The sequence below is a fragment of the Triturus cristatus genome, chromosome 3_2, assembly GCF_964204655.1.
Source record: "Triturus cristatus chromosome 3_2, aTriCri1.1, whole genome shotgun sequence".
NCBI classification, from domain to species: Eukaryota; Metazoa; Chordata; class Amphibia; order Caudata; family Salamandridae; genus Triturus; species Triturus cristatus.
In genome coordinates, this window is record NC_140584.1 from 33,596,210 (window position 1) to 33,740,388 (window position 144,179).

Sequence of the window (144,179 nt, forward strand, 5' to 3'; positions counted from 1 at the left end):
GCAATCATTGTCGAGCAGGTGTCAAGCGCGAACTGAGGCGCACTTCACCTGAACCGTGAGGAGGACAGTACGCACTAGAAAATTCCTCAGCAAATTTGAACTTCGAAGGCCAACGCAGTTTCAGAGATACTTCGGCTTCTAGCAGAGAAGCTTCAGACTACAGTAAGACTGTTCCGAATTAATTCTCCAGCAATGTACTAGCGAGTGCTCAGGCGAAATTTTCAAGAAGACGCTTGAGTTTAATTGTCTGCTATTACCATTTTAAGGAAGTACAATTATCCTAAGTGTGAAGAGACCAGAGTATAGGGCAAGAGCAATACCAGTCAGAAGGAGTACACGTTAACAAATTAGGTCGGCTAGGACAAATCACTAGCGGATAGCCAACCAGTAAAGAGAAGGTGATGCTAAGTCAGGACAACACTAATAAGAAGATTTCAACAACCTAAAGAAAAGACCAATCATTAATAAGACCAACTTGACCTAGGAGGTGAGGAATAGAGCAGGTAGTATACACTTATCCAGAAGACTAGAGGCAATAGTTTGAGAATAGTATTAACCCCAATATGTCGTTACAGAGAAACCAGGGTCAAGAATCACACAACCAAAAATAAGAAGAGGAGCAAGTTCACACCACATCAGGGTAGGTAGAGTTACAGAGGGGGAGTTGTGGGAGGGGTTAGGAGGAGTTCCAGCCGTAAAGTAATTAACGCATTTTTTACAGCAATATCTATTACAAGAAAGAACCAACAGCAGACGCCTGACGCTGAAGCAAGAAGCAGACGGTGTGAGCAGTCTCTTCTCTGTCCAATTCCCCTTTCCCCCTCTGGGGTTTCAGCATTGCGCGACTAACTAAAAAGCGCTTGTGGGAACACCTAGAAGGGGCATTGGGAGCTAACGTCCTTCTGCTCCCGTGCAAGTGGAACACAGCCTCTGACACTTTGACTGCCAGATACATTTTTGTTATGACTTTCCTGCCCAAACAAGTGAGAACATCATCAAAATACCCTGGTATATCTATATAGTGTTCCCCGAAAAACTTTGGGTTTGACATCAGATTTAGCTAAATGGATATTGAACCACTTCTCATTGTAAAGTAAATCCGATATGATTGTGATCTTAGCTCCAGAATCTGGCATCATGATTACAGAACCACCACCAATGAGGGCCTGACATCACGGATCTTTGGCTTTGCTAATTACACTTTCCTCAGACATGACAGTTAGTACCACCGTGGACAAATATTCAGCACACTGCTCAGTGTCTTACTCAACACTGTTAACCGTAAATTGAGTTCTAGAATTCCTCCATACACTTTGAAAATGCCCAGCTTTATTACATTTGTTAAACTTTTTGTTGAGAGCAAGTCATGTCGCATTAATTGATCTCGAACCACAACAGAAACATACCTCACACTTTTCTTTAGAAGAGTTTTTTTTACTTTTATTCTTGGCAGAAACAGCAGCAATTGTATCTGGCCCACCAGGTAGATCAATAGTCAGCATACTATTAGCAGAGACATCAGAAGCAATACGTTTGCTATACAAAATGTCCACTCTATATCCTTAGCAATGTCAATCACTTCAGACAATGTAGGATCTCTGCAACAGTCTGTCTTGAATTTTCTTCAGTGCACAGCTATGAATAAATTGATCTCTGATGCAGATATAAAGTTGATTGCCAAAATTGCATTAGAAAGCTAACTTCCTTAAAGTCGAAATGTATTCTTTAACAGACTCCTCCACCCCTTGCTTGCGACGGTTGAAATTGAAACGTTCAAAGTACTGGGTTCCTCTGAAAATGTATTCGCTAACCTCGCTACTGCCTCCGCATATTCATTCCAAGTGCCAAAAATGTCTGCAGGAGCATCCAGTTCTGGTAGATTGTCAAGTATTTGACGTCCTTCATGTCCCAGATGATTGAACAGAAGTTCTGTTTTCTCTTAGAATCAAATTTGGTAACATTGAAGACAACTATAAAGTTTTCAAAAAATTACGAAGCTAAAGTTTCCACTCAATGGGGGGTTTCCCAGGACTCTCTAGAAAAGGAGCAACCTGTGCATACTGAGGCACATTCGCCATAGTGATACGGTACACTACTACCACTAACTTAACACGGAAAAGTTAGGCTACACTGAGGAAATGTGTAAATAAGCCACCTAAAACCATTTAAGTACTGCTGCAATGTTTAAACTCCTGTCTACATATTATAACAGTAAGCATTTACAACACAGAAAGTCTATGACCTAATAAGTACAAGCCCCTAGATTTGTATTTTTTTCCATTTTAAATAATATAAAAATGTATACTAAAAACAACTTTGCACTGCAACAGTAAGCATAACTTCAAATGGTGTGCCTGTCACCGTCGCAGCAAAATTTGTGATTAACTTCTTGACAAGCAGATAGCCTTGAAGGTGTGTCTGTCACCGAAATCCCCACAGAACAAGCGGGGTTTGGGGGGCAGCCGAGCACAGCGAGGTCTTCCCCTTGGGCAAATTGGGAGGGGGAGGGGCTGGCCGGTTAGCGGCCATTTTGGGAGCCTTTGGGCTACATTGGGATTAGCCCAATTGTAGCCCAAAATTTTAAAGGATAGCCCAAAGTATAAGGTTTTTTTTCGCGTTTTCCCAGCCACCATTTTAGGTTTGGTGACCTGGTGGCTGGGAGCGCTGTGCAGTTAGTTACCAGTTAATTGTGATATGCATCTGTTTCAATAAAGCGGCCTTTTTCACACACAAAAATTGGTCTCAGTTTGGCTTGCCCCCTTTCCTCCCAAAGATTAGTGATAGGCAAGCAGTTAATATACAAGGTGTGCCTGCCACCGAAACCAATGAGTGCAGGAGCGCTCAGCTCAAAACAAAGATTAGCGTCACTGTAACTGACGTGAACCGCCTCTAAAGCAGACAGCTGGCAGTAACCAATCAGCGCAGGTGCGCTCAGCCTGTAACAGCTGCTGATGTCACCACAATGCTGGTGATCGGTGTCCTGATCAGATCTCCGCACGCAGGATTTGCCTCACCACAGCCTCTCTGGATGTGCCAGAGGAGGCACCACGGGTTCACCGCACCACACCAAAGCAGGCCATCAGTATCCCGGTGCTGCCTCAGTCCCTGCAGCAATTTTCAACAATAAAAGAAATTGGTAGCAGGATGCTCCAATATTCGGCAAGCTCCTAGTTCCTCCCATTCATCGCCAATATATGATACATGTATTAATTGAAGAAACCACGCAGGATAACGAGATATGTTTATTGCCGTTAAACACAGGAGACCACGACCAGGTCCTAGACGTCCAGAGCAACGGTCCGACTAACTCCAACCACCCTCTCAACAAGCTGGAGCCTGGGACAGAATAAACAATACACATCATAGAACTGCTGCTGTGTATCTCGTGACACAGCACAGAATGCCCAGCCGCAATACACATACTAAAAAAATATTTTGCTTTCACCAAGACACACTACACCTACTAACCCATTCTGATAGCTTGCTAAGTGACATACTGGACTTTCCATAGGATGAGTCAGGTCCATTATCTACAGTTGGGCCGTTTTAAGCATGGAGACACTGTTTGCGTGTTGGGAACCCGTGTCCGACTGCGTTGTCAATTAACAGAGTTGGAATCCATTGGGAGATTGTCCTAAACTGCAGGTTCAGAGAGGGCTGATGAGCAGAGTTTTATGTCACATGGATACACCAACTGCTATTTATATGGATGGATGGTTTAGGGATAGCCATAGCTATTGTCCAGCGTCCCACGTGTGGGAGTGGGTGATACCACAGGCATGCACAGGGCATACAAAGCCTTTCACCCGTACGAGTTGCTAAAGGGGACTGGTGCAGGAGCGTCAATGGGCATCATTTAGAGTTTGGTTGGTTCGAACAGCTGCTGTCCAGTCTTCTAACTGCATGGTTCCACTCTCTTTTTAGGGGTTGGGAGACCAGAGGGTTTCTACCTGTCGAGCCTAACATTCTGACGCTGTTGGAAACCCTTGACCTAGAGACCTAACCCCACTGGAATGTTGGGTCACGATTACGCTTTATGTTATGTCCATAGAAGGCATGACGGTTCCGGGCAAGGATTACAAACAATGGCCTTGACATGCAAGGGGAAGCCTTCTTACTTGTCAGGGCCATTGGTGTGTGTTTTTACCAAAGCTAACTACTACTGTGCGAGCGATGCAGGAGCAGACTTGAGATCCCCAGACACAGGCAAGGGTCAGGGATCTCTGACTACGCCCCTGAAGAGGAGGGCACCGCCTCAGTTGACCGTGCGGATTGGCTCACACTGCCTGGCAAAGTATAAATTACCTTCTGTATCTCTAAGCTCAAGGGTTAGGGAATCAAGGGGACCAACATTCCAGGCCTCACATCTCTAAGACTGGGTGAATCAGGGAGCTGGCACAGGAGAGACAGTCTCTCACTTCACAGCTAAGCGAGTAAGGAAACTTAGATGGGCAATCAAGGCTCTTGCCTGTTGAGACAGATGGTTTACGACATTGTAAATCCAGACAGCAGTATAGTTTGCTGTGTGGGTGTTTCTCCTTTCGCCCCACCTTACAAGGGCATTTGTTTATATATTTTATTGTAATTTGGAGCTCTTTAGTGTGGTTTGTAGTCGTACCATAAGGCAGGTGCCTACATTTGCTTTAATGTAGCTCTGGCAATGAACATGGGTGCATAGACTTTCATAGTGACCAAAGAACAGGCTTACTCCAGAAGTTAGCAACAATTCACATGCCAACCAGGTTCGTGACACCGGTCCCTGCACCAGTCTGTGGTGAAGGATGCGCCCCAGCCCCTCAAGGGACCTTCACCCTCCAGGGGCCCCATTCACAAATTAATATTTGTGAGATATAGGAGACTCGGTGGCCCCACGTTAGAATATGCAGGGGTTGAAGGGGGCATCTTTTGTGTTACACTATTGATGTTAACCCCGTAGAGGTGCTGTGGATATGTGTTGTATGTAGAGGGAGTGCACGCCAGTTTGCACCACGTAGATTGCAGGAGTGTGTGTTATGCAGTGTACTGAGCAACACTGTGATTCGGAAGTGGCGCAATCGGGCACCTTTGAAGCAACTACCAGGGAAACCTCCATAAACTCTTCTTTGCATTTAGCAGTGCTGGTACTTCTGTAAATCCAGGAAAGGCAATTAACTTAGGGAGCCACCTAGAGAGCAGGGTACCAAATTAGTGCATAGGGCGGAAAAGGCCTTTTTTAAGGACACAGGAGAGCACAAGGAAGCCACTTGTATTTGCCCCGAACACAATAAATCCTGCATCATTCCTGCCTAAAGCGCAAGTTTGGAGCTGAGCTGCCTACTGGGGCCAGAGTAAGGGGTGTAGTTACTAATGGTGCAGCATGTGCAGTGGCGCCGGCGCAGCGAGGGGCTCACCGAACCTTGATAATTGCTGCATTGTGCTACTCCAATAACAGTCAAAGGGGCCATTTTTCATGTTCGCCCAAGTTCCCGGGGCATCCTCGCCACGCTTCGGGCCAGATGCTCGAGCTGGTCACCTCTCAAGCTGGCCCACCCCCTCCAAACCTTGGCATTCTCCTCCCGCCTTCCACTTTTCCATTTCCGGCTAGGTCTTTGCTGACATTCGCCGAGTTGGTCTTTTTGACAGTGTTTTTGTCCAGCTGGTATCCTTCCTCCTGTCACCGAGCGTGTGGGAATGACGCACTCCCCGCCAGGCCTTACGTCCTGTCTTGTCTTTGCTATAAACCTTTTATTTGGCAAATAACATATCTGGGTGTCTGCGTAGCTTCACTATGCAAAGAATGTTTCAGTCTTGTAATGCTAAAATGAGGCAACTTGACACCCAAACTCTTATTAGAGTTCTGACTTCAAGGAAAGGCACATTTTTTAGTTTTAGCTTATAAGCAAATATGGAATAAACAAACTGTCCAACTGACGCGGGCATTCCGTATCCATAGCAACAAACTCTCTGAGGTTTGTTTGCTTTTGTTTTAACAATAACTCCTCTTAGGGCCTGGTTGTTGCATGGAAAACGCGCAACACGAAAGCAAAGTTAAAGTCCTTGAACTATCAATGCACATTTGAAAGCGCACTAGCATATGAGATGGCTCAATGTCACTTATTGTTAGAATTAAATATATTTGACATCATGTATGTAAGCGGACTCAGAGAATGGAAATTCAAAAGAAAGAGAGAAATTAAAAAATAAGCAAATCAGGGTACATAGCGGCCTTCATACATTATAGATTTACATCAGTAAATTATTTTTCGAAGTGCAACATACGAAATTGAAAACACCGAGCACCGAGACGCATTGCATAATGTGTCGCCTTTATTCCTTATATTGAGGTGCCTTTAGTAATCGTTAAACTGCAGAGAACTGAGAAAATGTATGTTCTGCTGGGATTTGGGTGTTCAGGTTGCACTCCCAGTTATCCACTCATCCTCCATCTTTTTGAAGCCAAACAAAGGGGGCGTATTTTGGGATGCCTTATTAATAGGTTCCCTCTTATTACACGGCTCCGAGACTTAGGGCAGGAAGTTCTACATCAGAGCCGGGTCGTTCCAAATGAGCCTATGGGATTCAAGTGCTACTGAGTAATCCTTATGACAAGTGTCGCTTTTGAACCTGTGAACACTTGGAGCCAAATACTACCAGCTCCAAGAATTACCAAGTGCCTCCTTGTAAGAGTTGGACTTTCACGGTGTAGTGAGGTTGACATACTCTAGAAAGGCACAGAGATTAGAACAGATTCAACTTGCAAATCTGTATTAAACAACGGCTAATGTACACAGACAGTATTGTAACTTTTGTGCATAGAAATACCAATTGTATTTGCGCATGGTAATGTTTTCGCAGACATTTCTGGGGCTCTCTCGCTCAGACCCTACCAATAAATGATCTGTCCATTAGCTCCATGGGGCATTCAGGTACGCAGGCGAGGATGCCAGACAGCTTCAGACTTTAGTCCTTGCATTAAACAGTGATCTCTTATTTGGTGGGGTCAGCACTGACCACAAGCGCAGTAGGATAGTTCTCTGAGCCCTAGAACATTTGTGTCTTTAGTGCCACACTCATGAAGGGGCTGTGGAGATTAGCTGCAGTGACTCTGTGACTTTAGGTGGCACAATCTCTATCTAAGATGATGCAGTGGCTTTCAATGAAGAACGAGAGATGCAGGGACTCTGTATTCAGACAGAATATCGAAAACACAAATATCGTGGGACAGAATATTGTGTCAAAAATATCGAGAACAAAAATATTGTGAAGGTGAGTTTCTATATTCAGTATATGGCTGATCAACAGAAGATTTCTTCTCCAGACCTGCAGTTTTATCCCTTCTCCGTCAGGGGAGACGGCCATGTTATCCTGCCTGTAGTGTAGCCCATACTCCGCATAACCTCATAGAACATTTTCAGGCAAAAATATGATCTTTTTATTTAGAAACAGCCACAATTGGGTCCAAGCCAGCTGCTACTCAAATTTAAAGTTGTCCCCAAATGTTTGAAGGCTACAATCACTATAAAGTGCAGTTTTCTGTAGCTATTGTACATTTCCAAAGCACCGGGTCACTAGTGGTGCATTGTCACTATGGTTTCCTTGCGGATGGCTCTGTGAATTTTACCACTACTAAACAGTGCTAAAGTGCTTCTGCACACTCCCTAAAACATGGTAGAATTGGCGTGCACCTGATTAGCATATTTAATTTATATATAAGTCTCTAGTAAAGGGGTATACCTTATACCCAGGTAATTAATCTCAGCCACTAGCAATCACTCAGGGCCGCATCCCAATACATAGTTTTTTGCCCAATATGCCACCTCAGTTTGGACCTCCCTGATCCGGATAACAAGCAACCCAGGTCCAGTATCGCCCTTATTATGGACTCATCACCAGGTACAGTGGTGAACCTGCAACACTTATTATGCCACCCATTTCAGTAGCCCCTTATAACATGTTAAGCCTGCCATTGCAGGTTGTGTGCAGTTTTAAACTCTCAATTTGACTTGGCAAAATAAACCTTTTACCAAGCCTAAAACTCCCTTTTTAATACAAATAAGATCCCCCGAGGTTAGGCCCTAAACAGCCCATACAGAGCGGTGCATTGTATTTAAACAGTGGGACATGTGGGGAGCATGGCCTAGATGGCCAAGAAAGTGGACATGCTTTAGCGAGCTCCCACGTGATGCTGCAGAGGGACCGCTGTACTGGGTGCTGGTGTGCCTGGCTGGATGGACGTGGAGCCTGGCAGGCTCTCTGGCCTAACAGGAGGTGCCTGGAGGGTGCCAATTTGAAGGCTGGAGGGGTGAGTGAGACCTGAGCTGCGACGCCGGAGGTTCGCCGGGCCCGAAATGGTAGTCCAGGACCCTGCACTCTGCGAGCGCTCGCCCATGTAGAGGTTGGGTAGGGGGGGCGTGAAATGTACTATGAAAGGCTGGGGCCCCAGCATGCACACCCAGTGCCAGGAGAACGCAGTGGAGTTGCGCTTCAGAGCACAAGGGTGGAAATGGGTGGCCTGCAGCCTCCCAGGGCAGGAGACCGGTACTGGGCATGGCTGTCGAGCAATGTTTCAGTGTTGTAGAGGGGCCCAACTAGGGCCGAGGACTCCGTGCATCCCTCCTTGGTGGGAGAGGAGTGGGTTGGTGATGGGAAGGTCCCCACAGCTTTCCCCCTCACTCCTTTTAGCACTCGTCCTGCCCTGATGACAGGGCCTCGGGAGGAGCCGAGGTCATGTACCTTGGAGCATTGTTAGGTCTAGCACTTGCATGAGGCTTTGGCCTCTCAGTCAGAAAACTTTATTTCCGTCGAACAAACATAGAGTGCAGAGTGCAATACACTCAAATATGAATGCATTACATATAATAAAAGATAACATACACAATAAAATTAACCCAAGGTAATGTGAAACCGTTGCTGTGAATCCTTGGGTTTATCCACAATTAAAATCTTAGAATCATATATATGAAACAAATAAAAACAATTACAATCATCGTTATCACAGCTTCATCAGCTTCCTTCTGATATCCCACATATGACCCAAACACTTGGAAACAGAACAAGTAAACAGGGGTCTTGGGTCGGAACTGAGAATTTGCAGAGCTTCACCACGATTAGGTGTCCCTAGCAGCTTGCATACTAGCGTAAACCACTTAGCTCTTGGGCATGTGTAGGCTGGGCAAGCATATAATACATGGGCAGTTGATTCAATTTCAGTAATACAAATAGAGCAGGACTGTGATAACGCCGATGTGCTGTGCAAGAAGAGCTTATGAGGGAATTCAGGGGAGGTGTGCAGATCCTGGATTGCAAATATAGTTTCCTATCGTTGGGTACATGGATAATATCTAGATAGCTTTCCAAAGAGCTGGCTGACTTGAAGGCCATAAACCCCAGGGAGAGCCGACCCATAATATACTACTGATGATTTCAGACTTGGCAACCCAATCCCAATATTGCGCTTTGATGAGATCTTTGGGAGGGAGCAGTGACAAATACGTGTTTTCCCAGAAGCCCTCTAACCCTATATCTGCCAATAAGTCATTCACATTTCTTAGTCAGCTTATTTTATGGAACATATCTAAATAACTGACTATCTCAAGAGCAGTGGCATATGGACACAGTTAGGGGGTGGCCCTGATTCTACACCAAAACAATATTGGTTGCAGCTTGGCCTTGTCTGTAATAGATATTCTGCACAGATCTAGCCTTAGAGGGAGAAGGGGTGTAGTGAAGATCCTTATCTATATATATACAATGCTAAGTTAGCACAACCGCGTTAGATGTTAGAAAGCCATCTTGCCGCTTTTGCACACGACACTGTAGTCACATGTTACTAAACTGAGAAATGCTTACTCGACTTTGCTTCACATGAGAACTGTCTGTTGTTAACATCCCAAACAGTGAGCAGCGACCTTGGTCTGTACACAGTGTAAAGAAACAGTCTGGGTCGCTAGACGGTGCATGTTGTTGAATTCAGGTTGATCGGCCCACTAGTTTAGCCATAATACGCTTGCAGCTGCAAATACCTGAAAGTCGGGTGCTTTTAATATTGCAGTGTTACATGTTTTTCATTACATTCGGAAGAAGAGCGTTCCCAGGAGCAGAGCATAGCTGATCCTGTGATGTGAACTCACTGAGCTGATCTTTACTGTATGGGGTTCCCCATTCAAGCCTAGAGACCTTTTATTAGTCTAATAATACTATTAGTGTGTTAGAGAAAGGAAGGTGGCTTAAATCCACTGTCATTTTAGTATGATTACTCCTTTCATTTTCTATGGTATTGTAACTATGCTGATGGTTTTGATTTTAATCGTTTGTCTGCTTATGTTAGCCAAACTGCTGCATCTTAGGACACGAGGTTTATAAAATAAACTCTTTAAACTTTTACCGTGTCTCTGTTTATTCTGTTGTGGACTGGTACGAGAATAATTACGAAAAGGTATTTCGGATTCCCACCATTCCTGAGAAATATTCTAAGTCGCTTGTTCTTGGTTTTCTATACATTGGGACCGCCGAGCTAAACCTCGGATAACGAATGGGACACTGATGCTGGCCGGATAAGGGGTTCTGAGGTGAGTTTTTGGTACACCACAATTTACTGAGGGCCTGGGTTCCTGCGCATAGTTCTGCGCATAAGCAGAATCCCTGCAACAGGGGTGCACTCTGGGGTAACAGAACTAAACTCCTCACCAACTTATTTCCAGATCTAGAGAGGTCATCTATCTTATCAAACCCCCACAGTGGCTGAACTTACTGCTTTAGACTCATAGATCTGCAGTGCTGCTGCCACTGGTTTACTAAAGGATGTGCTGTGTTCTTTTCTCAATGCACCAGACATTTGCAGGTGCTTCAGGGTCGACTTAGCCACATTGGGCTTCCAGGTCATATCTTCCGATAGCGTTATACCCAAATCAAAGGTTTTTACTCTCTCAAAAGGGAAACCTCCCAGAGTTGATCTTCCTCTATATGATTTTTGTTGGTTAATCATCAAGAATTTCATTTTAGATGTGTTGATCTCTAACCCTCGCTCACCACAGAAATCATTAAAGCGATTGAGGAGTAGCTAAAGCCCCCTTGGTGTTTTAGACACTAGCAGCATGTCGTCCGCAAACGGAAGCTTCATTATTTTGTCTCCTCCCCAAAGTGGGTGCATCAGTTGGTACCTGCAATAAATCCTGCACTACGTTATTCATGTACAGGTAGAAAAGTATGGGGGCCAGAACACACCCTTGGTGCACTCCCCTGCTAACACTAATAGGGTTAGTAAGCTGCCCATGGTTACCCCAGCGGACTTTGGCATAGTTTGAATCATGAAGGCAAATGACTAGAGATAAAATCTCCGGTGGCAGGCCCATTTCTTTTAGTACCTGCCACAGTTTCTGTCTTGGGACAAGATCAAAAGCAGTCTTTAGATTGTTAAATGCTGCATACAAGCTCCCCCGACCAATGACTACTGTCTTGTAGTAAAGAAGAAGGAAGCGAAACACCTGATCTATTGTACCCATCTTCTGTCTGAAGCCTGCTTGGTAGGGGGCTAAAATTTTTAAATCTCTGATCCAATCCTGAATCTTGACCAGAAGTGCTTGACAAATCACTTTTTGAAATGAGTCGATGAAACTAATGGGTCTATAATTGTTAGGTAGAGACCTGTCCCCTTTTTTAAAAATGGGAAGCACCTCTGCACCCTTCAATGACTGTGTGGTAGGGGTATCCCCTGCTTTAGCATTTGACAGTGTCAGAATACAGGTAGACCCATTTTTACTGTCATATGAGAACAGATCGCCATGGATGCCATCAGGGCCTTGGGCCTTTGCTTGTGCTATTGAAAAAATGCAGGCCTGTATTTTGCATCGCATAAAAAGGTCCTTCGAATATATGGGGTAGATCTAGGGGAGCTACTGCTGTGTCGAACAGACACGGTCCCACATATAATAGCTTAAAATGGTCATGCCATTCGGCTGTTGTGATGTTATTGGCTGGAGAAGGTAGTCTCATCGAGTTCCCTTTTGTAACTACATGCCAGAACATTTTTGAAACTTTACTAGTGCATGCCTGCCTAATGAGCCCCCATCTTGTCTTCTCCCATTCCCTTTTTGCTCTATCTTGGGTATTTTTAGAGGCCCTTCCCAGGACTCTCTCTAGGTCAGTGTTCTTAGACCTAAGTGAAATCGGCAGTCGACATTTTAGCTGTCTGCACTCACTGTTAAACCATGCATGCTGCGATTTTGTGCTAGGTCTGGAGTCTGCAGCAGGCAAGGGCTCAACAAAATGTGCAGGAGTGTTCATATGGACCAGTCCAACCTGAACTGCCTGGCCAAGTCCTCCCTGAACCGGAAAACAAGCAACCCTTTCGATTTCGCCCCTCTGATGGGCACATCAGCCAGGTATAGCTTGATTCCAGTGGCACAGTGAACACGGGACCCTCACTTAGGGTGGCAACTGCAACAGCAACTGCAACAGCAACAAGGTGATGGATGGAATGCTTGAATTAATCTCAGCCATTAGCAATCTCTCAGGGGCGCATCCCAATCCATCATTTTTTGCCCACCATGCCACCTCCGTTTGGACCTCCCTGAACTGGAAAACAAGCAACCCAGGGCCAGTATCACCCTTTTTATGGACTCATCACCTAGGTATAATAGTGAGCCTGCAGCATTTATTATTCCACCTACTTCAGTAGCCCCTTATAACATGTATTAAGCCTGCCATTACACACTGTGCCTAAAACTCCATTTTTAATACATATGTCACCCCTAGGTTCGGCCCTGAAAAGCCCACACGGAAGGGTGCATTGTATTTAAAAAGTGGGACATTGGAGGGTGTGGCTTAGATGGCAGAGAAGGTGGATGTGCTTTAGCGAGCTTGCGCCTGATGCCGATGACTGCTGTACTGCGTGCTGGCGTGCGCGGCTGTATGGACGCAAAGCCTGGCGGTCTCCCCAACCTAACAGGAGGTGCCTGAAGGGTGCTAATTTGAAGGCTTTAGGGGTGAGTGGGACCCGAGACGGAGAATCAAAGGGTCTCTGGGCCCAAAATGGTAGTCTGGGACTGGCAGGCACGCCTTAGCGCACCCTGTGCTCTGCGGTCGAGCTATCTCCATAATCAAGTGCTTGCCCCATATAGGTTGGGCAGGGGGAGTGGCGCTGCAGAGGGCAAGGCTGGAACTGGGTGGCCCATGGCTTCCCAGGGCGGGAGAGCCTTACTGGGCACATCTGTCGGGCAATGAAGCGGTGTTGTAGAGGGGCCCAAGAGGGCCCGAGGACTCTGTGCATCTCTCCTTGGTGGGAGAGGAGTGGGTTGGTGAGAGGAGAGCCTACCCCTCACTCCTTCCAGCACTCCATCTGCCCTGATGACAGGGCCTTTGGAGGAGCAGAGCTAGGTCTTTGGGAGCATTGTTAGGCCTAGCACTTGATTGAACAGTTGAACTCTCATTTTGCTCCAGGCCCACAGAGGAACATCCAGGTGTGTGGTGGTGATGCCTGTGGAGTCCTGTGGTGAGATGAGCCTGTAGTTCAACTGTGGGGGTCTGACTGCTCGTGCTGCCCTTGGAGTCCCACTGTGGCAGGCAGGTTGGATCCCTTCCATTGGGAACTGGTAACGCCTTGCGGTAGACAGCTAGGCGGAGGAGTGGCTTTGGGCCCTTTTCTGCGCAAAAACAACTCGCAAACAGTTGGAGCTACTGACCCAGACAGGATGGGCTGCAACAAAATCCAAGATGGATAAGAAACTGCACTGGTGGAGGGGGAAAGGGGAGCTCCAGGTGGTGAGCACAGAGCTGCAACCACACCAAATGGAGACAACTTATTGGTTATCCTGCAGGTCATTCAGTAGTCTAAGGTTGCACTGTAGACTAAAATAGGGGACGTTGGTATGGATGTGGCCCTTCTGCTCCAGGATCTACATCAGACCATAGACAGAGTGACCGAAGCTGAAGGTAAGAAATCAGAACATGATGATACTGCGCGAGGCCTCTCCTCGGAGGTAGCCCGCCTCTCCCACAATACCAAGACAAGTATGCAGAAGATGCCAAAAACATGGCCTGATGCAATAATATCAGTTTTATTGGATCTCCTGAGGGAGCTGAGGGTCTTTCCCCAGAGACCTTCTTGGAACAATGGATCAGTTCATGGATGTATGTGGAGGGTCTTCCCCCCAATTTCATTCCTGAGACAGCCACAGGTCATTAGCCCAGAAACCTACCCTGGTACCCCACCACCCGATTATAGCAAGATTCATGAAATATAGAGGCCAGGACACTGTTCTGAGAAGCGCAAGGGTGAAAGGGCACCTGGTGTTCCAATCCGGCTGCATCATTATTTTCCCAGACTACACACGTCGGGTCCAAACGCAGTGCAAATCCTATGACCACATGAAGCAAAAGCTACGTACTATGAACTTGTCCTATATGCTGCATATAATCCATCACTCTAGGATACCTCTGAAGAGGCTTGAGCCTGGCTTATCGAACCACGATTCCTGACCCTGAATAAACCCCCGCAAAGGCAGTCGACCACCCTCTCAAAGGAAAAAGGGTTGCGAGTAACAATGTCAAAAATGCTCCTGAAGGAGGAGTCCACCAGGTGCTGAGGCTTCCACTGAGTCCAAATGGGAATGACAGGAACAGCATGTGGCAGATGCTCTAGTGGACCACGAGGGTCCTGGGTCCGACTCTTCCGATGGAAAGGGGCATTGCTCGTGACAGGACCTTAATGAGGGCTGAGACTCTCCTCTTGTTTTTGGGCCAGATTTCTCTTTGTTAACACTAGCACCACCACAGCCTACGATTAAGGTTTTCTAAACCTGGTCTTTCGGGGGGCCGGTGGATGGGTTACCCGTCTAATTTATCTGAGTGTATCACTACCTAGTTAGTTCTGTGTTTATGTTGGGTTTGGGTGTCAGATGCTTCTGCAGGGTGGAAATTACAGGGAGGGGGAGTTGGAGTGTCGGGGTTATGTTTTCCTTTTTAGATTTCTTTGGCTGTCTGATTTGTGTTGTTGCTCGATATCTCTGGCTGCTGTGAATGGTCCTCACATGCTCACACAAGTTGATACATGTCAAAGCCTGCCTGGCTCTTACTGTTGTCTCTCCTCTAGGGAGTGGCAGCCATCAAACAATGGGACCCCACCAGATATACCGCTATCACTACCATAGGAACACAATCGGTCATGACATGGAATGTTATTGGGCTTTTGGATCGGCTTAAGAGAGGAGTCGTACTACAGTTTGCACATAGACATGGCCTGTCCATTTTGATTCTCCAGGAAATTCACTTACAGAGACACAACTACCTGTATCTGGCCTACAGGGGATATGACAAGGTGTACTGCGCATGTTACGCCTGTGGATCAATGGCTTGCTGCACAGGTTTTTTTACCATGATGGCATCTAAGGTTACAAGAGATGTCCAAAGTAGGAATGTTATTATCAAGTGCTCCATGAACGGTACCCCCTATAACCTACTTAGTGCGCACATCCCACCAGCAGCACAGCAATCCACACTGTTGGCCCTTAGAGTTATTAAGCACTCTTTCCCTTGGGGTGACAATAGCAGGGGGGGATTTCAATGATGCCCTGGATACCGAGAACGGTATAGGCCCTGGGTGGCCCTCTGAGGAAGGGGGTGGTTGGCTGACTGGTCGGTTGGGTGGGGGCTTAGTGACTCCTGATGCATCTGGAACCCCGTCCGATGTAAATACACCCATGCAGCTGCAATGCATGGCTCGCTGTCCCACATTGACTACCTATTTCTCCTGGCCTCTGACCTCCTATAAACTGCGGGGTCGCAAATCCTCACTGAGGAATTTCAGATCATGCCCCGGTGGTAACTCATTTTGGATCCCAGGCCACAGCGGAAAGCCTGGTGTGGTGGCTCAATGCCTGGCTTCTTACTGATAAGCTCTTCTCTGAGTATGTAAATAATGAATTTACGGTATTCCTTGACCTTAACAAGGATACTATGGATTCAGCAGAGATAAGGGGTGCTGCCGCTCTTATGCCAGGTTGAAAGACCGATAAAGGCTGGCCCAGATTACAGATCTAGAAGCCTCTATTTGGGCACAGGAGTATGTGGAGTAGAGTAATAATATGGCTCTGAGGCAGCACCAGTTGATAATCAAAAGGACATCCTTAAGTCAGCTATGCATTGAGAAAGCCCACAAATGCTGGATGGCCTCTGCTCGGAGGGTATATGAGTAGGGGGACAAACCAAGCAAGCTTTTGCACTGGTTTGCAATGAAAGATACAGAGTCTAGAGTGGTGCCTTGAATATTAGATGGGGCCGGGCGTATTTTAGTGGAGGACTCCAAGGGGATTGCGGCTGCCTTCACTCAGCAATACAAGATGCTCTACACCGGCTGGGTCCGCGCAGAATTTGAGTCCACCACCCCTTTAGTTGTGGCCCTCCCAGTGTCTCGATTGACCACAGCAGACAGAGCTGCACTGGACCACACAATCACGCTTGAGAGGTAGGCGACGCTCTAGCCGATTAAAAATTCTGTGAAAACACCTGGTCCAGATAGGTTTCCAGTGGAGTATTACTGAAAATTCTCCCCGGGGATCCTTCCCCCCATTTAGGGCTTCTTTGTAGAGGCGATCAATAAGGGCCACTTCTCACTAGATATATATCTGGGATCACTGACAGAATATTGATGTAAAAAATATAGAAGTAAAAAATATCGCTGAAAAAATATAGAATGCAAAAATATCGCCTTCCTATACTTAAACAGTTAAGTACAAAAATACAGAAACAAAAATATCGATGTCAAAAATGTCATTGTAAGTATCTATATATATATATATATTCACAGAAAAAACCATAGGTTTCAGGCACGTTATAGTTAGGAATTAGCATTTAAAAAACCTCAGAAATTCACTGAAAAAACCATAGGTTTCAGGGGTGTTATAGTTAGCTGGACTTTTCACTTGTACAAAACCATTGAAATTCCCCCGTTATAGTTAGTTCAGCTAACTATAACTCGGGCGCCCGCAATGCACTGCTGATGACGTCACATATTACATCACTCATGACATGGTCAGTGACATCACTCATGACATCACTGATGACATCTCAAATGACATCACTGATGACATCACTGATGACATCATCCAGTGAATGTGTGTTTTTCTGAAAATTAAATATGTTTTATATATGTATATCTCAAGGTCGATGGAAGAATAAATGGGTATATAAGTGTCTAAATGGATGATTTGTTTTTGAAAAATTGATTGTGTAACTGACTGATTAAGTGTATCATAGTGAATACATGGCTTAGTGAGTAATGTTTAAATATGTAAATATCTGTATCAGTCTCTCACTTTGTGTATAAGTGGCTGCATGGGTTGGTGAGTAGCTACATGGGTGTCTATATAGGTTATTAGTTGGTTTTTTGAGTATCAGTCTGAGTGTCTGCATGGTTCGGTGGGGGGTATTACGTAGTGCATAGGTGCATGAATGAGTGACTCACTGTTTGTATGTGTTGAACACAGCATGTGTGCAGGACTGTATGGGTGGATGAGTGTGTGTATGGGTGTGTTAGTGAGTGAATGACTGTCTCAATAGTGTCTTTATGAGTAACTACATATGTTTTAAACTAGTATATGTGACTATTGGTGTATATATGTGAGTATATGTGAGAGTGAGAGATTGAAAGAGTTCCTGTATGAATAAGTATGTGTTTCTATAAGTGATTGTTTAAAAGACTAAGTATGTGTAAGTTTCCGTAGAAGTAAGTATGGTGGTGTGTGTATAACTGTATATGCAAGTAAATGTATGTTTGATTTTTTATTAGCATGAGTGACTATGTGTGTGAGTAACTCTATGGATGAGTGGCATTGTGTAACAGGATGTATAGGTGTATGAGTACATATGATGAGTGAGTACATGTATGAGTGACTGTATAGGACTGTTGGTGAATGAGTGGATGTGTATGTGGATCTTAGAATTACTGAAGAGGTTGTTGTAACTGGTATTGGTATGTCCATTGTTTTGAAAATTTTAGTCTCTATTTTTGAATGTGTGTATCAAAGGTTATATTAGGGTGAGAGGAGGTCTGCCACTCTATCACAAGGATGATGTCATCAGTGATGTCATCAGTGATGTCATTTGAGATGTCATCAGTGATGTCATGAGTGATGTCACTGACCATGTCATGAGTGATGTAATATGTGACGTCATCAGCAGTGCATTGCGGGCGCCCGAGTTATAGTTAGCTGAACTAACTATAACGGGGGAATTTCAATGGTTTTGTACAAGTGAAAAGTCCAGCTAACTATAACACCCCTGAAACCTATGGTTTTTTCAGTGAATTTCTGAGGTTTTTTAAATGCTAATTCCTAACTATAACGTGCCTGAAACCTATGGTTTTTTCTGTGAATTTCAAAGGTTTTTTAAATGCTAATTTCTAACTATGCCTACAGAGATAGGACATGTGAAGAAAGAAGAAAAAATGCACAGAAAGAAACAAAAGAAGTGCAGAAAGAAGCAACAGAAGTCCTCAAATACGAAGATAAGTGCAGGAAGAAGGATAACGTGCAGAAAGAACAAAAAGAAGAGCAGAAAGAAGCCTTGTTGCAAAATCATCCTGTACCCTCAACTTTTTCAGACGGATACTGGTGGTAACTGAGCCTGACTAACCAGTCCTAGAGCCAGTGCTATGTTAAAAGACACTTAGAATACAGTGAAAACACCTACATACACTAGGGAACATTATGCGTTGGGGTCCCCCTGTGATTAGCATGACCTCCTCTGTAAGCCCCTAGTATATAAGAGGGCATGGGGATTAAAACTACCTCTTAAAACAGGCCACAGGGCGTTTTTGCACACGTTAACTCAGGCCCCGTCCCTTCCCTTCACCACTGTGTAAACACGCCCTGTGTCCATTTTTAGTTGGGAGATTAAGTTCATTTGAATCCTGAGGGTCCCTGGGGTCCAACTAGCCCACTAGGTACCTCCAGTAAGTGCCACAGAGCTGCGTTGCAGAGAGGTGTAAAAAGTGGCACGGCCTGGACCACCTCTCTGCAATGCAGCTCAGTGGCGCTTACTGGAAGCACTTGGTGGGCTAGTTAGCCCCCAGGGGCCCTCAGTATTGAAGGGAAATTATATCCTCAATTTAAAACGTGCCATAGTGCGTGTTTGCACACGTCACCTCAGGCCCCGTCCCCTCCCTTCACCACTGTGTAAACGCGCCCTGTGGCTGTTCTAAGTTGAGAGATTAAGTCCCCTTGAATCCTAAGGGTCCCTAGGGTCAAACTAGACCACTAGGTACCTCCAGTAAGCGCCACAGAGCTGCGTTGCAGAGAGGTGTAAAAAGGGGCTTGGCCTCAGAACACCTGGCTGCAGCGCAGCTCCCTGGCGCATACTGGAGATACCTGTTGGGGGCGCGTTTGCAGAGTGCTGCACGGAGGGGGCATGGCCTCCGGCACGATGCCAGTCTTTTATTTATTTTAGTTTTTTAAGAAGGGGGGCTGTTTGGTTCCCCTTCTTATTCTAATTTATTGGCCCTGATGACCCCATCCCCCAGGGCCAGTCTCCTAATTATATTTTTTTGACCCCAATCCCCAGGGCCGGCCACTGTTTTTTATTATTTTTAAAAAATATATATTTATAGACACACCTAGGACATGCTGGACAAACCGTACATACCTATCACCATGACGATTTGCGTGATATTCATTAAAAGGCGACTATGCATGCAATGAATCCACGTGGAATGTATTTACACCACTAGTGAAGCTCTGACATGTCTGATGCCCTACCGTGCCTAATCCCGGTAGACACCCTTGTCGTTTATTTATACAAACTTGGGTAGCTATTGACGGGCACATTTAATACACATGCACACCAAGCCATTCAAAGGGGATTCGACAAAAATTCGACCAAAACTATGCAAGAAACCCCCCTCATGGTTAATAAAACACACATCCACTGCCGGATGTGTAATACTTTTTATTTTACTCTCTGGAAAGGGGACGAACATCACTTGAGAGTCACAGCGCGCTCCTGACAGAGCCCAATGCTGTGTTACACCCACCATTGCCTGCCGTGTGCCACACACCTCTGTGTTGTATTCCACTAGCTAGTGCATATGCTATGACACTCTCTAGCCCATGTGCACTGTAACACCACCCCGTGAATATGTCATGCCACACTTGTCTTCGCACGGGTTATATTGCCCCATCTAACGTGCCTTTCTCGATGCCTATGTTATAACGCACAGTGCTATGCCACACATATTACAATCTGGGATCCATATCTTTGTCACAGTGCATATGCAACCTTACACTCCCCAGCACATATTTTATATTACAACTTTAGAGACTAGTTAGGTTACACAACACTGCCCTGTGCCTATTACACTCCAAGGCACATATCGCATAGCACGCGCTAGTGCCTGTGCTATCTCGCGCTCTCCAATGAATCTGTCATTGCGCAAAATGTATTGCATATTATATTTCACGCCCGGTTCATCTTATATCACACTTTTTGGTGCATAGTTTATACCATACACTATATCTAGTTTTCATTTTCAATCGTGCTCTCAGGACTATGTTCTATATAACACTGTGTTCACCTACCCTTTTCACGGGCATTACATTTTGCGATAGGGGGTGGAGGGTCAGGGGGTGTTTCTGCCAAGTGAGCCCGGAGTCACAGTCACAAACGTCCTCTTCTTCCTGAATAAAAGTGAGATTATGCTGCATACTTGTTCATATTTTAAGTAGTTCGCACAGACACAATGTTTTAAAAACAATAAAGTTCCTAATACCCGCCTTCTCTGAACAGTTAGCTTGCTGCCCCATCCCCTTCCTCCCTATCCTCTGTTGTGTGAATCCATGGACTAGCCTCCTCCCTCCTGCCATGCATGGTCTGATGTGCTGCCACTGCCCTCAGTATGATGCACCAGTCCACTCCTCCTGCCCTCCATTGCCCAATTCTATGCCCCATCATTGACCTCCTGCTTAAACTCTGTGCTTAGCTTGCTGCCCCTATTCTCCTTCCCCCTGCCCTCCGATGTCTTTGTGCATGCCCCTGCTCCATCCTTTTTGCCCACCATGTCCCATGGACCTGCCACTCCTATCTACTCTGAGTGTTCTGTTGAGCTGCCACTCCCCTCCCACCTGCCTAGCATTGTCAGATGACTGTAACCTGTCCCTGTCACCTCCACCCTGCCTGTCCACATGCCATGCCCCTATCCTCTTCCTCCTGTCCTACATGGTCCATTGTACTGCCACACCCTTCTGCCCTCCCTGGTCTGTTGTGCTGCAGCTGCTCCTCCTGCCTGCCCCGTGTGGTCTGTTGTGAGGTCCCTTCCCCTGAACTTTCTTGTCTGTGCACAGGTCCTGACCCTCCCTTCTATCCTCCATCGTCCTTTGTGCATGCCCCTCCACCCTCCTTCTTGCCCATCATAGCCATTGTGCTGCCACTAACCCTCCCACTTGCCATGCATGGTCTTCTGTGCTGCCATGGCCCCTCCCACCTTCCCTGTGTGGTCAGTTAGCTGCCCCTGACCCCCTCCCACCTTCCCTCCATGGTCTGTGTGTATGCCATCACAGTCTCACTGTTGCTCTTCATGGTGTGTCTTGCTTCTAGTGCCCATCCTGCCTGACCTCCATGGCTATCTTGCTGCTCCTGCCCTGCCCCCTTGCCCCCAGCCCTACTCCCTCCCTCCTGGCTTGTCTGTTCCATTGTAATGCCCCTGATCCGTCCCTCCTGCCCTTTATGGTCTGTTATGCTGCAGCTTTCTCTCCTGTCTGTCCATTATGGTCAGCTAGCTACCATTGCCTCTTGCCCCTCTGTTCTCTGTTGTCCATGTGCATGGTCCTGTCCCCTCCCTCTTGCTTTCTATGGATTGTTGTGCTGCACTCCCGTGTGGTGTATTGTGCTGCTGCAAACCCTGATGCCTGCCCTGCAGGGTCAGTTTGGTGCACCTCTCCATGTCCCTCCTGTCCTCTGTTATCCAAGTCCATGTCCCTATCCCATTTCCTTCCATGATCCAATGTACCATACTTGCGAAAATTTTGAACTTGGTAAGAGGGAGATTTTGAAAAAAAACTGGGGTATTGATTTTCCCCTTTGAGTTACATTGAAAAAGAGGATATTGTAGACAGGAGACAGATCAAATAAAGCCCATTTGAGCTTAAAAACATTGGACGTTTCCTGGCTGAATCGGGTCTGTTGGCATGTATGGTTGTACTACCATTGCCTCTTCCTTCTGCCCACAATGGTCTATTACATTGCCACAGGCTTGAAGGAGGGTAGATTTTGTATCACAGGGGGCCCCTGGCCCGTTCTGTCCACACCTGAAGTATGAGACCCTTGTCCTTGCCCTGCCAGCTGCATTTGTAGGCCGTATTAAATTGACCAGCGGGTCCTGTGTTGCTATATAATTATCCTGAGACATCCTTACCACTCAGCCAGTATAAAACCCCTGTGTAGGCCCTTCTGTTCAATATGTAGGCCTCTTTGTTAAATTGACCATAGCTCTGCAATTTTAGTGTATAGCAGTCTGAAGGCAGGTCTGCGAGGCCTTCTGCTCCAAACCAGTAGCCCCCACCCTACCCGAGTGCTCCGTGCTCGGTATCAAAGTTCAACATCCCCCTGAAGCTGTCGACATACAGTAGGCTGCATCCTGGACTGGTACTTGCTTCCTGGGCAGGTTTCCCGCTTTTAAGGAAGTGGCAACCGCAGAGCGTCAAGTTAGGAGAACTGAGGAGATTTTATACATGAATATATTGAATTCCCGTACAATACCCATTATTTTCTGCTTGCTCTATGGAACTTACGATAAGCGATTGGCCTGAGAGACTGACCTTTTCACCCAGTCCATTGTCAGCATTAAGTGGGTAAATGACGAAATGTCTGGTAAAATCTGCAGACGAAGCTTTTGGGTAGCATACGTAGGTAGATGTAGCGTGCAAAGGAGCCCACAAAATGATATAAAAAGGGAGCACCCACAGATATCGACGGACTACCTCGCCGTCTGTATGTAGGTTAACAGGCAGTGCAGGTTTTCCCCAAGAGCTGGGAGCTCTTGTCTTCCTTTGCTTAAAATGTCTTGCTCTGCTTTGCTTGAAGTATCTTATTCTATTTTACCTATATGAAATGTCATGTTATGTTTAACCATTGTTCTCTTTACTTTTGCATTTAAAAGATTTTGTATTGTAATTGCAGGAATGCTTGCTCTAAGAGTAAACGTGAGTGTTCCTAGGTAACATTTTCCTTGGTGTAACTTGTTTCTCATGATGCATTTATAGATGTGTTTTCTCTCTCTCTCTGTCAGTACATTAATTGAGATACAGAGAATATCATGACAGCTGTATGATTATCTGGATTCTGTATTTTGTACTTTATGTCTCTATTCTGCGGTTTCTTTGAAGTTGCATCTTCTCATTAAACTGCCATTGTATTCTGCCTCCAATTCCATGTCTCATATGTCTGTTTTCTTTATTTTTGGAGCAAGCGTTCCTAGGCACCCCGGCTCAAATTAAGGTGCCCCTTTTGTCCCTGACTCACTCTCCTGCTCAGTTCTGTGGTGGCTCCCGGGGATCTGGGGACCGCCCCTAGCTTCCTTGACCCGTAATAGATCTTGCCTCCAACAGCCTCTCTTGCAAGTCCTGTATTGTTGGTTTGTTGCCCCTGCCCCCCTTTCCACTGCCCTCCATAGTCTGTTGTGCTTCCACGGCCCTTCCTGCCTGCTCAGTGTGGTTAAATTGTTGCCTTTGCACCCTCCTACCTGCCTTCAATTTTCAGAGTCCGTGCCCCTGGCCTCTGCCTCTCAACAGTATCCTAATGAACAACTAGATTGCTAACATTCTATATTTATTACAAAAGTGTGGAACGCCTGACATCATCTTGATGTAATCAAAACTGTAATACCTAGAGCATTTCCTTTAGAAATTACATATATGAGAGGGTCTTATTGGCATCAAAATTATGGTTAGTGCTCTAAAAGGCTAAAATAAGGACATATTTTCTGAGTTTTCAAATAGCGACAAAGCACTTTTAAATTATTTGTTATCTTTATGTTTTTTTATCCAGTTGACCACTTGATTAAATGTTGCACTTAGGGGAGATGATGTGGTGTTACTTCCAGAACTGCAGACTTTGCAACTGGGGAACCAGGTTGAAGTTTCTGCTTCATCTCGACATTCTGTGATTCTGGTCAAATCACTTAGTCTCCCCATGTCTACAACCAAAATGAATCTGTTCTTGTGTGATGTAACCAATGCTCATGTAAAGCACTCCAATACCTGACAAGTCTGCACTATATAACACTGCAAAAACACAAAATAATAAGTGTTTTGCACACTTCTGTCATTGGGCTATATTTGGGCTACATCTGGGTGATTTTGGGCTACATTTGGGCTCTTTTGTCTCCGGTGGCCATCTTGGGAGATTTATTTGTTATGAAGTTTCCTAATTTCCTCATGTACTGCAGTCTCCTCAGTAGGAAATGCTTTCAGTTTTTTACTTTGATTCCATCATGAAGGTATTCAGATATGTCACACATTTGCCATAAATTCTGAATGTTAGCACTCTAGTTGCTCATTAGATCATTGTAGTAAAACTACTGCACCATGGAAGTCTGCTCCTGGTATTAAAAGTGCATGTTTCAGTCTGCATGTCAGAATTTTTTTAATGAAATAGAAGAGGATTTGAGAAGTCACTCAAAATGTGCCCTCATTTTCTTTCTTCAGCATTAATCATAATTTCTATGGCAAAATGAACCTCCTCATTGTGTTCCTTTTTAAATTAAATGTTTTAAGTGTTACCAGTTTATTCCAATCAAGATGGCTTCAGGTGTGCCATACTTTTGTCATAATGAAGACAGTAAGCGCTCTAGTTGTTTTTAAGAACATTCTGGGACATTCTGTCATTGGGCTATACTTGGGCTACATCTGGGTGATATTTGGGCTACATTTGGGCTCTTTTGTCTCTGGTGGCCATCTTGGGAGACTTATTTGTTATGAAGTTTCCTAATTTCCTCATTTACTGCAGTCTCCTCAGTAGGAAATACTTTCAGTTTTTTATTTTGATTCCATCAAGAAGGCATTCAGATGTGTCACACATTTGCCATAAATTCAGAATGTTAGCACTCTAGTTGCTCATTAGATCACTGTAGTAAAGCTACTGCTCACCAGGGAAAACTGCTGCTGGTATTGAAAGTGCATGTTTCAGTCTGCATGTCAGAATTTTTTAATGAAATAGAAGAGGATTTGAGAAGTCACTCAAAATGTGCCCTAATTTTTCTCTCTGCAGCACTAATCATACTTTTTATTGAAAAATGAACCCCCTCATTTTGTTCCTTTTTAAATTAAATGTTTTAAGAGTTACCACTTTAATCCAAGCAAGATGGCTTCAGGTGTGCCATACGTTTATCATAAGTAGGACTGTTAGCGCTCTAGTAGTTCTTTGGAACACTCTGGGAAGCTGCAGTAGAACACAAAGGAATCAACTGACAGTCTCTGCCCTTGTTGGATGTACATGTTTTACTGAGAATGTCAGACTTCATTCTCACATGACTGAGAAAGATAATGTGAATTTACAGAAAATAAGCTCTCAGTTTAGCCTATAGATCACCTTCCAAACCTCTGTGGTAAAAGCATGAGAAAATATTTTTCTCTCAATCATGATATCCCAGCAGAAGGCTTTTTCACATGGTGAAATCACCTTAGAACATACCACAATTCCTAAAATGAGTATGGTACCATCAACAAATGATTTATAATGTAACTAAAGTCTTAAAACCTTCTATTAACTGCAATGCTTTTTAATGAGGTGCTATCATGTATATTGGTCCCAAGATGGCTGCCAACACTTCTTGGATGAAGTGCTGACAGCCAATCAGATCTCAGGATGAGATGTGTGGTTAGGCTCCGCCCACATATATATATGCTTTTAAATGCTATTTTCTCAGGATCTACTGAACAGATTTACACCAAACCTACAAAAGGCACTTCCTTGACCTGAGGACTACCTCTCTGCCAAATTTCAAGTAATTCTGTTCAGCCGTTCGGGCTGTAGCTGTGTCTAAAGGTCCTATGGAAAAATGCATGGGAAAAACGCGTTTTGGGACCCCCCTTTTATCTCAGCCCCCGCTTGACGAATCCCCCCGAGACTTTCAGGGTAGGAGCGGAGCGTAGCGCCCCACCTATTTTGAAAAATTCGCGAGGATTCGTCAACCGGCGCCAAAGTTATTCAAAATAGAATGTTGCGGATTTCCTATGGAAACATGGTCCTAACTATAACTACCTACTGGCGACCGCCAGTAGGTAATATATATACATATATATATATATATATATATATATATATATATATATATATATGTATATATATATTTATATATATAAAATAAAATAATACATATTACATATGTTAAATAATACAATTATTATAAAAAAATAAAGTAGATTTAATATACATATTACCAACATAACAAATAAACTTAATTAAAAAAAGTTAAACACACATACATAATAATTAAAATATATATATTTACTTTAAAACAATTAATAAACTATTAACCCCTTCGATGCTCATGACGGAGCGGTTCCGTCATGAGCATCGGTTGGGCTGTGCTCATGACGGAACCGCTCCGTCATGAGGACAGCCCCTGGGGGAAGCGCTGGCGCTCCCCCCCTGGGGCATCGATCGTGCCCCCACAGACGGGGATGGCAGCGGAAGAGTTTCCGCTGCCACCCCCGAGCCCCCCCACGCTTCCTGGTGACGTCAGCGCGCGCCGACGTCATCAGGAAGTGCTGGGGCGCCTGGAAGCCATTTGCTTCCGGGCGTCCCAGCAGCAGCATCAGGTTAGTGGAGTTCTCCGGTGGGGACGCGGGGGCCGCGGCGGTGATTTTGAAAGTATTGAGGCATCGGGGAGAGGAAAGAGTATTTCCTCTCCCCTGATATCTCAATACAGGGCATTCCTGTAGCACGATCGCGCACAGCGTCGCGATCGTGCTGCAGGAATGCCACCACTAGGCACCAGGGATGCGTTTTAGCACTAAAGGAAGCGACCCCTTGGGCAAGGGTCGCTTCCAATGGCCCCATTATCTCTGCAAGACTTTTCTGCCCCCTCTGGGGCAGATCGGTTGAATTTTCGTGCCGTTTCCGCTCCCAGGGGGGGCAGAAGAGCCCACTAGACACCAGGGATCATTGCAATGCTGTAGGAAGCGACCCCTTGGGCAAGGGTCGCTTCCTGGGCCCACAATATTTTTGGAAGACTTTTCTGCCCCCTCTGGGGGCAGATCGGTTCAATTTTTTTGCAGTTTCTGCTCCCAGGGGGGGCAGAAGAGCCCACTAGACACCAGGGATCTGTTAGATATTTTAGGAAGCGACCCCTTGGGCAAGGGTCGCTTCCTGGGCCCCCAATATTTTGGAAGACTTTTCTGCCCCCTCTGGGGGCAGATCGGTTCAATTTTTCTGCCGTTTCTGCTCCCAGGGGGGGCAGATGAGCCCACTAGACACCAGGGATCTGTTAGATATTTTAGGAAGCGACCCCTTGGGCAAGGGTCGCTTCCTGGGCCCCCAATATTTTTGGAAGACTTTTCTGCCCCCTCTGGGGGCAGATCGGTTCAATTTTTTTGCCGTTTCTGCTCCCAGAAAAGCCCACTAGACACCAGGGAATTAGTGTAAATAAAAATCGAATTGACCCCTTGCTTCCAGGGTGCAATTTTTTATAATATGTATTTGGCCCACCCGCCCCGGGACAGAGTAGCCTTTATTTTCCTGCTAATTTCTGCCCCACCTGGCACACAACTCGATTGACCATTTGGGTAGTGACTTAGCATGTTATAATGTTTATTGTTATATGTTTTGTGAATTGCAATTGTAATGGTTTTTTGTTTACTTTTTAGTTCTAGGTGAAGGCGTTTGCTCTTTTCATTGTGCTTGGTGGTTCTGCTGTTTGTGTAGTTTGGTAAGAGACTTTTTTTTGTACAATGTAAATGTGTTTGATTTCTCTGCATGAATTTTTTTTGCAAATGGTGTAATAATAGCAGTATGTTTGTTTTTTGAGGGTCAAAAACTTTTTGCATTGGTGCTCGATGTGTATTTTGTTGTCTTGTGAGTAATTTCTTTTTTTTCTTCTTTCTAGTTTGATATCGTTGGTTTTTGCTGTGTCACTGCAGAGTTGGTTTCTGGTGAGTGCAGCTGTCTCTTGTAATTGGATTGTATAGTTTTTGAGTACATTGATCTTTGTGATAAAGGTACACATTTCTTTACTTACTTGGTTTGCACATTGTTGGTTGTTGTTGACTTGTTTGTGCAGTTTTCTATCTTAGTAAGTATAATGGCTAGCCGCAGGATGACTGCTCAGCAGGTTGTTGGTTTGCTGTTTGAGTCTTCCTCTGATATTGGTTCAGAGACTGACTCTGCATCTGAGGGAGAGGAGGCAGGGGACGATTCTGGCAGTGAGTTGTCTCTCCGTATGGAGTCATCGGATGATGAAGATACTCTTAGTGCGGATGAAGTGCCTGTGTTAGAGGCGGAGACTGATGTGCCGATAGTGCGGCAAGAGGCATCTGGGCTGCAGCCTGGGGCTGCAAGGCTTCCCGTTGGTGTAGTGCGGCAAGAGGCATCTGGGCTGCAGCCTGCTGCTGCAAGGCTTCCCGTTGGTGTAGTGCGGCAAGAGGCTTCTGGGCTGCAGGCTGGGGCTGCAAGGCTTCCCTTTGAAAGTGATGACCTCTGGGTTGCCCCTGGCATGGTGCAGCCGGCATTGCCAGAGTTTACTGGTGTTCCAGGGTCTAGAGTGAATACTGAAAACTTTTTGCCGGTCAATTTTTTTCAGTTGTTTATGGACGATGTGTTTTTTGCAGAGATTGTTGAGCAGACTAATTTGTATGCCGAACAGTTTTTGAGGGACAACTGTGCCAGTCTTAAGCCACACTCTAGAGCTACCCGGTGGACTCCCACAAATGTTGAAGAGATGAAGAAGTTCTTGGGTTTAACTTTTTTGATGGGCTTGCTAAGGAAGCCATCAATGTCTTCATATTGGTCTAGCAGTCCCTTGATGGCAACGTCTATTTTTCCGGCAGTCATGAGTCGTGACAGGTATTTGCTTCTGCTTCGGATGATGCATTTTGTTGATAATGGTTTAGCGTTGCCACGAGATCACCCTGACTGTGACCGTCTTTTTAAGATTAGGCCTGTCCTTGATCACTTTGTTGATCAATTTTCTGAGATTTATGCCCCTGGGAAAGAAATTGCAGTGGATGAGTCTTTGGTGTTGTTCAAGGGCCGCTTGGTTTTTAGGCAATACATTCCTAGTAAGAGGGCACGCTATGGAATAAAGCTGTATATGCTGTGTGACAGTAGGACTGGATATGTCTCTAATTTCAGGGTGTACACCGGTAAGGAATCTAGATTTAACCTCCCTGGTTGTCCGTCCACTTTTGGAGTGACTGAGAAAATTGTTTGGGAACTTGGAAGAGGATTTTTTAACAAAGGCCACCATTTATATGTAGATAACTTCTACACTGGTGTGCGGTTGTTCAGGGAATTGGCCAAAGTGGACACTCTTGCTTGTGGCACAATCCGCTCGAACCATAAAGGTTTCCCGAAAGAACTTGTTTGTCAAAAGCTTGTGCGGGGACAGTGCAGTGCGTTGCGTTGCCAGGAGCTTCTTGCTGTGAAGTTTACAGACAGGAGAGATGTCTACATGCTGACTACCATCCATGATGAAAGCACTGCACCTGTGACTGTTTGGGGTCAGGTCGCTGAAGCGCGCAAACCTGTGTGCATTTTAGACTATAATAGGCACATGGGTGGTGTTGACAGATTAGATCAGAGGTTGGAACCGTACACTGCTCTTCGTAAGGCTTACATTTGGTACAAGAAGTTGGCTATCCATTTATTCCACTTGGCAATGTTTAATGCTTTTGTTGTGTTCCAGGATTCTTGCCCTGAGTCAAAGATGACTTTTGCTAAGTTTCAGGAGTCTGTAATAGGCAGCCTTGTTGTAGTGGAACAGGCAAGTGTTCCTAGAGTTGGACTGGTGGAGGATGTTGCTAGATTGAAAGAACGCCACTTTCCAGATCACATTCCTCCCACACCCGCAAAAGATTTTCCCAGTAGGAGATGTAGAGTCTGTTGGCGAAAAGGTTTGCGGAAGGAGAGTCGTATGTACTGCCCCGACTGTCCTTCTCATCCTGCACTGTGTCTCCCTGCTTGTTTTAGAGCGTACCACACACGAAAGAATTTTTGGGAGGATTCTTGAGTGGTAAAGTGAACTGCCTGGTCTGTATTCTTTGGATAATTTGATTCTGTTTCAAGGTTGGTGTTAGTGCAATGTATTTAGTTGCTGATTTTCTGTTAGAAGATTTGTATCTATTTGCAATTTGTGTGTGTTTTTATTTTTTTCTAAAAAAATCCTAAATGTGATGGCGGTGTGTGTAGGCTTGCGCTTGGCTGTTGGTGTGTGTGGACTGGCACTTGGTTGGTGGTGTGCGTGGAATGGTGCTTGGCTGGCGGTGTGCATGGACTGGCGGTGTGCGTGGACTGGTGCGTGGCTGGTGGTGTGCGTGGACTGGAGCTTGGCTGGCAGTGTGCGTGGAATGGTGCTTGGCTGGCGGTGTGCGTGGACTGGTACTTGGCTGGCAGTGTGCGTGGACTGGTGGTGTGTGTGGACTGGTGCTTGGCTGGTGGTGTCCGTGGACTGGAGCTTGGCTGGTGGTGTGCGTGTACTGGAGCTTGGCTGGCGGTGTGCGTGGAATGGTGCTTGGCTGGCGGTGTGCGTGGACTGGTACTTGGCTGGCGGTGTGCGTGGACTGGTGGTGTGTGCGGACTGGTGCTTGGCTGGTGGTGTCCGTGGACTGGCGCTTGGCTAGCGGTGTGCGTGGAATGGTGTTTGGCTAGCGGTGTGTGTGGACTGGTGCTCGGCTGGCTGTGTGTGAGTAGTGACTTTCTGCTGGTCACTACACACACTGCTAGCTGAGTGCCACTCCACGCAATCCATCAGCCTGTGTAGTTGCTGTGTCTGGATTGTGGGCGTGTGAAAGTGATGGGCCCTTGAATGGCGCTGTGTGCTGGTGTGAGTTTTGTTATGTGATGGGCCCGCGGCTGGCGGTGTGAATGGTTTTGTATGTCTCACACGTATGAAAGGTGTATGAATGGCCTGTAAAGAGGTTGGTGCCTTGTCGTGGCTTTACAGCTCACGAGCTGTGAGTCAATGGTTCAGTTTCTCGCCCTTTCAATTATTACCAGTGCATTTCATTTCTGTGAGATCACTTGCTAATACAATTGTATCTACTGAACCATCACTCACCCTCGTGCCAAATCCAACCAGTATGTGTGTGTGCTTGCGGATTAGATGGCTGTGCAGTAATATTTGTCTTTCTGAAGCAGGGTGTACCTTGTCCCTTTTTGTTGAATTTTGTAATGTGTTGCTTTTGTGCCTGGTGGTGCGAATGGTCTTGTTTGTATCATGTATGAAAGGTGTGTGAATGGCCTGTAAAGTGGTTGGTGCCTTGACGTGGCTTTACAGCTCACGAGCTGTGAGTCATTGGTTTGGTTTTTTGTGAATTTAATTATTGACAGTGCATTTCATTTTTGTGAAATCTCTTGTTAATAAAATTTAATACACTGAACCATGACTCCCCCTCATGCCAAATCCAACCAGTATGTGTGTGTGTTTGAGGAATAGATGGTTGTGCAGGAATCGTTGTCTTTAGTTTCTCTGCCAAGGTACACTTTCCATGCAAGAATAACCCACCAACTGTAGATATTGTCGAAAACCCATGGGAGTTTATGGTGATGTCTCTCTTGTGAATTCCCCAAAAAATTTTATCCCCAATGTCCTGCAAACCTCAAAATGTCTGCCACATTTTCTTTGCAATATTATTCCAAAATTCTCACGCTGTAGGAACAATAGTTAATCTGGTTTTGCAAGGGGGGTCACTTTGGTTTTTGGCCCGGTGCTCGGCGGCCATCTAGGGAAACCTACCAAACCCACACATTTCTGAAAACTAGACACCCGGCGGCTTCCAGGGAGGTATGGCTTGCGTGGATCCCCCAACGTTTCCTTACCCAGAATCCCCTGCAAACCTCAATTTTTGCTGAAAAAATCACTTTTTTCACACATTTTGGGGTGGGAAAGTAGTAGCATCACCGGGCTCACACAAATTTACCACCACTCAGCGTTCCCCCAGGTCTCCCGGTAAAAATGGTGCCTCACTTGTGTGGGAGGCCCAAGTACCCGCGGCAGGCAAGGGCCCAAAACGTAGTGAGGCGACATCAAAATGGCCTATCGCAAAACCACCTTATTTTGCAAGGGGGGTCACTTTGGTTTTTGGCCCGGTGCGCGGCGGCCATCTAGGGAAACCTACCAAACCCATGCATTTCTGAAAACTAGACACCCGGCGGCTTCCAGGGAGGTATGGCTTGCGTGGATCCCCCAACGTTTCCTTACCCAGAATCCCCTGCAAACCTCACTTTTTGCTGAAAAAATCACTTTTTTCACACATTTTGGGTTGGGAAAGTAGTGGCATCACCGGGCTCACACAAATTTACCACCACCCAGCGTTCCCCCAGGTCTCCCGGTACAAATGGTGCCTCACTTGTGTGGGAGGCCCAAGTACCCGCGGCAGGCAAGGGCCTAAAACGTAGTGAGGCGACATCAAAATGGCCTATCGCAAAACCACCTGGTTTTGCAAGGGGGGTCACTTTGGTTTTTGGCCCGATGCGCGGCGGCCATCTAGGGAAACCTACCAAACCCAAGCATTTCTGAAAACTAGACATCCGGCGGCTTCCAGGGAGGTATGGCTTGCGTGGATCCCCCAACGTTTCCTTACCCAGAATCCCCTGCAAACCTCAATTTTTGCTGAAAAAAATCACTTTTTTCACACATTTTGGGGTGGGAAAGTAGTGGCATCACCGGGCTCACACAAATTTACCACCACCCAGCGTTCCCCCAGGTCTCCCGGTAAAAATGGTGCCTCACTTGTGTGGGAGGCCCAAGTACCCGCGGCAGGCAAGGGCCCAAAACGTAGTGAGGAGACATCAAAATGGCCTATCGCAAAACCACCTGGTTTTGCAAGGGTGGTCACTTTGGTTTTTGGCCCGGTGCGCGGCGGCCATCTAGGGAAACCTACCAAACCCATGCATTTCTGAAAACTAGACACCCGGCGGCTTCCAGGGAGGTATGGCTTGCGTGGATCCCCCAACGTTTCCTTACCCAGAATCCCCTGCAAACCTCAATATTTGCTGAAAAAATCACTTTTTTCACACATTTTGGGGTGGGAAAGTAGTGGCATCACCGGGCTTACACAAATTTACCACCACCCAGCGTTCCCCCAGGTCTCCCAGTAAAAATGGTGCCTCACTTGTGTGGGAGGCCCAAGTACCCGCGGCAGGCAAGGGCCCAAAACGTAGTGAGGCGACATCAAAATGGCCTATCGCAAAACCACCTGGTTTTGCAAGGGGGGTCACTTTGGTTTTTGGCCCTGTGCGCGGCGGCCATCTAGGGAAACCTACCAAACCCACACATTTCTGAAAACTAGACACCCGGCGGCTTCCAGGGAGGTATGGCTTGCGTGGATCCCCCAACGTTTCCTTACCCAGAATCCCCTGCAAACCTCAATATTTGCTGAAAAAATCACTTTTTTCACACATTTTGGGGTGGGAAAGTAGTGGCATCACCGGGCTCACACAAATTTACCACCACCCAGCGTTCCCCCAGGTCTCCCGGTAAAAATGGTGCCTCACTTGTGTGGGAGGCCCAAGTACCCGCGGCAGGCAAGGGCCCAAAACGTAGTGAGGCGACATTTGGGATAGGCAATGTTGATTCGCCTCCCTACGTTTTGGGCCCTTGCCTGCCGCGGGTACTTGGGTCTCCCACACAAGTGAGGCACCATTTTTACCGGGAGACCTGGGGGAACGCTGGGTGGTGGTAAATTTGTGTGAGCCCAGTGATGCCACTACTTTCCCACCCCAAAATGTGTGAAAAAAGTGATTTTTTCAGCAAAAATTGAGGTTTGCATGGGATTCTGGGTAAGGAAACGTTGGGGGATCCACGCAAGCCATACCTCCCTGGAAGCCGCCGTGTGTCTAGTTTTCAGAAATGCATGGGTTTGGTAGGTTTCCCTAGATGGCCGCCGCGCACCGGGCCAAAAACCAAAGTGACCCCCCTTGCAAAACCAGGTGGTTTTGCGATAGGCCATTTTGATGTCGCCTCACTACATTTTGGGCCCTTGCCTGCCGCGGGTACTTGGGCCTCCCACACAAGTGAGGCACCATTTTTACCGGGAGACCTGGGGGAACGCTGGGTGGTGGTAAATTTGTGTGAGCCCGGTGATGCCACTACTTTCCCACCCCAAAATGTGTGAAAAAAGTGATTTTTTCAGCAAAAATTGAGGTTTGCAGGGGATTCTGGGTAAGGAAACGTTGGGGGATCCACGCAAGCCATACCTCCCTGGAAGCCGCCGGGTGTCTAGTTTTCAGAAATGTCTGGGTTTGGTAGGTTTCCCTAGATGGCCGCCGCGCACCGGGCCAAAAACCAAAGTGACCCCCCTTGCAAAACCAGGTGGTTTTGCGATAGGCCATTTTGATGTCGCCTCACTACGTTTTGGGCCCTTGCCTGCCGCGGGTACTTGGGCCTCCCACACAAGTGAGGCACCATTTTTACCGGGAGACCTGGGGGAACGCTGAGTGGTGGTAAATTTGTGTGAGCCCGGTGATGCCACTACTTTCCCACCCCAAAATGTGTGAAAAAAGTGATTTTTTCAGCAAAAATTGAGGTTTGCAGGGGATTCTGGGTAAGGAAACGTTGGGGGATCCACGCAAGCCATACCTCCCTGGAAGCCGCCGTGTGTCTAGTTTTCAGAAATGCATGGGTTTGGTAGGTTTCCCTAGATGGCCGCCGCGCACCGGGCCAAAAACCAAAGTGACCCCCCTTGCAAAACCAGGTGGTTTTGCGATAGGCCATTTTGATGTCGCCTCACTACGTTTTGGGCCCTTGCCTGCCGCGGGTACTTGGGCCTCCCACACAAGTGAGGCACCATTTTTACCGGGAGACCTGGGGGAACGCTGGGTGGTGGTAAATTTGTGTGAGCCCGGTGATGCCACTACTTTCCCACCCCAAAATGTGTGAAAAAAGTGATTTTTTCAGCAAAAATTGAGGTTTACAGGGGATTCTGGGTAATGAAACTTTGGGGGATCCACACAAGCCATACCTCCCTGGAAGCCGCCGGTTGTCTAGTTTTCAGAAATGTCTGGGTTTGGTAGGTTTCCCTAGATGGCCGCCGCGCACCGGGCCAAAAACCAAAGTGACCCCCCTTGCAAAACCAGGTGGTTTTGCGATAGGCCATTTTGATGTCACCTCACTACGTTTTTGGCCCTTGCCTGCCGCGGGTACTTGGGCCTCCCACACAAGTGAGGCACCATTTTTATCGGGAGGCCTGGGGGAACGCTGGGTGGTGGTAAATTTGTGTGAGCCCGGTGATGCCACTACTTTCCCACCCCAAAATGTGTGAAAAAAGTGATTTTTTCAGCAAAAATTGAGGTTTGCAGGGGATTCTGGGTAAGGAAACGTTGGGGGATCCACGCAAGCCATACCTCCCTGGAAGCCACCGGGTGTCTAGTTTTCAGAAATGTCTGGGTTTGGTAGGTTTCCCTAGGTGCCGGCAGGGCTAGAGTTCAAAAACTACAGCTAGTCACTTAGCCAAAAAAGGGCCATTTTTCACTGCAAAATTGAGGTGTGACCACGTTGCGTTTTGCGCCGTTTCCTGTCGCGGGCACTAGGCCGACCTGCACAAGTGAGGTACCATTTTTCTTGTATGTCTTTGGGGAATGTGGGGTGGGTGGAAATTTGTGGATCCACGCAGATTCCAGAACTTTCCATCCCAGAAATGTGGGGAAAATGTGTTTTGTTTGTCATTTTTTTACGTTTGCAAGGGATTCTGGGTAACAGACCATGGTGGGAGGCAGTCAAGTCACCCCATCCTGGATTCCCCTGGGTGTCTAGTTTTCAAAAATGTATAGGTTTGGTAGGTTTCCCTAAGTGCCGGCAGGGCTAGGGTTCAAAAACTACAGCTAGTCACTTTGCCAAAAAAGGGTCATTTTTCACTGCAAAATTGAGGTGTGACCACGTTGCGTTTTGCGCCGTTTCCTGTCGCGGGCACTAGGCCGACCCGCACAAGTGAGGTACCATTTTTCTCGTAGTACTTTGGGGAACGCGGGGTGGGTGGAAATTTGTGGATCCACGCAGATTCCAGAACTTTCCACCACAGAAATGTGGGGAAAATGTGTTTTTTTTGTCATTTTTTTACGTTTGCAAGGGATTCTGGGTAACAGACCATGGTGGGAGGCAGTCAAGTCACCCCATCCTGGATTCCCCTGGGTGTCTAGTTTTCAAAAATGTATAGGTTTGCTAGGTTTCCCTAAGTGCCGGCAGGGCTAGGGTTCAAAAACTACAGCTAGTCACTTTGCCAAAAAAGGGTCATTTTTCACTGCAAAATTGAGGTGTGACCACGTTGCGTTTTGCGCCGTTTCCTGTCGCGGGCACTAGGCCGACCCGCACAAGTGAGGTACCATTTTTCTCGTAGGACTTTGGGGAACGCGTGGTGGGTGGAAATTTGTGGATCCACGCAGATTCCAGAACTTCCCACAACAGAAATGTGGGGAAAATGTGTTTTTTTTGTCATTTGTTTACGTTTGCAAGGGATTCTGGGTAACAGACCATGGTGGGAGGTAGTCAAGTCACCCCATCCTGGATTTCCCTGGGTGTCTAGTTTTCAAAAATGTATAGGTTTGCTAGGTTTCCCTAAGTGCCGGCAGGGCTAGGGTTCAAAAACTACAGCTAGTCACTTTGCCAAAAAAGGGTCATTTTTCACTGCAAAATTGAGGTGTGACCACGTTGCGTTTTGCGCCGTTTCCTGTCGCGGGCACTAGGCCGACCCGCACAAGTGAGGTACCATTTTTCTCGTAGGACTTTGGGGAACGCGGGGTGGGTGGAAATTTGTGGATCCACGCAGATTCCAGAACTTTCCATCCCAGAAATGTGGGGAAAATGTGTTTTTTTGTCAGTTTTTTTACGTTTGCAAGGGATTCTGGGTAACAGACCATGGTGGGAGGCAGTCAAGTCACCCCACCCTGGATTCCCCTGGGTGTCTAGTTTTCAAAAATGTATAGGTTTGCTAGGTTTCCCTAAGTGCCGGCAGGGCTAGGGTTCAAAAACTACAGCTAGTCACTTTGCCAAAAAAGGGTCATTTTTCACTGCAAAATTGAGGTGTGACCACGTTGCGTTTTGCGCCGTTTCCTGTCGCGGGCACTAGGCCGACCCGCACAAGTGAAGTACCATTTTTCTTGTAGGACTTTGGGGAACGCGGGGTGGGTGGAAATTTGTGGATCCACGCAGATTCCAGAACTTTCCATCCCAGAAATGTGGGGAAAATGTGTTTTTTTTGTCATTTTTTTACGTTTGCAAGGGATTCTGGGTAACAGACCATGGTGGGAGGCAGTCAAGTCACCCCATCCTGGATTCCCCTGGGTGTCTAGTTTTCAAAGATGTATAGGTTTGCTAGGTTTCCCTAAGTGCCGGCAGGGCTAGGGTTCAAAAACTACAGCTAGTCACTTTGCCAAAAAAGGGTCATTTTTCACTGCAAAATTGAGGTCTGACCACGTTGCGTTTTGCGCCGTTTCCTGTCGCGGGCACTAGTCCGACCCGCACAAGTGGGGTACCATTTTTCTCGTAGGACTTTGGGGAACGCGGGGTGGGTGGAAATTTGTGAATCCACGCAGATTCCAGAACTTTCCACCACAGAAATGTGGGGAAAATGTGATTTTTTGTCATTTCTTTACGTTTGCAAGGGATTCTGGGTAACAGACCATGGTGGGAGGCAGTCAAGTCACCCCATCCTGGATTCCCCTGGGTGTCTAGTTTTCAAAAATGTATAGGTTTGCTAGGTTTCCCTAAGTGCCGGCAGGGCTAGGGTTCAAAAACTACAGCTAGTTACTTTGCCAAAAAAGGGTCATTTTTCACTGCAAAATTGAGGTGTGACCACGTTGCGTTTTGCGCCGTTTCCTGTCGCGGGCACTAGGCCGACCCACACAAGTGAGGTACCATTTTTCTCGTAGGACTTTGGGGAATGCGGGGTGGGTGGAAATTTGTGGATCCACGCAGATTCCAGAACTTTCCATCCCAGAAATGTGGGGAAAATGTGTTTTTTTTGTCATTTTTTTACGTTTGCAAGGGATTCTGGGTAACAGACCATGGTGGGAGGCAGTCAAGTCACCCCATCCTGGATTCCCCTGGGTGTCTAGTTTTCAAAAATGTATAGGTTTGCTAGGTTTCCCTAAGTGCCGGCAGGGCTAGGGTTCAAAAACTACAGCTAGTCACTTTGCCAAAAAAGGGTCATTTTTCACTGCAAAATTGAGGTGTGACCACGTTGCGTTTTGCGCCGTTTCCTGTCGCGGGCACTAGGCCGACACGCACAAGTGAGGTACCATTTTTCTCGTAGGACTTTGGGGAACGCGGGGTGGGTGGAAATTTGTGGATCCACGCAGATTCCAGAACTTTCCATCCCAGAAATGTGGGGAAAATATGTTTTTTTTGTCATTTTGTTACGTTTGCAAGGGATTCTGGGTAACAGACCATGGTGGGAGGCAGTCAAGTCACCCCATCCTGGATTCCCCTGGGTGTCTAGTCTTCAAAAATGTATAGGTTTGCTAGGTTTCCCTAAGTGCCGGCAGGGCTAGGGTACAAAAACTACAGCTAGTCACTTTGCCAAAAAAGGGTCATTTTTCACTGCAAAATTGAGGTGTGACCACGTTGCGTTTTGCGCCGTTTCCTGTCGCGGGCACTAGGCCGACCCGCACAAGTGAGGTACCATTTTTCTTGTAGGACTTTGGGGAACGCGGGGTGGGTGGAAATTTGTGGATCCACGCAGATTCCAGAACTTTCCATCCCAGAAATGTGGGGAAAATGTGTTTATTTTGTCATTTTTTTACGTTTGCAAGGGATTCTGGGTAACAGACCATGGTGGGAGGCAGTCAAGTCACCCCATCCTGGATTCCCCTGGGTGTCTAGTTTTCAAAGATGTATAGGTTTGCTAGGTTTCCCTAAGTGCCGGCAGGGCTAGGGTTCAAAAACTACAGCTAGTCACTTTGCCAAAAAAGGGTCATTTTTCACTGCAAAATTGAGGTCTGACCACGTTGCATTTTGCGCCGTTTCCTGTCGCGGGCACTAGTCCGACCCGCACAAGTGGGGTACCATTTTTCTCGTAGGACTTTGGGGAATGCGGGGTGGGTGGAAATTTGTGGATCCACGCAGATTCCAGAACTTTCCACCACAGAAATGTGGGGAAAATGTGTTTTTTTGTTATTTTTTTACGTTTGCAAGGGATTCTGGGTAACAGACCATGGTGGGAGGCAGTCAAGTCACCCCATCCTGGATTCCCCTGGGTGTCTAGTTTTCAAAAATGTATAGGTTTGCTAGGTTTCCCTAAGTGCCGGCAGGGCTAGGGTTCAAAAACTACAGCTAGTCACTTTGCCAAAAAAGGGTCATTTTTCACTGCAAAATTGAGGTGTGACCACGTTGCGTTTTGCGCCGTTTCCTGTCGCGGGCACTAGGACGACACGCACAAGTGAGGTACCATTTTTCTCGTAGGACTTTGGGGAACGCGGGGAGGGTGGAAATTTGTGGATCCACGCAGATTCCAGAACTTTCCATTCCAGAAATGTGGGGAAAATGTGTTTTTTTTGTCATTTGTTTACGTTTGCAAGGGATTCTGGGTAACAGACCATGGTGGGAGGCAGTCAAGTCACCCCATCCTGGATTCCCCTGGGTGTCTAGTCTTCAAAAATGTATAGGTTTGCTAGGTTTCCCTAAGTGCCGGCAGGGCTAGGGTTCAAAAACTACAGCTAGTCACTTTGCCACAAAAGGGTCATTTTTCACTGCAAAATTGAGGTCTGACCACGTTGCGTTTTGCGCCGTTTCCTGTCGCGGGCACTAGGCCGACCCGCACAAGTGAGGTACCATTTTTCTCGTAGGACTTTGGGGAACGCGGGGTGGGTGGAAATTTGTGGATCCACGCAGATTCCAGAACTTCCCACAACAGAAATGTGGGGAAAATGTGTTTTTTTTGTCATTTTTTTACGTTTGCAAGGGATTCTGGGTAACAGACCATGGTGGGAGGCAGTCAAGTCACCCCATCCTGGATTTCCCTGGGTGTCTAGTTTTCAAAAATGTATAGGTTTGCTAGGTTTCCCTAAGTGCCGGCAGGGCTAGGGTTCAAAAACTACAGCTAGTCACTTTGCCAAAAAAGGGTCATTTTTCACTGCAAAATTGAGGTGTGACCACGTTGCGTTTTGCGCCGTTTCCTGTCGCGGGCACTAGGCCGACCCGCACAAGTGAGGTACCATTTTTCTCGTAGGACTTTGGGGAACGCGGGGTGGGTGGAAATTTGTGGATCCACGCAGATTCCAGAACTTTCCATCCCAGAAATGTGGGGAAAATGTGTTTTTTTTGTCATTTTTTTACGTTTGCAAGGGATTCTGGGTAACAGACCATGGTGGGAGGCAGTCAAGTCACCCCATCCTGGATTCCCCTGGGTGTCTAGTTTTCAAAGATGTATAGGTTTGCTAGGTTTCCCTAAGTGCCGGCAGGGCTAGGGTTCAAAAACTACAGCTAGTCACTTTGCCAAAAAAGGGTCATTTTTCACTGCAAAATTGAGGTCTGACCACGTTGCGTTTTGCGCCGTTTCCTGTCACGGGCACTAGTCCGACCCGCACAAGTGGGGTACCATTTTTCTTGTAGGACTTTGGGGAACGCGGGGTGGGTGGAAATTTGTGGATCCACGCAGATTCCAGAACTTTCCACCACAGAAATGTGGGAAAAAAGGGGTTTTTTTGTCATTTTTTTACGTTTGCAAGGGATTCTGGGTAACAGACCATGGTGGGAGGCAGTCAAGTCACCCCATCCTGGATTCCCCTGGGTGTCTAGTTTTCAAAAATGTATAGGTTTGCTAGGTTTCCCTAAGTGCCGGCAGGGCTAGGGTTCAAAAACTACAGCTAGTCACTTTGCCAAAAAAGGGTCATTTTTCACTGCAAAATTGAGGTGTGACCACGTTGCGTTTTGCGCCGTTTCCTGTCGCGGGCACTAGGCCGACACGCACAAGTGAGGTACCATTTTTCTCGTAGGACTTTGGGGAACGCGGGGTGGGTGGAAATTTGTGGATCCACGCAGATTCCAGAACTTTCCATCCCAGAAATGTGGGGAAAATATGTTTTTTTTGTCATTTTTTTACGTTTGCAAGGGATTCTGGGTAACAGACCATGGTGGGAGGCAGTCAAGTCACCCCATCCTGGATTCCCCTGGGTGTCTAGTCTTCAAAAATGTATAGGTTTGCTAGGTTTCCCTAAGTGCCGGCAGGGCTAGGGTTCAAAAACTACAGCTAGTCACTTTGCCAAAAAAGGGTCATTTTTCACTGCAAAATTGAGGTGTGACCACGTTGCGTTTTGCGCCGTTTCCTGTCGCGGGCACTAGGCCGACCCGCACAAGTGAGGTACCATTTTTCTCGTAGGACTTTGGGGAACGCGGGGTGGGTGGAAGTTTGTTGATCCACGCAGATTCCAGAACTTTCCATCCCAGAAATGTGGGGAAAATTTGTTTTTTTTGTCAGTTTTTTTACGTTTGCAAGGGATTCTGGGTAACAGACCATGGTGGGAGGCAGTCAAGTCACCCCACCCTGGATTCCCCTGGGTGTCTAGTTTTCAAAAATGTATAGGTTTGCTAGGTTTCCCTAAGTGCCGGCAGGGCTAGGGTTCAAAAACTACAGCTAGTCACTTTGCCAAAAAAGGGTCATTTTTCACTGCAAAATTGAGGTGTGACCACGTTGCGTTTTGCGCCGTTTCCTGTCGCGGGCACTAGGCCGACCCGCACAAGTGAGGTACCATTTTTCTTGTAGGACTTTGGGGAACGCGGGGTGGGTGGAAATTTGTGGATCCACGCAGATTCCAGAACTTTCCATCCCAGAAATGTGGGGAAAATGTGTTTTTTTTGTCATTTTTTTACGTTTGCAAGGGATTCTGGGTAACAGACCATGGTGGGAGGCAGTCAAGTCACCCCATCCTGGATTCCCCTGGGTGTCTAGTTTTCAAAGATGTATAGGTTTGCTAGGTTTCCCTAAGTGCCGGCAGGGCTAGGGTTCAAAAACTACAGCTAGTCACTTTGCCAAAAAAGGGTCATTTTTCACTGCAAAATTGAGGTCTGACCATGTTGCGTTTTGCGCCGTTTCCTGTCGCGGGCACTAGTCCGACCCGCACAAGTGGGGTACCATTTTTCTCGTAGGACTTTGGGGAACGCGGGGTGGGTGGAAATTTGTGGATCCACGCAGATTCCAGAACTTTCCACCACAGAAATGTGGGGAAAATGTTTTTTTTTGTCATTTTTTTACGTTTGCAAGGGATTCTGGGTAACAGACCATGGTGGGAGGCAGTCAAGTCACCCCATCCTGGATTCCCCTGGGTGTCTAGTTTTCAAAAATGTATAGGTTTGCTAGGTTTCCCTAAGTGCCGGCAGGGCTAGGGTTCAAAAACTACAGCTAGTTACTTTGCCAAAAAAGGGTCATTTTTCACTGCAAAATTGAGGTGTGACCACGTTGCGTTTTGCGCCGTTTCCTGTCGCGGGCACTAGGCCGACCCACACAAGTGAGGTACCATTTTTCTCGTAGGACTTTGGGGAACGCGGGATGGGTGGAAATTTGTGGATCCACGCAGATTCCAGAACTTTCCATCCCAGAAATGTGGGGAAAATGTGTTTTTTTTGTCATTTTTTTACGTTTGCAAGGGATTCTGGGTAACAGACCATGGTGGGAGGCAGTCAAGTCACCCCATCCTGGATTCCCCTGGGTGTCTAGTTTTCAAAAATGTATAGGTTTGCTAGGTTTCCCTAAGTGCCGGCAGGGCTAGGGTTCAAAAACTACAGCTAGTCACTTTGCCAAAAAAGGGTCATTTTTCACTGCAAAATTGAGGTGTGACCACGTTGCGTTTTGCGCCGTTTCCTGTCGCGGGCACTAGGCCGACACGCACAAGTGAGGTACCATTTTTCTCGTAGGACTTTGGGGAACGCGGGGTGGGTGGAAATTTGTGGATCCACGCAGATTCCAGAACTTTCCATCCCAGAAATGTGGGGAAAATATGTTTTTTTTGTCATTTTTTTACGTTTGCAAGGGATTCTGGGTAACAGACCATGGTGGGAGGCAGTCAAGTCACCCCATCCTGGATTCCCCTGGGTGTCTAGTCTTCAAAAATGTATAGGTTTGCTAGGTTTCCCTAAGTGCCGGCAGGGCTAGGGTTCAAAAACTACAGCTAGTCACTTTGCCAAAAAAGGGTCATTTTTCACTGCAAAATTGAGGTGTGACCACGTTGCGTTTTGCGCCGTTTCCTGTCGCGGGCACTAGGCCGACCCGCACAAGTGAGGTACCATTTTTCTTGTAGGACTTTGGGGAACGCGGGGTGGGTGGAAATTTGTGGATCCACGCAGATTCCAGAACTTTCCACCACAGAAATGTGGGGAAAATTTGTTTTTTTTGTCATTTTTTTACGTGTGCAAGGGATTCTGGGTAACAGACCATGGTGGGAGGCAGTCAAGTCACCCCATCCTGGATTCCCCTGGGTGTCTAGTTTTCAAAAATGTATAGGTTTGCTAGGTTTCCCTAAGTGCCGGCAGGGCTAGGGTTCAAAAACTACAGCTAGTCACTTTGCCAAAAAAGGGTCATTTTTCACTGCAAAATTGAGGTGTGACCACGTTGCGTTTTGCGCCGTTTCCTGTCGCGGGCACTAGGCCGACCCATACAAGTGAGGTACCATTTTTCTCGTAGGACTTTGGGGAACGCGGCGTGGGTGGAAATTTGTGGATCCACGCAGATTCCAGAACTTTCCACCACAGAAATGTGGGGAAAATGTGTTTTTTTTTTCATTTTTTTACGTTTGCAAGGGATTCTGGGTAACAGACCATGGTGGGAGGCAGTCAAGTCACCCCATACTGGATTCCCCTGGGTGTCTAGTTTTCAAAAATGTATAGGTTTGCTAGGTTTCCCTAAGTGCCGGCAGGGCTAGGGTTCAAAAACTACAGCTAGTCACTTTGCCAAAAAAGGGTCATTTTTCACTGCAAAATTGAGGTGTGACCACGTTGCGTTTTGCGCCGTTTCCTGTCGCGGGCACTAGGCCGACCCATACAAGTGAGGTACCATTTTTCTCGTAGGACTTTGGGGAACGCGGCGTGGGTGGAAATTTGTGGATCCACGCAGATTCCAGAACTTTCCACCACAGAAATGTGGGGAAAATGTGTTTTTTTTGTCATTTTTTTACGTTTGCAAGGGATTCTGGGTAACAGACCATGGTGGGAGGCAGTCAAGTCACCCCATACTGGATTCCCCTGGGTGTCTAGTTTTCAAAAATGTATAGGTTTGCTAGGTTTCCCTAAGTGCCGGCAGGGCTAGGGTTCAAACACTACAGCTAGTTACTTTGCCAAAAAAGGGTCATTTTTCACTGCAAAATTGAGGTGTGACCACGTTGCGTTCTGCGCCGTTTTCTGTCGCGGGCACTAGGCCGACCCCCACAAGTGAGGTACCATTTTTCTCGTAGGACTTTGGGGAACGCGGGGTGGGTGGAAATTTGTGGATCCACGCAGATTCCAGAACTTTCCACCACAGAAATGTGGGGAAAATGTGTTTTTTTTGTCAATTTTTTACGTTTGCAAGGGATTCTGGGTAACAGACCATGGTGGGAGGCAGTCAAGTCACCCCATCCTGGATTCCCCTGGGTGTCTAGATTTCAAAAATGTATAGGTTTGCTAGGTTTCCCAAGGTGCTGGCAGGGCTAGGGTTCAAAAACTACAGCTAGTCCCTTTGCCAAAAAAGGGTCATTTTTCACTGCAAAATTGAGGTGTGACCACGTTGCGTTTTGCGCCGTTTCTTGTCACGGGCACTAGGCCGACCCGCACAAGTGAGGTACCATTTTTCTCGTAGGACTTTGGGGAACGCGGGGTGGGTGGAAATTTGTGGATCCACGCAGATTCCAGAACTTTCCACCACAGAAATGTGGGGAAAATGTGTTTTTTTGGGCAATTTTTTAGGTTTGCAAGGGATTCTGGGTAACAGAACCTGGTGGGAGGTCGTCAAGTCACCCCATCCTGGATTCCCCTGGGTGTCTAGTTTTCAAAAATGTATAGGTTTGCTAGGTTTCCCTAGGTGCCGGCAGGGCTAGGGTTCAAAAACTACAGCTAGACTCTTCGCAAAAAATGTGTAAATTTTCAGTGTGAAAATGTGGTGTGTTCACCTTAGGTTTTGAGCCACTTCCTGTCGTGGGCACTATGCCTACCCACACAAGTGAGGTACCGTTTTTATCGGGAGACTTAGGGTAGTTCAGATTTGTAAAGCAACTGTTATTACCTATTGATTTTTGATGCATTTCTCCCTTCCAAATGAAAGACATTGTGTAAAAAAAAAGTCATTTTGAAAAATGACCAATAATTGTCATGCAAGTATGAGTATTCGCAATTTCGAAAAAGTGCAAATATACACTGTTTCTAAACTCTGTAATTTGTTCCCATTTCAGAAATACAAAGGTGTTTTTCATACCAATTTTTCCATGTATACATTTTCACACTATAATTGCTATATAGCCAGAATTTTTTACTCTGGGTTCCTTGGGCTCTTGGTGAACCTACAAGTCCTATATATCCCCACAACCAGGAAGTTCCAGTGGATGTAATGGTACATTGCTTTCTAAGAGATGTCATAATTAGAAGAAGTTACAGGTGAAAACGTTGACTCAAAAGGCTGCTTTTTTCAACTAATTTTTAATTTTTCCTATATTTAACTGGTAGTTTCTATAAAGAAACCTTGATGGATCTACACAAATGACCCCTTGCTAAATTCAGAATGTTGTCTACTTTTCAAAAATGTATAGCTTTCCAGGATCCATTATTGTTTTTGTACCCATTTCTACCATTAACTGGAAGGAGGTTGAAAGCACAAAAAATAGCAAAAATAGGGTATGTCCCAGAAAAATGTCAAAACTGTGTGAAAAATGTTGGTTTTCTGACAAAATTCTGTCATTCCCTAAAAGCTGGAGAAATGGTGATTTCAGCCCCACAAACCCTTTTTTTATACCATTTGCAGAGAAAAACCCAGAAGCTTTCATTTGCAGCCCGTTTTTCCCATTTTTCACAAAAAAACCAAAATTTTGTTGTATTTTGACTAATTTCTGGGAACCCTCTAGGAGAATCCACAAACCTTGGTTACCTTTAGAATCCCCATGATGTTGGAAGAAAAGGACGCAAATTTGGCGTGGATACCTAATGTGGTCAAAAAGTTACAGGGGCCTAAGCGCGCACTACCCCAAATAGCCCAAAAAAGGCTTAGCACAGGAGGGGAAAAGGCCTAGCAGCGAAGGGGTTAATTTGAAATTATATAAAAATTTACAAATATATATATATATATATATATATATATATATATATATATATATATATATATGTACCGATAACATAAAAACGAATTAAAAAAATATTCTATCATAAACTAAAAGATTAAACTATCTAAAAATCTTTAAACTTAAATTTCTCACTCCAGTGAATGCAACAGTAGGGAAAGTGTTGGATAACGGAGGAGTAAAAATTACTATTCTCTCTCCAGTTAGTGCAACAGTAGGGAAAGTGTTGGCTAGTGTTGAAATAAAATGTACTATTCCCACTCAAATCAGTGCAATAGTAGTGAAAATGTTGGATAGCAGTGGGATAAAAATTACTATTCCCACTCCAGTCAGTGCAACAGTAGGGAAATTGTTGGATTGCAGAGGGGTAAAGATACTATTCCCACTCCAATAATTGTAACGGGAGGAAAAGTGTTGGATAGCAGAGGGGTAAAAATTACTTTTCCCACTCCAATGAGTGCAACAGTAGGGAAAGTGTTGAATAGCCGAGGAGTAAAAATTACTATTCCCACTCCAGTGAGTGCAACAGTAGAGAAAGTGTTGGATTGCAGAGGGGTAACAATTAATATTCTCACTCCAGTCAGTTCAAAATTAAAATCAAACAAAATACTAACAACAACAACAATATTTAAAAAACAAAATAAATAAAAAAGCATTAATATGTTAAAAATTAAAAAACAAATATATTTAATATAAAAAAATTGAAAAAATATTATAATATTGAACACATATGACAAATACCTACAAATAGTATGTTAAATAAAATAAAAAATTATTTTCAAACTTTTTTTTTATTAGAAATTATTTAGAAACAAATCATTAATTACATAAATTTACTTTTTTTTATTTCTTACCCTATAACACCACACAATTCACAACCCACATCTACGTTTTCTAAAAACTGTACTTCCATAATTAACATAATTAATTACCATTTAAATAAATATTTTTAATTAAAAAAACAAATTAAAACTTATAAAAATTAATTAACTTCCCACATTTTGCACCAATAACCTCCACAACCCACAGCTAAAACGAAACTATAAAAATTAATTGCACAATTAAAACTTATTTTCAACTGAAAAACTAACAGTATCTAACAACTAATTATAAAGTAAGTAAAATTAATTTACTCCCAACCATTTACCCCTGTAAAAATAAATTACACAATTTCCGTAATTAATCTACAGTCGATTAATTATTTTAAATTAACAACTAAGGTGCCGATTCCGATCCGTTAAAAATATTCACCGTACAAATCGTATCTGGATTTTTTTACGTACGAATCGTACAAGTCCCGTACAAACTGGCAAGTACGATTCGTATGTTAAAAAATCCATACGAATGGCATTGGGAAAATTCCCCGACACGTCCGCGGGTCGGAAAAAGTGTCCGACACATCCCCGGACAGTTTTACGTACGAATCGGGAAACTGAAGTCCGAGCGCGCAAGTACGATCCGTCCCGTCCGTCCGAATGCACAACCGTATGGAAAAAACACCGTACGGAGCGAACTCCAATAGCAACCATGGAGACGTCCAAACATGTGCCCGCATACGTGCCGAACACCCCCCCAGTCCCCCCATGTACGTGCCGTACCCCCAGCCCCCCATGTACGTGCCGTACCCCCAGCCCACCCCATGTATGCGCCGTACCCCCAGCCCACCCCCGTAGGTACGGAGCATACCCCCACCCCCGTAGGTACGGTGCGGACCCCCACCCCCGTAGGTACGGTGTGGACCCCCACCCCCGTAGGTACGGAGCGTACCCCCACCCCCGTAGGTACGGTGCGGACCCCCACCCCCGTAGGTACGGTGCGGACCCCCAGCGCCATGCGCTGGGGGTCCGCACCGTACCTACGGGGGTGGGGGTCCGCACCGTACCTACGGGGGTGGGGGTACGCTCCGTACCTATGGGGGGGCTGGGGGTATGCTCCGGACGTACAGAGGGGCTGTGGGTACGGTGTGGACATGTAGGGATGGCCGTGCGAAGTGCTGTGGGTACTAATCGTACTTGCTGGTCCGTAAAACGCTGCCTGACTCCGAGCGAAAGTCGCGTCCGCTGTGTCCCGGATCGGAATTGTGGGTATATTTTAGCCGGTCGGTGTTTTTTACGATTCGTACGGAAATGGTGTTTCCGTACGAATCGTACTTGCGGGTTTGTAAGGTGGTTTTCCCGGGTACGAGTCGGACAAAAAAAACGCTCCGTCCGAACGTTTTGTACCCGGTTTTTCCAGGATCGGAATCGGCCCCTTATTATTCATTATTTAAACTTAAATTACTTCCCACCCTTTACCCCCATAAATCCCACAACCCCCACTTAAAATTAATTACACAATTTCCATATTTTATTTTCAATGAATTAATTAATATAAATTAACAATTTATGATTAATTAGTCAAAAATAAAATAATTCCCACCCTTTACCCCTTTAAACCCCACAATTCGCACCTTAAAAGGTTACAGAATTACCATAAGTAATTTACCAATTAATTCAATATTATTAGTTACCAACTAATTAATAATTAATAACAAATATATTACTTCCCACCCTTTACCCATATAAACCCCACAACCTGCACCTAATTTTGTTTTACACAATTACCATAATTAATTATCAATTAATTGATTAATATTAATAAACAACCAATTAATTAATTACAAAGAAATTATTTCCCACAATTAACACTATAAAAGCTCAAATAAATAAATATTATTAAATAAAAAATATTCATTAATTTATTATAGTTAAATTTCTACCCACCCTATTCTTCTATAAACCCACAACCCGCTACGGAACTAAAAACCCTAAATAAAATTAAAATAAAATTGATAACTACGAAAAATTCAACACATATATTAAAAATTCATAAACAATATTTATAAAAAAAACATACATCACATACATTTAAAATATAAAATAAATACATAACACTAACTAAAAAACCAATATTTTAATCAACTATATTTTTGCAAACAATATTAATGACTTCTATATTTTTGAAAACGATATTTCTTACCTTAATATTTCTGTGTCACAATATTTCCAACTCTATATTTGTGTGAGTCGACATTTCCAACTCGATATTTGGTCTGAATACCATAGATCTGGTGATGCTGGTTGTCCTGCTCAAGCAGGGGCATCCAGCGAACCTATGTGCCTCATACCAGTCCATCTCCCTCATCAATATGTGGGTCAAACTCTATTCTAAAGTTCTAGGCAACTGTCTTATCTGGGTGATACCCCATGCAGGTTTATTCCTCGCTGCAGTAAAATACATTGCATCTGGGGTACACCTGGTACTAACATGTATCAAATCCCTGTGGGACTCAGCTGCTCTTCTGCTGATAGACTTTGATAAGGCATTCAATTCTGTGCACAGGCGCTTCCTGGATGAATTAATCACCAGAATAGGGTTTAGGCCCTAAGATGGGGCTTATGTAACAGTCCTCTAAGTGTCCCTGCGAGCCCAGGAACGCATAAACAGGTTTTTATCTTCTAAGTTCTCTTATAAGGTGAGACGCCAGACAGGGCTGTACCCTCTCCCCCACATCTTTTTGTGCTGGCTATTGAACCTCTGGGGTGCGGGTCTGCTGCAATGCACGGGTTTGGGGCTTTGACTGGGGCCTAGCAACAAAAGACCACATAGCTTTATATGCAGATGACGTCTTGCTGTTCCTCTCTTGGCCTGCGGAGATGGGACTGTCTTGCTTCGCACTCCCACACAGTGGCCCAAACATGATGAAGCAATAGACACAATACAAAATCCCCTGGAAAGAGATTTCACATTATAAAATGAAGCACATCAAAGACTCTCTTTTCAGAATAAGGCTTGGGGTTTAATAATAAACACAAGTAGCATATAATACTTGACGTCCTGCAAGAAATCAGTAAGATATACACACTAAATACATCAAATGATTACCTTGGATGTGCACACAGACTTTCACACATCACAAAGTCAATACTCAAAGAAATTATGATTATAGCCACTGGAAACTAAAGGTGCACACTGTCAGTCATGCATCACAATGACTGTTCTAGCCACTGGAAACTGAATATGCACGCAAACAGCCACACATCACAATGGGGTCAATAAGAAATAAATCACCTCACCAGTTGCAAACACTACATCTTAGCCCGCTCCAGACTGGGGGATTCACAGCCCGGGTTAAGAGCCTTAGAAAACCGGGGTTCTGCTGTAATGAAGTAGATGGGTCCATCCCCATTCAGACTACAAAACAATCCTGGTCTCTAAGTCAACAACCCTCAGCTTTATAGTCTCAAAACACACTAGAAGGTTCCGAGAGCCCTTCCTTCTGCGCCAAGGAAACTTACTGGTATTGGCCACTTTCCATGCAAGCATTCCGCAGGAAAAAGGAGTTTCCACATTCCTTCTCCATTCCTCACATGTTCCAGCCTTTCTCTTAACAAAGCTTACAAAAGTCTCCAGTGGTACATTCAACAATCTCCTCTCCAAAAACAAAGCAACATTGAACGTGATTAACCCAAACAACTTGAGTACTCTGGGGGCCTGCCTGGGCGCGCAAAAAGCTCAAGCAAGTCAGAGAACGAATTCAAGATGACATGAGGACATGTCAAAGCCAATAGTAAGAACTTCATGATACTTCCCAATGTACAACACAATGCACATTTGTGCACCACTGTCTATAGCATCACATACTTCATCTCTCAGTGTACAACACAATGCACATATTTTGCACCACTGCTCATAACACTGCACTTCGAAGAAAGTACATTCCACACTTCTCTCATGCTTTCAAATGTACATCCCACACATTCTGTTCTTGGCAAGCTGGGACAAGTCCCTCCTGATCCCCGTACGGAGGGATTGCCAGGATGAGACATGGCAGCCAGGGATTCCCATACGCTGTCTAGTCATTTTTTACCTGGGGGTACAAATCTTATGGGAGTAGGTCTTTAACTGGAGCCTCAACCTTTGTCCCCTGTTGCTGAGGGCTGAAGAGGATATGGCTCGTGGGACGAATAACCCCTCAAGCTTATCCTCCTGTAGCTACTTTATGCTCCCCAGAACTACCCTCTCCGTATTCTACAGTCCAGGTTCAATTTAGTGGCAGCCATGGGGCAAAGGTTTATATGAGGAAAAAACTCCTTGAGGGTGGCTTTTGGCAAATGAGTTCATACCATGTACGAGAGAGGGCTCCGTATGGTGGATGTGCACATTTATTACTGGGCAGTCCAATTTTGACCATCAATGACTGGATACATGGTGGCTGGGGGGCCCAACATGTCAGAGAGAATTGGCCCTGCTAGACTTGAATAACGTAACAGGCATCCTTTACCGGACACCCATACCAGCAACTTTTCCAGAGCTAACTCAGGTGGCGTGCTGGACATGTAAGTGTTGCTGCTTTGGAATCAGTTGAGACAGCAAACTCTCACTGGAGACAACCTATGGGACGGCAGGTGGTTGGCCCAGGTGGACGTGGAGGGCTTTCTGGGTTGGAACTGTATAGGGATGTCACACTTGGGGGATGTCTGGGAGCGGGACCATATCCAATACTATGCGGAATTCCAAATGCATTCCTCCCAGTTCTACCGGTATTTACAGCTTTGGCATGCACATCTTATACATCAAGGAGAAGTGGAGGAAGTTCCAAAGTATAATCCATTGGAAAGACAATTCCTTTATGGGTCCCCTGGGGCTAGGCAGGGTCTCACAGATATATAAGACCTTGGTATCTTACTTCCAGGCCCTGATGAGTCCTTTGAAGGCGAAATGAGGAGTGGGTGGGGAAGTCGTTTGAGGCCGATTGACAGGACGCATGTATGGCGCCCAGGATGTTGGGCCGTACAGTTCAAGATTCTCCACCAGGCTTACCTTACGTCCCTCCGTTTGTGGAAAGTCCGAATCCATACCTATCTTATTTGCGACAGATGCTAGGATCCTTGGAGGGATTTCTATTATATGGTCTGGGAATGTCCCATTATCCACATGTATTGGGAAACTGTCATATCCGCTTTAGACAGCCTGGTAGCAATGCACATAGAGATACACCCTAGGATAGTGCTTCTTAGATTACCTGGGTGGACATTGGTGGGGCTGGGCAAGTTGGTGGTGAAGAGAGATATGGAATTCCTCTGTTGCTCTCCTATTGTAGCCTGGATGAATGGTATGGCTGGTGTGCCAAGATGGAGAAGACCATATTTACTGCAAGGGGAGGGTCTCATAAATATGAGAGTCTGACATAAATGGTGGAAAACACATTATGGTCTAGATGAATGAAGCTGGAATGAACTTGTAACTCAATTCTTGTCCGGGAGTGAACACAGCTGGGGGATGGGAGAAGTATAAGTTGTACCATGTAAGACTTCTTTATTCAAGGACAGCAACTGGTTGTAATGTTTGCAATAAAAGGAATAAAAATGTTTCATAAAAAAGGTTGGACATGTACTTTTAAGTTTTACGCGTTCTGGCAGGGAAAACTCACAAATTCATTTTTCACTACTGTGAGGCCTACACCTTCCATCAGATAACATTGGGTTACCTTGTTACATTTAATAAGTGTTGACTTCTGTTTGCAAGCAGATCTAAGTGTCATGTTTATTGTCTAAGGACCTTTAATTTAAAATCCTCTCTAATGGTAAAGTCAGATTTTATGTCACAATTCTGAAAAGTGCCACTTTTATAAAGTTACATACAGCAACACCAGGGGTTCTTGGTGGAACATAAATAATTTTACATCACAAAATGACAAGAGGCTGGACCCATCAATTAGCCCATCATTACTTAGGGGTCATCGTCAGAGCTAGGATATAGCTTAAGGTTGCTGCCAGAGGAAAGTGTTTGCTGGAGCAAATTATTAATTCAGTGGCACATAAATCAATAACACCATAAACTCAAGGTCAGGTGCTGAACTAAAGTTAGAGCCCGCTTGTTTGCTTCAGAGTCGCCATTATGGCGGAGCCTTCTACAAGTCAGCAACCGCATACCCTCCATTAGGATCTTGATCCTGGTGGATGGAATGTGGGTAGCTGACCTTTCAGGAGGCTCTTTCTTAATTGCAAATAACTTTGGGTCGAAAAGCCATCGACAATCAAGGCAATGTGGACACCAAGCAGATTAATTATTTTCATGCCACACATGCTTTGATATGTGCCTTGCCCAGACTACTGAATTCATCTACTGCCTTTATATGCTGGACACACTTTTGTATTGGTTTGGTATTCTATGTTGTGGATCACATGAGCAAAGAGCACTTGTTGGTAACTTTATGGCTGAATCACACTTCACAATATCTAACTGTTATGTCCAGCCTCTTGTTTATGTGTGATGTACAATTATTTTTGTTCTTGATGTATGTAAATGTCCCATGTCAAGGTGGTTATTGGTCTGGCCCTGTTTTAGACACCCACTTTTAGAAAGTTGGCATTTTCTTGTCCTAACCATTTCGTACCTGCATCCTCCTTACCGGGTCAGATGACTAGGTCTAGTTGTCAGTTGGTCTTTGTGTATTCCCCCAGACAGCCACACAATAGAGGGACTGGGTGATGGCAGTATGGGCCATCCTAGCAGGATGAGGGTCCGGAGCTGTGCACAGAAGCACTTGCACTTCTGTGGGGGTTTGGAGGAACTCCAGATGTTCCTTCCACCCCAAAGCTGCCACCAGGCATACATTATGGACTCTGAGACCCACTATTTAGTTCACTTCTGGACCTGTGGAAGGACTGTCAGAGGAATGCCCTGCTGACTGTGGCCTGCTGTGTACTTCATAGGACTGCCCTACTCCACCAAGGGGACTGCCCTGCTGTCGGAAGCCGGCCTTGTGCCCTCAGAGGACTGCCCTGCTGCTTAAGACCTGCTTTTCTGCTTGAACCTAGGACCTTCATATTGACTTCAAGGGCTGGCCTCCTGATCAGCCATCTTGAACCTACTCCTGGACCCAGAGGCAGTCCTGACCGTCCAAGTGGTGGCCCTCCAGTCTTGGACCCTTGGAAGCGGTGCTAAAGGTGGGCAGATAGCTCAAAGTTAAAACTTTGGACTTAAGACATTTTCAGTCAAAACATGCTCCGAGAGCCGAGAAGAGAGCGGGACCTACCTGCTCACCAATCTGCCCAAGGAATAGTCCCTGTTGGCCTGATTTCATGGTAGCTGCCGCTATGTTCCTCTCCGCAGCAGCAAATCTTTTCAGCAGCTCCTCACCGAAGGGATATCTGGCCTCCTGTAGCCCTCGTCTGCTACAGCCTGTAACTTCGCCCCACTATAGATTTTCAACTTCCATAAATGAGACTAGGTCAGAAAGTATACATTTTCACCGCAACTTCATTCAGTGGCTCTTTCTTGGACAATGCTGTTTGCTTTGCCTCATTGAACTTTACCTTCTTAGCCATTTTTAGTCAATATTTCTTCTCTGTCTGAAGTTAAGCAGAGACTGGGCCCAATCCACTTCCTGTATCTTAACTGTGCTCCATCACGGTCAGCCATAACTGTTAACTTTGCCCCCAGTTATGCGCGATGTCCATGGTTGGCCCTTAGATCTTTTAGGTGCTATTTTTTACTTTAAACTTTAACATTTCTACTGACTGGATTTCAGTTGTTTTTTATGGCAAACAATTAATTAAAATTCTAAATTGTGTGGGATTTATCTTGTGTTGTGTTTTTACTTTATTACTGTTTAAGTGTTGCATAATACTTTACACATTGCATCTAAGTTAAACCCAGCAGTTTTTGTGACAAGCTGGGGTTGAGCACAGGTTAATCAAGTGACTTCTTGGGGTTCACCCTGACTTCAAAGAACAACTCACTTTTTCATATCAGATTTCTGACTTATGAAAGCATTTCAAAACCTTTGGGGCTACATACATGCTGAATGTTCCATAAACCCCACCAAGTGTCAAGGCTGTACATCAAACACACCTTTTTGCACGCAGGGAGTCTCTAAGAACCTAGTTTTGACTACCTATACAGATATGCACAGGAAAAGCCAGAAAGCCTTCTTCCTTCTGTGGTGGAGGTAGGTCAGTTCCCCACAACTATGGATCAGTTGCCTCCAACACTTAGTCATGTCATGCACTGGTCATGAGGACAGACCCCCATGTTAAAAGGAAAGGTGCACCACTCTGGTATACTCCCGTTATCCAAAAAGTCTAAAACTTTGTAATTGAGCATCAGTTAAAAACATGTAAAACACCTGTCACAGTACTTTTGGTATGAGTCTCCTGCAAAAGAAACATATTGGGTCACCCAGGATTATGAAATGGGGTGTAGGATGGGAAATGGTGATCACGCTAGGGATCACCATTTCCCATCACCACATCACCACATCACCACATCTCAAATGACATCAGTGATGTCATTTGAGATGTCATCAGTGATGTCATGAGTGATGTCACTGACCATGTCATGAGTGATGTAATATGTGACGTCATCAGCAGTGGATTGAGGTCGCGCGAGTTATAGTTAGCTGAACTAACTATAACGGGGGAATTTCAATGGTTTTGTACGAGTGAAATGTCCATTTAACTATAACATGTGTGAAACCTATGGTTTTTTCAATGAATTTGCAAAGTTTTTTAAATGCTAATTCCTAACTATAACGTGTGTGAAACCTATGTTTTTTTCAGTGAATTTGCAAGGTTTTTTAAATGCTAATTCCTAACTATAACATGTGTGAAACCTATGGTTTTTTCAGTGAATTTGCAAGGTTTTTTAAATGCTAATTCCTAACTATAACGTGTGTGAAACCTATGGTTTTTTAAGTGAATTTGCAAGGTTTTTAAATGCTAATTTCTAACTATAACGTGTGTGAAACCTATGTTTTTTTTAGTGAATTTGTAAGGTTTTTTAAATGCTAATTTATCTATGTATTATTATATTTTTTATATATTTATTTTACAATAAACTACCTATGCATATAGTTATAGATTGACTGTATCCTGTAATATGGAATGGCTCAGCTCTTTTTTTTTGAATTTGGATAAAGTTGAACAGCATAGTTAATATCTTCTATAAACTTATAAACAGTTTAAAATGTTTTTTCACGGTGCGCTCAAATGTTTTTTTTTTTATTTACGAGGTCCTTTAGGGATCCCCTGAGAAGGTCTCGGGGGTCAGGGAGTGTCTTCCCTGCCTCCTTTTCATGTTTTAGAAATCGGGTTAAAAGTAATTCTTTTCTGATGCGTGCGTGCACCGTGCGCGCATGCGTGCGAGCACCGACAATTTTTTTTATTAAACAAAATGTTTTTTTTTTTATTTACGAGGTCCTTTAGGGACCCCCTGAGAAGTTCTAGGGGGTCAGGGAGTGTCTTCCCTGCCTCCTTTTCATGTTTTAGAAATCGGGTTAAAAGTAATTCATTTCTGATGCGTGCGTGCACCGTGCGCGCACGGTGCGCGCACGGTGCGCGTATACGTGCGAGCACCGTGCGCGCACGGTGCGCGCACGGTGCGCGCACGGTGCGCGTATACGTGCGAGCACCGTGCGCGCACGGCAAGTCATGTGATTACGAAACAACACTTTTAATTGGTTCATAGTAGTTTCTGTTCCAGAATCTTCAAACACCACACCCACTCCCCTCACTATTCCTTCTTATTTCCTGGGACAAGGAGCTGAACAGCTACTCGAGTAAAATCTTACTTGAAAATGGCAGAACAGCAGTCTACTTCAGGGAGTGAGGAGGAGACCTTTGTGGTACCACCAAGGAAGAGCAAACAAAAACACTCTTTCATCTGGAATTACTTTACCTTTCCAGAAGAAGGTTAATGCGCCGAAGGTGACATGCACTATTTGTGGAAGTATCTTATCCAGAGGAGATCCCAGCAAGAAATACTCCTTTAGTATTTATTCAATGCTGAGACACTTCAAGACAGTGTATCCTGTACGTTATGCTCGAGAAACAACTAGAGCCCTTAGGGACAACCCTCCACCTGCTCAGCCGAGCACATCATCTGCGGCCGCAGATTCACTGTGTACCAGGCCACTGGACATCCGCCCCCTTTTCCAGAAGGTGCACATACATTGCAATGTGTGCAATGCTGTTCTTTGCTACAGTGAGAGCAGTATAAACTTGATTGAAAACAGAATACAACAACACACAAGCTCCAGCCCATCATTTTTTTCATTTTTTTCATTTTTTTTTTTGTTCCTGTTGAACAGTTTTTCATTACCAGTTTTTTTTTGGTGCTCTAAAAAAATAAAATGAAAAATACAAAATTGTTAAAAAACTAAAAAAAAATACAAAACAAAAAAGACAACAAAAACAGTTCTTTTCAGAACTTACTTCACTTCTCCAGGAAGAGCTATATTCCTAATATACTGTGTTGTAATCTTATTGAATGAATGTGTAGTGTATACATGAATGATTGAAATGATTGAAAGAGTGAAGAGGGGGAAAGGACAGACAGAATGAGTGAGAAAAGGAAAGTATGATCAGTCATGAAAGGGAAGTGAAAGACTGACTGCAACAAAAGGACTAAGGGTAGAGGATACAGGTAAGAAGAGTGAATGAGTAAGGGAATGGCAGTGAGTAATGGAGAGTGATGGAGGGGGAGTGAGAAAAGGGGAGTAAGGGACGGAGATAGGAAAAGGGAGTAACAGATGAAGCGGATGAAGTACAGCAGGGTAAAGGGATTGAAAGTAAGAGAAGTGGAGTGATGGTGAGATAAGGGGTATGAGGGTTAGAAAAGGGGGTAAAGGAAAGTGACAGATGGGGAGTGAGGGGATGGAGGGATTTAGGAAACTGGAGTGAGAGAAAGGGAGTCAGGATTTCAATGAGCAAAGGAGAGTGAGGGAGAGTGAAGGAAAGAATGCGAAAAGATGAAGGGGTGTGAGATACAGACAGGAGGAAGTGAAGTAGGAGAATAGGAGTGACTATGAGTAAAGGATAGAGACAGTTAGGGAAGGTGAGGGAAGGAGAATGACGGAGAAGGTTAAAAAACTTAACATAGATGGAAAATGAGTGATGGAGAGAGGAGGAGTGGTAGAAACAGAGATGTTAAGGAAATTAAGGGTAAGACAGACAAAGGGAGAGAGACAGAAACAGAGACAGAGAGCAAGGAACTGAGAAGGAGTAAGGCAGTTAGAATGACTGAGACATATGGAGACAGGGAGAGAAACATGGTTGAAAAAATAGTGATGGAGGCAGTAAACCTAGGGGAGTAGTAGAGAAGGAGTGAGGGAGTTATGAAAGAGCAGTAAAGGAAGAAGAGAGAGGGAAGGGGAATGAGAAAAGCAGAGTGAGGAGAAGTGAAGAAAAGGGAGCATGAAAGTGAAGGGGTGAGAAATACAGATATTTTAAACTTACCTGACCAACAAAATAACTTAATTAGAAATAAATGGATTTTTTTAATTACAAGAAAAATGGATTCAATTTCCTAAATTTTCTTTCTAGATCTGAAAAAAAAGAAGTAATATTTAACAATACATTTTAGAATACAGTACACATATTTTCATATTTAACAAAGTAATTTTTTGCCCTTTTTTTGCTGTTTTCAGAATATATTGAATTTCACTGAAAATAGTGATATCAATTGTATTCATCACTTAACAGCGGGCAAAAAAATAAACAATCTGAAAGATTGTTTAAAAAAGCCCTGAATCTATCCTCAGTAAAACATACCTTGATAGAAATGTAACATATATATTAAAAATATCTTCTAAGAACAATAACTATTTGCAATAAATAACGTCTGTAAATCTTGTTGCTTAAGCACATACACCAAAATAATATCTGTCAAAGAAGTCCACAATAGAAACATTTACCTTTCCATGAGGCCAAATGGTAATTTTTAAATCCTTTCTAGGTGAAATATCCAATGGTAATCCTATAAAATCGAAATAATGGTTTCTTCAGATGCTGCAATTTGTATCTAAAATTTTGGTTTTAGAAAAATTAAGTAGGAATTTGGTAATTCTGCAAGCAAACGTTGCTTGAAAATCAATTGAGAATCATTACACAGTGTCCTGCCTTTTCCACATTTTAGATAAACTGTGTAATGACCAGAAGTTATAGAAGGTCCATCATGGAAAATTATTGCAACTGCAACAAAAGTCTTTCCTGATATTGATAATTGATTTCCTACAAACTTCTTTATTGAAGTGTCCAATTTTGTTCCATCAGCTCTACAATGTTGCATCATTAAAATTATATACTGTACATATTTCTTTAAAAATAACGTTGATAACATTTCTGATTTACATTGAGAACATTCCATGTTGTGATTTGCATCTTTAACTAATTTACTAAAAGTCACTGATTTACTCTCTGGTAATGTTAAATGTATGAACCTTTCAGAATCAACATTAGTGCTGCATGTGTTCATACAGTTTTCACAACAATGTTCCCATTTATAAGAGAGACCAAACATATTTTCTATTTCTACCCCTTCATCTTCCAGTACCATAAGCATATACATTAAGAATTCCTGTGCATCTTGCTGGACATTTTGTGTAAACTGTGTACATCCAGAACATACATCTAAAAGATTTCTAACATCAGAAGCACTTCCTATTTTAGTTTTATCATTACTCAACTTCTCATAAAGGAAACTCAGCAGAGAACAAAATCTTTTTTCATGATTTAGTATTATCTGATCTTGCAAACTTTCAAGATAAAATACAACATTCAGCACTACATTAGCGTAGCAGTTGACACCAGAGCTATTTTCAAAATGACAACCAACAACCTCTTCAACATTGTCCTTTTTATTTTTGCTTGCAATCACATCACTCTCCTTTTGTTTTCTCTTCTGTACATCCTCATTACAGATATTCTCAATTCTCCTTTTCCGACAAACAACACGTTTTTCAAACACAGGATACTGACCTAAATGAGGATCATAGCTTCTTCTTAATCTATTAGACTCCTTTACACAATTTGCATCAGCACTAACTTTTGAGTCATCAAAGTCTATCATGAATAAACCCGAAAATGTTTTCACTCGTGACAAAGCAACATATGCCATACCTTCTTTAACCCCTTCGACGCGCATGACGGAACGGTTCCGTCATGCACGTCGGTTGCGCTGTGCGCATGACGGAACCGTTCCGTCATGGCCCCGCCCGCGCACAGAAACTTCAGCGTGGCGCGGAAATCCGCGCCGCGCTGAAGGGGTTAAACACACTAGATCCAATGTTTACAAAAGCACTATCTACAGTTAATCCTTGAGATTTGTGAATAGTTACAGCATCTGCTAGAGAAAACGGAAACTGCTTCCTACGTACATATAAGTCTTTCACAAGCAAAAAACGAACTGAACAACGACTAATGTCTTTAACCTCTTCAATCTGATCAAATTTTATTTTTAAAAATTCAATTCCATCTTTTTTCTGGTAATTAACAAAACCCACAACTTTACCCATAGCTCCATTCACTAAACCTTTTTCTACATTCAAATTACGTCTTAAAATTACTTGACAGTTCATACATACATAAAGATTCTTTTCTAAACCAGCTGTTTTCGATATGTTTTTCTCTAGAGAATCCAATTTAGTTTTCAATTTGCCTCTCAATATAATAGTTATTCCTTCATGCTGTATTTTATCCACGGCTTCCATTTTCATAATCTCTTCATTTTCCAATGTTGTTGTTCATCATTCAGTTGTTGTTCCAAATTTGGTAAGTCTATTAAATCAAGCCGTTTCCACTTCAGTCATGGCTATTGCAGCTTCATTTTCTACGATTGGTTGTGCTAGGGGATCTTGACTGAGCGTACCAGAACTTTGACTGTCTTGAGAACTGTCTCTAGCTACTTCAGCTGCAATTGTAGCTAATTGTTCAATTTCTTCATTTAACATTTGTACATCATTTGTGAAAGTACTGCATTCTATGCTATCTTTACATGCATTAAAGGAATCTTCATAGCTCTGAAAATCTCCAAGTAATTCATCCTCTGAACGCCATGGTTTAAACAGCTGTAAAAGTGCTAAGTAGTAAAATTCCTTTTTGTCAGTAGTGTCGCAACTCAGCTTCCTGTGATTAATCAAACTTCCTTTTGTTTGTTTCACCAAACATCCTTCCTCACCAATGACTTTATATTTTCCATTGTTGATGTCTTCTGTGGCATTCCGTGTAAAAATGTAGTTCTGCAGCACTTCATAGAGACACATGTTCTCAAGATGATGACTTCTGTTTGGGTAATATAAGTCCAACATATTTGTTTTCAAAATGTCTGTACTTTTTGGTTCGTTCTCTGCTAAATATTCAATTTCTCGAATAGATTTCAGTACCCGATTTCGCATTCCTGCAAGGCCTAAACTTACCCAAATTATTCTTCTGGATTTGGAGTACAGACTTGCAGATGATAACCTATCTGAGCATTCGTATGACCCAATTTTTCGATGCGATAACATCTTTAAACTGAAACTGTATAGCTTTTTACTGACAGTCTTCTCGTGAGAAATATCTTCCCACATTTCTTTCAATTCCGTTTTCTCAGATTTAGTGATGTAAGATGTGACATACCGAGCAACAGCAATAGAATTGTCAGCTACATACATAGGTGCCAATTACGATCCGGTAAAAAAATGGCCCGTACGACTCGTATCCGGTCTTTATACCGTACGAATCGTACAAGTGCCGTACAAACTGCCAATTACGATTCGCATGGGAAAAAGACCATACGAATCGCATTGGGAATAACTCCCCACACGTCCTCGGGTCGGAAAACGTGTCCGACACGGCCACGGACGAATTACCGTACAAATATGAAAAGTGAAGTCCGACCGCGGAATTACGATCCATCCCGTGCATCCGATGTGACAACCGTATGGTAAAAACACCGTCCGCACCGAACTCCCATAGCAACCATGGAGACATGTGCCCGCATACGCGCCCAACACTCCCCCCAGCCCCCGTACGTTCGAGTCGTACTCCCCGTGTATGTACACCCCCCCGTGTATGTACACCCCCCCTGTATGTACACCCCTGTACGTGTCGTACCCCCCTGTATGTACACCCGTGTACGTGTCGAACCCACACCCGTGTATGTACACCCGTGTACGTGTCGTACCCCCGTGTATGTACACCCCTGTACGTGTCGAACCCCCACCCGTGTATGTACACCCGTGTACGTGTCGAACCCCCACCCGTGTATCTACACCCGTGTACGTGTCGTACCCCCCGTGTATGTACACCCCTTTACGTGTCGAACCCCCACCCGTGTATGTACACCCGTGTACGTGTCGTACCCCCCGTGTATGTACACCACTGTACGTGTCGAGCCCCCCGTGTATGTACACCCCTGTACGTGTCGAACCCCCACCCGTGTATCTACACCCGTGTACGTGTCGAACTCCCCTTGTATGTACACCCCTGTACGTGTCGAACCCCCACCCGTGTATGTACACCCGTGTACGTGTTGAACCCCCACCCGTGTATGTACACCCCTGTACGTGTCGAACCCCCCTGTGTATGTACACCCCTGTACGTGTCGAACCCCCCTGTGTATGTACACCCCTGTACGTGTCGAACCCCCCGTGTATGTACACCCCTGTATGTGTCGAACCCCCACCCGTGTATGTACACCCGTGTACGTGTCGTACCCCCGTGTATGTACACCCCTGTACGTGTCGAACCCCCACCCATGTATGTACACCCGTGTACGTGTCGTACCCCCCGTGTATGTACACCCCTGTACGTGTCGAACCCCCACCCGTGTATGTACACCCGTGTACGTGTCGAACCCCACCCGTGTATCTACACCCGTGTATGTGTCGTACCCCCCGTGTATGTACACCCCTGTACGTGTCGAACCCCCACCCGTGTATGTACACCCATGTACGTGTCGTACCCCCATGTATGTACACCCCTGTACGTGTCGAACCCCCCGTGTATGTACACCCCTGTACGTGTTGAACCCCCACCCGTGTATCTACACCCATGTACGTGTCGAACCCCCCCGTGTATGTACACCCCTGTACGTGTCGAACCCCCACCCATGTATGTACACCCATGTACGTGTCGAACCCCCACCCGTGTATGTACACCCGTGTACGTGTCGTACCCCCCGTGGATGTACACCCCTGTACATGTCGAACCCCCGTGTATGTACACCCCTGTACGTGTCGAACCCGCCGTGTATGTACACCCCTGTACGTGTCGAACCCCCACCCGTGTATGTACACCCGTGTACGTGTCGTACCCCCGTGTATGTACACCCCTGTACGTGTCGAACCCCCACCCGTGTATGTACTCCCGTGTACGTGTCGTACCCCCGTGTATGTACACCCCTGTACGTGTCGAACCCCCACCCGTGTATGTACACCTGTGTACGTGTCGTACCCCCGTGTATGTACACCCCTGTACGTGTCGTACCCCCCGTGTATGTACACCCGTGTACGTGTCGTACCCCCCGTGTATGTACACCCCTGTACGTGTCGTACCCCCGTGTATGTACACCCCTGTACGTGTCGAACCCCCACCCGTGTATGTACACCCGTGTACGTGTCGTACCCCCGTGTATCTACACCCGTGTACATGTCGTACCCCCCGTGCATCTACACCCGTGTACGTCAGTCGTACCCCCACCCGCGTATGCATGGAGCGTACCCCCACCACAACATCCTAAGTACGGAGCGCACCCCAGGCCCCAACATCACAACCGCATGTACGAGTCGTACCAAGCCACACACAAGGACAGCACTGTACAACAAAATGGGCCATGTACACACCGTATACACGTTAAAAACGCACGTACACAACCAGGACAAACCAAAACGACACAAGAATACACCATTCGAATGGCACAAAGCCACAAAACATGTCCAACAACCACTAAAACAACACATTCACTGACCTGCAACTGCCAAAAACAAACAGAGGCCCAAAACACCACCACTCCTTATAACACACCCACCCAAAGTTCAAACACAGCCACACCCACCAATGGACCAATAAAAAGGGACCACACACACAAACCATGAGCCTTTGCAACAGACTCACTGCTGCCAGACCCCACAGACAACCTACAGCACCATACTAGAAGCTTCACCACACATTACACTTGCACACCTTCACACACACACCTTCACAAACACCCCCTCATCACATTCACACACACACCCAAACAACCACACCCACACACCCACAACCATCCACACACAACCCCCCCCACCATCCACACCCACACCCCTCACCATGCCCACCAACAAGAATCCAAAGTTCACTAGCCGAGAGTTGGAGGTCCTTGTCGATGAAATCCTCAGAGTCGAGCCACACCTCTTTGGAACATTGGTCAGACAGACCAGCATTTCAGCAAAAACAGCCATGTGGCAGACCATCGTCGATGCTGTGAATGCTGTTGCGGACACCAGAAGGAACAAGCAGGAATGCCAAGCCAGGTGGTACGATCTGCGGAGGAGGGTCCGAGCCAAGATGACGGATGAACACAACCAGGCCAACGTCACTGGAGGAGGGCCGTCCCGCAGACCCGTACACTACCATCCCTGGGAGGAGAGGGTGATGGCCATACTGCCGGTGGAGGCAGTGGAGGGATAAGAAGGACTCCGAGACCCGGGTGAGTACACAAATAACGCACCTCACATGGGGGGAACGTCACCCACAACCAAACTCACAAACAGGCACGCAACCACCCCAAGCTATCGCATGACACAACCACACTCCATGAACACGCACATGCCACTGGCGCCACCATGCCCCATGCACCCATCTGGACAATGTCAAGTCACAGGCCACAGAAAACACCAACACATGACACGGTAAGCCGGATGGCGGGAGGGTGGGCCCCAAAAATCACATAGTGCAACTCAGAAGCAGACAACAATGCCCCCTGCCCATATGGCCTAGGTCACAGCCAGACAAACAGTGTGTCCCCACACAGGAAAGACTCGCCAGCAAATGGCGGACGCCTTGCATCAACACATGGGGGTGACGGCACCTTCTTGCACATGACAGCAGCTAATGAACAGTCAACACTGTGAAAGAGTGGCAGCACACACCACCACAGCAGCAGTGCAGACACAACACCCAATGGGTGCCTGGAGATCAGAAACAAACTCACATCAACAATCCAAGGCCCATTCAAAGATCTGCAAAAAGTGTGTGCACAGTAAGCTGGGCTGAGGTGACAGAGGGTGACACACAGAGGGAGGGAGAGGGGGACAGAGAGGGAGGGAGACACAGGGAGACGGACAGAGAGAGGAGGCTGACACACAGAGGGAAGGAGAGGGGGACAGGGAGGGAGGGAGACACAGGGAGACAGACACAGGGAGGAGGCTGACACACAGAGGGAGGGAGAGGGGGACAGAGAGGGAGGGAGACACAGGGAGAGCAAATCAGCCTTGTGGTGTGTGGGAATGTGTGCCAGTCAGCAGGTGGACTGCGTGCATGTAGGCAAGGGTGGCCAGTGCCAGCACCCCCCCTCTCTTCCATGGCAAAACACAGGGCCATGTCACAACCTGTGCACGAGCACAACGACAGCTACCTGCATCATATAAGTGTGTGGAACAACTGCATGTGCCGACGTACAGTGCCACACGGAAGGCGCCAATGCACGGCTTGCCACACCTGCCCACTCCACTGCTGACTGCAGTCACACTTGACGCAGCAAGTAAGACTGTGTCACACATAGGTAAAGTCGCCAAAGCTGTGCCCAAGGGGCATACCCATGCACAAGTGCACTGTGAGTGGAATGCAAGACATATCCAAATTCCCAGAGGAAATGTGCCAACTGTGAAACTAATGAAACATTGTCTCTCTCACACACAGGTCAACGTTGTGGATCACCCCCCAACACTGGGGGGGAAGACTCACAGGACCCGGCTCTGCGGGAGGCCGATCCCACCGGCAGCGACGACTCTCACCACTCTGTGGACGAGCCCGACCAACCTGGCCCCTCTGGTGTCCAACGACCTGCAGCACCTGCGTCAGGTACAACGGGGCCAACCACCACCCCACTCCTGCCACATCCCAGGAGACACCCAGGATCCCTGCCCCACCACCACAAAGCAGCCAGTCTGTCCAGGAGGGACAAGGTTCTCCGGGCACCCAGGAGGAGGCAGGCAACACCGCAAATGCCATCCCTCAGGGGTCCCGGAGACCCGATGTGCCCACAAGGGCAGGCCAGGCGCAAGTGGGCAGGGGTGGTGGGAGTGGAGGACGGCGGAGGTGCCAGCCTGACCAGTTGGCTGGGGAACCGGTATATGCCCATGTCCGAAACATCCTGGACACATACCGGCAGGACACCACGGGCATGGCCCAGGTTGTGTCCGTCCTCGAGGGGATCAAGACCCAGCAGGCCCAGCAACATGCGGAGCTACATGCCTGTCTACTGCAACACCAATGGAGGATGGAGGACAGACAGGCTGAGCTCGTGACGGTGTTCACGGGAATTCACAGTACACTCCGTCGGATGGCCGACAACATGGGCAACCCTCCCTGTGCCAGAAGGCCTAGAACATCACCACCCACAGGGAGGGATCAGGAGGAGGAGGAGGAGGAGGAAACATCCGACGGAGCATCCCAAACATCGTCATGGCCTGCTTCTGAGGGTCCCCGCAGGAGGGCGGGTCGTCCACGGAAAAGACCGTGAGGGTCGGCGCAACAGCACCATCTCCCAGGACACCTGGCCTGGCACCTGGCCCACTAGAGCAACAGCATCACAGCATCAAAAGACATTCTCTGCCACATGGCCTTGCTGGTCACTGTCTGACCAATGTTGACAAAGACTGTGGCATGGACTCTGAGGATTTCAAATGGCAAGGGCACCAACTCCCCCAGTGAACTTTGGATTCCACACACCCGGAAAGCCCCTCATGTCAACCCCCCCACTAAAATAAAAAGTCACACCATGAAGAGAAGATGCCTGCTGGTTGCATTATTACCTTACATGTGTCTTGTAAAGTCTAACCATGCCTGAGTTCTCTTTTGACTTCAACCATCCACACCCTGGGGCCTGAGTCTGGCACAGGACACACATGGGTCACAGTGTATTAGGCAAGACAGACATGGAGCACCATACACACCCGTGATGGGCCCAACCAGCTGAGGGGGTGGCCGCACAACCGTGCCGACAGACATATTGAGTACAACAACAGTCATGCGCAGAGGTCAGGGATCATGTGGAGTGTCCTGGGGGGCACCCAGGTATGTGTAGACAGGTGGCAGAACCATGTCCTGCAAGCTTGAGTCCGGTGGATGCAGAGAATGGTGGCCTGGCCAACGTTGGATGCATGGGGATGGCACATGTCACAATACCCACCCAGTCATGGACATCATGCACAATACAGAGTCTAATCCCACACAAACAGCTTGCATCTTGCTACTCTACACATAGACACATAGCCACTATCACGGAAAACCATGCCAGACATGCCGGATGCACCGTGGCAACACACCAGCATTGACTGAGAAGAGGCACCTTGGAGGCATAGGGACACCTTTATTAGTAATGTATTCGGGATTGCAGAGGCAACTCGGAGTACACATGAATGGGTCATGTGGAGTAACATGTGGGTCCAACACTGGAACCCCCCTTCTGCAGCACAAATGCGTGATAGCCATGGAACTGGCACACAAGTGTCGGCTAACAGCTAAACACCCCCTGCTGCTGACGGAGAGACTGCCATACACCATTGATCCGCTGATGTGGAAGTCCCACAGCATGTCAAGCCAAGGCAAACCGTATGTGTCCGAGGGCAGTGTAACACACATTGATGCCATCATCACATTCCACAATCCCATCACTGATGACTGTCAACAAGTCTGACCATCTATTCAGGTGTACCCAGCTGCATGTCATGTGTACCATGGTGATGCAACAGGTCTGCAGAGGAACCAAACATCGGCAGGGGCAGTGTGCATACATCGTGAACAACTGCCACACCCAATACACCCCTGATGCATCCCTTACCCTAAGGAGACTTCCAAACGTGTCCGTGCCTGTAACGCTGAGTCAGCACACGATGACGTGTCCATGAGGAATAGCAGTGCCACAACAATGCAAGCAGCAGACGGCATGCGCAAGTACCTGGGGAAGAGAGACACACAAAAAGTCAGCCACAAAAAGCACAGCCACTTGCATGTGCATGTACTCGACACATGTAAGGATGACCACATGCTAGGTCACAATTATGACTGGGAAAATACACCCATCACAGGCACCATCACTCCAGTGACACATCCACACACACCTCTGACTCACGTGCCATACATGCAGGTGGAGACACACATCGCAACACATGCCACACGGGGACCAATGCGTGCACACTCAGACACTGGTACTCACCACTAAGCAAAGAAGTCGCGTATGAGCCGAGTCCGGATGTCCTCTTGCGGCTCCACATCCTCCACATCACTAGCCCCATTGCCAAGCCCTTCATCCTCCATGGGTGGATGGTCCTGGTCATCTTGATCCAGGATGAGTGGCACAGCTTTCTCAACTGCCATGTTGTGCAGCATGCAGCAGAGCATGAAGATTTTGCAGACCTTCGCCGGGGCATATGGGAGGGCGCCGCCGTTCTTGTGGACGCATCGGAATCGGCTCTTCAGGAGGCCAAACGTCCTCTCTATCACTCGCCTTGTCCGGCCATGGGCGGTGTTGTAGCGGAGCTGGGCCGGCGTGATGGGGTTGCGGAGAGGTGTGATCAGCCATGGCATGTTGGGATAGGCAGCGTGCCCTACATGGAAAGCACATGGACATAAGTAGGACAGGAGTAACGGTCGTGCTGGAAGTCTACGCAAAATACAGGACAGACAGAGTGTACCCACCAACAACACATGCCCGTTCGTTGCGCAGCTGCGTCATCATTTCAGGCATCCTGCTACGCCTCATGATGTAGGCATCGTGTGCTGATCCTGGAAAACGAGCACAGACATGTGAAATCACCATGTTGGACAGACACACCACAAGGGCATTGATGGAGTGGTAGTGCTTGCGATTCCGGTACGCTACCTCCTGTGCGTGTGGTGGTACCAAAGCCACATGTGTCCCATCTATGGACCCAATGACATGGGGCATCCCTCCCAGGGCATAGAATCCATGCTTGACCCCAGTCAACATTTCTGGGGTAGGAAAATGGATGAAGTCATCCATGTGAATCAACATGGCCTCTAAGAAATCATGCAGCACACGGCAGAACATGCTCTGGGACATGCCACCAACATGAGCTATGGTATTTTGAAAGGTACCCGTGGCTAGAAAATGTAGGGCTGCCATTACCTTCAGCTTGGGTGTCAGTGCCGTAGGATACCTGTGCTGCGGTTGCAGGTGTGGTGCCAGTCTCGCCGTCAACTCCAGAATCAACGGTTGGGGGAAGCGGTAGCACCGGATACTGTCATTCTCCCGCATGGCAGCCAAGTTCGGAATTGGTCGGTGAAGAGGCGGCGCTCTGCAGTAATTTGGAAGTGACAAGGAAGAGTGAGTGCACCACAACAACAATTTATTTGTACTGAGCACATGTTAATCTGTCAATACACATATGCTACATACGGAGTCAGGTATGTGCTACATGCCCTGGACACGTATGGCTGCCAGGTGACACTCCTACCAAGACCCAGCTACACACGGAGATTGTGAACCTCCACATGCCATGGCATGGGATTAGCTGTGTCCCAGTGCAAGTGAACAGCCAGACGCAAGACAGGAGTGACATACATCCACACATCAGCAGAAGTAGGATGTCGATTGCAGAGACTGGTAGCGGAACACTAGAGCCACAGGTCATATGACATTACACTCGGACAGCCCACACACCTTGCCATGAAGGTGTACATGTCATGACTCACCACACATTCATAGAGGGGATGCAGACATGTCCTTGTTACGCTACTCCGTGTCCCATGCATACATACGCACCTCACATCCGATACCACATGTGGCATGGTGTGCGGAACAGTGTGCCATGCCAATCTACACACAGACACATGTTGGTTGCTGCAACGGCTGCAGCTTTTGAGGGAGCTCCAACATCTACCTAATGGGAACCACCCACACATACATGACATAGTCACATTGTGCACTGTGGGTAGTGACATGTCAGGTGTGGTAACCCCTGTACCGGGCCTCAGGGGACACTTCCGTGTGTTGGTGTCCGTGCCATGCCAGTGACGCTCATGCCAAGTATGCAGTACGACATGCACACATGTCAAAGGAGTCAAGGGCATGCCTGGCACACATTGCACCGTCACACATTACATATGTACACATCTCATCATACATCTGGTGCCTTCTCCACTCAGGAGTAATGTGCCACATCACAGCCTTTCACACCTGTGCCCCACACATGTAGTACTGCCCAGACAATGCCTTGATGTCCATCCATGGACAAGTATGTCAGCCCTATTCCTTCCTGTGTGCTGCCTGTCACCACTGTGATGTGTGAAAAACACCGTACTTCTGCTAAGAGGGCCTGTGTACATTCCCGTATCACTATGGGAGTGCTGCCGTATGTGTACCCATCGTGATGGTGAGCGTACAGGCATGTGTACGGTCCGTACCACTACGAGTACGCATACGCAAGAACACCCATAGTGGTACGGCCCGTACACGCGTGCCTACGTTCACTTTCACTATGGGTGTCCTCGCGTATGCGTACTCGTAGTGGTACGGCCCGTACACACGCCTGTACGCTCCCTATCTCTATGGGTGTCCTCGCGTATGCGTACTCGTAGTGGTACAGCCCGTACACACGCGTGTACACTCCCTATTTCTATGGGTGTCCTCGCGTATGCATACTCGTAGTGGTACGGCCCGTACACACGCCTGTACGCTCCCTATCTCTATGGGTGTCCTCGCGTATGCGTACTCGTAGTGGTACGGCCCGTACACACGCCTGTACGCTCCCTATCTCTATGGGTGTTCTCGCGTATGCGTACTCGTAGTGGTACGGCTCATACACACGCCTGTACGCTCACTATCACTATGGGTGTCCTCGCGTATGCGTACACATAGTGATAGTGAGCGTACAGGCGTGTGTACGGGCCGTACCACTACGAGTACGCATACGCGAGGACACCCATAGAGATAGGGAGCGTACAGGCGTGTGTACGGGCCGTACCACTACGAGTACGCATACGCGAGGACACCCATAGTGATAGTGAACGTAGGGACGCGTGTACGGGCCGTTGCTATGCATTTGGGGTGCTCTAGAGCCCCGGAACGCACCGTACCTGTGTGTGAAGCTCAAAATTACATAGGGGACACATGAGGGACAAGTATTAAGGCCTACATGCATGCTGGTTGTCATGGAGACCAAGTTTAAAGTTTGAATTTGTTCTGGAAGGTGCACAGCAGAAGTCAGTTGGAATGAATCTACTTTGTTGCAATGTGTTTGTGGGGTTGACATCATGCTGAAGAAAAAAACATAGCAGGACCCGTGCGATCCTCCACGTCCAGCACCGGATATCCGGCAGCGTTTCCTCACCTGGGACAGGCGCCGCTTCCGACCATCCGCACTCCTCACGGTGCTGACGGCGGTCAGCCATATGTGCTCCTTGGCAGAGGTGTCTACCTATGAGGATGAACAAGTGACACTACATCAATACACCTGGCACATGTCACAGAGACACATATTAGAACACATTTGCTGTTTACAACAAGGCATAGTATGCATCCAACGCATTGCACCTTTGTCATAGGGACATGATCCTCTGGGGAAGGGCAAAAGCAGTACGTGCCATTGAAAGGACACAGGTGGAATGAGGGCAACTACACAATCAATGATCCAAGCTCACACTGTGCATCACACCCACCCCTCCTGTCTCTAGGCACTGCTGGGAGGACTCTGCACCCACCCCTCCTGTCTCTGGGCACTGCTGGGAGGACTCTGCACCCACCCCTCCTGTCTCTGGGCACTGCTGGGAGGACTCTGCACCCACCCCTCCTGTCTCTGGGCACTGCTGGGAGGACTCTGCACCCACCCCTCCTGTCTCTGGGCACTGCTGGGAGGACTCTGCACCCACCCCTCCTGTCTCTGGGCACTGCTGGGGGGACTCTGCACACACCCCTCCTATGTCTGGGCACTGCTGGTGGGACTCTGCACACACCCCTCCTATGTCTGGGCACTGCTGGGGGGACTCTGCACACACCCCTCCCGTCTCTGGGCACTGCTGGGAGGACTCTGCACACACCCCTCTCATGTCTGGGCACTGCTGGGAGGACTCTGCACCCACCCCTCCTATGTCTGGGGACTGCTAGGAGGACTCTGCACACACCCCTCTCATGTCTGGGCACTGCTGGGAGTGTTAGGCACCCACCCCTCTCATGTCTGGGCACTGCTGGGAGGACTCTGCACCCACCCCTCCTATGTCTGGGCACTGCTGGGAGGACTCTGCACACACCCCTCTCATGTCTGGGCACTGCTGGGAGGACTCTGCACCCACCCCTCCTATGTCTGGGGACTGCTGGGAGGACTCTGCACACACCCCTCTCATGTCTGGGCACTGCTGGGAGTGTTAGGCACCCAACCCTGTCATGTCTAGGCACTGCTGGGAGGACTCTGCACCCACCCCTCCTATGTCTGGGGACTGCTGGGAGGACTCTGCACCCACCCCTCCTGTCTCTGGGCACTGCTGGGAGGACTCTGCACCCACCCCTACTATGTCTGGGCACTGCTGGGGAGACTCTGCACACACCCCTCCTATGTCTGGGCACTGCTGGGGGGACTCTGCACACACCCCTCCTGTCTCTGGGCACTGCTGGGAGGACTCTGCACACACCCTTCCTAATTCACAATATGTACGCTTAGAACATACACGGGTGTGGGTTCGCTCCATGCATACGCGGGTGAGGGTATGGGTCGTACTTACACTGTTGGGGTGGGGGGTACGCTCCATACGTACGCGGGTGGGGGTACGTGTCGTACTTACACTGTTGGGGTGGGGGGTACGCTCCATGCATACGCGGGTGGGGGTACGGCTCGTACTTACACTGTTGGCATGGGGGTACGCTCCATACGTACGCAGGTGGGGGTACGTGTCGTACTTACACTGTTGGGGTGGGGGGTACGCTCCATGCATATGCGGGTGGGGGTACGTGTCGTACTTACACTGTTGGGGTGGGGGTACGCTCCATGCATACGCGGGTGGGGGTACGTGTCGTACTTACACTGTTGGGGTGGGGGGTACGCTCCATGCATATGCGGGTGGGGGTACGGCTCGTACTTACACTGTTGGCATGGGGGGTACGCTCCATACGTACGCGGGTGGGGGTACGTGTCGTACTTACACTGTTGGGGTGGGGGGTACGCTCCATGCATACACGGGTGGGGGTACGTGTCGTACTTAAACTGTTGGGGTGGGGGGTACGCTCCATGCATACGCGGGTGGGGGTACGGTCCGTACATATCCGTACCCACGCTGTGGAATGCTTGTGCGGGCCGTCCCCAGGCCTTTGCCACGTGGGTACGAGCCGTCCCGCCATTGTTGGGGTGACGTAGGTGTGGGCGTGGTACGACTCGTACCCACGCTCTTAAGGCGTGGGTACGGGACGTACCTGTATGGTTGTGTTGCCGGTTCGCGTCGTCAAGAACTTCCGTTGTGGCGGTCTCTGGCTTAGCTGGACACGCCCCCACCCCCTCGTAGTGACCAGGGCCTGAGGGTCAGGTATGTCCAGGGCATGTGTGCTGTGTGACTTTGGTGGGGGTTTTGTGGCCTGCCCTGGTCCTGCCACCCCCCCTTCCCCCCCTCCCTTTGCTGTTCTGACCTTCTGCGGCATCTGCGTTGTAACCTGTAGAGGAGGTCGACTGCTATGAGGGCCAGGATGACACGTAGGTTCGGGTCCATGTCTGTCCGTCGCATACAGGTACTCCTTGTTCGCGTCGTCCTGTCTGTCCGTCGCGTACCGGTACTCCTTATTCGCGTCGTCCTGATTTCCCGGCAGTTTTTGGCAGCCGGAAAATATTCACCGTGCGGGATGACGTCGGTGTGAATCGTAATTCCTGGTTCGTGAATGGCAGGCTGCGTGCGTCCCGACGTCACGTCGGCGCTTTCCCGGATCGCATTTGTACGTTTATTTTGGTCGGTCGGGGTTTTGTACGATTCGTACGGGAAAGGTGTTTCCGTGCGAATCGTAATTCCATGTTTGTATATTTTGACGACCGGGTACGCGTCGGACGGAGAATATGCTCCGTCCGACGGTTCGTATCCGGTTTTTACAGGATCGTGATCGGCACCTGAATATCCATGTTAGCATTCCACATGGATAAAATGACTGGGTTGTAGTCATTTATATATTTTGACTCTTCTTTTCTTTTAAGGTTGTAGGTATTTTTCGGAGATTTTCTTGTAATGGTATGTAGCACAGCTGAAATAAAACTGTTTACTCTTCCTTTTGAAAGAACAGGTCGTGGAAATCCAAATCGACATTTTGTGTAGAATTTATCTTTACTCTTGTACTTTCGTCGACAGTATTTTCCACACCGATGACTTTGGAAACGTAAAACTTGCTCTTTTAAGTTTTTTTCTTCTGTGCTTTTAGGTATAGCACTTGTTGCATATTCTCCAATGAAAGATAAGACTGCATCATCAGAATCTGTTCCAAATTTTGGGGCATCCTTGATCCACAACAGCATATGAATATGAGGAGCACCTCTTGCTTGGTACTCTTTTCTCCAAAAGAAATCCACAACTTCTCCAAGAGGTGGATATTTTTTATTGCAGATGAAGGACATCATAGCCTCAAATCTATGATTGAATTATCTGCAAACATTAACCGGATCCAATGAGCACAATTCTCCTGCTGTCTTGTATTGAATGTTTTCAATATTTGAATTTGCCTCTCTAAGAAAATCCAGTAAATCATCCCAAGCGTACTCAGCACAGCTTAGGGTAAGGAACCATGTAGGAGTTCCTAAATTCCGTAACATACATTTCAATTCTCCATGGCGTCGGTACCAATATTCATTAGTTCCACGCTGACAAGCCATCAGATTAATCAATTGAGATTCCAAATGATCATCTCGCTGTTGCACTTTGTTCATAAAATCCTTTGCAGACACATTATGTAGATGTAGTCCAGTTTTTAAAATTTGATTTACTGCATAAGATAGTGCAGACAAGTCACTTTCAAATAAAAGATGGAACAAATAAGGAATACTTTGACGAAATCTTGGATCTTCTGCATATTATTTTGTAGTCCGACACTCAGAAGCAGGAATCTGTACTGGACGTACATCATATCGTCCACCTTTTCCTGTAGGAAACAGCTGGGGAAGACAACGAGCTTCCAAGCTCTCCTCCCATACACTCACTGGAGTTCCTTTTGCTTTTTTCATCTGAAACAGATCAATAGTGTTTCCCATAACTTCTTTAGAATGAAGAGGATGTATGCTGAAATGTTCATAAAAAATGTTTTCTTTTGACTTATCCACTTTTTCATTTGCCCAGTTGGTATCCCTGTGTCTGCTAGTAAAACTTCTTCATCTTCATCCATATAAATTGATTCATAGTACTTATTATTTCTTTTCAAATATAAATTTGCTCTTTGTACTTTTCGTACATCTACTAGCTCCTGCCAAATTTTCTTATTCTTTGTAGGTACACCATTAACCAGAATAACTAATGGTTCCGTTTCCAAACTATCTGCATCAATTGTTTCAATATTTTTTTTCAAATCTAACGGCAAATAGACAACTCTTCCTTTTAAACCTCTTTGTAAATCTGAAGGAGGTAATTTACCTGTTTTGGGCTCCATACGAACTATAGTCTGAAACGGATGGACACATTGAATGAGTATAGACTCATACGTATTTAAATCACTAAGTTCTGCAGGAATATCAACCAATTCTAAATTATTATGTACAGCTCTAGCTGGCATTTTATTTTCTTCTAACTTGTTATAACAGTATTTACAAATACGCTGATCTTCACCCAAATCAAAACAATTTTCCAGAAACAAATATGTAGCAAAATCCTTCCACTCATAATTATTTTCTTTTTCACTTTTTTTATAGAGATCAACATTCCTTGTTTGAGTTTTATAATGGCTTCTCCGGCAACAAATACAAGTAATATTTGGTCTTTCATTAGAGATGATAGTAAATTTTGTCATTTGATCTTCAAACTTTTTACTAACAGTGGGTTCTACATTCTCTTCCACATTTTCTTCAATAACTGTGTCATTTCCTGCACTTTCATATTCTGGACCAAAGTAACAAAACTGAATATCATCAGTAACCTTCTCTACATCTGATACAGATCCACACAACAGAGCACTATTCAACTCATTTAACTTTAGTGCTGGACTTTTAGCAAAATACAATCTTCTCACAAACTTTCTCATTTCAGTATGATGTACTGCCAGCATCCTAAAATGGTGAAAAACACTTTGCTAAACTTTCCTAGAAAGACAAGCCACAGAATGTCCTTGCAAACCAGTATTCTTTCTCACTCTGCATGGATCTAGTCTTTGAAGCACCTTAATCTTCTGTTTAACACTTTTTTTTACTATATTCTCTTAGAAAGTCACGTAATTTATCAATAGATTCTTGTCGTACAGTACAAAAATGTAAAACTGGTGACCTTACCCGGCGGGAATGGTGGAGTCCGACCTCTTCTGATCTGTCATTTCCGGCTTCTCCACAGGATCACGAGTGGGTACACGGAAACGAGACTGCTAGCGAATACGAAGACAGCGGGCCCTTTAAGTGGGCGTCGGCATACGAGGGTGAAGCCCCGACCCTCCGTGACGTCCCTGGCTCTGGATTGGTTAAAACAGGGGAAGTCCTGTACACAGGGGGGGGAGACACCGCGAGGAGGAAGGCGGAACCCGAGGAGACGGAGAAGCGGAGCACGTTGGATGCAGAAACCGGAAGGACCGAAGAAGGAGCCTCCAGAGGAGCTGGAGGAGAGGCTGAACCACAAGGCGAGCCAGGAGGCCAACGACCCTGCGGACCGCCGTGCCACACTCCCGAGGGAGGAGTGTGGCTGACACAGGTACGGCGGCGTTTGGCGGCTTGGCTAGGAAAGCGTAACGATAGCGTGTAGTGCGCAGCTGTATATAAATCTTTCCTCCACGACCTTCCACTCCACCCCCCCCTTACCCTCACCCTACCTTTTCTTACCGTACCCCTCTTGCACTGAGCACTGTAGATACGAATAGTCACACCGGGTGTAAACCACACACTCCCTGGGCCCCCTTGGTGCAAACCCTGTAGAGGACTGTGACCTAACGGCTTTCCTTCCTGTCGGTCTTCTTTCTTACATGTGGAGAGATTCCCGACGCCCGAAGAAAGAACGCCACTTCCTGGGGAAAACGCCTATAGACGAACAGCGCCACGGACTCCAGTACCTTTGCCCGGGAGAGACTAACTTTCAGGACTCGAAAGACGTTGGTTAATAAACCTGTCAGAACTATAAAAATAAAACCTTCCTTAAACCCTACGGTTGGTGTCACGGTCGTCCCTTCACCCACGTCCACACAATACTACTCCAATTCCAAGTGTACACTGGGGCTTTAGGACGTTTCCCCATAATCTCATCAGCTAACACTTCTTCCTCATTTCTTGGAACCATTTTCTCCTTTTCCATTACACAACCATCTTTAACTTCATAACTTCGACCACTGGTGTCAACTGCATGCAGCAAACTATTACTTTGAAGATAACCCACTTCATTAAAATGGTTCAGTACTTAAACTATGCTTCCATTCTCCTAAGAACACATTACAAAAGTTATTTTTTTTCACTACTCTTTTCCTTTTGCTTTTTGACTTCATTACATTGACTATTTTATCTAATGTACGGATCCTGTTCAAAATTAAAATGAATAGTTTTCTTTTTAATTCCAAAGCCTTTGCAACAATTGATTCAATATGTTTCTTTTTCTTATAAAATATTGCTTTCTTCCTATATTTTTTCACATCCTTTAGCAAATTGAACACCACTCTTCTCTGAAACATTTTTTTACGAATGTTTTAAAATTCTGTTTTTCTTTTTAAGTCATTGCACATTAGCATTTAGTAATTTCTTTCTATTGTCTTGTTGTTTTCTTCTTGAAACACTATTTGCAGTGGATATACTTTGTACATTTTTTCTATCTTTGAGGATATTTTTAAAAAAATCCTTAGTCTGCTTACCAGAAGACTTTTTCTTTTTTCCAACATGAGGTTCTTCAACTAATTTCTGTTGTCCAGTTGTCTTCAAATATAGATGTTTTTGCTGTTCTATTCTCTTTCTTGATTTTATAGGCATGTTTAATTTATTTCAGTGTTGTTCAGCAATACCTAAAGGAAACAAAAAAAAACATACCTTTATGTAATTTAAATATATTACTATATGTTTTTTTGAGCTTTTCAAATCCTATCATTTGAGCTGTCCCTTTCCTACGAGTGCAAGTCTTACAGACCAAGAGCAACACAAATTAAATCTCTGACAACAATTCCTGTGTGCAGGCAGACTCATGGTGTGATTCTAGTCAGAAAACGATATTTGATTGGCAATTTCAAAGCACATTTACTACTGTGGTAGAGCAAGTCATAATTACTGTAACAGCCTGACACATTTTCCTTATAGTTTAGAGAGGCAGAAAAGAGCACATGTCCTTACAGCTACTTGAGACTATGAGCATGTGGAACCTGGGTGAGTGATTAGACTAGAGCAAAGGAAATTAGCCTTGGTGATGTTGAATGTGTTAGCGTTACACACTGCTATCTGAAATACCACACAGTGCTGAATAGTAAGCATGGGAATGCAGGAGAAGCAGCTGCCTGTGTGCTAAGAGTGTGTTTCTGGAGACTGTGTATTGTCAGGTGCAAGAGAGATCTGCATGGACGCTTGCACAACTGCATGAAGACTGCAGAGATGTATGTAAGATCACCTGTGGTAAGGGTTAATTGGAGTTTTGAACATGTAGGAACTACCTCACCCATTGCAGGAGTGGAAGGAAAATCTACCGTTGTTGTTTTCAAATGTGTTACCATTTGCCTCTCATCTGTGAGATAGTGATTTGTGCTGAATGCTAACCATCACAGTTCAAGAAAACAAGCTGCCACTTTCCTACGAGTGCAAGTCTTACAGAACAAGAGCAACACGAATTAAATCTCTGACAACAATTCCTGTGTGCACACAGACTCATGGTGTGATTCTAGGCATAAAACGATATTTGATTGGTAATTTCAAAGCACATTTACTACTGTGGTAGAACAAGTGATAATTACTGTAAGAGCCTGACACATTTTCCTTATAGTTTAGAGAGGCAAAAAAGAGCACATGTCCTAACAGCTACTTGAGACCATGAGCATGTGGAACCTGGGTGAGTGATTAGACTAGAGCAAAGGAAATGAGCCTTGGTGATGTTAAATGTGTTTGTGTTACAAACTGCTATCTGAAATACCACACAGTGCTGAATAGTAAGCATGGGAGTGCAGGAGAAGCAGCTGGCTGTGTGCTAAGAGTGTGTTTCTGGAGACTGTGTATTGTCAGGTGCAAGAGAGATCTGCATGGGCGCTTGCACAACTGCATGAAGACTGCAGAGATGTATGTAAGATCACCTGTGGTAAGGGTTAATTGGGCTTATGAACATGTAGGAACTACCTCACCCATTGCAGGAGTGGAAGTAAAATCTACCCTGTTGTTTTCAAATGTGTTAGCATTTGCCTCTCATCTGTGAAATGGTGATGTGTGCTGTATGCTAACCATCACAGTTCAAGAAAACAAGCTGCCCCTTTCCTACGAGTGCAAGTCTTACAGAACAAGAGCAACACAAATTAAATCTCTGACAACAATTCCTGTGTGCACACAGACTCATGGTGTGATTCTAGGCAGAAAACGATATTTGATTGGCAATTTCAAAGCACATTTACTACTGTGGTAGCGCAAGTGATAATTACTGTAACAGCCTGACACATTTTCCTTATACTTTAGAGAGGCAGAAAAGAGCAGATGTCCTAACAGCTATTGGAGACCAAGAGCATGTGGAACCTGGGTAAGTGATTAGACTAGAGCAAAGGAAATGAGCCTTCGTGATGTTGAATGTGTTAGCGTTACACACAGCTATCTGAAATACCACACAGTGCTGAATAGTAAGCGTGGGAGTGCAGGAGAAGCAGCTGCCTGTGTGCTAAGAGTGTGTTTCTGGAGACTGTGTATTGTCAGGTGCAAGAGAGATCTGCATGGATGCTTGCACAACTGCATGAAGACTGCACAGATGTATGTAAGATCACCTGTGGTAAGGGTTAATTGGAGTTTTGAACATGTAGGAACTACCTCACCCATTGCAGGAGTGGAAGGAAAATCTACCCTGTTGTTTTCAAATGTGTTAGCATTTGCCTCTCATCTGTGAGATGGTGATGTGTGCTGTATGCTAACCATCACAGTTCAAGAAAACAAGCTGCCCCTTTCCTACGAGTGCAAGTCTTACAGAACAAGAGCAACACAAATTAAATCTCTGACAACAATTCCTGTGTGCACACAGACTCATGGTGTGATTCTAGGCAGAAAACGATATTTGATTGGCAATTTCAAAGCACATTTACTACTGTGGTAGAGCAAGTGATAATTACAGTAACAGCCTGACACATTTTCCTTATAGTTTAGAGAGGCAGAAAAGAGCACATGTCCTAACAGCTACTTGAGACCATGAGCATGTGGAACGTGGGTGAGTGATTAGACTAGAGCAAAGGAAATGAGCCTTGGTGATGTTGAATGTGTTAGCGTTACACACTGCTATCTGAAATACCACACAGTGCTGAATAGTAAGCATGGGAGTGCAGGAGAAACAGCTGCCTGTGTGCTAAGAGTGTGTTTCTGGAGACTGTGTATTGGCAGGTGCAAGAGAGATCTGCATGGATGCTTACACAACTGCATGAAGACTGCAGAGATGCATGTAAGAGTACATGTGTGGTAAAGGTTAATTGGAGTTTTGAACATGTAGGAACTACCTCACCCATTACAGGAGTGGAAGGAAAATCTACCCTGTTGTTTTCAAATGTGTTAGCATTTGTCTCTCATCTGTGAGATAGTGATTTTTGCTGAATGCTAACCATCACAGTTCAAGAAAACAAGCTGCCCCTTTCCTACGAGTGCAAGTATTACAGAACAAGAGCAACACAAATTAAATCTCTGACAACAATTCCTGTGTGCACACAGACTCATGGTGTGATTCTAGGCAGGAAACGATATTTGATTGGCAATTTCAAAGCACATTTACTACTGTGGTAGAGCAAGTGATAATTACAGTAACAGCCTGACACATTTTCCTTATACTTTAGAGAGGCAGAAAAGAGCAGATGTCCTAACAGCTATTGGAGACCAAGAGCATGTGGAACCTGGGTGAGTGATTAGACTAGAGCAAAGGAAATGAGCCTTGGTGATGTTGAATGTGTTAGCGTTACACACAGCTATCTGAAATACCACACAGTGCTGAATAGTAAGCATGGGAGTGCAGGAGAAGCAGCTGCCTGTGTGCTAAGAGTGTGTTTCTGGAGACTGTGTATTGTCAGGTGCAAGAGAGATCTGCATGGACGCTTGCACAACTGCATGAAGACTGCAGAGATGTATGTAAGATCACCTGTGGTAAGGGTTAATTGGGCTTATGAATATGTAGGAACTACCTCACCCATTGCAGGAGTGGAAGGAAAATCTACCCTGTTGTTTTCAAGTGTGTTAGCATTTGGCTCTCATCTGTGAGATGGTGATGTGTGCTGTATGCTAACCATCACAGTTCAAGAAAACAAGCTGCCCCTTTCCTACGAGTGCAAGTCTTACAGAACAAGAGCAACACAAATTAAATCTCTGACAACAATTCCTTTGTGCACACAGACTCATAGTGTGATTCTAGGCAGAAAACGATATTTGATTGGCAATTTCAAAGCACATTTACTACTGTTGTAGAGCAAGTGATAATTACAGTAACAGCCTGAAACATTTTCCTTATACTTTAGAGAGGCAGAAAAGAGCACATGTCCTAACAGCTACTTCAGACCATGAGCATGTGGAACCTGGGTGAGTGATTAGACTAGAGCAAAGGAAATGAGCCTTGGTGATGTTGAATGTGTTAGCGTTACACACTGATATCTGAAATGCCACACAGTGCTGAATAGTAAGCATGGGACTGCAGGAGAAACAGCTGCCTGTGTGCTAAGAGTGTGTTTCTGGAGACTGTGTATTGTCAGGTGCAAGAGAGATCTGCATGGATGCTTACACAACTGCATGAAGACTGCAGAGATGTATGTAAGATCACCTGTGGTAAGGGTTAATTGGAGTTTTGAACATGTAGGAACTACCTCACCCATTGCTGGAGTGGAAGGAAAATCTACCCTGTTGTTTTCAAATGTGTTAGCATTTGCCTCTCATCTGTGAGATGGTGATGTGTGCTGTATGCTAACCATCACAGTTCAAGAAAACAAGCTGCCCCTTTTCTACGAGTGCAAGTCTTACAGAACAAGAGCAACACAAATTAAATCTCTGACAACAATTCCTGTGTGCACACAGACTCATAGTGTTATTCTAGGCAGAAAACGATATTTGATTGGCAATTTCAAAGCACATTTACTACTGTGGTAGAGCAAGTGATAATTACTGTAACAGCCTGACACATTTTCCTTATAGTTTAGAGAGGCAGAAAAGAGCACATGTCCTAACAGCTACTTGAGACCATGAGCATGTGGAACCTGGGTGAGTGATTAGACTAGAACAAAGGAAATGAGCCTTGGTGATGTTGAATGTGTTAGCGTTACACACTGTTATCTGAAATACCACACAGTGCTGAACAGTAAGCATGGGAGTGCAGGAGAAGCAGCTGCCTGTGTGCTAAGAGTGTGTTTCTGGAGACTGTGTATTGTCAGGTGCAAGAGAGATCTGCATGGACGCTTGCACAACTGCATGAAGACTGCACAGATGTATGTAAGATCACCTGTGGTAAGGGTTAATTGGGCTTATGAATATGTAGGAACTACCTCACCCATTGCAGGAGTGTAAGGAAAATCTACCCTGTTGTTTTGAAATGTGTTAGCATTTGGCTCTCATCTGTGAGATGGTGATGTGTGCTGTATGCTAACCATCACAGTTCAAGAAAACAAGCTGCCCCTTTCCTACGAGTGCAAGTCTTACAGAACAAGAGCAACACAAATTAAATCTCTGACAACAATTCCTGTGTGCACACAGACTCATAGTGTGATTCTAGGCAGAAAACGATATTTGATTGGCAATTTCAAAGCACATTTACTACTGTGGTAGAGCAAGTGATAATTACAGTAACAGCCTGACACATTTCCTTCTACTTTAGAGAGGCAGAAAAGAGCACATGTCCTAACAGCTACTTGAGACCATGAGCATGTGGAACCTTGGTGAGTGATTAGACTAGAGCAAAGAAAATGAGCCTTGGTGATGTTGAATGTGTTAGCGTTACACACTGCTATCTGAAATACCACACAGTGCTGAATAGTAAGCATGGGAGTGCAGGAGAAACAGCTGCCTGTGTGCTAAGAGTGTGTTTCTGGAGATTGTTTATTGTCAGGTGCAAGAGAGATCTGCATGGATGCTTACACAACTGCATGAAGACTGCAATGATGTATGTAGGATCACCTGTGGTAAGGGTTAATTGGAGTTTTGAACATGTAGGAACTACCTCACCCATTGCAGGACTGGAAGGAAAATCTACCATGTTGTTTTCAAATGTGTTACCATTTGCCTCTCATCTGTGAGATAGTGATTTGTGCTGAATGCTAACCATCATGGTTCAAGAAAACAAGCTGCCCCTTTCCTACGAGTGCAAGTATTACAGAACAAGAGCAACACAAATTACATCACTGAGAACAATTCCTATGTGCACACAGACTCATGGTGTGATTCTAGGCAGGAAACGATATTTGATTGGCAATTTCAAAGCACATTTACTACTGTGGTAGAGCAAGTGATAATTACTGTAACAGCCTGACACATTTTCCTTATAGTTTAGAGAGGCAGAAAAGAGCAAATGTCCTAACAGCTACGTGAGACCATGAGCATGTGGAACCTGGGTGAGTGATTAGACTAGAGCAAAGGAAATGAGCCTTGGTGATGTTGAATGTGTTAGCGTTACACACAGCTATCTGAAATACCACACAGTGCTGAATAGTAAGCATGGGAGTGCAGGAGAAGCAGCTGCCTGTGTGCTAAGAGTGTGTTTCTGGAGACTGTGTATTGTCAGGTGCAAGAGAGATCTGCATGGACGCATGCACAACTGCATGAAGACTGCACAGATGTATGTAAGATCACCTGTGGTAAGGGTTAATTGGAGTTTTGAACATGTAGGAACTACCTCACCCATTGCAGGAGTGGAAGGAAAATCTACCCTGTTGTTTTCAAATGTGTTAGCATTTGCCTCTCATCTGTGAGATGGTGATGTGTGCTGTATGCTAACCATCACAGTTCAAGAAAACAAGCTGCCCCTTTCCTACGAGTGCAAGTCTTACAGAACAAGAGCAACACAAATTAAATCTCTGACAACAATTCCTGTGTGCACACAGACTCATGGTGTGATTCTAGGCAGAAAACAATATTTGATTGGCAATTTCAAAGCACATTTACTACTGTGGTAGAGCAAGTGATAATTACTGTAACAGCCTGACACATTTTCCTTATAGTTTAGAGAGGCAGAAAAGAGCACATGTCCTAACAGCTACTTGAGACCATGAGCATGTGGAACGTGGGTGAGTGATTAGACTAGAGCAAAGGAAATGAGCCTTGGTGATGTTGAATGTGTTAGCGTTACACACTGCTATCTGAAATACCACACAGTGCTGAATAGTAAGCATGGGAGTGCAGGAGAAGCAGCTGGCTGTGTGCTAAGAGTGTGTTTCTGGAGACTGTGTATTGTCAGGTGCAAGAGAGATCTGCATGGACGCTTGCACAACTGCATGAAGACTGCAGAGATGTATGTAAGATCATCTGTGGTAAGGGTTAATTGGGCTTATGAATATGTAGGAACTACCTCACCCATTGCAGGAGTGGAAGGAAAATCTACCCTGTTGTTTTCAAATGTGTTAGCATTTGGCTCTCATCTGTGAGATGGTGATGTGTGCTGTATGCTAACCATCACAGTTCAAGAAAACAAGCTGCCCCTTTCCTACGAGTGCAAGTCTTACAGAACAAGAGCAACACAAATTAAATCTCTGACAACAATTCCTTTGTGCACACAGACTCATAGTGTGATTCTAGGCAGAAAATGATATTTGATTGGCAATTTCAAAGCACATTTACTACTGTGGTAGAGCAAGTGATAATTACAGTAACAGCCTGAAACATTTTCCTTATACTTTAGAGAGGCAGAAAAGAGCACATGTCCTAACAGCTACTTCAGACCATGAGCATGTGGAACCTGGGTGAGTGATTAGACTAGAGCAAAGGAAATGAGCCTTGGTGATGTTGAATGTGTTAGCGTTACACACTGATATCTGAAATGCCACACAGTGCTGAATAGTAAGCATGGGACTGCAGGAGAAACAGCTGCCTGTGTGCTAAGAGTGTGTTTCTGGAGACTGTGTATTGTCAGGTGCAAGAGAGATCTGCATGGATGCTTACACAACTGCATGAAGACTGCAGAGATGTATGTAAGATCACCTGTGGTAAGGGTTAATTGGAGTTTTGAACATGTAGGAACTACCTCACCCATTGCTGGAGTGGAAGGAAAATCTACCCTGTTGTTTTCAAATGTGTTAGCATTTGCCTCTCATCTGTGAGATGGTGATGTGTGCTGTATGCTAACCATCACAGTTCAAGAAAACAAGCTGCCCCTTTCCTACGAGTGCAAGTCTTACAGAACAAGAGCAACACAAATTAAATCTCTGACAACAATTCCTGTGTGCACACAGACTCATAGTGTTATTCTAGGCAGAAAACGATATTTGATTGGCAATTTCAAAGCACATTTACTACTGTGGTAGAGCAAGTGATAATTACTGTAACAGCCTGACACATTTTCCTTATAGTTTAGAGAGGCAGAAAAGAGCACATGTCCTAACAGCTACTTGAGACCATGAGCATGTGGAACCTGGGTGAGTGATTAGACTAGAACAAAGGAAATGAGCCTTGGTGATGTTGAATGTGTTAGCGTTACACACTGTTATCTGAAATACCACACAGCGCTGAACAGTAAGCATGGGAGTGCAGGAGAAGCAGCTGCCTGTGTGCTAAGAGTGTGTTTCTGGAGACTGTGTATTGTCAGGTGCAAGACAGATCTGCATGGACGCTTGCACAACTGCATGAAGACTGCAGAGATGTATGTAAGAGTACATGTGTGGTAAAGGTTAATTGGAGTTTTGAACATGTAGGAACTACCTCACCCATTGCAGGAGTGGAAGGAAAATCTACCCTGTTGTTTTCAAATGTGTTAGCATTTGTCTCTCATCTGTGAGATAGTGATTTGTGCTGAATGCTAACCATCACAGTTCAAGAAAACAAGCTGCCCCTTTCCTACGAGTGCAAGTCTTACAGAACAAGAGCAACACAAACTAAATCTCTGACAACAATTCCTATGTGCACACAGACTCATGGTGTGATTCTAGGCAGAAAACAATATTTGATTGGCAATTTCAAAGCACATTTACTACTGTGGTAGAGCAAGTGATAATTACTGTAACAGCCTGACACATTTTCCTTATAGTTTAGAGAGGCAGAAAAGAGCAAATGTCCTAACAGCTACGTGAGACCATGAGCATGTGGAACCTGGGTGAGTGATTAGACTAGAGCAAAGGAAATGAGCCTTGGTGATGTTGAATGTGTTAGCGTTACACACAGCTATCTGAAATACCACACAGTGCTGAATAGTAAGCATGGGAGTGCAGGAGAAGCAGCTGCCTGTGTGCTAAGAGTGTGTTTCTGGAGACTGTGTATTGTCAGGTGCAAGAGAGATCTGCATGGACGCTTGCAGAACTGCATGAAGACTGCACAGATGTATGTAAGATCACCTGTGGTAAGGGTTAATTGGAGTTTTGAACATGTAGGAACTACCTCACCCATTGCTGGAGTGGAAGGAAAATCTACCCTGTTGTTTTCAAATGTGTTAGCATTTGCCTCTCATCTGTGAGATGGTGATGTGTGCTGTATGCTAACCATCACAGTTCAAGAAAACAAGCTGCCCCTTTCCTATGAGTGCAAGTCTTACAGAACAAGAGCAACACAAATTAAATCTCTGACAACAATTCCTGTGTGCACACAGACTCATGGCGTGATTCTAGGCAGAAAACAATATTTGATTGGCAATTTCAAAGCACATTTACTACTGTGGTAGAGCAAGTGATAATTACTGTAACAGCCTGACACATTTTCCTTATAGTTTAGAGAGGCAGAAAAGAGCACATGTCCTAACAGCTACTTGAGACCATGAGCATGTGGAACCTGGGTGAGTGATTAGACTAGAGCAAAGGAAATGAGCCTTGGTGATGTTGAATGTGTTAGCGTTACACACTGCTATCTGAAATACCACACAGTGCTGAATAGTAAGCATGGGAGTGCAGGAGAAGCAGCTGTCTGTGTGCTAAGAGTGTGTTTCTGGAGACTGTGTATTGTCAGGTGCAAGAGAGATCTGCATGGACGCTTGCAGAACTGCATGAAGACTGCACAGATGTATGTAAGATCACCTGTGGTAAGGGTTAATTGGAGTTTTGAACATGTAGGAACTACCTCACCCATTGCAGGAGTGGAAGGAAAATCTACCCTGTTGTTTTCAAATGTGTTAGCATTTGCCTCTCATCTGTGAGATGGTGATGTGTGCTGTATGCTAACCATCACAGTTCAAGAAAACAAGCTGCCCCTTTCCTATGAGTGCAAGTCTTACAGAACAAGAGCAACACAAATTAAATCTCTGACAACAATTCCTGTGTGCACACAGACTCATAGTGTTATTCTAGGCAGAAAACGATATTTGATTGGCAATTTCAAAGCACATTTACTACTGTGGTAGAGCAAGTGATAATTACTGTAACAGCCTGACACATTTTCCTTATAGTTTAGAGAGGCAGAAAAGAGCACATGTCCTAACAGCTACTTGAGACCATGAGCATGTGGAACCTGGGTGAGTGATTAGACTAGAACAAAGGAAATGAGCCTTGGTGATGTTGAATGTGTTAGCGTTACACACTGTTATCTGAAATACCACACAGTGCTGAACAGTAAGCATGGGAGTGCAGGAGAAGCAGCTGCCTGTGTGCTAAGAGTGTGTTTCTGGAGACTGTGTATTGTCAGGTGCAAGAGAGATCTGCATGGACGCTTGCACAACTGCATGAAGACTGCACAGATGTATGTAAGATCACCTGTGGTAAGGGTTAATTGGGCTTATGAATATGTAGGAACTACCTCACCCATTGCAGGAGTGGAAGGAAAATCTACCCTGTTGTTTTGAAATGTGTTAGCATTTGGCTCTCATCTGTGAGATGGTGATGTGTGCTGTATGCTAACCATCACAGTTCAAGAAAACAAGCTGCCCCTTTCCTACGAGTGCAAGTCTTACAGAACAAGAGCAACACAAATTAAATCTCTGACAACAATTCCTGTGTGCACACAGACTCATAGTGTGATTCTAGGCAGAAAACGATATTTGATTGGCAATTTCAAAGCACATTTACTACTGTGGTAGAGCAAGTGATAATTACAGTAACAGCCTGACACATTTCCTTCTACTTTAGAGAGGCAGAAAATAGCACATGTCCTAACAGCTACTTGAGACCATGAGCATGTGGAACCTGGGTGAGTGATTAGACTAGAGCAAAGAAAATGAGCCTTGGTGATGTTGAATGTGTTAGCGTTACACACTGCTATCTGAAATACCACACAGTGCTGAATAGTAAGCATGGGAGTGCAGGAGAAACAGCTGCCTGTGTGCTAAGAGTGTGTTTCTGGAGATTGTTTATTGTCAGGTGCAAGAGAGATCTGCATGGATGCTTACACAACTGCATGAAGACTGCAATGATGTATGTAGGATCACCTGTGGTAAGGGTTAATTGGAGTTTTGAACATGTAGGAACTACCTCACCCATTGCAGGACTGGAAGGAAAATCTACCATGTTGTTTTCAAATGTGTTACCATTTGCCTCTCATCTGTGAGATAGTGATTTGTGCTGAATGCTAACCATCATGGTTCAAGAAAACAAGCTGCCCCTTTCCTACGAGTGCAAGTATTACAGAACAAGAGCAACACAAATTACATCACTGAGAACAATTCCTATGTGCACACAGACTCATGGTGTGATTCTAGGCAGGAAACGATATTTGATTGGCAATTTCAAAGCACATTTACTACTGTGGTAGAGCAAGTGATAATTACTGTAACAGCCTGACACATTTTCCTTATAGTTTAGAGAGGCAGAAAAGAGCAAATGTCCTAACAGCTACGTGAGACCATGAGCATGTGGAACCTGGGTGAGTGATTAGACTAGAGCAAAGGAAATGAGCCTTGGTGATGTTGAATGTGTTAGCGTTACACACAGCTATCTGAAATACCACACAGTGCTGAATAGTAAGCATGGGAGTGCAGGAGAAGCAGCTGCCTGTGTGCTAAGAGTGTGTTTCTGGAGACTGTGTATTGTCAGGTGCAAGAGAGATCTGCATGGACGCATGCACAACTGCATGAAGACTGCACAGATGTATGTAAGATCACCTGTGGTAAGGGTTAATTGGAGTTTTGAACATGTAGGAACTACCTCACCCATTGCAGGAGTGGAAGGAAAATCTACCCTGTTGTTTTCAAATGTGTTAGCATTTGCCTCTCATCTGTGAGATGGTGATGTGTGCTGTATGCTAACCATCACAGTTCAAGAAAACAAGCTGCCCCTTTCCTACGAGTGCAATTCTTACAGAACAAGAGCAACACAAATTAAATCTCTGACAACAATTCCTGTGTGCACACAGACTCATGGTGTGATTCTAGGCAGAAAACAATATTTGATTGGCAATTTCAAAGCACATTTACTACTGTGGTAGAGCAAGTGATAATTACTGTAACAGCCTGACACATTTTCCTTATAGTTTAGAGAGGCAGAAAAGAGCACATGTCCTAACAGCTACTTGAGACCATGAGCATGTGGAACGTGGGTGAGTGATTAGACTAGAGCAAAGGAAATGAGCCTTGGTGATGTTGAATGTGTTAGCGTTACACACTGCTATCTGAAATACCACACAGTGCTGAATAGTAAGCATGGGAGTGCAGGAGAAGCAGCTGGCTGTGTGCTAAGAGTGTGTTTCTGGAGACTGTGTATTGTCAGGTGCAAGAGAGATCTGCATGGACGCTTGCACAACTGCATGAAGACTGCAGAGATGTATGTAAGATCATCTGTGGTAAGGGTTAATTGGGCTTATGAATATGTAGGAACTACCTCACCCATTGCAGGAGTGGAAGGAAAATCTACCCTGTTGTTTTCAAATGTGTTAGCATTTGGCTCTCATCTGTGAGATGGTGATGTGTGCTGTATGCTAACCATCACAGTTCAAGAAAACAAGCTGCCCCTTTCCTACGAGTGCAAGTCTTACAGAACAAGAGCAACACAAATTAAATCTCTGACAACAATTCCTTTGTGCACACAGACTCATAGTGTGATTCTAGGCAGAAAATGATATTTGATTGGCAATTTCAAAGCACATTTACTACTGTGGTAGAGCAAGTGATAATTACAGTAACAGCCTGAAACATTTTCCTTATACTTTAGAGAGGCAGAAAAGAGCACATGTCCTAACAGCTACTTCAGACCATGAGCATGTGGAACCTGGGTGAGTGATTAGACTAGAGCAAAGGAAATGAGCCTTGGTGATGTTGAATGTGTTAGCGTTACACACTGATATCTGAAATGCCACACAGTGCTGAATAGTAAGCATGGGACTGCAGGAGAAACAGCTGCCTGTGTGCTAAGAGTGTGTTTCTGGAGACTGTGTATTGTCAGGTGCAAGAGAGATCTGCATGGATGCTTACACAACTGCATGAAGACTGCAGAGATGTATGTAAGATCACCTGTGGTAAGGGTTAATTGGAGTTTTGAACATGTAGGAACTACCTCACCCATTGCTGGAGTGGAAGGAAAATCTACCCTGTTGTTTTCAAATGTGTTAGCATTTGCCTCTCATCTGTGAGATGGTGATGTGTGCTGTATGCTAACCATCACAGTTCAAGAAAACAAGCTGCCCCTTTCCTACGAGTGCAAGTCTTACAGAACAAGAGCAACACAAATTAAATCTCTGACAACAATTCCTGTGTGCACACAGACTCATAGTGTTATTCTAGGCAGAAAACGATATTTGATTGGCAATTTCAAAGCACATTTACTACTGTGGTAGAGCAAGTGATAATTACTGTAACAGCCTGACACATTTTCCTTATAGTTTAGAGAGGCAGAAAAGAGCACATGTCCTAACAGCTACTTGAGACCATGAGCATGTGGAACCTGGGTGAGTGATTAGACTAGAACAAAGGAAATGAGCCTTGGTGATGTTGAATGTGTTAGCGTTACACACTGTTATCTGAAATACCACACAGCGCTGAACAGTAAGCATGGGAGTGCAGGAGAAGCAGCTGCCTGTGTGCTAAGAGTGTGTTTCTGGAGACTGTGTATTGTCAGGTGCAAGACAGATCTGCATGGACGCTTGCACAACTGCATGAAGACTGCAGAGATGTATGTAAGAGTACATGTGTGGTAAAGGTTAATTGGAGTTTTGAACATGTAGGAACTACCTCACCCATTGCAGGAGTGGAAGGAAAATCTACCCTGTTGTTTTCAAATGTGTTAGCATTTGTCTCTCATCTGTGAGATAGTGATTTGTGCTGAATGCTAACCATCACAGTTCAAGAAAACAAGCTGCCCCTTTCCTACGAGTGCAAGTCTTACAGAACAAGAGCAACACAAACTAAATCTCTGACAACAATTCCTATGTGCACACAGACTCATGGTGTGATTCTAGGCAGAAAACAATATTTGATTGGCAATTTCAAAGCACATTTACTACTGTGGTAGAGCAAGTGATAATTACTGTAACCGCCTGACACATTTTCCTTATAGTTTAGAGAGGCAGAAAAGAGCAAATGTCCTAACAGCTACGTGAGACCATGAGCATGTGGAACCTGGGTGAGTGATTAGACTAGAGCAAAGGAAATGAGCCTTGGTGATGTTGAATGTGTTAGCGTTACACACAGCTATCTGAAATACCACACAGTGCTGAATAGTAAGCATGGGAGTGCAGGAGAAGCAGCTGCCTGTGTGCTAAGAGTGTGTTTCTGGAGACTGTGTATTGTCAGGTGCAAGAGAGATCTGCATGGACGCTTGCAGAACTGCATGAAGACTGCACAGATGTATGTAAGATCACCTGTGGTAAGGGTTAATTGGAGTTTTGAACATGTAGGAACTACCTCACCCATTGCTGGAGTGGAAGGAAAATCTACCCTGTTGTTTTCAAATGTGTTAGCATTTGCCTCTCATCTGTGAGATGGTGATGTGTGCTGTATGCTAACCATCACAGTTCAAGAAAACAAGCTGCCCCTTTCCTATGAGTGCAAGTCTTACAGAACAAGAGCAACACAAATTAAATCTCTGACAACAATTCCTGTGTGCACACAGACTCATGGCGTGATTCTAGGCAGAAAACAATATTTGATTGGCAATTTCAAAGCACATTTACTACTGTGGTAGAGCAAGTGATAATTACTGTAACAGCCTGACACATTTTCCTTATAGTTTAGAGAGGCAGAAAAGAGCACATGTCCTAACAGCTACTTGAGACCATGAGCATGTGGAACGTGGGTGAGTGATTAGACTAGAGCAAAGGAAATGAGCCTTGGTGATGTTGAATGTGTTAGCGTTACACACTGCTATCTGAAATACCACACAGTGCTGAATAGTAAGCATGGGAGTGCAGGAGAAGCAGCTGGCTGTGTGCTAAGAGTGTGTTTCTGGAGACTGTGTATTGTCAGGTGCAAGAGAGATCTGCATGGACGCTTGCACAACTGCATGAAGACTGCAGAGATGTATGTAAGATCATCTGTGGTAAGGGTTAATTGGGCTTATGAATATGTAGGAACTACCTCACCCATTGCAGGAGTGGAAGGAAAATCTACCCTGTTGTTTTCAAATGTGTTAGCATTTGGCTCTCATCTGTGAGATGGTGATGTGTGCTGTATGCTAACCATCACAGTTCAAGAAAACAAGCTGCCCCTTTCCTACGAGTGCAAGTCTTACAGAACAAGAGCAACACAAATTAAATCTCTGACAACAATTCCTTTGTGCACACAGACTCATAGTGTGATTCTAGGCAGAAAATGATATTTGATTGGCAATTTCAAAGCACATTTACTACTGTGGTAGAGCAAGTGATAATTACAGTAACAGCCTGAAACATTTTCCTTATACTTTAGAGAGGCAGAAAAGAGCACATGTCCTAACAGCTACTTCAGACCATGAGCATGTGGAACCTGGGTGAGTGATTAGACTAGAGCAAAGGAAATGAGCCTTGGTGATGTTGAATGTGTTAGCGTTACACACTGATATCTGAAATGCCACACAGTGCTGAATAGTAAGCATGGGACTGCAGGAGAAACAGCTGCCTGTGTGCTAAGAGTGTGTTTCTGGAGACTGTGTATTGTCAGGTGCAAGAGAGATCTGCATGGATGCTTACACAACTGCATGAAGACTGCAGAGATGTATGTAAGATCACCTGTGGTAAGGGTTAATTGGAGTTTTGAACATGTAGGAACTACCTCACCCATTGCTGGAGTGGAAGGAAAATCTACCCTGTTGTTTTCAAATGTGTTAGCATTTGCCTCTCATCTGTGAGATGGTGATGTGTGCTGTATGCTAACCATCACAGTTCAAGAAAACAAGCTGCCCCTTTCCTACGAGTGCAAGTCTTACAGAACAAGAGCAACACAAATTAAATCTCTGACAACAATTCCTGTGTGCACACAGACTCATAGTGTTATTCTAGGCAGAAAACGATATTTGATTGGCAATTTCAAAGCACATTTACTACTGTGGTAGAGCAAGTGATAATTACTGTAACAGCCTGACACATTTTCCTTATAGTTTAGAGAGGCAGAAAAGAGCACATGTCCTAACAGCTACTTGAGACCATGAGCATGTGGAACCTGGGTGAGTGATTAGACTAGAACAAAGGAAATGAGCCTTGGTGATGTTGAATGTGTTAGCGTTACACACTGTTATCTGAAATACCACACAGCGCTGAACAGTAAGCATGGGAGTGCAGGAGAAGCAGCTGCCTGTGTGCTAAGAGTGTGTTTCTGGAGACTGTGTATTGTCAGGTGCAAGACAGATCTGCATGGACGCTTGCACAACTGCATGAAGACTGCAGAGATGTATGTAAGAGTACATGTGTGGTAAAGGTTAATTGGAGTTTTGAACATGTAGGAACTACCTCACCCATTGCAGGAGTGGAAGGAAAATCTACCCTGTTGTTTTCAAATGTGTTAGCATTTGTCTCTCATCTGTGAGATAGTGATTTGTGCTGAATGCTAACCATCACAGTTCAAGAAAACAAGCTGCCCCTTTCCTACGAGTGCAAGTCTTACAGAACAAGAGCAACACAAACTAAATCTCTGACAACAATTCCTATGTGCACACAGACTCATGGTGTGATTCTAGGCAGAAAACAATATTTGATTGGCAATTTCAAAGCACATTTACTACTGTGGTAGAGCAAGTGATAATTACTGTAACAGCCTGACACATTTTCCTTATAGTTTAGAGAGGCAGAAAAGAGCAAATGTCCTAACAGCTACGTGAGACCATGAGCATGTGGAACCTGGGTGAGTGATTAGACTAGAGCAAAGGAAATGAGCCTTGGTGATGTTGAATGTGTTAGCGTTACACACAGCTATCTGAAATACCACACAGTGCTGAATAGTAAGCATGGGAGTGCAGGAGAAGCAGCTGCCTGTGTGCTAAGAGTGTGTTTCTGGAGACTGTGTATTGTCAGGTGCAAGAGAGATCTGCATGGACGCTTGCAGAACTGCATGAAGACTGCACAGATGTATGTAAGATCACCTGTGGTAAGGGTTAATTGGAGTTTTGAACATGTAGGAACTACCTCACCCATTGCTGGAGTGGAAGGAAAATCTACCCTGTTGTTTTCAAATGTGTTAGCATTTGCCTCTCATCTGTGAGATGGTGATGTGTGCTGTATGCTAACCATCACAGTTCAAGAAAACAAGCTGCCCCTTTCCTATGAGTGCAAGTCTTACAGAACAAGAGCAACACAAATTAAATCTCTGACAACAATTCCTGTGTGCACACAGACTCATGGCGTGATTCTAGGCAGAAAACAATATTTGATTGGCAATTTCAAAGCACATTTACTACTGTGGTAGAGCAAGTGATAATTACTGTAACAGCCTGACACATTTTCCTTATAGTTTAGAGAGGCAGAAAAGAGCACATGTCCTAACAGCTACTTGAGACCATGAGCATGTGGAACCTGGGTGAGTGATTAGACTAGAGCAAAGGAAATGAGCCTTGGTGATGTTGAATGTGTTAGCGTTACACACAGCTATCTGAAATACCACACAGTGCTGAATAGTAAGCATGGGAGTGCAGGAGAAGCAGCTGCCTGTGTGCTAAGAGTGTGTTTCTGGAGACTGTGTATTGTCAGGTGCAAGAGAGATCTGCATGGACGCTTGCAGAACTGCATGAAGACTGCACAGATGTATGTAAGATCACCTGTGGTAAGGGTTAATTGGAGTTTTGAACATGTAGGAACTACCTCACCCATTGCAGGAGTGGAAGGAAAATCTACCCTGTTGTTTTCAAATGTGTTAGCATTTGCCTCTCATCTGTGAGATGGTGATGTGTGCTGTATGCTAACCATCACAGTTCAAGAAAACAAGCTGCCCCTTTCCTATGAGTGCAAGTCTTACAGAACAAGAGCAACACAAATTAAATCTCTGACAACAATTCCTGTGTGCACACAGACTCATAGTGTTATTCTAGGCAGAAAACGATATTTGATTGGCAATTTCAAAGCACATTTACTACTGTGGTAGAGCAAGTGATAATTACTGTAACAGCCTGACACATTTTCCTTATAGTTTAGAGAGGCAGAAAAGAGCACATGTCCTAACAGCTACTTGAGACCATGAGCATGTGGAACCTGGGTGAGTGATTAGACTAGAACAAAGGAAATGAGCCTTGGTGATGTTGAATGTGTTAGCGTTACACACTGTTATCTGAAATACCACACAGTGCTGAACAGTAAGCATGGGAGTGCAGGAGAAGCAGCTGCCTGTGTGCTAAGAGTGTGTTTCTGGAGACTGTGAATTGTCAGGTGCAAGAGAGATCTGCATGGACGCTTGCACAACTGCATGAAGACTGCACAGATGTATGTAAGATCACCTGTGGTAAGGGTTAATTGGGCTTATGAATATGTAGGAACTACCTCACCCATTGCAGGAGTGGAAGGAAAATCTACCCTGTTGTTTTGAAATGTGTTAGCATTTGGCTCTCATCTGTGAGATGGTGATGTGTGCTGTATGCTAACCATCACAGTTCAAGAAAACAAGCTGCCCCTTTCCTACGAGTGCAAGTCTTACAGAACAAGAGCAACACAAATTAAATCTCTGACAACAATTCCTGTGTGCACACAGACTCATAGTGTGATTCTAGGCAGAAAACGATATTTGATTGGCAATTTCAAAGCACATTTACTACTGTGGTAGAGCAAGTGATAATTACAGTAACAGCCTGACACATTTCCTTCTACTTTAGAGAGGCAGAAAAGAGCACATGTCCTAACAGCTACTTGAGACCATGAGCATGTGGAACCTGGGTGAGTGATTAGACTAGAGCAAAGAAAATGAGCCTTGGTGATGTTGAATGTGTTAGCGTTACACACTGCTATCTGAAATACCACACAGTGCTGAATAGTAAGCATGGGAGTGCAGGAGAAACAGCTGCCTGTGTGCTAAGAGTGTGTTTCTGGAGATTGTTTATTGTCAGGTGCAAGAGAGATCTGCATGGATGCTTACACAACTGCATGAAGACTGCAATGATGTATGTAGGATCACCTGTGGTAAGGGTTAATTGGAGTTTTGAACATGTAGGAACTACCTCACCCATTGCAGGACTGGAAGGAAAATCTACCATGTTGTTTTCAAATGTGTTACCATTTGCCTCTCATCTGTGAGATAGTGATTTGTGCTGAATGCTAACCATCATGGTTCAAGAAAACAAGCTGCCCCTTTCCTACGAGTGCAAGTATTACAGAACAAGAGCAACACAAATTACATCACTGAGAACAATTCCTATGTGCACACAGACTCATGGTGTGATTCTAGGCAGGAAACGATATTTGATTGGCAATTTCAAAGCACATTTACTACTGTGGTAGAGCAAGTGATAATTACTGTAACAGCCTGACACATTTTCCTTATAGTTTAGAGAGGCAGAAAAGAGCAAATGTCCTAACAGCTACGTGAGACCATGAGCATGTGGAACCTGGGTGAGTGATTAGACTAGAGCAAAGGAAATGAGCCTTGGTGATGTTGAATGTGTTAGCGTTACACACAGCTATCTGAAATACCACACAGTGCTGAATAGTAAGCATGGGAGTGCAGGAGAAGCAGCTGCCTGTGTGCTAAGAGTGTGTTTCTGGAGACTGTGTATTGTCAGGTGCAAGAGAGATCTGCATGGACGCATGCACAACTGCATGAAGACTGCACAGATGTATGTAAGATCACCTGTGGTAAGGGTTAATTGGAGTTTTGAACATGTAGGAACTACCTCACCCATTGCAGGAGTGGAAGGAAAATCTACCCTGTTGTTTTCAAATGTGTTAGCATTTGCCTCTCATCTGTGAGATGGTGATGTGTGCTGTATGCTAACCATCACAGTTCAAGAAAACAAGCTGCCCCTTTCCTACGAGTGCAAGTCTTACAGAACAAGAGCAACACAAATTAAATCTCTGACAACAATTCCTGTGTGCACACAGACTCATGGTGTGATTCTAGGCAGAAAACAATATTTGATTGGCAATTTCAAAGCACATTTACTACTGTGGTAGAGCAAGTGATAATTACTGTAACAGCCTGACACATTTTCCTTATAGTTTAGAGAGGCAGAAAAGAGCACATGTCCTAACAGCTACTTGAGACCATGAGCATGTGGAACGTGGGTGAGTGATTAGACTAGAGCAAAGGAAATGAGCCTTGGTGATGTTGAATGTGTTAGCGTTACACACTGCTATCTGAAATACCACACAGTGCTGAATAGTAAGCATGGGAGTGCAGGAGAAGCAGCTGGCTGTGTGCTAAGAGTGTGTTTCTGGAGACTGTGTATTGTCAGGTGCAAGAGAGATCTGCATGGACGCTTGCACAACTGCATGAAGACTGCAGAGATGTATGTAAGATCATCTGTGGTAAGGGTTAATTGGGCTTATGAATATGTAGGAACTACCTCACCCATTGCAGGAGTGGAAGGAAAATCTACCCTGTTGTTTTCAAATGTGTTAGCATTTGGCTCTCATCTGTGAGATGGTGATGTGTGCTGTATGCTAACCATCACAGTTCAAGAAAACAAGCTGCCCCTTTCCTACGAGTGCAAGTCTTACAGAACAAGAGCAACACAAATTAAATCTCTGACAACAATTCCTTTGTGCACACAGACTCATAGTGTGATTCTAGGCAGAAAATGATATTTGATTGGCAATTTCAAAGCACATTTACTACTGTGGTAGAGCAAGTGATAATTACAGTAACAGCCTGAAACATTTTCCTTATACTTTAGAGAGGCAGAAAAGAGCACATGTCCTAACAGCTACTTCAGACCATGAGCATGTGGAACCTGGGTGAGTGATTAGACTAGAGCAAAGGAAATGAGACTTGGTGATGTTGAATGTGTTAGCGTTACACACTGATATCTGAAATGCCACACAGTGCTGAATAGTAAGCATGGGACTGCAGGAGAAACAGCTGCCTGTGTGCTAAGAGTGTGTTTCTGGAGACTGTGTATTGTCAGGTGCAAGAGAGATCTGCATGGATGCTTACACAACTGCATGAAGACTGCAGAGATGTATGTAAGATCACCTGTGGTAAGGGTTAATTGGAGTTTTGAACATGTAGGAACTACCTCACCCATTGCTGGAGTGGAAGGAAAATCTACCCTGTTGTTTTCAAATGTGTTAGCATTTGCCTCTCATCTGTGAGATGGTGATGTGTGCTGTATGCTAACCATCACAGTTCAAGAAAACAAGCTGCCCCTTTCCTACGAGTGCAAGTCTTACAGAACAAGAGCAACACAAATTAAATCTCTGACAACAATTCCTGTGTGCACACAGACTCATAGTGTTATTCTAGGCAGAAAACGATATTTGATTGGCAATTTCAAAGCACATTTACTACTGTGGTAGAGCAAGTGATAATTACTGTAACAGCCTGACACATTTTCCTTATAGTTTAGAGAGGCAGAAAAGAGCACATGTCCTAACAGCTACTTGAGACCATGAGCATGTGGAACCTGGGTGAGTGATTAGACTAGAACAAAGGAAATGAGCCTTGGTGATGTTGAATGTGTTAGCGTTACACACTGTTATCTGAAATACCACACAGCGCTGAACAGTAAGCATGGGAGTGCAGGAGAAGCAGCTGCCTGTGTGCTAAGAGTGTGTTTCTGGAGACTGTGTATTGTCAGGTGCAAGACAGATCTGCATGGACGCTTGCACAACTGCATGAAGACTGCAGAGATGTATGTAAGAGTACATGTGTGGTAAAGGTTAATTGGAGTTTTGAACATGTAGGAACTACCTCACCCATTGCAGGAGTGGAAGGAAAATCTACCCTGTTGTTTTCAAATGTGTTAGCATTTGTCTCTCATCTGTGAGATAGTGATTTGTGCTGAATGCTAACCATCACAGTTCAAGAAAACAAGCTGCCCCTTTCCTACGAGTGCAAGTCTTACAGAACAAGAGCAACACAAACTAAATCTCTGACAACAATTCCTATGTGCACACAGACTCATGGTGTGATTCTAGGCAGAAAACAATATTTGATTGGCAATTTCAAAGCACATTTACTACTGTGGTAGAGCAAGTGATAATTACTGTAACAGCCTGACACATTTTCCTTATAGTTTAGAGAGGCAGAAAAGAGCAAATGTCCTAACAGCTACGTGAGACCATGAGCATGTGGAACCTGGGTGAGTGATTAGACTAGAGCAAAGGAAATGAGCCTTGGTGATGTTGAATGTGTTAGCGTTACACACAGCTATCTGAAATACCACACAGTGCTGAATAGTAAGCATGGGAGTGCAGGAGAAGCAGCTGCCTGTGTGCTAAGAGTGTGTTTCTGGAGACTGTGTATTGTCAGGTGCAAGAGAGATCTGCATGGACGCTTGCAGAACTGCATGAAGACTGCACAGATGTATGTAAGATCACCTGTGGTAAGGGTTAATTGGAGTTTTGAACATGTAGGAACTACCTCACCCATTGCTGGAGTGGAAGGAAAATCTACCCTGTTGTTTTCAAATGTGTTAGCATTTGCCTCTCATCTGTGAGATGGTGATGTGTGCTGTATGCTAACCATCACAGTTCAAGAAAACAAGCTGCCCCTTTCCTATGAGTGCAAGTCTTACAGAACAAGAGCAACACAAATTAAATCTCTGACAACAATTCCTGTGTGCACACAGACTCATGGCGTGATTCTAGGCAGAAAACAATATTTGATTGGCAATTTCAAAGCACATTTACTACTGTGGTAGAGCAAGTGATAATTACTGTAACAGCCTGACACATTTTCCTTATAGTTTAGAGAGGCAGAAAAGAGCACATGTCCTAACAGCTACTTGAGACCATGAGCATGTGGAACCTGGGTGAGTGATTAGACTAGAGCAAAGGAAATGAGCCTTGGTGATGTTGAATGTGTTAGCGTTACACACAGCTATCTGAAATACCACACAGTGCTGAATAGTAAGCATGGGAGTGCAGGAGAAGCAGCTGCCTGTGTGCTAAGAGTGTGTTTCTGGAGACTGTGTATTGTCAGGTGCAAGAGAGATCTGCATGGACGCTTGCAGAACTGCATGAAGACTGCACAGATGTATGTAAGATCACCTGTGGTAAGGGTTAATTGGAGTTTTGAACATGTAGGAACTACCTCACCCATTGCAGGAGTGGAAGGAAAATCTACCCTGTTGTTTTCAAATGTGTTAGCATTTGCCTCTCATCTGTGAGATGGTGATGTGTGCTGTATGCTAACCATCACAGTTCAAGAAAACAAGCTGCCCCTTTCCTATGAGTGCAAGTCTTACAGAACAAGAGCAACACAAATTAAATCTCTGACAACAATTCCTGTGTGCACACAGACTCATGGTGTGATTCTAGGCAGAAAACAATATTTGATTGGCAATTTCAAAGCACATTTACTACTGTGGTAGAGCAAGTGATAATTACTGTAACAGCCTGACACATTTTCCTTATAGTTTAGAGAGGCAGAAAAGAGCACATGTCCTAACAGCTACTTGAGACCATGAGCATGTGGAACGTGGGTGAGTGATTAGACTAGAGCAAAGGAAATGAGCCTTGGTGATGTTGAATGTGTTAGCGTTACACACTGCTATCTGAAATACCACACAGTGCTGAATAGTAAGCATGGGAGTGCAGGAGAAGCAGCTGGCTCTGTGCTAAGAGTGTGTTTCTGGAGACTGTGTATTGTCAGGTGCAAGAGAGATCTGCATGGACGCTTGCACAACTGCATGAAGACTGCAGAGATGTATGTAAGATCACCTGTGGTAAGGGTTAATTGGGCTTATGAATATGTAGGAACTACCTCACCCATTGCAGGAGTGGAAGGAAAATCTACCCTGTTGTTTTCAAATGTGTTAGCATTTGGCTCTCATCTGTGAGATGGTGATGTGTGCTGTATGCTAACCATCACAGTTCAAGAAAACAAGCTGCCCCTTTCCTACGAGTGCAAGTCTTACAGAACAAGAGCAACACAAATTAAATCTCTGACAACAATTCCTTTGTGCACACAGACTCATAGTGTGATTCTAGGCAGAAAATGATATTTGATTGGCAATTTCAAAGCACATTTACTACTGTGGTAGAGCAAGTGATAATTACAGTAACAGCCTGAAACATTTTCCTTATACTTTAGAGAGGCAGAAAAGAGCACATGTCCTAACAGCTACTTCAGACCATGAGCATGTGGAACCTGGGTGAGTGATTAGACTAGAGCAAAGGAAATGAGCCTTGGTGATGTTGAATGTGTTAGCGTTACACACTGATATCTGAAATGCCACACAGTGCTGAATAGTAAGCATGGGACTGCAGGAGAAACAGCTGCCTGTGTGCTAAGAGTGTGTTTCTGGAGACTGTGTATTGTCAGGTGCAAGAGAGATCTGCATGGATGCTTACACAACTGCATGAAGACTGCAGAGATGTATGTAAGATCACCTGTGGTAAGGGTTAATTGGAGTTTTGAACATGTAGGAACTACCTCACCCATTGCTGGAGTGGAAGGAAAATCTACCCTGTTGTTTTCAAATGTGTTAGCATTTGCCTCTCATCTGTGAGATGGTGATGTGTGCTGTATGCTAACCATCACAGTTCAAGAAAACAAGCTGCCCCTTTCCTACGAGTGCAAGTCTTACAGAACAAGAGCAACACAAATTAAATCTCTGACAACAATTCCTGTGTGCACACAGACTCATAGTGTTATTCTAGGCAGAAACGATATTTGATTGGCAATTTCAAAGCACATTTACTACTGTGGTAGAGCAAGTGATAATTACAGTAACAGCCTGACACATTTTCCTTATACTTTAGAGAGGCAGAAAAGAGCACATGTCCTAACAGCTACTTGGGACCATGAGCATGTGGAACCTGGGTGAGTGATTAGACTAGAGCAAAGGAAATGAGCCTTGGTGATGTTGAATGTGTTAGCATTACACACTGTTATCTGAAATACCACACAGTGCTGAACAGTAAGCATGGGAGTGCAGGAGAAGCAGCTGGCTGTGTGCTAAGAGTGTGTTTATGGAGACTGTGTATTGTCAGGTGCAAGAGAGATCTGCATGGACGCTTGCACAACTGCATGAAGACTGCAGAGATGTATGTAAGATCACCTGTGGTAAGGGTTAATTGGGATTATGAATATGTAGGAACTACCTCACCCATTGCAGGAGTGGAAGGAAAATCTACCCTGTTGTTTTCAAATGTGTTAGCATTTGGCTCTCATCTGTGAGATGGTGATGTGTGCTGTATGCTAACCATCACAGTTCAAGAAAACAAGCTACCCCTTTCCTACGAGTGCAAGTCTTACAGAACAAGAGCAACACAAATTAAATCTCTGACAAAAATTCCTGTGTGCACACAGACTCATAGTGTGATTCTAGGCAGAAAACGATATTTGATTTGCAATTTCAAAGCACATTTACTACTGTGGTAGAGCAAGTGATAATTACTGTAACAGCCTGACACATTTTCCTTATAGTTTAGAGAGGCAGAAAAGAGCACATGTCCTAACAGCTACTTGAGACCATGAGCATGTGGAACCTGGGTGAGTGATTAGACTAGAGCAAAGGAAATGAGCCTTGGTGATGTTGAATGTGTTAGCGTTACACACTGCTATCTGAAATGCCACACAGTGCTGAATAGTAAGCATGGGAGTGCAGGAGAAGCAGCTGGCTGTGTGCTAAGAGTGTGTTTCTGGAGACTGTGTATTGTCAGGTACAAGAGAGATCTGCATGGACGCTTGCACAACTGCATGAAGACTGCAGAGATGTATGTAAGATCACCTGTGGTAAGGGTTAATTGGGCTTATGAATATGTAGGAACTACCTCACCCATTGCAGGAGTGGAAGGAAAATCTACCCTGTTGTTTTCAAATGTGTTAGCATTTGGCTCTCATCTGTGAGATGGTGATGTGTGCTGTATGCTAACCATCACAGTTCAAGAAAACAAGCTGCCCCTTTCCTACGAGTGCAAGTCTTACAGAACAAGAGCAACACAAATTAAATCTCTGACAACAATTCCTGTGTGCACACAGACTCATGGTGTGATTCTAGGCATAAAACGATATTTGATTAGCAATTTCAAAGCACATTTACTACTGTGGTAGAGCAAGTGATAATTACAGTAACAGCCTGACACATTTTCCTTATACTTTAGAGAGGCAGAAAAGAGCACATGTCCTAACAGCTACTTGGGACCATGAGCATGTGGAACCTGGGTGAGTGATTAGACTAGAGCAAAGGAAATGAGCCTTGGTGATGTTGAATGTGTTAGCATTACACACTGTTATCTGAAATACCACACAGTGCTGAACAGTAAGCATGGGAGTGCAGGAGAAGCAGCTGGCTGTGTGCTAAGAGTGTGTTTATGGAGACTGTGTATTGTCAGGTGCAAGAGAGATCTGCATGGACGCTTGCACAACTGCATGAAGACTGCAGAGATGTATGTAAGATCACCTGTGGTAAGGGTTAATTGGGATTATGAATATGTAGGAACTACCTCACCCATTGCAGGAGTGGAAGGAAAATCTACCCTGTTGTTTTCAAATGTGTTAGCATTTGGCTCTCATCTGTGAGATGGTGATGTGTGCTGTATGCTAACCATCACAGTTCAAGAAAACAAGCTACCCCTTTCCTACGAGTGCAAGTCTTACAGAACAAGAGCAACACAAATTAAATCTCTGACAAAAATTCCTGTGTGCACACAGACTCATAGTGTGATTCTAGGCAGAAAACGATATTTGATTTGCAATTTCAAAGCACATTTACTACTGTGGTAGAGCAAGTGATAATTACTGTAACAGCCTGACACATTTTCCTTATAGTTTAGAGAGGCAGAAAAGAGCACATGTCCTAACAGCTACTTGAGACCATGAGCATGTGGAACCTGGGTGAGTGATTAGACTAGAGCAAAGGAAATGAGCCTTGGTGATGTTGAATGTGTTAGCGTTACACACTGCTATCTGAAATGCCACACAGTGCTGAATAGTAAGCATGGGAGTGCAGGAGAAGCAGCTGGCTGTGTGCTAAGAGTGTGTTTCTGGAGACTGTGTATTGTCAGGTACAAGAGAGATCTGCATGGACGCTTGCACAACTGCATGAAGACTGCAGAGATGTATGTAAGATCACCTGTGGTAAGGGTTAATTGGGCTTATGAATATGTAGGAACTACCTCACCCATTGCAGGAGTGGAAGGAAAATCTACCCTGTTGTTTTCAAATGTGTTAGCATTTGGCTCTCATCTGTGAGATGGTGATGTGTGCTGTATGCTAACCATCACAGTTCAAGAAAACAAGCTGCCCCTTTCCTACGAGTGCAAGTCTTACAGAACAAGAGCAACACAAATTAAATCTCTGACAACAATTCCTGTGTGCACACAGACTCATGGTGTGATTCTAGGCATAAAACGATATTTGATTAGCAATTTCAAAGCACATTTACTACTGTGGTAGAGCAAGTGATAATTACAGTAACAGCCTGACACATTTTCCTTCTACTTTAGAGAGGCAGAAAAGAGCACATGTCCTAACAGCTACTTGAGACCATGAGCATGTGGAACCTGGGTGAGTGATTAGACTAGAGCAAAGAAAATGAGCCTTGGTGATGTTGAATGTGTTAGCGTTACACACTGCTATCTGAAATACCACACAGTGCTGAATAGTAAGCATGGGAGTGCAGGAGAAACAGCTGCCTGTGTGCTAAGAGTGTGTTTCTGGAGACTGTGTATTGTCAGGTGCAAGAGAGATCTGCATGGATGCTTACACAACTGCATGAAGACTGCAGAGATGTATGTAGGATCACCTGTGGTAAGGGTTAATTGGAGTTTTGAACATGTAGGAACTACCTCACCCATTACAGGAGTGGAAGGAAAATCTACCCTGTTGTTTTCAAATGTGTTAGCATTTGTCTCTCATCTGTGAGATAGTGATTTGTGCTGAATGCTAACCATCACAGTTCAAGAAAACAAGCTGCCCCTTTCCTACGAGTGCAAGTCTTACAGAACAAGAGCAACACGAATTAAATCTCTGACAACAATTCCTGTGTTCACACAGACTCATGGTGTGTTTCTAGGCAGAAAACGATATTTGATTTGCAATTTCAAAGCAAATTTACTACTGTGGTAGAGCAAGTGATAAATACTGTAACAGCCTGACACATTTTCCTTATAGTTTAGAGAGGCAGAAAAGAGCACATGTCCTAACAGCTACTTGAGACCATGAGCATGTGGAACCTGGGTGAGTGATTAGACTAGAGCAAAGGAAATGAGCCTTGGTGATGTTGAATGTGTTAGCGTTACACACTGCTATCTGAAATACCACACAGTGCTGAATAGTAAGCATGGGAGTGCAGGAGAAGCAGCTGGCTGTGTGCTAAGAGTGTGTTTCTGGAGACTGTGTATTGTCAGGTGCAAGAGAGATCTGCATGGACGCTTGTACAACTGCATGAAGACTGCAGAGTTGTATGTAAGATCACCTGTGGTAAGGGTTAATTGGAGTTTTGAACATGTAGGAACTACCTCACCCATTGCAGGAGTGGAAGGAAAATCTACCGTTGTTGTTTTCAAATGTGTTACCATTTGCCTCTCATCTGTGAGATAGTGATTTTTACTGAATGCTAACCATCACAGTTCAAGAAAACAAGCTGCCCCTTTCCTACGAGTGCAAGTCTTACAGAACAAGAGCAACACAAATTAAATCTCTGACAACAATTCCTGTGTGCACACAGACTCATGGTGTGATTCTAGGCAGGAAACAATACTTGATTGGCAATTTCAAAGCACATTTACTACTGTGGTAGAGCAAGTGATAATTACTGTAACAGCCTGACACATTTTCCTTATAGTTTAGAGAGGCAGAAAAGAGCACATGTCCAAACAGCTACTTGAGACCATGAGCATGTGGAACCTGGGTGAGTGATTAGACTAGAGCAAAGGAAATGAGCCTTGGTGATGTTGAATGTGTTAGCGTTACACACTGTTATCTGAAATACCACACAGTGCTGAACAGTAAGCATAGGAGTGCAGGAGAAGCAGCTGCCTGTGTGCTAAGAGTGTGTTTCTGGAGACTGTGTATTGTCAGGTGCAAGAGAGATCTGCATGGACGCTTGCACAACTGCATGAAGACTGCAGAGATGTATGTAAGATCACCTGTGGTAAGGGTTAATTGGGCTTATGAACATGTAGGAACTACCTCACCCATTGCAGGAATGGAAGGAAAATCTACCCTGTTGTTTTCAAATGTGTTAGCATTTGCCTCTCATCTGTGAGATGGTGATGTGTGCTGTATGCTAACCATCACAGTTCAAGAAAACAAGCTGCCCCTTTCCTACGAGTGCAAGTCTTACAGAAAAAGAGCAACACAAATTAAATCTCTGACAACAATTCCTGTGTGCACACAGACTCATGGTGTGATTATAGGCAGAAAACGATATTTGATTGGCAATTTCAAAGCACATTTACTACTGTGGTAGAGCAAGTGATAATTACAGTAACAGCCTGACACATTTTCCTTATACTTTAGAGAGGCAGAAAAGAGCACATGTCCTAACAGCTACTTGAGACCATGAGCATGTGGAACCTGGGTGAGTGATTAGACTAGAGCAAAGGAAATGAGCCTTGGTGATGTTGAATGTGTTAGCGTTACACACTGTTATCTGAAATACCACACGGTGCTGAACAGTAAGCATAGGAGTGCAGGAGAAGCAGTTGCCTGTGTGCTAAGAGTGTGTTTCTGGAGACTGTGTATTGTCAGGTGCAAGACAGATCTGCATGGACGCTTGCACAACTGCATGAAGACTGCAGAGATGTATGTAAGAGTACATGTGTGGTAAAGGTTAATTGGAGTTTTGAACATGTAGGAACTACCTCACCCATTGCAGGAGTGGAAGGAAAATCTACCCTGTTGTTTTCAAATGTGTTAGCATTTGTCTCTCATCTGTGAGATAGTGATTTGTGCTGAATGCTAACCATCACAGTTCAAGAAAACAAGCTGCCCCTTTCCTACGAGTGCAAGTCTTACAGAACAAGAGCGACACAAATTAAATCTCTGACAACAATTCCTGTGTGCACACAGACTCATGGTGTGATTCTAGGCAGAAAACAATATTTGATTGGCAATTTCAAAGCACATTTACTACTTTTACTACTGTGGTAGAGCAAGTGATAATTACTGTAACAGCCTGACACATTTTCCTTAGACTTTAGAGAGGCAGAAAAGAGCACATGTCCTAACAGCTACTTGAGACCATGAGCATGTGGAACCTGGGTGAGTGATTAGACTAGAGCAAAGGAAATGAGCCTTGGTGATGTTGAATGTGTTAGCGTTACACACTGTTATCTGAAATACCACACAGTGATGAATAGTAAGCATGGGAGTGCAGGAGAAGCAGCTGGCTGTGTGCTAAGAGTGTGTTTCTGGAGACTGTGTATTGTCAGGTGCAAGAAAGATCTGCATGGACGCTTGCACAAGTGCATGAAGACTGCACAGATGTATGTAAGATCACCTGTGGTAAGGGTTAATTGGAGTTTTGAACATGTAGGAACTACCTCACCCATTGCAGGAGTGGAAGGAAAATCTACCCTGTTGTTTTCAAATGTGTTAGCATTTGCCTCTCAGCTGTGAGATGGTGATGTGTGCTGTATGCTAACCATCACAGTTCAAGAAAACAAGCTGCCCCTTTCCTACGAGTGCAAGTCTCACAGAAAAAGAGCAACACAAATTAAATCTCTGACAACAATTCCTGTGTGCACACAGACTCATGGTGTGATTCTAGGCAGAAAACGATATTTGATTGGCAATTTCAAAGCACATTTACTACTGTGGTAGAGCAAGTGATAATTACAGTAACAGCCTGACACATTTTCCTTATAGTTTAGAGAGGCAGAAAAGAGCGCATGTCCTAACAGCTACTTGAGACCATGAGCATGTGGAACGTGGGTGAGTGATTAGACTAGAGCAAAGGAAATGAGCCTTGGTGATGTTGAATGTGTTAGCGTTACACACTGCTATCTGAAATACCACACAGTGCTGAATAGTATGCATGGGAGTGCAGGAGAAGCAGCTGGCTGTGTGCTAAGAGTGTGTTTCTGGAGACTGTGTATTGTCAGGTACAAGAGAGATCTGCATGGACGCTTGCACAACTGCATGAAGACTGCAGAGATGTATGTAAGATCACCTGTGGTAAGGGTTAATTGGGCTTATGAATATGTAGGAACTACCTCACCCATTGCAGGAGTGAAAGGAAAATCTACCGTTGTTGTTTTCAAATGTGTTAGCATTTGCCTCTCATCTGTGAGATGGTGATGTGTGCTGTATGCTAACCATCACAGTTCAAGAAAACAAGCTGCCCCTTTCCTACGAGTGCAAGTCTTACAGAAAAAGAGCAACACGAATTAAATCTCTGACAACAATTCCTGTGTGCACACAGACTCATGGTGTGATTCTAGGCAGAAAACGATATTTGATTGGCAATTTCAAAGCACATTTACTACTGTGGTAGAGCAAGTGATAAATACTGTAACAGCCTGACACATTTTCCTTATAGTTTAGAGAGGCAGAAAAGAGCACATGTCCTAACAGCTACTTGAGACCATGAGCATGTGGAACGTGGGTGAGTGATTAGACTAGAGCAAAGGAAATGAGCCTTGGTGATGTTGAATGTGTTAGCGTTACACACTGCTATCTGAAATACCACACAGTGCTGAATAGTAAGCATGGGAGTGCAGGAGAAGCAGCTGGCTGTGTGCTAAGAGTGTGTTTCTGGAGACTGTGTATTGTCAGGTGCAAGAGAGATCTGCATGGACGCTTGTACAACTGCATGAAGACTGCAGAGTTGTATGTAAGATCACCTGTGGTAAGGGTTAATTGGAGTTTTGAACATGTAGGAACTACCTCACCCATTGCAGGAGTGGAAGGAAAATCTACCGTTGTTGTTTTCAAATGTGTTACCATTTGCCTCTCATCTGTGAGATAGTGATTTTTGCTGAATGCTAACCATCACAGTTCAAGAAAACAAGCTGCCCCTTTCCTACGAGTGCAAGTCTTACAGAACAAGAGCAACACAAATTAAATCTCTGACAACAATTCCTGTGTGCACACAGACTCATGGTGTGATTCTAGGCAGAAAACGATACTTGATTGGCAATTTCAAAGCACATTTACTACTGTGGTAGAGCAAGTGATAATTACTGTAACAGCCTGACACATTTTCCTTATAGTTTAGAGAGGCAGAAAAGAGCACATGTCCTAACAGCTACTTGAGACCATGAGCATGTGGAACCTGGGTGAGTGATTAGACTAGAGCAAAGGAAATGAGCCTTGGTGATGTTGAATGTGTTAGCGTTACACAATGTTATCTGAAATACCACACAGTGCTGAACAGTAAGCATAGAAGTGCAGGAGATGCAGCTGCCTGTGTGCTAAGAGTGTGTTTCTGGAGACTGTGTATTGTCAGGTGCAAGAGAGATCTGCATGGACGCTTGCACAACTGCATGAAGACTGCACAGATGTATGTAAGATCACCTGTGGTAAGGGTTAATTGGGCTTATGAACAATTTAGGAACTACCTCACCCATTGCAGGAGTGGAAGGAAAATCTACCCTGTTGTTTTCAAATGTGTTAGCATTTGCCTCTCATCTGTGAGATGGTGATGTGTGCTGTATGCTAACCATCACAGTTCAAGAAAACAAGCTGCCCCTTTCCTACGAGTGCAAGTCTTACAGAACAAGAGCAACACAAATTAAATCTCTGACAACAATTCCTGTGTGCACACAGACTCATGGTGTGATTCTAGGCAGAAAACGATATTTGATTGGCAATTTCAAAGCACATTTACTACTGTGGTAGAGCAAGTGATAATTACTGTAACAGCCTGACAAATTTTCCTTATAGTTTAGAGAGGCAGAAAAGAGCACATGTCCTAACAGCTACTTGAGACCATAAGCATGTGGAACGTGGGTGAGTAATTAGACTAGAGCAAAGGAAATGAGCCTTGGTGATGTTGAATGTGTTAGTGTTACACACTGCTATCTGAAATACCAACACAGTGCTGAATAGTAAGCATGGGAGTGCAGGAGAAGCAGCTGGCTGTGTGCTAAGAGTGTGTTTCTGGAGACTGTGTATTGTCAGGTACAAGAGAGATCTGCATGGACGCTTGCACAACTGCATGAAGACTGCAGAGATGTATGTAAGATCACCTGTGGTAAGGGTTAATTGAGCTTATGAATATGTAGGAACTACCTCACCCATTGCAGGAGTGGAAGGAAAATCTACCGCTGTTGTTTTCAAATGTGTTAGCATTTGCCTCTCATCTGTGAGATGGTGATGTGTGCTGTATGCTAACCATCACAGTTCAAGAAAACAAGCTGCCCCTTTCCTACGAGTGCAAGTCTTACAGAACAAGAGCAACACAAATTAAATCTCTGACAACAATTCCTGTGTGCACACAGACTCATGGTGTGATTCTAGGCAGAAAACGATATTTGATTTGCAATTTCAAAGCACATTTACTACTGTGGTAGAGCAAGTGATAAATACTGTAACAGCCTGACACATTTTCCTTATAGTTTAGAGAGGCAGAAAAGAGCACATGTCCTAACAGCTACTTGAGACCATGAGCATGTGGAACCTGGGTGAGTGATTAGACTAGAGCAAAGGAAATGAGCCTTGGTGATGTTGAATGTGTTAGCGTTACACACTGCTATCTGAAATACCACACAGTGCTGAATAGTAAGCATAGGAGTGCAGGAGAAGCAGCTGGCTGTGTGCTAAGAGTGTGTTTCTGGAGACTGTGTATTGTCAGGTGCAAGAGAGATCTGCATGGACGCTTGTACAACTGCATGAAGACTGCAGAGTTGTATGTAAGATCACCTGTGGTAAGGGTTAATTGGAGTTTTGAACATGTAGGAACTACCTTACCCATTGCAGGAGTGGAAGGAAAATCTACCGTTGTTGTTTTCAAATGTGTTACCATTTGCCTCTCATCTGTGAGATAGTGATTTTTGCTGAATGCTAACCATCACAGTTCAAGAAAACAAGCTGCCCCTTTCCTACGAGTGCAAGTCTTACAGAACAAGAGCAACACAAATTAAATCTCTGACAACAATTCCTGTGTGCACACAGACTCATGGTGTGATTCTAGGCAGGAAACGATACTTGATTGGCAATTTCAAAGCACATTTACTACTGTGGTAGAGCAACTGATAATTACTGTAACAGCCTGACACATTTTCCTTATAGTTTAGAGAGGCAGAAAAGAGCACATGTCCTAACAGCTACTTGAGACCATGAGCATGTGGAACCTGGGTGAGTGATTAGACTAGAGCAAAGGAAATGAGCCTTGGTGATGTTGAATGTGTTAGCGTTACACACTGTTATCTGAAATACCACACAGTGCTGAACAGTAAGCATGGGAGTGCAGGAGAAGCAGCTGCCTGTGTGCTAAGAGTGTGTTTCTGGAGACTGTGTATTGTCAGGTGCAAGAGAGATCTGCATGGACGCTTGCACAACTGCATGAAGACTGCAGAGATGTATGTAAGATCACCTGTGGTAAGGGTTAATTGGAGTTTTGAACATGTAGGAACTACCTCACCCATTGCAGGAGTGGAAGGAAAATCTACCCTGTTGTTTTCAAATGTGTTAGCATTTGCCTCTCATCTGTGAGATGGTGATGTGTGCTGTATGCTAACCATCACAGTTCAAGAAAACAAGCTGCCCCTTTCCTACGAGTGCAAGTCTTACAGAACAAGAGCAACACAAATTAAATCTCTGACAACAATTCCTGTGTGCACACAGACTCATGGTGTGATTCTAGGCAGAAAACGATATTTGATTGGCAATTTCAAAGCACATTTACTACTGTGGTAGAGCAAGTGATAATTACAGTAACAGCCTGACACATTTTCCTTATAGTTTAGAGAGGCAGAAAAGAGCACATGTCCTAACAGCTACTTGAGACCATGAGCATGTGGAACGTGGGTGAGTGATTAGACTAGAGCAAAGGAAATGAGCCTTGGTGATGTTGAATGTGTTAGCGTTACACACTGCTATCTGAAATACCACACAGTGCTGAATAGTAAGCATGGGAGTGTAGGAGAAGCAGCTGGCTGTGTGCTAAGAATGTGTTTCTGGAGACTGTGTATTGTCAGGTGCAAGAGAGATCTGCATGGACGCTTGCACAACTGCATGAAGACTGCAGAGATGTATGTAAGATCACCTGTGGTAAGGGTTAATTGGGCTTATGAATATGTAGGAACTACCTCACCCATTGCAGGAGTGGAAGGAAAATCTACCATGTTGTTTTCAAATGTGTTACCATTTGCCTCTCATATGTGAGATAGTGATTTGTGCTGAATGCTAACCATCACAGTTCAAGAAAACAAGCTGCCCCTTTCCTACGAGTGCAAGTATTACAGAACAAGAGCAACACAAATTACATCACTGAGAACAATTCCTGTGTGCACACAGACTCATGGTGTGATTCTAGGCAGGAAACGATATTTGATTTGCAATTTCAAAGCACATTTACTACTGTGGTAGAGCAAGTGATAATTACTGTAACAGCCTGACACATTTTCCTTATAGTTTAGAGAGGCAGAAAAGAGCAAATGTCCTAACAGCTACGTGAGACCATGAGCATGTGGAACCTGGGTGAGTGATTAGACTAGAGCAAAGGAAATGAGCCTTGGTGATGTTGAATGTGTTAGCGTTACACACTGTTATCTGAAATACCACACAGTGCTGAACCGTAAGCATAGGAGTGCAGGAGAAGCAGCTGCCTGTGTGCTAAGAGTGTGTTTCTGGAGACTGTGTATTGTCAGGTGCAAGACAGATCTGCATGGACGCTTGCACAACTGCATGAAGACTGCAGAGATGTATGTAAGAGTACATGTGTGGTAAAGGTTAATTGGAGTTTTGAACATGTAGGAACTACCTCATCCATTGCAGGAGTGGAAGGAAAATCTACCCTGTTGTTTTCAAATGTGTTAGCATTTGTCTCTCATCTGTGAGATAGTGATTTGTGCTGAATGCTAACCATCACAGTTCAAGAAAACAAGCTGCCCCTTTCCTACGAATGCAAGTCTTACAGAACAAGAGCAACACAAATTAAATCTCTGACAACAATTCCTGTGTGCACACAGACTCATGGTGTGATTCTAGGCAGAAAACAATATTTGATTGGCAATTTCAAAGCACATTTACTACTTTTACTACTGTGGTAGAGCAAGTGATAATTACTGTAACAGCCTGACACATTTTCCTTAGACTTTAGAGAGGCAGAAAAGAGCACATGTCCTAACAGCTACTTGAGACCATAAGCATGTGGAACCTGGGTGAGTGATTAGACAAGAGCAAAGGAAATGAGCCTTGGTGATGTTGAATGTGTTAGCGTTACACACTGTTATCTGAAATACCACACAGTGATGAATAGTAAGCATGGGAGTGCAGGAGAAGCAGCTGGCTGTGTGCTAAGAGTGTGTTTCTGGAGACTGTGTATTGTCAGGTGCAAGAGAGATCTGCATGGACGCTTGCACAAGTGCATGAAGACTGCACAGATGTATGTAAGATCACCTGTGGTAAGGGTTAATTGGAGTTTTGAACATGTAGGAACTACCTCACCCATTGCAGGAGTGGAAGGAAAATCTACCCTGTTGTTTTCAAATGTGTTAGCATTTGCCTCTCATCTGTGAGATGGTGATGTGTGCTGTATGCTAACCATCACAGTTCAAGAAAACAAGCTGCCCCTTTCCTACGAGTGCAAGTCTTACAGAACAAGAGCAACACAAATTAAATCTCTGACAACAATTCCTGTGTGCACACAGACTCATGGTGTGATTCTAGGCAGAAAACGATATTTGATTGGCAATTTCAAAGCACATTTACTACTGTGGTAGAGCAAGTGATAATTACAGTAACAGCCTGACACATTTTCCTTATAGTTTAGAGAGGCAGAAAAGAGCACATGTCCTAACAGCTACTTGAGACCATGAGCATGTGGAACGTGGGTGAGTGATTAGACTAGAGCAAAGGAAATGAGCCTTGGTGATGTTGAATGTGTTAGCGTTACACACTGCTATCTGAAATACCACACAGTGCTGAATAGTAAGCATGGGAGTGTAGGAGAAGCAGCTGGCTGTGTGCTAAGAATGTGTTTCTGGAGACTGTGTATTGTCAGGTGCAAGAGAGATCTGCATGGACGCTTTCACAACTGCATGAAGACTGCAGAGATGTATGTAAGATCACCTGTGGTAAGGGTTAATTGGGCTTATGAATATGTAGGAACTACCTCACCCATTGCAGGAATGGAAGGAAAATCTACCCTGTTGTTTTCAAATGTGTTCGCATTTGGCTCTCATCTGTGAGATGGTGATGTGTGCTGTATGCTAACTATCACAGTTCAAGAAAACAAGCTGCCCTTTCCTATGAGTGCAAGTCTTACAGAACAAGAGCAACACAAATTAAATCTCTGACAACAATTCCTGTGTGCACACAGACTCATAGTGTGATTCTAGGCAGAAAACGATATTTGATTGGCAATTTCAAAGCACATTTACTACTGTGGTAGAGCAAGTGATAATTACAGTAACAGCCTGACACATTTTCCTTATACTTTAGAGAGGCAGAAAAGAGCACATGTCCTAACAGCTACTTGAGACCATGAGCATGTGGAACCTGGGTGAGTGATTAGACTAGAGCAAAGGAAATGAGCCTTGGTGATGTTGAATGTGTTAGCGTTACACACTGCTATCTGAAATACCACACAGTGCTGAATAGTAAGCATGGGAGTGCAGGAGAAACAGCTGCCTGTGTGCTAAGAGTGTATTTCTGGAGACTGTGTATTGGCAGGTGCAAGAGAGATCTGCATGGATGCTTACACAACTGCATGAAGACTGCAGAGATGTATGTAGGATCACCTGTGGTAAGGGTTAATTGGAGTTTTGAACATGTAGGAACTACCTCACCCATTGCAGGAGTGGAAGGAAAATCTACCATGTTGTTTTCAAATGTGTTACCATTTGCCTCTCATCTGTGAGATAGTGATTTGTGCTGAATGCTAACCATCACAGTTCAAGAAAACAAGCTGCCCCTTTCCTACGAGTGCAAGTATTACAGAACAAGAGCAACACAAATTACATCACTGAGAACAATTCCTGTGTGCACACAGACTCATGGTGTGATTCTAGGCAGGAAACGATATTTGATTTGCAATTTCAAAGCACATTTACTACTGTGGTAGAGCAAGTGATAATTACTGTAACAGCCTGACACATTTTCCTTATAGTTTAGAGAGGCAGAAAAGAGCAAATGTCCTAACAGCTACGTGAGACCATGAGCATGTGGAACCTGGGTGAGTGATTAGACTAGAGCAAAGGAAATGAGCCTTGGTGATGTTTAATGTGTTAGCGTTACACACTGTTATCTGAAATACCACACAGTGCTGAACAGTAAGCATGGGAGTGCATGAGAAGCAGCTGCCTGTGTGCTAAGAGTGTGTTTCTGGAGACTGTGTATTGTCAGGTGCAAGAGAGATCTGCATGGACGCTTGCACAACTGCATGAAGACTGCAGAGATGTACGTAAGAGTACATGTGTGGTAAAGGTTAATTGGAGTTTTGAACATGTAGGAACTACCTCACCCATTACAGGAGTTGAAGGAAAATCTACCCTGTTGTTTTCAAATGTGTTAGCATTTGTCTCTCATCTGTGAGATAGTGATTTTTGCTGAATGCTAACCATCACAGTTCAAGAAAACAAGCTGCCCCTTTCCTACGAGTGCAAGTCTTAAAGAACAAGAGCAACACAAATTAAATCTCTGACAACAATTCCTGTGTGCACACAGACTCATGGTGTGATTCTAGGCAGAAAACGATATTTGATTGGCAATTTCAAAGCACATTTACTACTGTGGTAGAGCAAGTGATAATTACAGTAACAGCCTGACACATTTTCATTATACTTTAGAGAGGCAGAAAAGAGCACATGTCCTAACAGCTACTTGAGACCATGAGCATGTGGAACCTGGGTGAGTGATTAGACTGGAGCAAAGAAAATGAGCCTTGGTGATGTTGAATGTGTTAGCGTTACACACTGCTATCTGAAATACCACACAGTGCTGAATAGTAAGCATGGGAGTGCAGGAGAAACAGCTGCCTGTGTGCTAAGAGTGTGTTTCTGGAGACTGTGTATTGTCAGGTGCAAGAGAGATCTGCATGGATGCTTACACAACTGCATGAAGACTGCAGAGATGTATGTAGGATCACCTGTGGTAAGGGTTAATTGGAGTTTTGAACATGTAGGAACTACCTCACCCATTGCAGGAGTGGAAGGAAAATCTACCCTGTTGTTTTCAAACGTGTTACCATTTGTCTCTCATCTGTGAGATAGTGATTTGTGCTGAATGCTAACCATCACAGTTCAAGAAAACAAGCTGCCCCTTTCCTACGAGTGCAAGTCTTACAGAACAAGAGCAACACAAATTAAATCTCTGACAACAATTCCTGTGTTCACACAGACTCATGGTGTGATTCTAGGCAGAAAACGATATTTGATTTGCAATTTCAAAGCACATTTACTACTGTGGTAGAGCAAGTGATAATTACAGTAACAGCCTGACACATTTTCCTTATACTTTAGAGAGGCAGAAAAGAGCACATGTCCTAACAGCTATTGGAGACCAAGAGCATGTGGAACCTGGGTGAGTGATTAGACTAGAGCAAAGGAAATGAGCCTTGGTGATGTTGAATGTGTTAGCGTTACACACAACTATCTGAAATACCACACAGTGCTGAATAGTAAGCATGGGAGTGCAGGAGAAGCAGCTGCCTGTGTGCTAAGAGTGTGTTTCTGGAGACTGTGTATTGTCAGGTGCAAGAGAGACCTGCATGGACGCTTGCACAACTGCATCAAGACTGCACAGATGTATGTAAGATCACCTGTGGTAAGGGTTAATTGGAGTTTTGAACATGTAGGAACTACCTCACCCATTGCAGGAGTGGAAGGAAAATCTACCCTGTTGTTTTCAAATGTGTTAGCATTTGCCTCTCATCTGTGAGATGGTGACGTGTGCTGTATGCTAACCATCACAGTTCAAGAAAACAAGCTGCCCCTTTCCTACGAGTGCAAGTCTTACAGAACAAGAGCAACACAAATTAAATCTATGACAACAATTCCTGTGTGCACACAGACTCATGGTGTGATTCTAGGCAGAAAACGATATTTGATTGGCAATTTCAAAGCACATTTACTACTGTGGTAGAGCAAGTGAGAATTACTGTAACAGCCTGACACATTTTCCTTATAGTTTAGAGAGGCAGAAAAGAGCACATGTCCTAACAGCTACTTGAGACCATGAGCATGTGGAACGTGGGTGAGTGATTAGACTAGAGCAAAGGAAATGAGCCTTGGTGATGGTGAATGTGTTAGCGTTACACACTGCTATCTAAAATACCACAGAGTGCTGAATAGTAAGCATGGGAGTGCAGGAGAAGCAGCTGGCTGTGTGCTAAGAGTGTGGTTCTGGAGACTGTGTATTGTCAGGTACAAGAGAGATCTGCATGGACGCTTGCACAACTGCATGAAGACTGCAGAGATGTATGTAAGATCACCTGTGGTAAGGGTTAATTGGGCTTATGAATATGTAGGAACTACCTCACCCATTGCAGGAGTGGAAGGAAAATCTACCCTGTTGTTTTCAAATGTGTTAGCATTTGGCTCTCATCTGTGAGATGGTGATGTGTGCTGTATGCTAACCATCACAGTTCAAGAAAACAAGCTGCCCCTTTCCTACGAGTGCAAGTCTTACAGAACAAGAGCAACACAAATTAAATCTCTGACAAAAATTCCTGTGTGCACACAGACTCATGGTGTGATTCTAGGCAGAAAACAATATTTGATTGGCAATTTCAAAGCACATTTACTACTTTTACTACTGTGGTAGAGCAAGTGATAATTACTGTAACAGCCTGACACATTTTCCTTAGACTTTAGAGAGGCAGAAAAGAGCACATGTCCTAACAGCTACTTGAGACCATGAGCATGTGGAACCTGGGTGAGTGATTAGACTAGAGCAAAGGAAATGAGCCTTGGTGATGTTGAATGTGTTAGCGTTACACACTGTTATCTGAAATACCACACAGTGATGAATAGTAAGCATGGGAGTGCAGGAGAAGCAGCTGGCTGTGTGCTAAGAGTGTGTTTCTGGAGACTGTGTATTGTCAGGTGCAAGAGAGATCTGCATGGACGCTTGCACAAGTGCATGAAGGCTGCACAGATGTATGTAAGATCACCTGTGGTAAGGGTTAATTGGAGTTTTGAACATGTAGGAACTACCTCACCCATTGCAGGAGTGGAAGGAAAATCTACCCTGTTGTTTTCAAATGTGTTAGCATTTGCCTCTCATCTGTGAGATGGTGATGTGTGCTGTATGCTAACCATCACAGTTCAAGAAAACAAGCTGCCCTTTCCTACGAGTGCAAGTCTCACAGAACAAGAGCAACACAAATTAAATCTCTGACAACAATTCCTGTGTGCACACAGACTCATAGTGTGATTCTAGGCAGAAAACGATATTTGATTGGCAATTTCAAAGCACATTTACTACTGTGGTAGAGCAAGTGATAATTACAGTAACAGCCTGACACATTTTCCTTATACTTTAGAGAGGCAGAAAAGAGCACATGTCCTAACAGCTACTTGAGACCATGAGCATGTGGAACCTGGGTGAGTGATTAGACTAGAGCAAAGGAAATGAGCCTTGGTGATGTTGAATGTGTTAGCGTTACACACTGCTATCTGAAATACCACACAGTGCTGAATAGTAAGCATGGGAGTGCAGGAGAAACAGCTGCCTGTGTGCTAAGAGTGTGTTTCTGGAGACTGTGTATTGGCAGGTGCAAGAGAGATCTGCATGGATGCTTACACAACTGCATGAAGACTGCAGAGATGTATGTAGGATCACCTGTGGTAAGGGTTAATTGGAGTTTTGAACATGTAGGAACTACCTCACCCATTGCAGGAGTGGAAGGAAAATCTACCATGTTGTTTTCAAATGTGTTACCATTTGCCTCTCATATGTGAGATAGTGATTTGTGCTGAATGCTAACCATCACAGTTCAAGAAAACAAGCTGCCCCTTTCCTACGAGTGCAAGTATTACAGAACAAGAGCAACACAAATTACATCACTGAGAACAATTCCTGTGTGCACACAGACTCATGGTGTGATTCTAGGCAGGAAACGATATTTGATTGGCAATTTCAAAGCACATTTACTACTGTGGTAGAGCAAGTGATAATTACTGTAACAGCCTGACACATTTTCCTTATAGTTTAGAGAGGCAGAAAAGAGCAAATGTCCTAACAGCTACGTGAGACCATGAGCATGTGGAACCTGGGTGAGTGATTAGACTAGAGCAAAGGAAATGAGCCTTGGTGATGTTGAATGTGTTAGCGTTACACACTGTTATCTGAAATACCACACAGTGCTGAACAGTAAGCATGGGAGTGCAGGAGAAGCAGCTGCCTGTGTGCTAAGAGTGTGTTTCTGGAGACTGTGTATTGTCAGGTGCAAGAGAGATCTGCATGGACGCTTGCACAACTGCATGAAGACTGCAGAGATGTATGTAAGAGTACATGTGTGGTAAAGGTTAATTGGAGTTTTGAACATGTAGGAACTACCTCACTCATTACAGGAGTTGAAGGAAAATCTACCCTGTTGTTTTCAAATGTGTTAGCATTTGTCTCTCATCTGTGAGATAGTGATTTTTGCTGAATGCTAACCATCACAGTTCAAGAAAACAAGCTGCCCCTTTCCTACAAGTGCAAGTCTTAAAGAACAAGAGCAACACAAATTAAATCTCTGATAACAATTCCTGTGTGCACACAGACTCATGGTGTGATTCTAGGCAGGAAACGATATTTGATTGGCAATTTCAAAGCACATTTACTACTGTGGTAGAGCAAGTGATAATTACAGTAACAGCCTGACACATTTTCCTTATACTTTAGAGAGGCAGAAAAGAGCACATGTCCTAACAGCTACTTGAGACCATGAGCATGTGGAACCTGGGTGAGTGATTAGACTGGAGCAAAGAAAATGAGCCTTGGTGATGTTGAATGTGTTAGCGTTACACACTGCTATCTGAAATACCACACAGTGCTGAATAGTAAGCATGGGAGTGCAGGAGAAACAGCTGCCTGTGTGCTAAGAGTGTGATTTTGGAGACTGTGTATTGTCAGGTGCAAGAGAGATCTGCATGGATGCTTACACAACTGCATGAAGACTGCAGAGATGTATGTAGGATCACCTGTGGTAAGGGTTAATTGGAGTTTTGAACATGTAGGAACTACCTCACCCATTGCAGGAGTGGAAGGAAAATCTACCCTGTTGTTTTCAAACGTGTTACCATTTGCCTCTCATCTGTGAGATAGTGATTTGTGCTGAATGCTAACCATCACAGTTCAAGAAAACAAGCTGCCCCTTTCCTACGAGTGCAAGTCTTACAGAACAAGAGCAACACAAATTACATCTCTGAGAACAATTCCTGTGTGCACACAGACTCATGGTGTGATTCTAGGCAGGAAACTGTGGTAAATATTTCATTACCGGTACTATTTTTTATGCGGTAAAGTCTAGTAAGAATAACTCAGTAAATATAAGAGGCAGAATCCGTGGTATTAGAGGTTTTAAAAGGCTTTATTCCTATACAAAGGAATACAATTCGAATTGTAGGCTTTCTATTCCATCACCACGAAAGTTCAGGAAGGAAGGGCATACATTATTGACAGATAAGCAGTTTTATAGAAAATGCATTACAGTGAAACAGATGCAAGAGGCGTAACAGCTGATAGTACAGATAAAAGGTGCATACGTAACTAATAGAGGCGGTCATATGGGCGTAATTTAATAAACGTCATTATACATGATGTCACAAGTGGGTGGATCCATAAAAGAATCCTGCAATGTCAGCAGAAATATTTGGCAGAGATGCGCGCGCAGCCGCATGACGTGTGATTGACGTGCAACTAGAGGGTGAAGGAGACTTGACATTTTAGCTCTACATGTGGAGACAGAAGTCTGGGGGTCATGTCAACCTAATCCCAAATCATATCTAATATCCTATGTTTAAAGAACTGTGTTATCCAAAAGGAAAGGTCTCTAGGATAGAATCTATTCTATACTGACTGTTAGTGCGTGTACAAGCGTCTAAGTGTCTACATGAGATGCGAGGGGGTAGGAATATTCCATGGTAACGGGGCTATGAATTACTTGCATGTGGACAGCGAGGCCTGGCCCTTTGCACGGTAGCTGGAGGAATGTTTACCTAAACTACTAGACAGGAATGCATCGGATGAGGAGCGGAGTAGATAATCTTGAAGGTGAAATACAGTTTTTGGCAGGCAATATGCTGGATCAGGCACCGTTAGCCGCGCAGGGAGTAGGACAAAGTTCATGGATACAGATGCAGGCTCAGACTGGAGCTTTCAGAGGCAGAAGGCAGGAAAAGACTTGATGACAGAATTCTGGGCCTACTCGCCTGAATCTGTAAAATGTGGAAAGTGAACCACATAAAGTCGGTGGCCTTTCATACTTAGGAATGGAATATCTGACCCATTCATGGCGGATCTGAAAGAGGACATGTTGACGGTGGACACACATGTATTTGCGTCTTCAAAACTGGAACTGGAGGGAACATACATGTACTTATAGCATGCACATGGAGCCGTTGGGGTCTACGATAGGGGACATAACTGATCACAAAATTCATATTTCCTCATTCCCTCCTTGTCCCCTACGGACCCTCAGGAGATATCGATCTTCATCAATCCATCGATCTGTTCATATAGCATCATTTGTTCTTCTTTCTTCTTCCGGGATCTTGAACGAAAACGTGGATGTGGGATACACGATGTGGCACACAGACCACAAATCGCTGGCCCACATTGTAGACATAAGCAGCAACTGAATAGTATGAGAAAGCCAATACCTAGGAAGGATAGGATTCTCCATCCCCAGGCTGACAACACGCCCCAGAACCAACCGGACCAAGTCCAGGTGCCTGGACTCTGGTGTATCTGGCTTATAATCTTATGAAGGCGGGTTATGGCTTTATATACTGACGGCGAATTTTCTGGTATGAAAATGCAGCAACTTGATCCGATGACCCTACAAGCTCCGCCCCTATCGGCCAGGATGACGTTAAGGACAAGACGATTTTGAAGCACAACAATCCGCATAGCAGACTGCTCTTCTGTTAAATTGCCTAAGGCGGAAATAGTCTCGTTCACTACTGCTTCAAGGGTTCTGGTTAATCTACGTATCAGCTTACTATTAGTGACTGTACCTATATAGGGAAAGAACCCTTTATTGAAATCTGTGTATTTTTCCCATGCTGTTTCAGTGTAATCGACAATTGGGAGATCTCTCTGTTGTCTATTGTGTACTAAATGGGTATTTCTATGGTAATCAGGCGGGGCTAGGAAAACAGGTGGTAGAAGGAATGCTATGTAACAGGTACCATCCCAATCTAAAGGTAGACATATATATGCGGTCTGGCCACATATGAAGTAGGAATGATGGGAAGCTCTAAATGTAGACTTGCCTTGATCACTGAATTTTATTACAGTGGTGCATTTACTATGGCCCATGTGTATGGAACCATTCTTTCTTACACATAATTCCCCTTTTACTGGGAATACTGACATGGCGGGCAAGATTGGTGTAGCTTCAGATTCAACGTTCAGGATCATGAGGTTAAGTGTAAAATTACCTAATCCATATACTTCATTTTCTAGATCAGTTCCTGTTCTTTTGGGGAGTCCCTCCTTGTTAGGGTAGCAGACTTTAAGCAAAACTAGGTTCAGGTTTCCCCATACCCAGTTGTCTTGATAAACTGCGGAATTTGAATCTAGGGAATTAATCAAACTAAACCATGCTCCACAGGAGCCATTGTGTGTGAACGGATACGGAAAGAGGGGCAAAACTCCCTTATAGTTTTGATAGGGAGGGAGTCGGCCACATATCCAACAATTTGTGGCATTGCTGGTCTGATGGGAATGATGTAACATACTAATGAATGTGTTGTTGCGCAGCGCAAATCTATAGGACAACTCATGCGGAGGTAATTCGCTAAAAGAATGTTCTGCAGTTACATTGTAAGCACGCTTAAAAATAGGGTAATACATATGCAATAGTACGCTGAAAACGATGATCAGAAGACTTAGAAAAAACAAAATTAATAATGTTACTGTGCAGTGACTACGAAGTGATTTACAATACGCATGCTTTTTAAGCTGCATTTGCTGATTTCTTTCTCTATTCCGGTCTAGAGGATACATGTCAGAGACAAATTCAACCGATTCACCTTGGAGAGGACTTAAACAATCAAATTGTCTGACTTGCTAGACCTCAATTTTAGTTTGTACAGTTCTGGTTTTGACTGCTCAACCAAGGGAAGCTTTGAGTCTGTCTGTGAGGGAATACAAGGTTGAGTATTCACACTGGATGGTAGTCCATAAAATTTCTTGATATGACTCGAGTGCAACCACCCTTTGCGTCCCTCGATCTTCACGGCTGTCCTTGTGGTTAGTAGAACTAGCTTCGGTGACTTCCACCTAGGCTCCAGTTGGGTCTTCCGGTCGAAATTCCGGACCAGAACCAGGTCACCAGGAACCACGTCATGGGGCTTCCCCTCAGTATTATCGGGAAAAGCTGCGGCTACCTGTGAACGACAAGATTGTAGTGCAGACATCAAGGAAGCCAGGTAATCTGTCAGCATATTACAGTCAACATCAGTGATTTTGCGAGGTATAGGCGTCCCCCACATATTTGGTGGTCTACCGAAGATCACCTCGTACGGGGATAGCCCTGTTCGAGAATGTGCTACCATTCTCATGTAAAAGAGCGCAACTGGTAAGGCTACTATCCAATCGACACCTTTTTCTCTACATATTTTGGACAATCTAATTTTCAGAGTTTGATTATGGCGTTCCACGAGACCTGCTGCCTCGGGATGTCGGACACAGTGGAATTTCCATTGGTAGCCTAACAAAAGGGAAACGTGTTTCATTAGTTCGGATGAGAACGGCTGGCCGTTATCTGAGTAGACAACACGTGGTAAACCGTACCGTGGGAAGAATTCTCGAACTAACTGTTTGGCAGTAGTCGGGGCAGTGTAATCTGAAACCGGGTATGCTTCTGTCCAACGGGAAAGAGCACAGACAACTACGAGAACATATTTGAATCCTCGACATCGTTCCATCTGGATATAATCCATCTGGAGGACTTCAAAAGCATGATCGGGAGGTTGAAATCCACCCTGCTCTACGGGGATGCTTTTACCTGGATTAAACTGACAACATATCATACAGGTACGAACTTTTTGTTTAGCTGCTGCTCGCAAGTGTTTGTTGAACCAAATGTGTTGAATGCTGTCTAGCATAGCTTTTTCTCCTAGGTGCGCTGGACTATGTATTGTGTTAATGATGACTTGAACCATAGAGTCGGGAAGAAACCATATAGATTTTTCCTTCGTCATCCATCCTTGATCCGTTTGGATCCCTCCTAATTCAGTCCATTTCTTTATTTCTTCTGGTGTAGTATGTGTCTGTATGTCAATTACATCAAGGGCGGGATCCTTAACTGTCATGCAATGTTTTGGTGTCAGAACTGTTGTCTTTGTCATGTCAGTTGCGTGAGTCTGGTTCTGAGCAGTCTGTTTAGCTGTTCTGTCAGCTAGGTCATTACCCTGAGAAATGATATCGGTAACTTTTGTATGGGCTTTGCATTTCATAATCGATATTGCAGTGGGTAGATGAATCGCGTCCAATAGGGTTTGAATGAGGGGTCCGTGCTGGATGTGGGCACCGTGAGAAGTTAAATAACCTCTCTCTCGCCACAGTACGCCGAAGTCATGGACGACTCCGAATGCATAACGTGAATCTGTGTATATGTTGACTTTCTTATTTTTGGCTTGAATACAGGCTTGTGTCAGAGCGATGAGCTCTGCTGCTTGAGCTGACAAAGTGTTAATACAATTTGTTTCAATGACTTCAGTGTCTGTTGTGACTGCGTAAGCGGCCACTAACTCTCCTGTACTTGTTCTCATACATGACCCATCTACATACAATGTCAAGTCTGGATCTGACAAAGGGATATCTGTCAAGTCTTGTCTGGGTTTCGTCGTGATAGTAATGACTTCGACACAATCATGTGCCAATGGATCTGTTCCGCCCACTGGTAACAGTGTGGCAGGATTTAACGTATTACAACGTCTGATTTCTATGTGTGGCTGAAATAATGTCAATTCGTAACCGGTGAGTCTCGCTATAGTCAAGTGTTGTGTTTGTGTGCGGTTCAAAAGAACCTCTACTGCGTGTGGTACTTGTACTGTCAATTGATGTCCTAACACTATGGCATCGCTTTGTCTGATTGCTAAAGCTGTTGCTGCCACCGATTTCAGGCACGCAGGAAGAGCCTGAGCTACTGGATCTAATGTACTAGAGAAATAAGCACATGGTTTGTGTGATCCTGCTTGTTCCTGAGTGAGTACTGACAAGGCAGTACCTTCGCGTTCTGTAACAAAGAGTGTTAACCGTTTACTGTAACATGGTGTTGCTAAAACAGGCGCTTGGCATAAAGCTTTCTTTAAGCTTTCAAAGGCGTGTGTATGTTCTTGAGTCCAAGGGAGGACAGTCGATGTGGCTGCCTCCTGTGTTGTTAACTGGATGAGTGGTTTTGCTAGAAAAGCATATTGAGGGATCCACTGCCTACAGTATGAAGTGAGGCCTATAAAAGCCCGCACCTCCTTTTGTGTCTTGGGTGGTGGCATGTTAGCGATTAACTGGATGCGGTCGGGTGTAAGCTGCCTTCCCTCCTTGGACAGCGAGTGCCCAAGGTAAACAACTCGCTGGACACAGAATTGCAGCTTAGAAGGGGACACCTTGTGCCCCTTGTCGGCCAGAAATTTTAAAACCGTCAGTGACGCTTTTTCACATTCAGGTTCGCTTCGGGCGGTGATCAGCAGATCATCGACATATTGAAGCAAGGCAGTGTTAACTGGCATATGTATACTGTCAAGTTCTCGTTTCAGTGCTTGGCTATAGATGCTAGGGCTTTCTGTAAATCCTTGAGGTGCGCGTGTGAATTTAAAACTTCGTCCATTTAAACTGAATCCGAACAGATATTGACTTTCCGGATCTATTGGGACGCTAAAGAAAGCATTCTTGAGATCAATTACATTGCTTCTGAGTCAATAGCGGTTAATAATGAAGAGATATCTGGGACCACAGGGTATTGTGGTATAATACATTTATTTAATTTGCGCAGATCAATAACTAATCGATATACTGGTGGTGCTTTTGGATCCGTTCTTTTAAGAATCGGAATTATCGGGGAATTACATACATTGGAGTCGGTTTCGACAACCACTCCTTGTGCAATGAGCTCGTCAATGATTTGCAGCAAAGCCACAACAGCATCGGGTGGTAACTTGTATTGTCGCATTCGTGGTAGTATTACTCCTGTTTTTAGTGTGACACGATATGGTGTAATATTCATGCAACCAACATCAGTGGGGCCTTGTGCCCATAAATGTGTAGGTAAATTCTGCAGTCGGTGATCCATGTCTCTGGACACGTAGTGACCTTTGAAGTCACGTAGAAATAGTCGTACTCCTTCCGGAGAACAACATATTATAGCTCCTAGAGCTTTCAATGTTTTTATACCTAACAAGTTTTCTGGACATGATTTAGTAAGCAATAAATCTGTAGTACGTGTCAATGGACCAATCGTAAGTGGAAGAGGTTGTGTTACGTCATTTATTATAGGTTTTCCTGAGAATCCAAGGGAAATATTTTGTGAGCCTGAGAGGGGTGCCCCTGGAACTTCACTGCGTCGTATAGTCGTTCTGCTTGCCCTTGTATCAAGTAAAAACTTTCTGTCTTCCCCTAATAGTTCACTATGTACATAAGGTCCCTCTTGGTCTACAGGAACCTCTATAAGGGGTAAGCCAAATTCCCTCCCTAGGCTATTTCATGTGTATCGCTGATAATCGGGATAATCTGCTTGTGCATACTGATACATCTGTTGTGTTGTTGCTTGTGTTGCAGCAATAGGCTGCGTTTGTGGTGGTGCTACGGTCTGTTGTGGAGCTCCCTGTTGCGGAGCTAGTTGTTGCGGAGCTAACCTAGGTTGTGCATGCTGAGGGATTTGTTGTTGATTCTGATCCTGTCTAGGTGGACGTGGTCTCTCCTGGGTTCTACCTGTAGCAATATTATGTTTCAGGACTGGACAATCGTGTATATAATGACCTGGTTGTTTACAATAGTTGCATGTCCCTTTCGTAGGACCTGCGGAATCACCCTTTTGATGACCATCGGCTGGAACTGACTGAGCAACAAGCATTTTCATTTTTGTATCTTTCATACGTCTTTGTTCGTGTTCTTGTTCTTCTCTAATTCTATTGTGGTGATATTGTAACATCTGTAACATCTGTGATGGGGTATTACCTTGCCAGGTACTTTCGAATTTCAATACTCTATTCTTGACTTGTAGCAGAGAATTTTCAACTAATTTTGTCACAAACAGATGTGGATATGACTCACTACTGGCTTTTATGCCACTATTTATACCAAAACATTTTTCAAAACGGGAATAGAAATCACTAGTGTCTTCATCTGGCTTTTGTTTACAGGCTGATATCGCACCCCAGTCTTCCTTTTTCGTAGTTAATAAACGTGGCAGTACCTGTACTAGTAGCCCTGCTAGTGCTGTAGTCTTTTCCCCAAGTCCTGCTCCTGCAGCTCGGGCCCTTTCTTCATTTTCTAATGCTGTCCAATCTATCTTTTGGTCTCCCACCTCCCATTCCTTTTCTTTAAGTTTCTCATAAACACCGGCGGGTAATAGGACTTTTAATATTTTCATAATGTCGGGGTAGGTATACTCTCCCATGAGTAACATGTCTTTTATTTCACGGGGGAAACCTGCTGGATCCTTGTCATGGCTGGGTACTACTTTCTTCATTTCTAATAATTCCAGTTTAGTTATAGGCGTGTACACAAACACGCGTGTAAAGTTATTACCGTCACCTCGGATTGGGTGCACTTCGCGTAACGGGTTCTGTCTATCTATGTGATACATTTTTCTTCCCATAATGGGAACTGGAACGTGTTCTGGGCATACAAAAGTTAAATATTGATTTCGGAATTCTAGAATCTCTTTAATCAAATCAGTACCTGACCCTCTCCATATATTCGTGAGTAGTTCTGTCAATATGTCAGGTAAGGGTCCTGGATCGGAGTGTTGGCTTTTATATAATATAAGGAGGTGTTGAATCATGTATATACTAGCTAAACGCTGTTCGTAGGGGTCAAGATTCAGAAATGTGTGCGCTAGTGCATCATCATTGTATTCGCTGGGACTATCAGCCCATTGTACTGCTGACCTAGCTAATTCTTGTTCGTCCATGGAATCGAGCATATGGTACCCCCTTCGATCTCGGAGTAATTTATCAGCGGCTTGGAATAGGTGTTCGGGGGACTTTGTATTTAACATAGGGGTTTGAAAATGTCGATTATATTCTGGACGTATCGGACGTATCGGGTCATTAAAACCTCTAGTATTATTATGGGGTCTTCCTCTACCTACATAAGCTATCGTTTCTAATTGTTCTGATTCTTGCTCCTCCTCCTCTTCTGATTCTACTCTGTCTGTTTCTCGTCTTTCTTTATGTATTCGTTCTACTTCCTTGCGGATCTTTCGACACATGGCGATTATACACGCCTGTCTATCATGTTTCTCTTCTGATATGTTCTGACCCCATTTGACAAGTCTTTGCATGGTATCGTGATCTGCCCCGGGCCTGTCTTGATTCCTAATTACACAATTTATGAAAAAACGTAGTAGTTGTCTTTGTACATCCACTTTCTGGTATTCCATAGCTTCGTTAATACTTTCTGGACCTCGCCCTGTTTGGACAAAGCGATATATATCGTCTAGGTGTTCAACCATTCCTGGTATCGTCATTAAATATAATGTAGCTCGTCGTATACGTAGTGATGATATGAGCAATTTGTCCTGTCTACCTGGTACTGGGTCGTATCTACAATCCACAAGCTGTTCTTTAAACATGTCGGATGTCGCTAATTGGGGTGTACGTTGGAGTGCTAAATCTCTAAGGGTCTGTTTATTTCGCGGCGGGGTGGCAAACATATCTGTCGTACCTCCTGTAGCACCATCTGAGGCGCTAGGCACGAAAGGATTCGTTGGACGTAGGATAGAGATTGTAGATGCGGGAAAAACTGTAGAAACGGACGAACCGGTGGGAACTTGTGTAGGAGTTTGTAGTTGCGGGGATACAGACGGGTGCTCTTGGTGTTGAACACCATCGGCAAGCGGTGTGGGTGGCATGGCATTAGCATACTCGGGAGCTACGTCATCTAAATAGGAGGAAAGGAAAACGTCCTTTGCTGTTTTGGGATGTATTTTGGGATGTGCTTTTATCGGGAGCAATGGAGGAGTTAAGTCTTTTGGTATTTCCGGGGTAGCCTTAGGTAACCCTTCGGCCAGAAGAGGATACATACCATTCATAAGAGTGTTTCTTTGTCTATCTACTTGTTCTGAGTTTACTCGGGTACCTTCCTCAATTAATAGATTTTCTCGGGTTTTACTTGAATTCTCTCTACCTTTCTCTTCCTGTCTGAGCGCTTTTTCTGTACGTCTGTATGATTCTTTACGCCATAATTCAATGGCATCTAGAACACACTTTATGCAAGGAACACAATAATGAACAGTCATTCACACCACAATATATAGAACGTATTAAAACATTTAACGCTTAACATTTTTAACGAACGATGATAACTAATAGAAAACTAGTAACTGACATAATACTGACATTAGATAATACTTATTTATATGCAAGACATACTATATATACTGCTAAACAGTACAGATACACTGCTGAAACAGTGCAGACCGGATTTGTGTACCCAAACCCGTCTTGACCGGCACAGACTATGTGCACGTAAAATGCCTCCCCGGTAATGGTACTCACCGGGTAGCTCGGAACGGAAGGCCTCGGAACGGAACTGAAACTGGACCGGACTGGACTCGACTCGACTGGACTCGGAACTTCGGAACCTGGTGGGCCTCTGTATACCTCGGATCTTGCTCTCTCAGCTAGGCTCTGGTCGGGATACTTCGCATTTCTCACCGCCTCGTCTGGGTGTTGATCGCAGCCTCAGTCGCCCCCGCTTGGCCGGAGGGAGATACAGGAAATCCTGCAGGTACGCGTTTTTGTCCGTTCAACTGTGGCAGGAGACCGGGCCTGCAACGCACCGCCGGCGCGTGAGATGAGAAAGTGTCCCTATTCGGGCGCCAATTTATGTGGTAAATATTTCATTACCGGTACTATTTTTTATGCGGTAAAGTCTAGTAAGAATAACTCAGTAAATATAAGAGGCAGAATCCGTGGTATTAGAGGTTTTAAAAGGCTTTATTCCTATACAAAGGAATACAATTCGAATTGTAGGCTTTCTATTCCATCACCACGAAAGTTCAGGAAGGAAGGGCATACATTATTGACAGATAAGCAGTTTTATAGAAAATGCATTACAGTGAAACAGATGCAAGAGGCGTAACAGCTGATAGTACAGATAAAAGGTGCATACGTAACTAATAGAGGCGGTCATATGGGCGTAATTTAATAAACGTCATTATACATGATGTCACAAGTGGGTGGATCCATAAAAGAATCCTGCAATGTCAGCAGAAATATTTGGCAGAGATGCGCGCGCAGCCGCATGACGTGTGATTGACGTGCAACTAGAGGGTGAAGGAGACTTGACATTTTAGCTCTACATGTGGAGACAGAAGTCTGGGGGTCATGTCAACCTAATCCCAAATCATATCTAATATCCTATGTTTAAAGAACTGTGTTATCCAAAAGGAAAGGTCTCTAGGATAGAATCTATTCTATACTGACTGTTAGTGCGTGTACAAGCGTCTAAGTGTCTACATGAGATGCGAGGGGGTAGGAATATTCCATGGTAACGGGGCTATGAATTACTTGCATGTGGACAGCGAGGCCTGGCCCTTTGCACGGTAGCTGGAGGAATGTTTACCTAAACTACTAGACAGGAATGCATCGGATGAGGAGCGGAGTAGATAATCTTGAAGGTGAAATACAGTTTTTGGCAGGCAATATGCTGGATCAGGCACCGTTAGCCGCGCAGGGAGTAGGACAAAGTTCATGGATACAGATGCAGGCTCAGACTGGAGCTTTCAGAGGCAGAAGGCAGGAAAAGACTTGATGACAGAATTCTGGGCCTACTCGCCTGAATCTGTAAAATGTGGAAAGTGAACCATATAAAGTCGGTGGCCTTTCATACTTAGGAATGGAATATCTGACCCATTCATGGCGGATCTGAAAGAGGACATGTTGACGGTGGACGCACATGTATTTGCGTCTTCAAAACTGGAACTGGAGGGAACATACATGTACTTATAGCATGCACATGGAGCCGTTGGGGTCTACGATAGGGGACATAACTGATCACAAAATTCATATTTCCTCAAAATGATATTTGATTGGCAATTTCAAAGCACATTTACTACTGTGGTAGAGCAAGTGATAATTACTGTAACAGCCTGACACATCTTCCTTATAGTTTAGAGAGGCAGAAAAGAGCACATGTCCTAACAGCTACTTGAGACCATGAGCATGTGGAACCTGGGTGAGTGATTAGACTAGAGCAAAGGAAATGAGCCTTGGTGATGTTGAATGTGTTAGCGTTACACACTGTTATCTGAAATACCACACAGTGCTGAACAGTAAGCATGGGAGTGCAGGAGAAGCAGCTGCCTGTGTGCTAAGAGTGTGTTTCTGGAGACTGTGTATTGTCAGGTGCAAGAGAGATCTGCATGGACGCTTGCACAACTGCATGAAGACTACAGAGATGTATGTAAGAGTACATGTGTGGTGAAGGTTAATTGGAGTTTTAAACATGTAGGAACTACCTCACCCATTACAGGAGTGGAAGGAAAATCTACCCTGTTGTTTTCAAATGTGTTAGCATTTGTCTCTCATCTGTGAGATAGTGATTTGTGCTGAATGCTAACCATCACAGTTCAAGAAAACAAGCTGCCCCTTTCCTACGAGTGCAAGTCTTACAGAACAAGAGCAACACGAATTAAATCTCTGACAACAATTCCTGTGTTCACACAGACTCATGGTGTGATTCTAGGCAGAAAACGATATTTTATTTGCAATTTCAAAGCACATTTACTACTGTGGTAGAGCAAGTGATAATTACAGTAACAGCCTGACACATTTTCCTTATACTTTAGAGAGGCAGAAAAGAGCACATGTCCTAACAGCTACTTGAGACCATGAGCATGTGGAACCTGGGTGAGTGATTAGACTGGAGCAAAGAAAATGAGCCTTGGTGATGTTGAATGTGTTAGCGTTACACACTGCTATCTGAAATACCACACAGTGCTGAATAGTAAGCATGGGAGTGCAGGAGAAACAGCTGCCTGTGTGCTAAGAGTGTGTTTCTGGAGACTGTGTATTGTCAGGTGCAAGAGAGATCTGCATGGATGCTTACACAACTGCATGAAGACTGCAGAGATGTATGTAGGATCACCTGTGGTAAGGGTTAATTAGAGTTTTGAACATGTAGGAACTACCTCACCCATTGCAGGAGTGGAAGGAAAATCTACCCTGTTGTTTTCAAACGTGTTACCATTTGCCTCTCATCTGTGAGATAGTGATTTGTGCTGAATGCTAACCATCACAGTTCAAGAAAACAAGCTGCCCCTTTCCAACGAGTGCAAGTCTTACAGAAAAAGAGCAACACAAATTACATCTCTGAGAACAATTCCTGTGTGCACACAGACTCATGGTGTGATTCTAAGCAGGAAACGATATTTGATTGGCAATTTCAAAGCACATTTACTACTGTGGTAGAGCAAGTGATAATTACTGTAACAGCCTGACACATTTTCCTTATAGTTTAGAGAGGCAGAAAAGAGCACATGTCCTAACAGCTACTTGAGACCATGAGCATGTGGAACCTGGGTGAGTGATTAGACTAGAGCAAAGGAAATGAGCCTTGGTGATGTTGAATGTGTTAGCGTTACACACTGTTATCTGAAATACCACACAGTGCTGAACAGTAAGCATGGGAGTGCAGGAGAAGCAGCTGCCTGTGTGCTAAGAGTGTGTTTCTGGAGACTGTGTATTGTCAGGTGCAAGAGAGATCTGCATGGACGCTTGCACAACTGCATGAAGACTACAGAGATGTATGTAAGAGTACATGTGTGGTGAAGGTTAATTGGAGTTTTAAACATGTAGGAACTACCTCACCCATTACAGGAGTGGAAGGAAAATCTACCCTGTTGTTTTCAAATGTGTTAGCATTTGTCTCTCATCTGTGAGATAGTGATTTGTGCTGAATGCTAACCATCACAGTTCAAGAAAACAAGCTGCCCCTTTCCTACGAGTGCAAGTCTTACAGAACAAGAGCAACACGAATTAAATCTCTGACAACAATTCCTGTGTTCACACAGACTCATGGTGTGATTCTAGGCAGAAAACGATATTTGATTTGCAATTTCAAAGTACATTTACTACTGTGGTAGATCAAGTGATAATTACAGTAACAGCCTGACACATTTTCCTTATACTTTAGAGAGGCAGAAAAGAGCAGATGTCCTAACAGCTATTGGAGACCAAGAGCATGTGGAACCTGGGTGAGTGATTAGACTAGAGCAAAGGAAATGAGCCTTGGTGATGTTGAATGTGTTAGCGTTACACACAACTGTCTGAAATACCACACATTGCTGAATAGTAAGCATGGGAGTGCAGGAGAAGCAGCTGCCTGTGTGCTAAGAGTGTGTTTCTGGAGACTGTGTATTGTCAGGTGCAAGAGAGATCTGCATGGACGCTTGCACAACTGCATCAAGACTGCACAGATGTATGTAAGATCACCTGTGGTAAGGGTTAATTGGAGTTTTGAACATGTAGGAACTACCTCACCCATTGCAGGAGTGGAAGGAAAATCTACCCTGTTATTTTCAAATGTGTTAGCATTTGCCTCTCATCTGTGAGATGGTGATGTGTGCTGTATGCTAACCATCACAGTTCAAGAAAACAAGCTGCCCCTTTCCTACGAGTGCAAGTCTTACAGAACAAGAATAACACAAATTAAATCTATGACAACAATTCCTGTGTGCACACAGACTCATGGTGTGATTCTAGGCAGAAAACGATATTTGATTGGCAATTTCAAAGCACATTTACTACTGTGGTAGAGCAAGTGATAATTACTGTAACAGCCTGACACATTTTCCTTATAGTTTAGAGAGGCAGAAAAGAGCACATGTCCTAACAGCTACTTGAGACCATGAGCATGTGGTACGTGGGTGAGTGATTAGACTAGAGCAAAGGAAATGAGCCTTGGTGATGTTGAATGTGTTAGCGTTACACACTGTTATCTGAAATACCACACAGTGATGAATAGTAAGCATGGGAGTGCAGGAGAAGCAGCTGGCTGTGTGCTAAGAGTGTGTTTCTGGAGACTGTGTATTGTCAGGTGCAAGAGAGATCTGCATGGACGCTTGCACAACTGCATGAAGACTACAGAGATGTATGTAAGAGTACATGTGTGGTGAAGGTTAATTGGAGTTTTGAACATGTAGGAACTACCTCACCCATTACAGGAGTGGAAGGAAAATCTACCCTGTTGTTTTCAAATGTGTTAGCATTTGGCTCTCATCTGTGAGATGGTGATGTGTGCTGTATGCTAACCATCACAGTTCAAGAAAACAAGCTGCCCCTTTCCTACGAGTGCAAGTCTTACAGAACAAGAGCAACACAAATTAAATCTCTGACAACAATTCCTGTGTGCACACAGACTCATAGTGTGATTCTAGGCAGAAAACGATATTTGATTGGCAATTTCAAAGCACATTTACTACTGTGGTAGAGCAAGTGATAATTACAGTAACAGCCTGACACATTTCCTTCTACTTTAGAGAGGCAGAAAAGAGCACATGTCCTAACAGCTACTTGAGACCATGAGCATGTGGAACCTGGGTGAGTGATTAGACTAGAGCAAAGAAAATGAGCCTTGGTGATGTTGAATGTGTTAGCGTTACACACTGCTATCTGAAATACCACACAGTGCTGAATAGTAAGCATGGGAGTGCAGGAGAAACAGCTGCCTGTGTGCTAAGAGTGTGTTTCTGGAGATTGTGTATTGTCAGGTGCAAGAGAGATCTGCATGGATGCTTACACAACTGCATGAAGACTGCAGAGATGTATGTAGGATCACCTGTGGTAAGGGTTAATTGGAGTTTTGAACATGTAGGAACTACCTCACCCATTGCAGGAGTGGAAGGAAAATCTACCATGTTGTTTTCAAATGTGTTACCATTTGCCTCTCATCTGTGAGATAGTGATTTGTGCTGAATGCTAACCATCATAGTTCAAGAAAACAAGCTGCCCCTTTCCTACGAGTGCAAGTATTACAGAACAAGAGCAACACAAATTACATCACTGAGAACAATTCCTATGTGCACACAGACTCATGGTGTGATTCTAGGCAGGAAACGATATTTGATTGGCAATTTCAAAGCACATTTACTACTGTGGTAGAGCAAGTGATAATTACTGTAACAGCCTGACACATTTTCCTTATAGTTTAGAGAGGCACAAAAGAGCACATGTCCTAACAGCTACTTGAGACCATGAGCATGTGGAACCTGGGTGAGTGATTAGACTAGAGCAAAGGAAATGAGCCTTGGTGATGTTGAATGTGTTAGCGTTACACACTGTTATCTGAAATACCACACAGTGCTGAACAGTAAGCATGGGAGTGCAGGAGAAGCAGCTGCCTGTGTGCTAAGAGTGTGTTTCTGGAGACTGTGTATTGTCAGGTGCAAGAGAGATCTGCATGGACGCTTGCACAACTGCATGAAGACTACAGAGATGTATGTAAGAGTACATGTGTGGTGAAGGTTAATTGGAGTTTTAAACATGTAGGAACTACCTCACCCATTACAGGAGTGGAAGGAAAATCTACCCTGTTGTTTTCAAATGTGTTAGCATTTGTCTCTCATCTGTGAGATAGTGATTTGTGCTGAATGCTAACCATCACAGTTCAAGAAAACAAGCTGCCCCTTTCCTACGAGTGCAAGTCTTACAGAACAAGAGCAACACGAATTAAATCTCTGACAACAATTCCTGTGTTCACACAGACTCATGGTGTGATTCTAGGCAGAAAACGATATTTTATTTGCAATTTCAAAGCACATTTACTACTGTGGTAGAGCAAGTGATAATTACAGTAACAGCCTGACACATTTTCCTTATACTTTAGAGAGGCAGAAAAGAGCACATGTCCTAACAGCTACTTGAGACCATGAGCATGTGGAACCTGGGTGAGTGATTAGACTAGAGCAAAGGAAATGAGCCTTGGTGATGTTGAATGTGTTAGCGTTACACACTGCTATCTGAAATACCACACAGTGCTGAATAGTAAGCATGGGAGTGCAGGAGAAACAGCTGCCTGTGTGCTAAGAGTGTGTTTCTGGAGACTGTGTATTGGCAGGTGCAAGAGAGATCTGCATGGATGCTTACACAACTGCATGAAGACTGCAGAGATGTATGTAGGATCACCTGTGGTAAGGGTTAATTGGAGTTTTGAACATGTAGGAACTACCTCACCCATTGCAGGAGTGGAAGGAAAATCTACCATGTTGTTTTCAAATGTGTTACCATTTGCCTCTCATATGTGAGATAGTGATTTGTGCTGAGTGCTAACCATCACAGTTCAAGAAAACAAGCTGCCCCTTTCCTACGAGTGCAAGTATTACAGAACAAGAGCAACACAAATTACATCACTGAGAACAATTCCTGTGTGCACACAGACTCATGGTGTGATTCTAGGCAGGAAACGATATTTGATTGGCAATTTCAAAGCACATTTACTACTGTGGTAGAGCAAGTGATAATTACTGTAACAGCCTGACACATTTTCCTTATAGTTTAGAGAGGCAGAAAAGAGCAAATGTCCTAACAGCTACGTGAGACCATGAGCATGTGGAACCTGGGTGAGTGATTAGACTAGAGCAAAGGAAATGAGCCTTGGTGATGTTGAATGTGTTAGCGTTACACACTGTTATCTGAAATACCACACAGTGCTGAACAGTAAGCATGGGAGTGCAGGAGAAGCAGCTGCCTGTGTGCTAAGAGTGTGTTTCTGGAGACTGTGTATTGTCAGGTGCAAGAGAGATCTGCATGGACGCTTGCACAACTGCATGAAGACTGCAGAGATGTATGTAAGAGTACATGTGTGGTAAAGGTTAATTGGAGTTTTGAACATGTAGGAACTACCTCACTCATTACAGGAGTTGAAGGAAAATCTACCCTGTTGTTTTCAAATGTGTTAGCATTTGTCTCTCATCTGTGAGATAGTGATTTTTGCTGAATGCTAACCATCACAGTTCAAGAAAACAAGCTGCCCCTTTCCTACAAGTGCAAGTCTTAAAGAACAAGAGCAACACAAATTAAATCTCTGACAACAATTCCTGTGTGCACACAGACTCATGGTGTGATTCTAGGCAGGAAACGATATTTGATTGGCAATTTCAAAGCACATTTACTACTGTGGTAGAGCAAGTGATAATTACAGTAACAGCCTGACACATTTTCCTTATACTTTAGAGAGGCAGAAAAGAGCACATGTCCTAACAGCTACTTGAGACCATGAGCATGTGGAACCTGGGTGAGTGATTAGACTGGAGCAAAGAAAATGAGCCTTGGTGATGTTGAATGTGTTAGCGTTACACACTGCTATCTGAAATACCACACAGTGCTGAATAGTAAGCATGGGAGTGCAGGAGAAACAGCTGCCTGTGTGCTAAGAGTGTGTTTTTGGAGACTGTGTATTGTCAGGTGCAAGAGAGATCTGCATGGATGCTTACACAACTGCATGAAGACTGCAGAGATGTATGTAGGATCACCTGTGGTAAGGGTTAATTGGAGTTTTGAACATGTAGGAACTACCTCACCCATTGCAGGAGTGGAAGGAAAATCTACCCTGTTGTTTTCAAACGTGTTACCATTTGCCTCTCATCTGTGAGATAGTGATTTGTGCTGAATGCTAACCATCACAGTTCAAGAAAACAAGCTGCCCCTTTCCTACGAGTGCAAGTCTTACAGAACAAGAGCAACACAAATTACATCTCTGAGAACAATTCCTGTGTGCACACAGACTCATGGTGTGATTCTAGGCAGGAAACGATATTTGATTGGCAATTTCAAAGCACATTTACTACTGTGGTAGAGCAAGTGATAATTACTGTAACAGCCTGACACATTTTCCTTATAGTTTAGAGAGGCAGAAAAGAGCACATGTCCTAACAGCTACTTGAGACCATGAGCATGTGGAACCTGGGTGAGTGATTAGACTAGAGCAAAGGAAATGAGCCTTGGTGATGTTGAATGTGTTAGCGTTACACACTGTTATCTGAAATACCACACAGTGCTGAACAGTAAGCATGGGAGTGCAGGAGAAGCAGCTGCCTGTGTGCTAAGAGTGTGTTTCTGGAGACTGTGTATTGTCAGGTGCAAGAGAGATCTGCATGGACGCTTGCACAACTGCATGAAGACTACAGAGATGTATGTAAGAGTACATGTGTGGTGAAGGTTAATTGGAGTTTTAAACATGTAGGAACTACCTCACCCATTACAGGAGTGGAAGGAAAATCTACCCTGTTGTTTTCAAATGTGTTAGCATTTGTCTCTCATCTGTGAGATAGTGATTTGTGCTGAATGCTAACCATCACAGTTCAAGAAAACAAGCTGCCCCTTTCCTACGAGTGCAAGTCTTACAGAACAAGAGCAACACGAATTAAATCTCTGACAACAATTCCTGTGTTCACACAGACTCATGGTGTGATTCTAGGCAGAAAACGATATTTGATTTGCAATTTCAAAGCACATTTACTACTGTGGTAGATCAAGTGATAATTACAGTAACAGCCTGACACATTCTCCTTATACTTTAGAGAGGCAGAAAAGAGCAGATGTCCTAACAGCTATTGGAGACCAAGAGCATGTGGAACCTGGGTGAGTGATTAGACTAGAGCAAAGGAAATGAGCCTTGGTGATGTTGAATGTGTTAGCGTTACACACAACTATCTGAAATACCACACATTGCTGAATAGTAAGCATGGGAGTGCAGGAGAAGCAGCTGCCTGTGTGCTAAGAGTGTGTTTCTGGAGACTGTGTATTGTCAGGTGCAAGAGAGATCTGCATGGACGCTTGCACAACTGCATCAAGACTGCACAGATGTATGTAAGATCACCTGTGGTAAGGGTTAATTGGAGTTTTGAACATGTAGGAACTACCTCACCCATTGCAGGAGTGGAAGGAAAATCTACCCTGTTATTTTTAAATGTGTTAGCATTTGCCTCTCATCTGTGAGATGGTGATGTGTGCTGTATGCTAACCATCACAGTTCAAGAAAACAAGCTGCCCCTTTCCTACGAGTGCAAGTCTTACAGAACAAGAGCAACACAAATTAAATCTATGACAACAATTCCTGTGTGCACACAGACTCATGGTGTGATTCTAGGCAGAAAACGATATTTGATTGGCAATTTCAAAGCACATTTACTACTGTGGTAGAGCAAGTGATAATTACTGTAACAGCCTGACACATTTTCCTTATAGTTTAGAGAGGCAGAAAAGAGCACATGTCCTAACAGCTACTTGAGACCATGAGCATGTGGTACGTGGGTGAGTGATTAGACTAGAGCAAAGGAAATGAGCCTTGGTGATGTTGAATGTGTTAGCGTTACACACTGTTATCTGAAATACCACACAGTGATGAATAGTAAGCATGGGAGTGCAGGAGAAGCAGCTGGCTGTGTGCTAAGAGTGTGTTTCTGGAGACTGTGTATTGTCAGGTGCAAGAGAGATCTGCATGGACGCTTGCACAACTGCATGAAGACTACAGAGATGTATGTAAGAGTACATGTGTGGTGAAGGTTAATTGGAGTTTTGAACATGTAGGAACTACCTCACCCATTACAGGAGTGGAAGGAAAATCTACCCTGTTGTTTTCAAATGTGTTAGCATTTGGCTCTCATCTGTGAGATGGTGATGTGTGCTGTATGCTAACCATCACAGTTCAAGAAAACAAGCTACCCCTTTCCTACGAGTGCAAGTCTTACAGAACAAGAGCAACACAAATTAAATCTCTGACAACAATTCCTGTGTGCACACAGACTCATAGTGTGATTCTAGGCAGAAAACGATATTTGATTGGCAATTTCAAAGCACATTTACTACTGTGGTAGAGCAAGTGATAATTACAGTAACAGCCTGACACATTTCCTTCTACTTTAGAGAGGCAGAAAAGAGCACATGTCCTAACAGCTACTTGAGACCATGAGCATGTGGAACCTGGGTGAGTGATTAGACTAGAGCAAAGAAAATGAGCCTTGGTGATGTTGAATGTGTTAGCGTTACACACTGCTATCTGAAATACCACACAGTGCTGAATAGTAAGCATGGGAGTGCAGGAGAAACAGCTGCCTGTGTGCTAAGAGTGTGTTTCTGGAGATTGTGTATTGTCAGGTGCAAGAGAGATCTGCATGGATGCTTACACAACTGCATGAAGACTGCAGAGATGTATGTAGGATCACCTGTGGTAAGGGTTAATTGGAGTTTTGAACATGTAGGAACTACCTCACCCATTGCAGGAGTGGAAGGAAAATCTACCATGTTGTTTTCAAATGTGTTACCATTTGCCTCTCATCTGTGAGATAGTGATTTGTGCTGAATGCTAACCATCATAGTTCAAGAAAACAAGCTGCCCCTTTCCTACGAGTGCAAGTATTACAGAACAAGAGCAACACAAATTACATCACTGAGAACAATTCCTATGTGCACACAGACTCATGGTGTGATTCTAGGCAGGAAACGATATTTGATTGGCAATTTCAAAGCACATTTACTACTGTGGTAGAGCAAGTGATAATTACTGTAACAGCCTGACACATTTTCCTTATAGTTTAGAGAGGCAGAAAAGAGCCCATGTCCTAACAGCTACTTGAGACCATGAGCATGTGGAACCTGGGTGAGTGATTAGACTAGAGCAAAGGAAATGAGCCTTGGTGATGTTGAATGTGTTAGCGTTACACACTGTTATCTGAAATACCACACAGTGCTGAACAGTAAGCATGGGAGTGCAGGAGAAGCAGCTGCCTGTGTGCTAAGAGTGTGTTTCTGGAGACTGTGTATTGTCAGGTGCAAGAGAGATCTGCATGGACGCTTGCACAACTGCATGAAGACTACAGAGATGTATGTAAGAGTACATGTGTGGTGAAGGTTAACTGGAGTTTTAAACATGTAGGAACTACCTCACCCATTACAGGAGTGGAAGTAAAATCTACCCTGTTGTTTTCAAATGTGTTAGCATTTGTCTCTCATCTGTGAGATAGTGATTTGTGCTGAATGCTAACCATCACAGTTCAAGAAAACAAGCTGCCCCTTTCCTACGAGTGCAAGTCTTACAGAACAAGAGCAACACGAATTAAATCTCTGACAACAATTCCTGTGTTCACACAGACTCATGGTGTGATTCTAGGCAGAAAACGATATTTTATTTGCAATTTCAAAGCACATTTACTACTGTGGTAGAGCAAGTGATAATTACAGTAACAGCCTGACACATTTTCCTTATACTTTAGAGAGGCAGAAAAGAGCACATGTCCTAACAGCTACTTGAGACCATGAGCATGTGGAACCTGGGTGAGTGATTAGACTGGAGCAAAGAAAATGAGCCTTGGTGATGTTGAATGTGTTAGCGTTACACACTGCTATCTGAAATACCACACAGTGCTGAATAGTAAGCATGGGAGTGCAGGAGAAACAGCTGCCTGTGTGCTAAGAGTGTGTTTCTGGAGACTGTGTATTGTCAGGTGCAAGAGAGATCTGCATGGATGCTTACACAACTGCATGAAGACTGCAGAGATGTATGTAGGATCACCTGTGGTAAGGGTTAATTGGAGTTTTGAACATGTAGGAACTACCTCACCCATTGCAGGAGTGGAAGGAAAATCTACCCTGTTGTTTTCAAACGTGTTACCATTTGCCTCTCATCTGTGAGATAGTGATTTGTGCTGAATGCTAACCATCACAGTTCAAGAAAACAAGCTGCCCCTTTCCTACGAGTGCAAGTCTTACAGAACAAGAGCAACACAAATTACATCTCTGAGAACAATTCCTGTGTGCACACAGACTCATGGTGTGATTCTAGGCAGGAAACGATATTTGATTGGCAATTTCAAAGCACATTTACTACTGTGGTAGAGCAAGTGATAATTACTGTAACAGCCTGACACATTTTCCTTATAGTTTAGAGAGGCAGGAAAGAGCACATGTCCTAACAGCTACTTGAGACCATGAGCATGTGGAACCTGGGTGAGTGATTAGACTAGAGCAAAGGAAATGAGCCTTGGTGATGTTGAATGTGTTAGCGTTACACACTGTTATCTGAAATACCACACAGTGCTGAACAGTAAGCATGGGAGTGCAGGAGAAGCAGCTGCCTGTGTGCTAAGAGTGTGTTTCTGGAGACTGTGTATTGTCAGGTGCAAGAGAGATCTGCATGGACGCTTGCACAACTGCATGAAGACTACAGAGATGTATGTAAGAGTACATGTGTGGTGAAGGTTAATTGGAGTTTTAAACATGTAGGAACTACCTCACCCATTACAGGAGTGGAAGGAAAATCTACCCTGTTGTTTTCAAATGTGTTAGCATTTGTCTCTCATCTGTGAGATAGTGATTTGTGCTGAATGCTAACCATCACAGTTCAAGAAAACAAGCTGCCCCTTTCCTACGAGTGCAAGTCTTACAGAACAAGAGCAAC